The 144,179-nt window shown below is 38.1% G+C and overlaps 7 protein-coding genes and 1 long non-coding RNA gene across 9 annotated transcripts; 4 read left to right on the top strand and 4 right to left on the bottom strand.

Annotated features, from left to right (window-relative positions):
* Window positions 1-34,606: 34,606 nt before the first annotated feature.
* Window positions 34,607-45,081, bottom strand: LOC126377995 (transcription factor SPT20 homolog). Its single transcript, XM_050026015.1, has 7 exons — window positions 45,076-45,081; window positions 43,965-44,219; window positions 43,014-43,121; window positions 40,073-41,100; window positions 36,834-36,936; window positions 36,204-36,283; window positions 34,607-34,734 (listed from the first exon to the last, which is right to left on the bottom strand). The coding sequence occupies exons 1-7, from the start codon at window positions 45,079-45,081 to the stop codon at window positions 34,662-34,664; spliced, it is 1,653 nt and encodes a 550-aa protein (XP_049881972.1). The 3' UTR covers window positions 34,607-34,661.
* A 19,003-nt stretch (window positions 45,082-64,084) lies between these two features.
* On the top strand, window positions 64,085-68,158 carry LOC126378167 (uncharacterized). Its single transcript, XM_050026365.1, has 2 exons — window positions 64,085-64,159; window positions 67,201-68,158. The coding sequence occupies exon 2, from the start codon at window positions 67,209-67,211 to the stop codon at window positions 68,097-68,099; it is 891 nt and encodes a 296-aa protein (XP_049882322.1). The 5' UTR covers window positions 64,085-64,159; window positions 67,201-67,208; the 3' UTR covers window positions 68,100-68,158.
* A 4,660-nt stretch (window positions 68,159-72,818) lies between these two features.
* Window positions 72,819-75,255, top strand: LOC126378229 (uncharacterized). The gene is made up of 2 exons (XR_007568043.1): window positions 72,819-73,060; window positions 74,320-75,255. It is a non-coding gene; the product is annotated as an uncharacterized LOC126378229 (long non-coding RNA).
* Window positions 75,253-93,997, bottom strand: LOC126378190 (prostamide/prostaglandin F synthase-like). The gene is made up of 7 exons (XM_050026404.1): window positions 93,809-93,997; window positions 88,501-88,596; window positions 87,591-87,699; window positions 86,894-87,022; window positions 84,593-84,726; window positions 77,609-77,677; window positions 75,253-76,744 (listed from the first exon to the last, which is right to left on the bottom strand). Exons 1-7 carry the CDS (start codon window positions 93,902-93,904, stop codon window positions 76,727-76,729), a joined length of 651 nt encoding a protein of 216 aa, XP_049882361.1. The 5' UTR covers window positions 93,905-93,997; the 3' UTR covers window positions 75,253-76,726.
* On the bottom strand, window positions 81,277-84,582 carry LOC126378115 (uncharacterized). Its single transcript, XM_050026294.1, has 2 exons — window positions 82,785-84,582; window positions 81,277-82,560 (listed from the first exon to the last, which is right to left on the bottom strand). The coding sequence occupies exons 1-2, from the start codon at window positions 82,924-82,926 to the stop codon at window positions 81,296-81,298; spliced, it is 1,407 nt and encodes a 468-aa protein (XP_049882251.1). The 5' UTR covers window positions 82,927-84,582; the 3' UTR covers window positions 81,277-81,295.
* A 979-nt stretch (window positions 93,998-94,976) lies between the features above and the next one.
* On the top strand, window positions 94,977-112,297 carry LOC126378215 (thioredoxin-2). Of its 2 annotated transcripts, none has more exons than XM_050026437.1 (3): window positions 94,977-95,130; window positions 106,771-106,947; window positions 111,173-112,297. In XM_050026437.1, the coding sequence occupies exons 2-3, from the start codon at window positions 106,777-106,779 to the stop codon at window positions 111,320-111,322; spliced, it is 321 nt and encodes a 106-aa protein (XP_049882394.1). In that variant the 5' UTR covers window positions 94,977-95,130; window positions 106,771-106,776; the 3' UTR covers window positions 111,323-112,297. The 2 variants fall into 2 exon arrangements, with proteins under 2 accessions (XP_049882394.1, XP_049882395.1); XM_050026438.1 differs by lacking the exon at window positions 94,977-95,130 and adding an exon at window positions 102,623-102,773.
* A 390-nt stretch (window positions 112,298-112,687) lies between these two features.
* LOC126378091 (puff-specific protein Bx42) lies at window positions 112,688-126,069 on the bottom strand. Its single transcript, XM_050026254.1, has 13 exons — window positions 126,003-126,069; window positions 125,512-125,663; window positions 124,937-125,094; window positions 124,188-124,370; window positions 123,010-123,089; window positions 122,202-122,383; window positions 121,525-121,758; window positions 120,868-121,012; window positions 119,413-119,546; window positions 118,005-118,149; window positions 117,685-117,784; window positions 116,165-116,312; window positions 112,688-114,763 (listed from the first exon to the last, which is right to left on the bottom strand). Exons 1-12 carry the CDS (start codon window positions 126,017-126,019, stop codon window positions 116,169-116,171), a joined length of 1,674 nt encoding a protein of 557 aa, XP_049882211.1. The 5' UTR covers window positions 126,020-126,069; the 3' UTR covers window positions 112,688-114,763; window positions 116,165-116,168.
* Window positions 126,070-126,478: 409 nt separating this feature from the next.
* Window positions 126,479-141,720, top strand: LOC126378149 (uncharacterized). The gene is made up of 5 exons (XM_050026338.1): window positions 126,479-126,652; window positions 126,757-126,827; window positions 135,152-135,296; window positions 135,873-135,952; window positions 137,299-141,720. The coding sequence occupies exons 1-5, from the start codon at window positions 126,611-126,613 to the stop codon at window positions 137,978-137,980; spliced, it is 1,020 nt and encodes a 339-aa protein (XP_049882295.1). The 5' UTR covers window positions 126,479-126,610; the 3' UTR covers window positions 137,981-141,720.
* The last annotated feature ends 2,459 nt before the right edge of the window (window positions 141,721-144,179 follow it).

Genomic DNA, 144,179 nt, shown 5'->3' with positions numbered 1-144,179 from the left:
AGCAAGTGATTCTAATATAAGTAGATTACTTACTGAACGCAGTCAGCAATTATACAGGGTGTTAGTGACATCATGACGAAAACACGGGTAATTCAGACCATGATTTTGGAGTTATTATAAAGTGAAATTTTCCGTTGGAAAAGTATGGAACTGAATATAATAAACTTTGACGGATGATTCAGACCGTGATTCTGAGTGGATATCAAACTGTGGAATTTTCCGTCGCAAATTTTGGAACTGAAAATAATTTAAAACACACAAACAATTTCTTTAATTTTCTGAGAGGAAATTCCACTTGATATCAACTTAGAATCATCCCCTTCAGTATTCGTTACGGTGCAGCGTGTCCAGAAACGGTCTACATGGTACAGTGGTTGAGCTTTGGGCTCACGATCCGGAGGCCCCGAGTTCGAAACCCGGTGGGGACATATCACAAAAATCACTTTGTGATACCTAGTTTGGTTAGGACATTACAGGCTGATCATCTGAATGTCCGATAGTAAGATTTGACTGTATTTGACTGTACCTAAAGAAAAAGTGAACTATAATCAAAACCAACATGATTTTCCTTTCAATGGTTCTTAATTCACACTTATGCTGGTTAGAGAATATTTATGTTTCTTAAACACTATGTTTTCGCAAATTGGAACTATTAATTTTATGAACGCCTCAAGAACGTTATAGAAGGTGTTGTTATTATGCTTAGTAGTGCAGGCGATTTACATAAACGGTCTTATACTTCCTACTAGCGCCCGTTTTCCAACATAACCTCACGACTATATCAAAATTGGGGTAGGCTGAGGTACATCCATCGCAAGATGAACTAAGTACCCACACCTCACCGAGCTTTCAGTTAGACCTACGTGATAGGTGAGCCATATCGCCAGCTATAATGGTCGAGCCAACTGTGTTAGTGAAAACTGCACTTGAGGTAAATTAATAACTCATTAAGATAGATATTAGTAAGATGATCCGTGGTTTCCGAGCACGTTAAGCCGTTGGTCCCGGTTACTACTTACTGATGTACCTAAGTAAGAAGTCGTTACAAGAGCCATGCCAGGGGCTTTTGGCGGCTCAATAGTAACCCTGACACCAGGGTTGATGAGGTTGGTACTCCGCCTCACAACCCACACGATAGAAGAAGAAGGAATAACTCATTGGTGCAAGTCTGGTACCGAATTCCGAATAATTTCCCGACATGGCGAAACCATGGTAGATGAGTTAGGACCCTTATGTTAGATAGCACAGACATGCCAAGCAGGGCACATTCTCAACTTTTCTCCTCATACCATATCTTGCACAGAACATTTTGTACGATATATGCTTGCTTCGGCCTCTACAACATAATCCGCTAAGAAATCCTCTCCCATTTTTCTCAAAAATCCTTCCGCTATAAAATAAGTCTTGCTACCTTTTCATATTTTCCATTCTAAACGCTAACCTGCATTTCGGGAAGAATTTCCAACAGAATCCTGTCTCGTGTGTATTTTTATTAAATATTTGCGTAATATTTCGCGGTGGCCATCTTGTTTTTGACGTCGCGCGTCGGGTTGGGAAACTGTGCCGCCATTTTTTGTCTTGGAGGATTAAGGTTGTCTATAAAGGGGATAAAAATTGTTGTAAAATAATAAACGGGATTTTCACGGGCTTGTATCCATACATAACATAAGCTCATTCTATATCCCATTCGGGTAGACCGAGGTACATTATGGCAAGATGAACTAAGTACCTACTCCTCACTGAGCTTTCTGTTAGATCTATAACGCATAGAATGAATAACCCTGGCGAATCAAATCTCGTTGATAATAATATGCAACCCATTTGACGTATGCTGTCAACTTAATTCTGCCCGGTTATTGGCCAATGTAAAATTTTGAGAGGGTTGTTTTATCTGCCGAAAACTGACGCGTGTTCCGTACTCGATTACCCGTCCCTTTCCTTTTCGGTGGATAAGAAAATGGCGGATATAACATAATATAAAATTAGAAAAAAAGAAACGTATATTACATGGGGACGGTTGCAGAGGCGAAGATGGCAGCCATAGGTACGGCAATGCAGGACGGAAGGGGCAAGTCACAGGGACTGTAACCTGGAACCTGACGGAGGGCAGCAGTAACTGTCAGTACTATTCACAGGCGGAGGACAGGAGTCCTAGTATGGCTTTGTAATAGACTACTCTGGGCACCATCCCACTTGCGTCAGACAGAGTATTGCGGGGCGGAAAGCAAGAGGGAAACCACTGCCCTATTTTTCTCTAAAAAGTAGCATGGAAAATACTGCACCGACAAGAGCGTGGCTCTTAAATTGATGATGATGATTATATAGGGACTCAGAAGCAATAACAAATATAAAACAAAACACGGAATAACACATAACTTACTATCAAAACACGCAAGAAAAACAATTTACACAAGAGAGTACAAATAAATAGACAGTAAACATTAAGACAAATTGTAAAATAGTGTATGGACTGGTCAACAATGGTGGTGTCCTTTATAAAAGGGCCTCACTCAGCACAAGCCGCGGCGCGAGCCACGACGCTGGTATTCTGTGGACCCTGCTAAGTGAAGCACGGAGATCATATCTCACAAATTAGACGATGTGTGCTGGAATCAGCACCTACCCTATTTAAATCATTCTTCACCCCTAATACCGTACAGATAATAATCTAAATGAAACCATTAAACATAATTCCCTAATATTTCCCAGCAGGGTTCCCCAAAATGGTTTTAAACTTAAACTATCACGCAAATGCATAATCTAATGATCGACCTAAAAACACCCTAACAGTTGTTAGGCGTTAACTTTTACATTATCTTACGAACCAATCGCTGAATGTTGCCAAGACTTCGCAAAGACTAAGTAGAGAAACAGATGGGAGAATCCTTTGTTATATTTCTTGTCTCAGGTTATTCTTCTTATCGCGTGGGTTGTGAGGTGGAATACCGACCGCATCAACCCTGGTGTCAGTGTTATTACTAAGCCGCCAAAGGCCCCTGACATGGCTCATGTAACGACTACATACTTACATCAGTAAGTACTGACCGGGACCGAAGGCTTAACGTGCCATCCGAAGCACGGATCATCTTACTTTCGGACAATCAGGTGATCAGCCTGTAATCTCCTAAACAAACTAGGGAACACAAAGTGATTTTTGTGATATGCCCACCGGGATTCGAACCCGGGGCCTCAGAAACGTGAGCCCAACGCTCAACCACTGGACCACGGAGGCCGGTTAGGATAAGGCCGACCTCGTCCAGGAGTATTCAACCACTAGAAGCTGATGACATTGTTGTTGTATTTATAGCATTGATCTAGCATACAAAGGTTGGTACAGCCACATTCGTCAAACATCATTCACATTCGTCATTCGTCTTTGGTCGAGATGACGACTGGCAGAAATAAATGGAAGAGGAATACATGTTCTGCTGACCCCACCTAGAATGAGATACGGGCAGGAGGATGATGAGTAGCCATCTCAGTATTCACACCTTTCACTTACATATCCTTCTTCACAAAATGAATAGACACTTTCCTGGATCGTCCCCTACCCCTTTATCCATTCTTACTCGTAACTTTCCTCAAAATATGGCTTTCAAGCTGTAAAGTTTATTTAGGTAAAACCTACGACACACATATACATTTACAACATTAAAATATACACACATGAATATTTACTTAGTTAGAAAACATAAAGGTACTTATATGGGTGTCGCAGCTCACCAAAAAAGGCCAGGGTTCAGGGTTCATGTCTCCTCATTACATGGTCATAAATGTTGTATCAGATAGGCTGACGAAACCGAATCAAAAATTACGATACCCTAAAGACATGTCGTATCTGTAACTGCTTATTCTAGCTTTGCTTATAACATAGATATTAGCGAGTGGAAGTGTAATAGAACGCTGTACCAAGCGTATAATGAGTTCCTGCGGCTCCGCTCGCTTTAACGACGGTAAATATGCGTCAAGTTGTGCACTGGAGATAGTTCCACTCGGTTTATATGGTATATTACTTTGCATGCACAAGGCTAACTGATTTCATATGAGGTTGGAAAGTTCCCCGTTCACTGACAAAGATTAAAGAGTTTTTAAAATGTTTCGCGTCGCTTATCATATGAAGTACGTCGGAAAGTAGAACTAGGGGTGACGTCATCCCGAATGGGTTGAACCCCAACTCCCCAAGCAACCAGAACACACCTTGCATTCAGTCTTAACGGCCTTCGTAGTCCAGTGATTGAGCTTACGATACTAAGGTCTCAGGTTTAAAGCTCCGTGGTGACACAAATCACTTTGTGATCCGTAGTTTGGTTAGGAGTATTAGGACATTGCAGGCTGAACACCAGATTGTCCAAAAGTAAGGTAAGTAGTCTGTGTTTCAAATCAAATCAAGAATCATTTATTTCAGACATGATGGTCCATATTACATTAATTAGTTACACACTTAATAAAAAATAAAATTAAATTAAAATCAGAATTAAAACCAACATTAAAACCAAAATCAAAATTAAAATACAATAAAATTAAAATAACATAATTACTAATTTAATTTTGAAAAATAATTATATTTACAAATTAATAAAAATAGAGATGAAAAGGAAGATTTTTTTCTGAAACTACCTCATACAACCAGTTTTTTGTAACAGATTACTTTTGTAAATCACTTTTTTTGAAATAAATATTTTTCTATTTTATTTTTTTTTCTATTAATAGTAGTTTCAGAAGACACGTGAAGACGTTCGTCCCGGGCTACTAGCCCAAACGCCTCCACCAACCCGCACTGTCCAGTTGTCGTAAACTTATGCGAAGTCATACGTTTGATTCCTGCGCCACGTCGCCATCTGACTCGAAGAGAATTCCTTTGAGAAATACAATTACAATACAAGTCGTCGCGTCGTGATTTGTAGAGCTCGATCGATCGAACCGACGAGCGCTCGTTCTCGATGCTAATGAAATTCTACGGTAGGTACCAATAAACGTTACATTCTTAGACGTTTCTCACTCATAAATTAAAGTTTCAGCGTCTATCGTGGTGCAACTCGGTCTGTGATCTGGGTAGTTCTTCAAACACCGGATTTGATCGCTATGTACGCATATTTTATGTGTGTATGCACGTTTGTTCTAACGCAACTTCTAAACCACCTGTCAGAATTTAACAAATGATATGTCACTAGAAGCGTCTTGATTGTCCGGTGGTTATAGGCTATGTGACGTCACGCTTAATTCAATGTGGCGCCCTCTAAAGGACATAAAGTGAGGACGAGAAAAAAAAATATTTCTGCTAGGTATTTTGTTGGATATCAAATGAAAGGGAAACGACGCCCTGAGCCGAGGTTCGCGCCCAACTGGGCACCCTTCAGGCCTGTTGTCTTAAACGTTGTACCGGGTGAGAGCCTTCAGCGCTCCCCATTTGTCCGGCCAAGTAGTTAATTCCATCTGCGGCAAATCTACAATAAGTCACGTCAAAAAAATGAAAGGGCTTAATTTACACACTTCAAATTATGTACATATTACTTGCTTTTACTTGCGGGTATCCTTGTATTTACTCTTAAATTACGTCAAATAGATAACATACCTGTTTACGATAGATAGGATAGGTTTTATCTCCAAATGTTGCATAATACTTACACGTATTATAGAAAGCACGTTAACTTAATAAATAAGATCCCATAATAATATAAGTAAGTAACTAAAAAAACAGTCTAAAAAGTAAAACCCAACTACAGAAAAATCACGCTCTAAAAAGTATGAAACAAGAAAATAGTTAAGTACCTATATTTGCCTGAACTTTTTCCGAATAGTGTGATGTTTAGAAGATAGTCGTGGTCGTATGCTGAAGCAAGCTCTTAGGACAGAGAGCTTTTGACCAACGTGATAGGTGATGAGCCTATCGTCGTCATGGTCGAGCCAACTGTATTAGTGAAAAAATAATAATTCATTGGTGCAAGTCTGGTACGGGGTTCGAACTGGTGCTCTTCGTTTGAGAAGCAAGGAACAAGGAGCAGGGATGTGGAATTGTGGAACTAAGTTACTCATAAAATATGACAATATTAAAATTTTAATTCAAACTAAGCAAAGGCATACTTAAACGTCATAAACGTCATTCAACCTATAAGTACATTAATTATAGCACGTACACATAAAATCTTTTTACGTACACTATGTAGGTACATGGTACGTACATTAATCTATATCGTCTTCAACAGAATTGGAGGTGGTGGCCCCGCGACAGAGCATCACACTGTTTTAAGTTTACGCGGTTATTATCATAATTAAAGCACATAATAACGGGTTCTTACCGCATATCCCAATTTAAACGCGGTAAGAACCCGTTATTATGTGCTTTAATTGTCATTCAACCTACTTTAGGAGATATTTAAAAAAAATAACAACTGCATGAAAAGCAAAAATATTCAAATTTAAAAATATATATTCAAACCATTAATAAAATACCATTTAAATATACAAATTGGAATTTAACACGGATATTCAAATTAGTTTTATATAATCGCATAACGTTTCATTTAAAATATAAAAAAATACCTACTTACCCAATTGTTCGAAAATTCACTACCAAAGCCGCTTAGTGTTATGAGAAAAGTTCAGGACGGTACATCGTGCATTCTGGAATATTACGGGACCAGGAATATTACGGGACACACCGGTACTGTACCGGTAATTGGGACATATACCGGCATTGCGGGACTGTGTTGTTGCGTTATAAGCGGCCTTACTGCTAAGTAGTAATCTCGTCCGGGTTGTAAAAGTAGATGCACTTTCGGAAAATCTTTTCAATTTTGTTTCGTATTATGTAGATAGGAAATAGTGTTGCCTGTTTATAGCAGCGGTTTGTAGATACAGTTTTAAAACTCAAGAGAAACATACATTTTTAAATTCACACCCATAATCCTGATAGAGGTGGGCAGAGACACGAATAATCATAAGACAACTTGCAGCCATTTTTGATGCAAAAGATAAAAAAAAACAATAATAATTAAAAAGTTTACTCCACTAACCCGTAGTGGAGCAGCGTGGCGAAGTATGCTACATACCCCTTCCGGTTAATTGAGAGGAGGCCTGTGCCCAGAAGTGGGACATATATAGGCTATTTATGTTATGTAATAAAAAAGTTTATTTAGGTAAAACCTATGACTACTACTTATACATTTACAACATTAAAATATATACACATTTATATTTAGTGGATTTGTTTAAGATGATGTGTTATGTTTAAATTTTTACCTAAATTGAAATTAATTAAAAGACATCGAGGTTTTATTGAAAAAAATACAATACTTAAATGTGATTTTTCAAAAGTACGTGGTTGTCACAGTAAGGCAACTCGCTTCCAGTCGAACATACGAAAAAAACATTCAGTAACAAAAATATTAATGTTTTGTTGCGACCATGTGTTCGTACAAAATGTGGTATTATAAAAATACAGAAGTAAATAAGTATGTATTATAGTATAGGTATAGTAAGGGCACTGCAACTGGTAGAGAGGACAACATAGTTACTTAATTGTTAATCAGTGATAAAATTTATATTTATCCGATTCCGAATCGGATAAATATAAATTGATCCTGAAATGCAATCGCGAACATATCAGAACATATGAATTATAACGTTTTGTTATTTTTTGGTACAGAAACTAATTCAAACCAAATATTGTTTTGGCGATTATTATTGCGTATGGCAGACAAAAATAAAATATCCTGCGTGGATCATATATCCAGCTTAAGCTCCCTTAACCAAGCGACGATGACGAGCGCATAAAAAGTCAATTCAGTGTGGAACATGTTCGACGGCACAAATTCGGACCTTATTCAGGATCCCTCGCGGAGGGTTCCTGGCTTTGACTCCAAGTGAAAAATCTGGACCCGACTGAACCGGTGTAGGACCAACCATGGAAAGTCAAACCATCACCTACATCTTATTATTTATTCGTAGCCTACATAAATGGAGCTAAAGGGAGTCGTCATAATGTGGTCACCCGGATCAAACCATATCTCACATAGTGAACGAGTACCCTCTGAACAGACTCCCAGGTGGGCTGCATTGTGTGACGGATGCGGCAGAGACTTGGTTTTGGTTGTTAATATTATTTTATAAATAACTGTCAATGAATTTATTTTTTATATTTATAAAATTATATTATCGCCAAACAATATTTGGTTTGAATTAGTTTCTGTACCAATAAATAACAAAACCTTATAATTCATTATTCCTGCTACGTCCGCGATTGCACTTAACCTAATTACTCAGAATCGGTCGGCCATTTTGTTTTATTACCCTCTCCGCTATTGAATCCTTTATTTATACTTCTATTGTAAGAGCATGAGAGGACGGAAGTTGTTACATATATCACGGTAATCCCTTTCGGGCTTAAACTGACCGTTTATCCATTTGTCCGGCCAAGTAGTTAATGTCATTTACGGCAAATGCACAATTAATCAAGTAACAAAAAAAAATTCTTCTCGAGCTGTAAACCATTGCTTTCAACTTTATAGTCTTGAATTCATATTTGTATCATAGGTAATTAAGCCGTTGGTCCCGGTTACAACTTACTGATGTAAGTATGTAGTCGTTACATGAGCCATGTCAGGGGCTTTTGGCGGCTCAATAATAACCCTGACGCGTAAAAATAAGTGCGCAATATCAGCAAATTACGATATTTAACACTACATTTTTATTATAACAATATTTTAACAGCCTCTGTGGTCCAGTGGTTAGAGCGTTGGGCTCACGTTCTGGAGGTCCGGGTTCGATTTACGATGAGGACATTATATAAATCACCTTGTGAGGTGACCTTTGTTTAGTAAGGACATTGCAGGCTTGAATCACCTGATTGTCCGAAAAAGTAAGATGATTCCGTGCTTCAGAGGGCACGTCAAGTCGTTGGTCCCGGCCATTAGCCGTAAAAAAACACCTCCACCAACCCGCAGTGGAGCAGCGTGGTGGAGTATGCTCCATACCCCCTCCGGTTGATTGATGGAAGGCTTGTGCCCATCATTAGGACTTATAGACTGTTTTATGTTAACAATATTGCTTTTTATATATGACATGCTTCAATATGTCCTTTTTAGAATTTACGTATGGTTTAACGCACTATTGAATAAGTATGGCCGTTCTTTTTTTTACTAGCAATCATAATAATACGCAATAGCTTTTACACCTCGCGACCTTCCGAATTTCCCATTACGTCGCGAAGCAAATGGTAGTAACTCGTAAAATGGAATAAAATATAGTTGTGTCGTGAGTTATATACGGGCGCGTCAGCTGTTGATCGCGGGGCGCCGATCGTAAAGAAAATGTACGGTAAATATGCCAGGAGCAATCTTCGGTTAGGCGGCAAAATGGTGTAACCCAAATATTTTGTACAATATTTCTTGCAAGTTTTTTATTTACATTGTCGTCGTCACTAAGTATAGAAAAACGACAACTTGTAGGCATTTTAGTGTTGGAAGTACTGTAACTACAAGTATGGTACAATACGATACCTAAGCAGATAGTTTCATTATGTTGAAGAACACACAAAGCGAAACAATCCCGTATTCAGATTTAGCGACATGCTCGGAATTAAAAACAGAAAATAAACTTAATGGCTTTAATTACAATTCAATTATAATTTATTATTATTGGACTACTAAACCAAATGCCTCCACTTAACCACACTGGTGCAGCGTGGTGGAGTATGCTCTATGCAGCATACTTTTTTCAGAAAATCAGGTGATTCAAGCCTGCAATGTGCTTACCAAACACAGGACAGCTCATAAAGAGATTACGACAATGTCCCCATCGAGAATCGAACCCCGACCTCTAGATCGTGAGCCCATTCTAACCACTAGACCACAGAGGATTTATTTTATTTATTTATTCACTAAGATCACAAACATTATAATTACATGTAAAATCCCAAGTCGATAATGCTTGAAACATGTCATGCCATTCATATAAAGCAATGTCAAATCCTTGTCAATTATTGAAAACAACTAATTTTACGAATTAAATCAAATTAAGTAGATATAGAATAAAATTAGATACGTTTTTCTTATATTACAACTATCAAAGATATATAAATATAAATGGAATAATGTGGTTTCTTTATGGAGTATACTCCACCAGGCTGCCAGAGGAGAAGAAGAGGAGGAGAGGATATGCTCCGGTTGATTGTGGAGGCCTGAACCATAGAATAAGGAATAATACTACGTATAGAACGGCAACTCTCCGCTCCCCACCAGCGTTTGAGCTAGGTTTACCTCACCCCCCTCGAACATAGTTTAGACTTGAATCGTATGGTGTCAGACGTCACACACACAGATGCGCGCGTACGATCATGTCAATGTGTAGTGTCTGTGTAAATTGAGGTTGTTATGAAGTGTCCGGGGTGCGCCTGCGCCTAGCAGTGGGACGTATATAGGCTGTTTATGTTATGTCTTCTTCTTCTTCTTTGTCCGCCCCTGTTCCCAGTTTAGCTGGGGTCGGGTCTCCTTACACGTCTGCGCCAGAGAGCTCTGTTCTGGCTTGTCTCTGTACTCAGATTTTCCAATAGAATCTCTTTCTGCATATTTGACCACCAGGTAGAAGGCGGTCGGCCTCTTCCACGCGGTCGATCAGGTATGTTTAAGGCCTTCTTGACGGAGTGGTCGTCTTCGCGTCTCAGGATATGGCCGTACCATCGCAACCGGCTTTCTTTCACCTTTTCCACAATCGATGCAACCCCAAACGAATCCCTGACATTTACAGGCTGTTTATGTTATGTGTTATGTTATAATTCTATGTCTAATTAAGTGGTAGATAGAAGTGGTAAACATCTATCTGACAAACGTTATATAAAATTGTATTTTAATTTAATTTACTTAATCTAATTGTGTTAAATATTAATGATGTTGACTTATTTTAATTTATTTAAAATATTTGACATTTATTTTTGCTTTTTTTAATATTACTATTTCATAAATTTTAATCAAAGGCTCTCTCTGACAGTAAATTTGTACTTTAATTTATTTGTTTTAATTAATTATTAAGCTGACTTGTTTTAATTGACTGCAACTTAAACATTTGCACGCCTGCTTGCCGGCTGAATACACGGTTAAAATTTTCTTGTAATACCTATTTATGTAGGAAAGTGGGAATACTATGGAAGGATAATGAATGGGAATTTGATTGTTTATGGTATGAATGGAGGATGGTTAATGAATGGGACGTAAGGCAGTTTTAAAAAGTAAGAAAGGGAGTCGATGGTGCGATGTCGGTCGGGTTAGAGGATTTTGTTAAAATATAAGGAGAGAAAGAGAGAGGAGACAGATATTTAAAATATCCCGTGTTATTTCTATATCCCACTTTTTGTACTGTATTCTTTGCAAATAAATATTTGCCAGTGAAATGCCAAATTCCATTTCTCAAAAAAAAAATGGTAAGTAGATGCTACCAAACTGTACAGAGGATAGCACCCTTTATGACCAAAGATGTAGAATATGTATGTCAGTTAAAAGTGCGACACGAGCGAAAAACAACCTCCATATTTCCGAGGAACAGAAAAAGTAATAACTGGCTAGATATTGGATCTGTCACTTCAATAAATGATTAGAGACATGTGACACAACGTACAAATAAAGATCTATGTTGGTAGTATTCGAGGAAAATAACTTTTTATTAAATATTAGTGTACCCAGCACGGCGTACGTAACGAAGCGTTAGTACCGGAGGTCCCGGGTTCAAATCCCGGTAGGGACACATCACGAAAATCACTTTGTGATCCCTAGTTTGTTTATAGGACATTACAAGCTCATCACCTAATTGTCGGAAAGAAAAATAATCCGTGCTTCAGAAGGCACGTTAAGCCCTGGTTACTACTTACTGGTGTAAGTTAGTAGTCGTTAGATGAGCCATGTCAGGGGCGTTTGGCTGCTCAGTAAAGCCTGACACCAAAGTTTATGGGTTTGGTAATCCACTTTTCACCCAGGAAAGCGTCAGTGGGTGAGCGCTCGCCATCGGTCAGGCCAAGTAGTGAATGCCATCAGAGGCAAATCTACAACAAGTCACGTCAAAAAAGGCGCATCCTTGAGTGGCATACACTGCTCCACTGCGGGTTGGTGGAGGTGGTTTTTTACGGCTAATAGCTGGGAGCAAACGCTTAACTTGCCTGCGGAAAATCATCTTACTTTTTCAGAACATCAGGTGATTCAAGGTTGCACTCCCAGGTAGCACAAAATTGCTGCATAAGCGCTGAACAAGTGCTGGTTAAGAATATCAATGCTGTATGACGGTATTTAAATTGGCTGTATTAAAGCTGAAAAAGCGCTTTTTCAGCCAAAAAGGGCCCCAAATTAACCAGCCTTTGGTATTATAATGGCTGAAAATAGGCTGTGGTTTACGTTAATAAAAGCTTAATTAAAGCTGCAATAAACACTTTCGAAACGTTTCATTCTGTTTAAGATTACCATATCCAGCGCTTGCGCAGCTTTTGACGTACCCGGTATCCAATTGAAACGTTTTTTTCAGCTTTCCATATAAAAATATTTAATATTTTTAAATTTTTAACGACAGAATAATAAGTTTCTATTCAACAGCGACAGGGCATCCATTTTTAATTAAAATATTACTGCTTCGAGTTACGGTAACTTGAACCAGTGATTATTATGATAAGTTCAGATTGCGAGTGCAACTTTATCGTGTAGTATATACTAATTTATAACTAATAATTGATGCGCCCTTAGAATTATTTAATTATATTGAAAGAAATGTGTAGATAAGTTTCGAGTGAAAAAGCTTTTGGTAAAATTTTACTTTAAATCATATATAAATACCCTTTTATGAACGTACTTTAAGTTGAAACATAGTTATTATGTGAAATAAATGTGTAGTTTTGAAGATTTTAGGATTTAAAATTTGATACAAACTGTATTTTTGAGGTTAGTTATGGCGTCCATAAGGTTTCAGCTTAAGTCGTTGAAAAAATATCTTGTGATTCTATTTGCTGAAAAGAATACCAATAATCAGCCACAGGCTGCTTATGTTCTGCATAAGATACTTTCAATTACACTTTTAGTTTTTACAAGGTTTTGGGGTACGCAGTTCTAATGACTAATGAGGTATATCGTATTTCAGCAACTACATTATGCAGCATATTAGGGCTCCTTTGGCAAATAATAAAAACCGTTAAACCGGTATTATCTATCTATATCTATATATAAAATCCTTTGTCCTGAATGGCGGATCACAGCCCAAACCTGAGTCATCAAGAGCAACAAGTTCCATAAGGGTTTGCCGGAATGTGATAATTTTTATAAAAGTACGCATAAATGACACTACGTTTCTACAAGAATTATAAGCCACTTGTAAAATTACACAAAACAGCTTTGCAATCCAAGCTGTTAAAATATACGACTCGATACACTTTTACAGCTTCAGGAGTAATTAAATTATACTTTAACGTATTTTAAGCAGCTGCAGGCTGTTTAAAGTATTTATTTTACAGCTTTAACCAGAAGTCTGTTTATTGGTTTCAAAATAGACCACAAGTAGTGTAAAAGCTTGATAAAAGATGCCTTCACCAGCTTTAAGCGTTAGAACACCACTGGGCCGTACCATTAACCAGCTGCCGTTATAAAAGAATATTTTTCAGCCATTCAACAGCAAAAAACGTTATATAACACTAACTATGAACTCGTATGCAGTCCACAGCTTAATTACGTATTTTAGATGTACCTTTTACCAACCATTGATTAACTAACTTATTTCACAGTTTCATAACAGCCTATGGAAGCTAAAAAAACCATTAAACATCTTATATAACACTTTTACACTTAAATAAGAGGCAGGTTCGACATTTAATCAGCCAGTGTGCTACCTGGGCTGTCCTTACTAAACAAAGGACAGTCTCATAAAGAGATTTCGACAATGTCCCCAACGGGAATCGAACCCGGACCTGTAGATCGTGAGCCAATTCTTACCACTACACTACAGAGGTTGTATACATATACACTTATAATGTATTTAAATATCAGGCAAATATCAATACACTTATAATGTATTTTTGTATGATTGTTATCACTACATAGTATAAAACGAAGTCGCTTTTTCTGTCCCTATATCCCTATGTACGCTTAAATCTTTAAAACTACGCAACGGACTTTGATGCGGTTTTTTTAAATAGATAGAGTGAGTCAAGAGGAAGGTTTATATGTTTAATAACATCCATTAAACAGGGAGAAATACTGTTATTTTTGAGGTTTTTAATGTGATGTCGTAAATAATTTCATTTTTTCTTCAGCATTGCACCCGACCGAAGCCGGGGCGGGTCGCAGAATATATTATAAAAAGGTGGGTTACATCATTTGACATCACACCGGTATAAAAGCATGTCGCGGGATCTGACGGGGCGCGTTATATTTACGACGTTCTTTTTGATGCTTTTCCTAAAAATTTATTGTCAATATTTGTGCTGTATCATTGAGAGTGTTACTGGAATATGATCTTAATTACCTTATCAAATCAAAATCAAATCAAATATACTTTATTGCACACAACATCATCATCAATTTAAGAGCCACGCTCTTGTCGGTGCAGCATTTTCCATACTACTATTTTAGGGAAAAATAGGGCAGTGGTTTCCCTCTTGCCTTGCCCCGCAGTACTCTGTCTGACGCAAGTGGGATGGCGCCCAGAGTAGTCTATTACAAAGCCATACTAGGACTCCTGTCCTCCGCCTCTGAATAGTACTGGCAGTTACTGCTGCCCTCCGTCAGGTTCCAGGTTACAGTCCCTGTGACATGCCCCTTCCGTCCTGCATTGGTACCGATGGCTCCCATCTTCGCCTCTGCAACCGTTGAGGTCTTCACCCTGTCCCTGAGCAAGGGTTCTACGTTATACCCCCTAGGTCTGGGTCCCTATTCGAACACACAACATACAAAACAAATTTACACAAATGAATGCCTTGTTGCTAAACAGCAATTTCTTCCAGGCATCCAGTGGAAAGGAAACATTTATTACAATTTGGTGCGGGACAGTGCAACATCTTGTAAAAAAATATAAAATACTACATTACTATATACTTAAGTAAAAAAAAGTGTACATTTTGTTAAAGAAAAGCGGACACTTCTAATACAAGCATTGTATCCAATCCCGAAATTGTAAAAATTGTGTGTTAAAGAAAAAAAAAATTTATTAATAAAATAAAAAATAAAATAAAATATACTTTATTTCGGACAAATTTACATCCATATGTACTAACCTAAAATACAAGAAAAAAATACTTAAAAGCTATAAAACACCATAATGGCACACGCTTAAATGCTGATGGGTCCAGTTCTTTATAAAGCTGCTGTCCCACCTATCAGCTATTAAACATTTGTCTGTCTTTAGAACCACAACCCGCAGTGGAGCACCGTGGTGGAGTATGCTGCCCTCCGGTTGATTGTAGGAAGGCCTGTGCTCAGCAGTGGTTATATAGGCTGTATCATTTTTTATGTATAACCAGACGTCGAACCCAGGACCTTGACGCCAGAATCCGCCTTCGTCAGCATCGCAACTGACAGATCACTACTATTTGCTCAGCTTTGACTAATGCGGGCTTGTCGCGTCGATTAATGAGCATTCAAGCTATTGGGCTGGGTTTAGTGCTTACTACATAACATTTATTAGTTTTGTGTGTGGGTTGTGATGTGGATTACCAACCCCTTCAACCCTGGTGTCAGGGTTACTATTGAACCGCCATAGGCCCCTGACATGGCTCATGTAACGACTACGTACTTACATCAGGAAGCAGTAACCGGGAACAACGGCTTAACGTGCCTTCCGAAGCACGGATCATCTTACTTTCGGATAATCAGGTGATCAGCCTGTAATGTCCTATAACCAAACTAGGGACGACCTAATGTACCACCAATTTTAGCTACCTTGAAAACTGCGAAAAGTCCGATATAAAATTTCACCCCCTCTTTGCACGGGTTAGAGGCAGATTTTCAAAACAAAAATGATGCACGATTTTTTTGTCAGTCACAAATAGTCTCTGTACCAATTTTTAGCTTTCTATCTATAAAATTGCGGAATGTTCCATACATACTTCCACCCTCCATTTTAGGGATAGTGGGGGGTTAGAAAGAGACAAAAAGTTGCCTACGTCAATCTCCATCTCTTCAACCCGATTTGCCGTGAAAGACGAACAAACAAACAGACGCAAACAGACTTTCCTATTTATAATATTAGTATGGATAGTCATCACAAAGTGATTTTTGCGATATGTACCAGGATTCGAACCCGGGACCACCAGGTCGCGAGCCCGACGATCAACCACTACTTACATCAATTTTATTTTCTTATCTAATCATAAAGTATCGCCGATGCGGTTTGTTTGAGGTTTTGGACGCCTGCCAAGCCCTGTCAAAGTGTTCTACTGTTCGATAGAAATATTCCTAGTTGAAATTAAAATATACGTTTTATATTCTATTCAACCGCAGTTTTCGTAAACAAAACCTATTCTCACGACTAATACAGGATGTTAGTGACATCGTAACGAAAATTTTGAGTATCAAGTGGAATTCAAGACGGCTCAATAGTAGCCCTGGCATCAGGGTTGATGAGGTTGGTAATCCACCTCACAACCCACACGATAGAAGAAGAAGATCGACAGGCTATGGATAGGTGATAGGTAACATAACGCCAAAGGCCCCATCATCCATTATAATGGCCTCATCGCCCATTATGATGGGCCATCATGTAGTGGACACATTCAGGATTTATTCCAACGTGACTTATTGTAAATTTCCTTCAGCAGGAATGCACCACTTGGCTGGAAGAGGGAAGCAGTGTACGTCAACCAAGCATTAGCAATATATAACTCTAGCCGAAATACGGGCGTCGTCACCAACCATAATCGATCGTATGTCCTTTATCTTACGTGTCATTATTAATTGATTTACCTGTAGATAGGTTTTTTTCAATATAACGTTCGCTACGTCTATTGGTCGAAGTCGTCGATATAATACACGCGGCGCGGTTGCTGTGCCGCGGGGGCACATATACGTACTTAGAAGAAAAACGATACTTTTTTAGGGGTGTCAAATTCTTGTATCCGACATAAATATACCAAACATAAACAGCCTATATACGACCCACTGCTGGCACAAACCTCCCCTGCGGGGGTGGGCGCCTCTTACTTCACTAGGCCGGTGTGAGATGGTGGCTGAGTTCTAATAGGGACCCAGACCTACGGGGTATAACGTAAAACCCTTGCCCAGGGATACGGGTGAAGACCTCAACGGTTGCAGAGGCGAAGATGGGAGCCATCGGTACGGAAAGGGCAAACCACAGCTAGGGACTGTAACCTGGAACCTGACGGAGGGCAGCAGTAACTGTCAGTACTATTCAGAGGCGGAGGACAGGAGTCCTAGTATGGCTTTGTAATAGACTACTCTGGGCGCCATCCCACTTGCGTCAGACAGAGTACTGCGGGGCGGAAGGCAAGAGGGAAGCATGCAAAATGCTGTACCGACAAGAGCGTGGCTCTTAAATAGATGATGATGACGTCCTTCTAGGTCTTCCTCTGCCAGCCCTACCATCAACCTTTGCTTTATATACCGTTTTCGTAACCCTACTAAACTTCAATAAGCCAAGTAAAACTAGATTTGTAAAATATTGTGAAAGCAATTATTAAAGAGAAAAAACAGTAGTATGTATTTAGGTCATAACGTAACATCACGCATCCCTGAATAAGGAATACGCAGCTAGTATTTAGAATAAAAAAAAGATCTTTTAAACTTGTGATATCCTTAACACTTCTCGCTCCTTACCTAATAAGTTCAACCTAGCAGCTCTGCCCACCCCTATATGGATTAAGATCGTGAGCATGATAGCGGGAATTATTACAGCAGATATGAATGACGTGAAATAAAAACCTGGTCAAGCGCATGTCGAACCATAGAGGGAGGGTTCCGTAGCATTGCGTATAAAAAGGCACTGCGAATTCCTAAACATTCCTATACGAAATATCATGAGCTTTTCTATATATTTTAAAATTAAATTTCTCGGAAAATTCATGAAAAAAAAATTTTCAATTCCATACTTTTGCGACAGAAAATTCCACTTGATATCGACTCAGAATCGTGGGCTTAATCATCCCTCGTTTCGTTACAATATCACTAACATCCTGTATACATTCTAAAAAGGATATTCGTATCCTGACTAAGGACCCTTAAAAGCGCATTGCATTCAGTACAGAGAGGATGCGAAAGATAATAAATCTTAGCAAAATGCATGTCAAATAGAGCATATCTCAGCGGGAAACTGACAGCCGGCTCGTATAGAAGCTGGAGCCCGGAGGTGACGAGGATAATGTGTGGATGTGGTATAAATTCATAGATTAATGAAATCAATGAAAAACGACCTCCGTGGGCCAGTGGTTGAGCGTTGGGCTCACGATCCTGAGGTCCCATGCTCGATTTCCGTTGGGGACATATCACAAAAATTACTTTGTGGTCCCTAGTTTGGTTAGGACATTACTGGCTGATGACCTGATTATCCGAAATAAGGTGATCCGTGCTTCGGAAGACACGTTAAACCTGTTGGCCTCGGTTACTATTTACTGATGTAAGTACGTAGTCGTTACATGAGCCAGGTCAGGGGCCTTGGCGGATCAATAGTAATCCTGACACCAGGGTTGATGAGGTTGGTGATCCACCTCACGACCCACACGATGGAAGAAGAATGAAATCAATCATTGAAGTATAGCCCATTATGGATGTGAAACTCGGACACTGATACAGAAAGACAGAAGAGACTCGAGACCTTTGAAATGTGATGTTGGAAGAGTATGGAAAGAAGAAGTTGGACAGAAAGGGTACTAATGAGGAAATACTCGTAAAAGTAAGGGAAAGTAGGCAAATATTGAGAGATATTGAGGACAGAAAAGGCAAGATAATTGGTCACTTAATACACATGTCACAACGAATTTATTAAAAGTATCAGAGAAAGGAAGGTACAAGGAAAGAGAGGAAGGGAAAGACCAAGAAGAGCATACATAGAACAGATTAAAAAGAAGGTGAACGTCGTGTCTTATAAGGAAGTGAAAGAATTGGCATGCATGACAGTTGTCTGTCATGCACGCTCTTGTGAGCGTGGCTCTCAATTGACAACATTTCATTTTTACTAAGGTGCCTTAAATCGAAAACCATTTCGAGATATTTCTATGATTTACACAAAACACATTTTTTCAGATTTTTTAATTCAGTAATAATAGAAATATATTGAAAAATCCACTAGGTCAGAAGAGGAAGGCATAATAAGTTCAGACCTTTACATAAAAATTATAAAAAAAGTAAATGTCATACATAACATGACACTTTGTTTGCGACTTGTTTTAAATATGCATGCAAAGGTACATTACATTATACTGCCTTCATTCTATCAATGGCAGAATCCAATTTTCAAAAAATATTTTTTGTAACTTCTAGTGGAAAAATCTTGAAAAGAAAAAATACGTGTCTTCTATTTAAATAAGTACTTTCGAAATAGCACAAAAAAACCACGGCTTAAAAATTTGAAATGTTGTCAATTGTGTCTGGCGTGCTTACCTGTAGCTCTGCCAATATTAACCCTGACACTAGGGTTGCTGAGGTTGGTCACCCTACTCACAACCCACAGTATAGAAGAATGTATGTATGTAATATACATGTAATGTACATACTGTGTATGCACCGTGTAATACCACATCCACCGCCAAAATATTCCTCCTCCCAGCGAACACAACTCAAAACGCTTGCCAAGAACGATGACAGGGCAGCCCAAATCCAATCTCTGTTCGCTTTTAAAATATTAAGATTCCTCAGGGCAATTTATTAAGGGAGGAATCCCTGAGGATTTCTCATTTGTGCATTTTTGACCCCCGCGGCACGAGGGATGAAAAATAAAACACATTTATGTTTAGACAGCTTCCGTGTTAGGTTAAAAGCTTTTCTTGAAAGAATAAATAGGTACCTACTATCAATTTGTTTATGCAGTAAGTAGTCTACAGAAAAGACAATACCGTTCAGATATTATAATTAAAACACATAATACCGGGTTCTTACCGTGATATAATCACGTCCCGTGATCATGGCACCTGAAACAGTGTTGAAATATCGGGAGTCCCATATCCCTGATAATAACGCGGTAAGAACCCGGTGTTATCTGTTTTAATTATGATAATGGTGCTAATTCCTGTAAATACCATCTAATTTTATTTTAAGTTATATCTGTCATTTTCTTATCCGCCGAAAAGGAAAGGGACGGGTAATCGACAAGCATAAAATTTATGGAACACACGTCAATTTTAAGCACAAATCTAAACCAACCGTCTAAAAATTTTACATCAGTCAATAATCCGACACGTTCATTTACTCATTCTTCCTAAAATTAAGAGCTGTGAATCATCCGTCCCTTTCCTTTTCGACGGATATGAAAATGACAGATATAACTTAAAATAAAATTAGACGGTGTCTCCAGGAATCGGGGCCAATAACCGCCTAAACTTCAATGTTGTAATTATTTTACTTGATGAATAGCCTCCGTGGTCTAGTGGTAAGAGCGTTAGGTTCACGATCTGGAGGTCCGGGTTCGATTCCCGATGGTGACATTGTATAATCACTTTGTGAGACTGTCCTTTGTTTGGTAAGGACTTTTCAGGCTTGAATCACCTGATTGTCCGAAAAAGTAAGTTGATTCCGTGCTTCGGAGGGCACGTTAAGCCGTTGGTCAGCACTTACATTTATATTTCGTTAAAATTGTTCATAAAAAATGTGATTATAAAAATAATATAAATAAAAGTATAATATATGAATAGTAAAGTATAATGTATTAATAGTATAATATATGATATTATTTATAATAATAATATATTTTATATATATAATATAATTGCTTCTATGCTGTTCTGGGAGCATATAAAAAACATAGAACACGTTCAGCTGCTTCTCTTCCCGGGCATGTCGTAAAAACCGACAGAGGGATTGTGTCCTCTAACATGATGGACTAATGTTATGGGCGATAGGCTGATCCCTTATCACCATAAGGTTCATCATATCCATCTTTGGACTTCGTATCAACAGTGGCTGCAAGTTGTCTTTGATTACTTGTGGCTCTGCCCACCCCATTAGGGATTACGGGCGTGAGTTTATGTATGTGTATGTATGTAATATAATGTGTGTGTGTGTGTGTGTGTGTGTGTATATATATACATTTATATATATTTTAGTTTATACAGTTTAGTATTAATATAGTTTGTTTGTTTTCATTTACGGTGCATTCACCATTATTCGGTGTACACATATAATTGGCAAGCATATATACCAAGTATTTCTATTTATAATGCATTCTGTAAAAGTTCCATATGTATAGCGTATGTGTACCTAAATAAATAAATAACCTTTTAGAGAAATATTTGCATTTCTCTAAACACAAACATATTGTACCCAGGTGAATTCGGGTTTAGTTATCCTCCTCCTCCTATCGTGTGGGTTGTGGAGTACCAATCTTAGCAACCCTGGTGTCAGGGTTACTATTGAGCCGCCAAAGGCCCCTGACATGGCTCATGTAACGACTACTTACTTAGAGTTGTCTTACGGTTGAGTTATTAGTAAATATTAATTATAATTATATTTTCTTCTTCTTGAAGAAGAAGAATCATATTTAAATACACTCTACATATATTATATTATACTTCATCATCAGCCGTACGACGCCCACTGTTGGGCATAGGCCTCCCCCAAGGATCCACACAATCCTAAAGATATAGCCACTATTCATTCTTATTAGGAGCACCCAAAAGGATTTAAAATTAATTTCACAGATTTGTATAAGCATCTTGAGATGAAAAGTCTTCAAACATTAATTTGAATAAATTTGACGGATTTATTAAAGACTTTAATTAGTTTTCCAATATTTCTAAAGATTATTTTACCTTTTCAAGCGGCGTTTTGGAAAGGCTTGTATTACGGAACAGCTTTCGTGGTTAGAGCGTTGGGTTCATAATGGAGGTCCGGGTTCGATTCCCGATGGGGACATTGCTGAAATCACTTTGTGAGACGGTCCTTTGTTTAGTTAAGTCGCTGATTCACCTGATTGTTGGAAAAAAACAAGTGATTCCGTGCTTCGGAAAGCACCTCAACTCGTCGGTCCCGGCTCTAGTCAGCTCGTCGGTGCCAAAACACCTCTAGCAACTCGCACTGGAGCAGCCTGGTGGAGTATGCTCCATACTCCCTCCGGTAGATTGAGGGGAGGCCTGTGCCCAGCAGTGGGACGTATATAGGGCTGTTCTTGTTATGTATGTTGTTACGAACCGAAGAGCTTAGCCATAAATCAGAAGTACATTTTCACAAAGAAATAATTCATCTTAGGGCTGACTTTTCAATAAACGGAATAAAAAAAAAATATTTATCAAGGGAATACCAAAATTTTGTACGAATACTTAGATGCTATGTTTAAAAAAATCGAGCTCCTGCTTTTATGAAGTCGGTTAAAATCTAAAAATCACCAAAGAGTTTTTATTTTCTATTCTGCTTTGACATAGAATATAAAAAAATCTATTTCGTGACTTTCCTTCCTGGCTGTTAATGGTTTACTTTTTCTATGACTCTTCAAAAGAACAAAATAAAATGCGAGACGTCAAAATAATTATCAAGTTGAAAAATTTTCTTTGTTATCACATATTTTGATTTATTTATTTTTGAAATAATAAAATTTAGCGTTTAAATGTAAAATGAGTTGATGCCACTACTTACGTGAGTAACTTACATTGTTTTATAAATAATTGGGATTTAAACTTTGACGGTTGTTCAATTTCACATAGTGCATGTCTGACAGGATTTTCTTTCATTTTAACGATTAGTGAAATTAAAAAAGTACTCAAACAGCGAGGAGAGGAGTGTTAATTATAGACGGCGATACGGCTCGCCATGCATCACGTTGGTCTAACAGAAAGCTCGGTGAGGTGTGGGTACTTAGTTCATCTTCCATTGGACCTACCTACCCCAATTGTGTTATAGTCGTGAACTTATGTATCTATGAAATTAAATAAGAACATTTCCTTTATGTATTACTTTATGCAATTGTTGTATTTAATAATGAAATAAGAGACGAAAATCCTGCCAGAGAAAGACTTCAAAAAGTCATCACTTATTGTTGGGGTTAACGTGTGCTGTAGTGGAAAAGTGGTCTGACAACGAGGACTGTTAGGCTACATTCACACGGCATTATATTTCCCGTATGTCTTATACGAGATTTTTTTCGAAATCTGCAGTGGCTATATAAAAACTGCGCAGCCGCGTGGTGGAGTATATTATTCCATGCCCAGGTTGATTTAAAGGAGGCCTCTGCCCAGCAGTGGGAATTATATAGACTATATTTATGTTATTGTTCAAACGGAGTCTAAGCCCGAAAATCTTATGTTAGAGACATAATTACTTCGAACACGTCCGGAGTATTACGGGAAAAGCACGGATTGAATAGTCACCGTGTGAACGTAGCCTTGGAAGAGGGAGAAAGAAGTTTAAGATGGAAGATAAGAAAGAATTAGACAGATAGCTGCTTAATTAATAGTTACTTACCATCTTTTCTGTCTAACAGATGACATTAGACAGAATAAGAACTGCTAAATATTCGTAAAAGCACTTATTACGAACCATCTTTCTTGAGCTATTAGGTTCTTATTTTACTCCAAGTTTAAACGTCCGATCTGAGGGTACAAAAATAAATAAGCCAATAATTTAAAAAAATGCACTTCCTATTTTCCAGAATGACCAACTTGACATTATTTTACTGACTACTCATTAGATAATGAATACAAAAATATATAATCAAAGGCTGCTTTATTTAATTATGTTTAATTTACCAGAATAGACTATTTTACTCATTCCGTTTCTTTTTTAAATATATTTTATATAAGAAACCTAAGTGTCTTTTAATTTGAAGAGAAGCACTAAACGCGGAGCGCATGACAGCAAATGGGAAATATGAATAGAATACAAACATTTTGGTTCCAGACGGGCTGGCATGCGAAGAAATCGAAGAAAGGTTCGACACAGCCGTCGTCATGGTGAAACAGAGAGATGACGACGACGCTAGAGTACTGTACAAGAGGTCTTGCACCACATACTCGAGAACCTGTTCCACCATCTCCAATCAATACAAATCCAACTCCAAACAGACGAAAAAGAAACAATCTAAGGGGTTCTACGTTGAAGGAGGGAAAATCAAAAGAGACATCAGAATAGAAACCGACTTCTGCATACGGCGTCGAAGGCTTATAAAACAACTGCTCAAAATGTCTAGTGCTGATGCCAAATCTTACCTCACGAGCAAAACAAATAAATCTGCGAAGTCCAAGTACTCAAGCATCAGTCTCACACGTCCCGTCGAAGAGTTTCGTGACGATAGCGCTAGTGGTGACAATGAGAAAACTTCAGACGTATTAAACATTTCTAACAAAGAAGATAAAATGTACAACCAATTAAACTTGCTCGTCAAAACTTGCGTTGAACAGTTTTTAGAGAATAAAGAACTTAAAAATATGATACAGACCGTTTTTGAGACGATAATGGAGAAAGAGCAAACTCAGTCTAATATGAGATCTTCGTCGTACACTACGTATGTCTTAGAAATAAACGAGAAAAATAATTCTAATTACTGTAGCGGTGTTAAACGGGTACGTTCAACTGAGGTGCAATCGTCTTACGGCATACCTACCTGCGACACTGTACCTGTCATTTATAAAACAATCAGGCTAGTATCTACTTTGAGCCTTCCAAGAAATTTGCAAAGAAAAGAAATAGGGATGTTGAAAAAGAAAGGGCAAAAAATTAAAGTCAAAAAAGGCCACTGCAAGAAAACTCTAATGGCTTTAATCAAACCGACCGAAATTATAGACAGCGAATCTAATCTAGACATTGATTTGTTTGAAGTTTCAACCAAGTCATGGCTGAAGCGATGTACGAATTTTGACGAAAATAATCTTTTGAAGAAACTAAAAATGGGCAAACCACTCATAGAAAAAAAATCTCCGAAAAACGATGTTTCTAATAATATTAAAAGAAAACAAAGAGATATGGACATCGTGGGGAGCGTAAAAGAGACAAAGAAGTTAAGACATACGCGAAGCCTTGTCGTGAATATCTTTGAGAAAAATATAAACATAGACAAAAAGTTTAATAATGACGAAGCATTCAGTGTTTTTGATAAAAACTTTACAAGCATTGATGGATCTTTAACTGAACACCCTACATGTTGTAAAAGGAACTTCAAGACTTCACAGACACTTAATGAGACTGACGAAAGCGATACTATGGTAACAATTGATTTATTAGCTAACAGTCTTGAATGTGAAAGCACAAATGCTCTAAAAAAGCCATCTGTAAACCAGTTTACAAAAAACCTAAATAAAACTAATCATAAAAGAGATACCACTAATCTCTGCGCAACAGCCAGTAAAATACAAAAGGGAATCGTGAAAAAACCTAAGAAATCATTGCCAAAATTTGAAGACATTCGACATAAAGAATTTTCTTATTTCCGCAAAAAGTTAAGTAAACAAGCTATTGAAGAACAGAAGTTTTTGAAACATTTACAGGACGTATTTAAATACTTCGGTAACTGTGAAACAAATAAGGACATGAAACTTGATATTCATGTTAACGTATATCCAAATTATGAAGAGGCGCCGAAACAGAGTCAATCTGACACTCCTCAAGATTTTATGGCGAATCCTGTCATTTACAATGTTGCTCAGAATTTAAATAGAGGACAAAATAATGCGAGTAATAAACCTAGAATTATACCTTTACTAGATAGTTCTGTTAGCCATACAAAATATTTATGCAATGAAGAAAGTCAAATAGAAGAAACGGAAACAAAGAAGAAGGGTAAAGAACGAGCCTCTATGACCAACGAATTAGGAATAAAAGAAGAACTAAGCGAGATTAAAACAGTACTTATGAGGGTTTCTAATTTAGTTCACGAGTGTGTTATTGAGAAATTGAAAGATACTGTAGCGTTACAGAAAATGTATACGCCGCAATCTGAGACATTTAAACGGACAGGGCATAAGGATAATATGGAAAAGTGTCAATCAGTTTATCACAAGAAGGTTGCTTCTAGACCCACAATGCAAACTTATAAAGGTTCTATAGGGCAGTGTCCGTCACCGTATACTATATCTAGATGTGAAGGTTGTAACAAAGAAATTATTAATTATTCAACCAATGTTAACACAAATGCCAAGCCACATCGAAATTATAACGAAGACTTACAGCATAGCCCAGTTAATCGATTATACCAAGCCGTGTCGACGAATCCCACTTGTGACGTTGCAACACAACGGTATCCACCTCTGCGTTCAGTTCTCAAATGCCCCAATTGTCAAAATTCTTTTGCACAAAATCGTCAACCCTCCATTCCTAGTTACAAAACGTGTAACGCTTATTCACAAAGTGCTCCAAATCCAATTCTTAAATGCCCAAATTGTCGTGTTGCGTTCTCACAAGACCTTCCCAGTTTTCGTAAATGTTCAATTTGCAAGTCTGCTATTTCGCAATGCCCTTCGCAGACCAATCCTAAAGCGACTCCCAAGGCATCTGTCGCACTATGTACGTCAACAGGTGCATTTACAAAGAGCGTCACTTGTAAAACTTCAAATATTCCCCACAATCATTCACCAAAATACGGTAAACATTATCGGTCTCTTGAAAGTTCTCAAACATTCCCTGTGCCTACAAATCCGACTCTACATCGTTCGGTTCCCGTACCAAGCAAATATTCAACTTCAATCGAACTACTGCCACGTGCAAAAAACCCAGTTAATACTGCACCGATTTCCCTTACTATATCTCCAACAGCTGTTAAAAAAGTTTCAACACGTAGATCTCCTTTAGTTAAATTACCAACTCATATGGGAGCTCCATTCCCGGATAGCAGAAGTGCTCCATCAAGAGGTACTCCCAGAGATAGTAACATATCGAACTTGTCAAAATGTCAGTCTCTTGGCATTCAATTTTCAAATAGATTAAAGACTGTTAGTCGGTCTGGCGTGAAATTGACAAAGGTAGGTAAAAGTGGCAAAGAGAAGGAGAAGAAAAAGTCGAAAAGTAAAAAGAAAAAGAAGCATCGTTTAAAATCGGAAAATAAATTAAAGAATCTTGCATCATATCGGATTATTGAAAGTGAGTCAGTAATTGAAGTTACAGATATGACGCTCTCTAAAGGTAAATTTGACTCTACTGATGCTGCCAACATAGGTTTAAATTGTTCATTCCCTCAAGGTAGATCGTTGTACGAAGTTTCTTGCGAAGAAACGAAGAAAAAGCTAACATATGTCTCGACATCACAGGATGCCGGACCCAGTAAAGGTTTCTGCAACACTCTGCCACGAGATTCAGCAAAATGTCTTTATACGGTTACTACAGAATTAGTAAACATTCAACCTTGTATTCCTGAAATCAGAAATATGGAGAGTTCAGAAATAGAGCTTAATAGTGTAGAAAATAGAAATCTAAAACCTAGTTTTGGTAGCACTATTATACAAGAATCGTTCAACACAGAATTTGTAGGCAACACAAATGAAAATGCAACGAAGGAATTGAAAATCGAGTCAAGTAAATCAGTGGATAAGAAAATGAAACTATTGAAATATATGCAGTCTGACGTTGTAATTGCAATGCCAAGAAAACACCTTGACATGGCGCGCAGGAGACCAAAAAAAGCAAAACCTAAAGATTTAAAATCAAAACTACTTGAATGGAAGCGTTACCTCAATTACACCATATTGTTTATTCTTTTACTCCTCATGGTTATTTTCCTCAACTATGTGTACTTAGGAGACTCTACAAGAGAAACTACAAAAGGAAAGGGCCACGATACCGCACCTGCACCTGTACGAAACGTATCCCAATACAAAGTGTCTCTTTCTGAATTAGGGTTTTAGATTTTTTGTGTTTACTTTCTATTTTGAATAAAAGTTTATTTTTGTGAAATCATTTTTGTACAAAACCTAAGTACTTATTGGCTCATTACAAGAACAGATACGCTGCGCTCTTCTGTCACTTTCTCTTTCTTTATTTCTTCTTCTTCCATCGTGTGGGTTGTGAGATCAATAACCGACCTAATCAACATGGCTCAGGTAAACAGGTACTTAAGGTAAGAGTAGTCGGGACCGACACGAAGTCATATTATTTTCCGCCAATCAGGTGATCGGTCCCTAATATTTACTGATGATCGTGATCCAATACTTAATAGGTAGGTAAGTACTATTCCGTTTTGTAGACTAATTACCATATTCCTGTCCATTGCCAACCGCATCGGCTAAGTATCAGACACAATTTAAGGCAGGTATTACAAATTCAGATAAAGTGACGCTGCTAAGTTCTTGCATTGAGCAACTTTACTAATTATAAAACGAATACAAAAACCAATAATTATCATAATCACGACCGAAGAGCGTGGGTCACCACACAGACGATAAATCTATTAGGCTGATTATACTCACGTACGTCATATAATAAATTCATTGTTACAGAAATCAACAGTAACGCATTATCAGAATGCAAGCCAACAAAGAAAAAAAATCAGAAAAAAAGATTCGACCAAAGTCTAACACACGATTTCCGAAAAAGATGCCCACTTATGTCGTCGCATTTGCCGTTAACGATAAGTACGACGATGAGACGATTGCAAGTCATCAGTCAGTACAACAACGGACATCCAGTCTCGGTTCCCTTTCGACGAGTTCCTCGTCGAAAACCTTCACCGTATTTGATGACACTCAAGAGATTTCCTCAACCATTGATCTCTCTGAAAGCAATAAGGAAATCAAAATAAATGTAGAAGATAACGAGCTTGTGGATAAAGAGTCCCTCGAAACTACAATCTACGTGGTAGATGACAATCTTAATGAGGAAGACCTGAATAAACAGCCACAAGTGTTGTTCGATTCTACGAAAATCAACAGGCATAAAATGCCGAGGAAAAGATCGAAGAACCACAATGGCACAGTCAAAATCCGAACTATTAATTTCAAGAACAAAGGCAGCAAACTTACTAAGAAGATTCAGAAGTACTATGTGGATAAACGTACTGCGTCGGCCCAAATCCAAAAGGATCTCTGTTCTGATTGCATATCAAAAGTGGTATCGCGGTGCAGGGTCGTGAAGAATGCGTTGGCGAAAGAAAACCTACTCGAGGCTGTGAATCAAGAAATGACTGCTGAGGAGAGAGACGAATATAGAATAGAAAATGAATCAATAAAATCTTCACCGTCTACTGCAGTCGCATCAAAGAACAGTTTTTCGAGTGATAACACTTTAGTATGCAAGAATAGTTCATTAAATGACGACTTTTACAGTATTGGAGATAGTATTGGAGCAACTAGTTCTGAGATTGATACGAGAAAGCTGAATGGGACTGCGTATAATACACCAGTTGTTAACGTTAACGTCGCTCTAGCAGTAACACACATGGGTAATAATAACAAGCAAGCGTCTGATATGATGAACGAAAAGTTCATGTATGAAGAGAGCCTGACTAGTACTGGATCTCCAAATCGATTTTCCATCCCTCTCACATCGAAGCCCCCGACTACGGAAACTTCTAGAGAAATTGAATCTCATAAGATTTCCAGGGTATCCTCCTCAGAATTATTGACTGCTGTTAGTTTGGTTAAGTATAGCAACACAACTCTGACTCTTCCAGAAAGGGATTCTATATCAGACGTGTCTAGTGATAAATTTGTGATAGCTCGAACGAGCTCCGACTTTAACAGATGTTCACCGACTGATGGATCTACTTACGTGATATCGTCTTCAAATTCTGGATCAAAACTTCGTAGAGATAACATACAGGTAAGCCCGCACTTCATCAGTAATCCAAAGACAAATAGTAAGAAGATGTTGCTACAGGACAGTATAGATTCTTGGGGCACGTATAGAGTAGAGCCGCCATCGCCGGCTCCATCACATTCACCCATCGAATTCAAAAATAATTACAACAATGTTATAGTAACTGAAAATAAAACTGTAACTATACCTATTGAAAAAATTAAGGAACCCCCAATTCCTAATTCGAATATATTTGTAAAAAACTTTTTGGTAGGGAGTACAGAAGTTTTGCCACAAAAAAATATTAATTTGCCGAATGAGGCCGCTTTGAAAGAGATGATGACAAATGAAAAACAAAAAGTTACGTGTAATCAGGAGTCTAGGACTGTTCCAACATCAAATCTAACTGATGTGTGGGAAAAGCTAACTACTGTAGTAGACGTGATCGTACAAAGACTCGAGGAATCTCTGGCGGATAAAATTATAAAGGAAATTAAGTCTGTATCGAAGGCACAGTACACAAATTCTATTAATTTAGAAGCTATAAACGTAGCGACAACGAAATCGTTTGGTATAGATTATAACATTTATAAAACCATGGCAGAAAAGGAAACGCTTACGAAAGATAAACCACATGTCGACGAAGACAAGAGCTTTCAATGTAGTCTTGTTGATAATGATGTGATAGACAGTTTGATGCAGAGACTAAGTATGGAAGGACCGAAGTATTTGATACAAACATCGTCTCCTTTAGCGAAGAAGATAAAAGAGCCAGAGTTGTTGAAAGACTACTTTGAGGTACTGAAGGCTCCTGTGATAAAAGCTGGGTTGAGAGAGGAGTTTATTGGTATAGATGACGCGATGACGACTTCAACATGTACCGCTGGAGTAGCGGAGGGGAAGCTTCGTAAGTTTAGCGTTCTGAGATCAGCGATAAACGCTCCCTTCGCTTTCCTTCGAGAGAATATCTTCATCATCACAGCTATTCCGACGTTCTTTGTATTTTTGTTCCTAATGTATATTGTTATAGCGCTTTTGGTGAAGATTTGGTAAAGTGTCTCGTTAAACTTGCGGTTTTATTTTGTCCTCTTCTTAACGCTTAGCCTTAGTGGTATCAAATCTTCTTATCGTGTGGGTTGTGAGGTGGAGTACGAACCTCATCAATACCCCCTGTTCCACATATCCCTACTGGTCTATCCCTACTGATAGGGAAGAATGGAATATTTTTCACATATAGCTACTAGAGGGAATATTTTTCCACTGATCTCTATTGATAAATTGAGGGTTATTACTAAGCCGCCAATGGCCCCTGACATGGTTCATGTAACGACTACATACCTACATCAGTAAGTAGTAACCGGGACCAACGACTTAACGTGCCTTCCGAAGCACGGATCATCTTACTTTCGGACAATCAGATGATCAGCCTGTAATGTCGTAACCAAACTAGGGATCACAAAGTGATTTTTGTGATACGTCCCCACCGGGATTCGAACCCGGGGCCTCCGGTTCGTGAGCCCAATGCTCAACCACTGGACCACAGAGGCCTAGTATCAGATTAAAGCGGTCACGCGTTCGACATTTTCCATTCGCTGTGCTGCATTACGTCTTTTAAATACATCCACACGGCAGAATTAATTGGAAAAAATCGCCGCACATTTAACACAGTTCCGTTGTTTCGTTCAGTAAATCATTTTAAAAAGCACGATATTATTCCCAGAAAACGGTTATGTAAACTGTAAAGTTCCATGCTTATAATAACGGACAGGCAAAATGAAAATATTTGCAATTTTAATATTAGGATACTTACAGAGATGTAATCATTTCGGACCCACGATACCTCTGACGATACCCCTTCGTGGGTCTTTTAAAATTAACGAGATGACAAAATTATTATTAATTAGTGTCACAACATTATTAGTTGGGGTATCGTTTGACTTTAAAACACCCACGATACCACCAGGGGTATCGCCAGGGATATCGTGGGTCCGAAATGGATTGGCTAGTTATGCTACGAACTGCCTCTGCGAAATGAATGAATGCAAACAGTTAGGAAGCGGTATTTATTTAAGCTTAAATAAATAGTCATTTTACAATACACGTAATTGCGAGTAGAACTAATAGTAACACACTGTTCACGGCCCGATTGAACTTAAACATAACTGGCGAGTACTGAGTGTTTATATCGTGGCCTGATCATAGAATTGATCATTTCATGATGTGCTCGATCATTTCATGAAATGGTCATATTTCCACATTATTTCCATATTTTTGGACATTTTTATTTTATTTGTTGGCCACATCATAATGTAGTTTGGCCAGATCAATGAACACAAAACATTTAACGATATGAGCAACTAAATGCATGATTACTTCATGATATGGCCAAACGTTGGCAAACATATCGTAAAATTAGTAACATTATCCTCCGATAGTGGCGCTGGTGTCGATTATATTTAAAATTTGATTGATATTATAATTGGTGAATCAATTAATTGTACATATTTCTATATCGAATAGGAACATAATTTTGAACCTAAGAAATTAGTCGACTATTCGCATTTTTATTAATACACCACATAGCATGGACACCGCCTACATTAACGATATGGCCAAACATTGATTGATATATCATTAAACGTTGACGTTTCGACATACATCACCCGTCACTCTCTCACAATACTGCAGAGAGAGAGACAGATGATCTCTGTCGCGGCGAGAAGGAGTCGCGTGCTTACGGTGCTAATCCCGCTGGGGGTTTAAAAAGGCCACATTGTTGCAATTCACCTAAAAAGCAATATTGCTATTTGACATTTGTTGACATTGCGCACTTACCTTTATATGAAAATGTCAAACTGCAATATTGGTTTTTAGAGGAATCGCTGGGATGGGAGGAATAGGCGCGGTTTATCCTCATCCAAATGAAAAGAAAGAAGAAATTCATAAAAACCAAATAAAAACAAAAACATTGAATCAAAATACTTTCATTTACTCAAATTTCGACATTATAGATACAAGGAAGGAAACAAAATTTGTCGAAACATTTGAAAAGGGTAGCCGACGAGCGTTCGTTTAATTAAGTGAAAAACATATTCTTAATGAGATCGAGTTCCAAAGAATCCCCCATAGAGTTCCTTAATTTTACACTGTAATTTCAGAAGGATGTTTAAAATTATTAATATTTAATAACAGAATATTGCTTTGAGGAATCTATTTATTATTAATAATAATAATAAATAACATAACCTTTAAACTCTGTAAAATCCCGAAATTGAATTCTAATATTAGTAAAGGGTGTAGAAAAGTTAGAGGGTGGTAAATACGGAATCTATAAATAGTCTTTTTACCAGAAATTATACATAGCTGTCGGACATCAGAAGTAAGTTTTTTATATTTGTTCAATTTATTTTTAACCGAAACCGTGTCGGTCTAACAGAAAGCTCAGCGAAGCTTGGATACTCAGCAGTTATTTTTTTTTTTACTTATTGTAGATTTGCCGCAGATGGCATTAACTACTTGGCCGGAAAAATGAGGAGCGCTGAAGGCTCTCACTCGGTATCAATATGCGATGGATGTACCGACTTATAAAGGTTACAACAACATGCCTGAGGGTGCCCAGTGGGGCGGGACCTCGGCTCAGGGCGTCGTCTGAGAGGAGTATAATTTGAAAAAAATTCAATCGACCCCAGTGGGCCGATAGCGTTAAGCTCTGAAAGAAAAGCGTCCACCCCGGCAGGGTCGGTATGAGAATATAGTCATAAAGCTTAGGTTATTTTTATAACATGACATCTTTTTATGACATGTCTGAGATCTGTATGGGTTTAATCTAGCTGGTAAGATCGGTCATCTAACTTACAAAAAGAAGTAGCAAGTAACAGTAGTAAGTAACTTACAAAAAAAAAAAAAAAAAAAGTGCTTAAAGTAGATATAAAACCATCCAGACCTTATAAGAAACACATTAATTGAAACTTGAAGTGCTTAAACAAAAAATATTCCAATAATAAGGTCCATACTTTTTTTTATAATACATTAGGTCATACCTATATTCCCAATTAGGCTAGTCAGAGATACATCCATCGCAAGGTGAACTAAGTACCCACGCCTCACCGAGCTTTCTGTTAGATCAACGTGATAGGTGGTGAGCCGTATCGCCGTCTATAATGGTCGAGCCAAAGTGTTGATAATTGCACTTCAGATAAATTGGTGCAACTGCAGTACCAGGAATCGAACCGGCGCTCCTCATTCGAGATACGAGCCGGTGACACGTACGATCAACAGACAGTAGTTAAACAAAAACTTTACAAAAAAGGTTATTATAAAGTTAGTGATTATTTAGAAGATATGAATGCATGGGATTAACTGTCTGAGAACTGATATTAGGCAGCTAAATTACTCAATTGTATACCAATATTTTATGTTTATTTTTATTTATTTTTAAAGAACGTCTAGGGCCCTGTGCCGAGGTTTTTCTTGCAGCTTCTTTTCCCCGGCTATGTACAGGTTGTGAGAAGCTGCAGTAGTTTTAGGCGGATGAGACGTTCGTTATGTAAAATTGACGATTCAAAGTGTAACTATGTTACCTACTGAATAAAGATATTTTTGAATTTGAATTTGAATATACTTTAATTTTATTTACAACTGTCAAAATATTAAAATAAATAAACCTACAAGTACGTTAAATAATTAAGTTAATAAATATCTTATTTTTGTTTTGATGAAAGTTGCCTATTTAAAAAAATACCTAATATTTCAAGGCAAATGGTAATTCTTATAGTTGGACAAATATTTTAGATCCTTGTTTGGGTAATATCAGAGGCTGTGGACGATTTACTATTCTTGAGCTAACACTAAGTGTCCGGATTTGTCCAAAGTGAAGATCGGTCGCACTCGACCTTGGCGAGACCTGAAATAAAAAAAATAATAAAGACAATAAGTTCTGTAATAAGAACGTAAAATTCCACTTGATTTTACTCAGAATAATGAGCTGAATCGCCCCCTCAGTATTCGTTACGGTGTCACTAACACCCATACCACTTGTATGGCTATCTGTACTTACACGGGGTGTTAGTGACACCATAACAAAAACCGAGGGGGATGATTCTAACTATGATTCTGAGTTAATATCAAGTGGAATTTCCTGTCGGAAAATTCATGGAAATGTTAGTCCTTTTTATTATTTTCAGTTCCATACTTTTCCACACTTGATATCAAAGAATGATAGTCTGAATCATCCCTCAAAGGTTTCGTTACGTTGTAACTAACACCCTTTATACAAGACTCTAGAATATAAGCCACACTATCCGGGCGATACCAGACGGAACCCCATTTGTCCGGCCAAGTAGTTAATAATTCACGCAACAAAAAACATACGATTAAATAGTAGGTAAGTACGTAAATGTTGTTACATAAGTCACAAATTGTAATTGGGTTAATGGGGTTGGTAATTCACCTCAAACCCACACGATAGAAGAAGAAGAATGTAATTTGGGTGAGGGAAAAGCTACGAATTTGGTACGGGGCGGAGAGTTACCGTTCTATACGTAGTTATTCTTTATGCTTTAAACATATTGTAGGAATTGGTTAGTTTCCTAGGTCAAAGGTAAATTATGAAATTCTGATTCAGTACTAAATAAAGACAAATCTAAAGGTCACAAAAAACACATTCTTTTTTCTACTTATTAACTTACTTCATTTATGATTTTTTTATAAAGAAAAATGCAATAATAAGTGTGACATTTTGACACGGTTTTTCTATGACGTCACAGGTTGCTTTTTCATACAAATTCCATAGAAATTTCGTGTTTTGACGTTTAATTAAAAGTAACTGATTTGACTACTTAGAAACTACTCCATTACGGGAACAAGTTAAGCATGTGTCAGGAAGTGAACTGATATTCATCATCATCAATTTAAGAGCCACGCTCTTGTCGGTGTAGCATTTTCCATTCCAGTCTATCAAAGGCCAATTCCTTGACTTCCCTATAAGACACGACGTTAACCTGATATTAGGCAGCTAAATTACTCAATTGTATAACAATATTTTATGTTTTTTTTTAAAGAACGTCTAGGGCCCATTGCCGAGGTTTTTTTGTAGCTTCTCTTCCCCGGCTATACAAGCTTGTGAGAAGCTGCAGTAGTTTTAGGCGGATGAGACGTTTGTTAAGGTTCATCATATCCATCTTTGGAATTCGTATCAACAGTGGCTGCAAGTTGTCTTTGATTACTTGTGGCTCTGCCCACCCCATTAGGGATTACGGGCGTGAGTTTATGTATGTATGTATGTATGAGACGTTTGTTATGTAAAAAATTACTTAGATTCAACTATGTTACCTACTGAATAAAGATATTTTTGAATTTGAGTGAAGTTGTTACCTTAGCTTGGCAGATTTCCTAAGAGAGCCTCTGGAAACAGCGGTGGCTTCAGCTATGGCTTGCCCGTCACCCGTCACAGCCTGAAACAAGACACATAGAAGAAGAAGTAGAAGTTTTGACCATCACCAGACTGCGTGACGGCTCACCACCTATCACCATGGTCTAACAGCAGGGCTGACACGCGCAACGTGATAAAATTATCGATCGATTCAATAAATTTTATCAAAATCGATAAGTTTGTTTTCCCCTAACATGCGTGTCACGTGATTTTTCGTATTTTGACAGAACGACTTAACTTATTAGCGCCAATCAACATAATTATATCGTCAGAATCGTTAAAATTTTCGTGACAAAATTTTATCAAATTGCGTGTTAGCCCTAGGTACAGGAAGCTACACAGCCACTGTTACCATCATCTGTCAAGATGTAGTGGTCAATGATGATGATGATTATGTCTTCTCTACCAGGTGCAAGGCCCTTAGTCCATTGGGTCCATGTTGACACTATAATACTTATTACTTCTAAATTTTTATAATACAACGTTTTGTACGAACACATGGTCGCAATGGAATATTTCTATTATATTCTATTCTTAAACACAAATAGGCACTTATTGGTGTGAGTACGAACCTCGTCCGTGTTGGCTTCCGTGGTGGTCTGGTATCCAGGATTGGCTTGAACCCTGGGGACAGGCACTGGGGCTCCATACGTGGCGTAGACACGGGGCTGCGTTCTGTAAGGCAATAAACATTTACAAAACGTAACAACATTGCTTCACGCCTATATCCCCAAAAGGGTAGGCAGAGGAGGTTATACTTACACTCCTCGCCATCTTTGTTTAAGTCCCATGTAAGGTCACGAGCATTAATATGTATACACTTTGGTACCATGTCACATTAACTTTTTTGACAAATTGAACTGTAAGTCTCACTAAATGTCAAATTAGTGCGACAGAGTCCTACAGTGGGTACATTATAATTATTGCTCATGACTGTAATAGGAACCGAGCCTATTGTCATCATTAACCATTTATTTTCCCTTGGCAGGTCGGAAGGACAGACAGGAAGTCGATTCAGTAAAAACCGGACCAAATCTTCAGGTTAGATAAAAACAAGGAATTACCAATGTTAAATAGAACAGAATCGATCGACCTACTCGTATTCTCGACTGATACATCACTATGGTGGTGAACGTCACAACACTGGCTTAAGTATTTTGACAGATCTATTTCGTACCGCGCATTGAGGCTATTGTAAAATTGTATCTTATTGAAATATAATTAATCTAACAATTCTAAAAATAAACATTTAATTAATTTGTCTAATTTATTTATCTTAATTGGAGATGTCCTTAGAAAAGATTCGATTTACTCTGAACCGGCGCCGGCGTGCGTGTATGAATCGATTGATGAATGTGGAGGAAGCAATAGAAGTATGTCAGGATCGAAGCAAATGGAATTTCATAGTCTCTGCTTACTCCGGCGGGAAATAGGCGTGAGATTTTGTATGTATGGATTGAAATATAATCACTAATTGTACTTAATTAGGAGGAGCTCGGTGGCGCAGCGGTAAACGCGGTCTGCGATTGTTGAAGTTAAGCAACTTTCGCAAAGGCCGGTCATAGGATGGGTGACCACAAAAAAAAAGTTTTCATCTCGACCTCCTCCGTGCTTCGGAAGGCACGTTAAGCCGTTGGTCCCGGCTGCATTAGCAGTCGTTAATAACCACCAATCCGCACTGGGCCCGCGTGGTGGTTTAAGGCCCGTTCTCCTTATCCATCCATAGGGAAGGCCCGTGCCCCAGCAGTGGGGACGTTAATGGACTGGTGATGGTAGGTGTTCTGTTTAAAGTGGGGGGGAACACACTGGCTAGACCTTCAGTCCAGGCAGGCTCGTGAATCATTTACCATAGGCAGTAATATAATTATTATTCTTCACATGACATGAACAAAAGTGGGTAATGTCATTCATTACCATAAAGACGTGACCGAAGGCAGGCCTCAGGATATTTGAATTCAATATCATGAGTGGCCTTGAGCTGTTATTCCTTGGCCTAGCTGGCGAGTGCATATGAATAGGGTCGACTTTAAGTCAATCATATTTCTTATCACTAGTGCTAATTCCTGCAGACATCTCCTAATTTTATTTTAGGTTATACCTGTCATTTTCTTATCCGCTGAAAAAGAAAGGGACGGGTAATCGACAGGCATAAAATTTATGGAATACACGTCAATTTTAAGCAGAAATCTAAAACAACCGTCTAAAAATTTTACATCAGCCAATAACCCGACAGAGTTAAGTAGACAGCACGTCAAATGGATTGCATACCAGCGAGATGCCTATTTTATTCCCCCGGGTTACGTATTCGTTTTAAAATAAACTTGTTGATAATCCTCCGTCCCTTTCATTTTCGGCGGATAAGAAAATGACGGGTATAACTTAAAATAAAATTAGAAGGTGTCTGCAGGAATCGGGCTCACTATCGTAATAAGGTTATAAAGAAATAAATAATACAGACTTCTTCTTCTAACGTGTGGGTTGTAAGGTGATTTACCAACCTCATCAACCCTGGTCTCTGGGTTATTATTGAGCCGCCAAAGGCCCCTGGCATGGCTCATGTAACGACTACTTACATCAGTAAGTACTAACCGGGACCAACGGCTTAACGTGCCTTCCGAAGCACGGATCATCTTATTTTTTTGGACAATCAGATGATCAGCCTGTAATGTCCTAACCAAACTAGGGATCACAAAGTGATTTTTGTGATGTGTCCCCGACCAGGATTCGAACCCAGGGCCTCCGGATCATGAGCCTGTACGCCAGCACGGAGGCCGTAATAATATAGACATAACGCATGTTTGTCACAGGGACTGTAACCTACAACCTGAAAGAGGGCAGCAGTAACTACAAATACCATTCAGAGGCGGAGGACAGGAGTCTTAGTACGGCCACAGGTACGGCTTTGAAACAGTCTACACAGGGCGCCATCCCACTCGCGTCAGAGTACTGCGGGGTGGGTTAAAAAAGATAGCACGGTGAATGTTACACCAACAAGAGCGTGGATTAATGATGATGAACGTATGCTTTATAAAGCATATTCTTAAAATTGTCTATAATTAAAAAGGGGGTCGATTAAGTCTTCTTATCTTATCTAGCCTAAAGTGTCCCACTGTTGGGCAAAGGCCTCCCTCCATTTCTTCCAGGACTCTCTCTCTCCAGTGCTATTAAGTAGTTAAACGTAATATTTATTTTCTTATTGCTTTCAACAAGAAAATTACTAGGTATTGCAAAATACTTATTAACTACCTATCGCTTTTGATGAAAGATCTAAAACTTTATAATTACAATTTAAACTTAAGATACCTAACTAATTAAGAATTTGCGCCCAAAACCATTTAAAAAGTATTTCACAAGTCTGACGGAACTTTTTATTAAAATTAGTAATGAAATGTTTTGATTCCCCTACTTGACTGAAGTATTATTTTTTATTCTATGACTGAGGGTAAAAAAGCATTATAGGTATTAAATTGGTTCAGCGTCTCGTCATAGAATAAATACTAATAATAATCTACAGAAGAGACACTCCGCCCTGCGCCAATACAGCTGTATTTCTGATTGCCGATTGCTAAATGATGTCCAATAATATGATGAAGAACCAGGAGCGAATCCAGCTTTTATGTTAGGGGGGATCACCAGCTCGCAGACAACCTATCTCCGTAGAGAATTAGATAAAATTGCAGTGGCTATCCATGACCCAACCTGTCGCCCAGGGGGGGTCATGCCTCCCATAACCCCCCTGGATCCATATCTTAAGTCCGATTTCTTTTTCATTATTATTAATATTTGAATTTAAATTGTAGCTATAACTTACCTAGCACCAAAGGCAGTGGCGACAGCGGTGGCTGTAGTTCCATCATCTTCCCGTTCCTCCTTCTCCTCGGACTGGTCAATTCCATTCCCTTGCTGGTTAGCATCTAGACCACTCTGCAGAGAATCTTGGTTCTGCTGAGCTATTTGAGCAGCCAACTGTTGCTGATAGGGATCCTGAACGATCAGTTGTGGTTGGAATAATTGCTGCTGGTAAGAGTTCAAAGGTTGCTGTAACTCTGGCTGGTACTGATTCGCCGGTTGCTGGTAACCGAACTGGTACTGGTAAACCAACTGAGGTTGCTGCGGTTCGTCGGCAGGCTGATCTTGCGGGCGGGGTAATAATTGGTTTTGCTGCGGCTGTAAAAAGGTTGGTTGCGGTTGCTGAGGGAAGGTTTGGACGGGTTGTACAGCTTCGTATTGGTTTGGTTGATACTGGTTGACGGGAAGCTGTTCAGGTTGAGCTGCAGTTTGGGTTATAAAGTAGCTTGGGGTTTGAGCAGCTTGTTGGGTTGGCACTGCTTGTGGTTGAATCAACTGCGGTTGTTGAACATATTGGGGTTGGGCAATCTGGCTTGGATATTGATATTGCTGTTGACTGAAGACTGGTACAACAGGTACTTGCGCAGGATCGTAAGCAACTTGTTTCTGAGCTGGTTCCAAGAATATCGGCGCTCTCAGCTGGCCCAACTGCACAGGAGAGAACTGATTCTGCAACTGCAACTGGGCTAGCGAAGCCAGGTACAATTCGGGAGAAAATTCCTGAACATTTTGCTTAGATACTTCTACCGTTACTTTCTCTTTCTTGTCACTCTCGTCGGCGACTTCTCCTTGGTTTAAATTTAAGGCTTCTGTGGTTGTTTCTTGAGGGGTGGTTTTAAAGTCATCAGGTTTAGGAGTTGTTGTAGATGTTCGTGGGACGAATTGTCTTGGTACTGGTTGGTTGACCCGGTTGGCATTGGCACTAGCCAAAGCGGCCTCCAAATGTCTCTGCCTCTCGAATTCTCTGTAGATATCTTGCTGGGCCTGTAACTGAGTAAAATGCGTTTCAAAATCTTTAAGTTAGTAACCATAAAAATAATCATTATATTTTTCAAAGGAGAGGGAAATCAAATGTGCTGCTCGTATAAATGTCATTTGAAAGGTGGGTATTGAGGGGCTTTCCAACCGACGTTCTCCAAACACACGACAGATGGCGTTGTTCACTTTTTACGTGATAATTACCTCTATTTTTTCAATGCTGGGGTACATAATTATTCGAAAATAATGTAATGGCAGAAGCATATATAAAACTAATAGTTGCTTGATATTCGGATCACATTATGTAATTGCTTCTCTTTATTTTGATCTGAATAATAATGGGTGGAAGTTGTAATTGTACCTTGATGTAATAAAAAGGGTCACCATTTATACCCAAAAACAAAGATAAAAGACGCATATGTCTGTTATATATGAAATTAGAAGTTTAAACGAAGAAAAAGCTTAACAACGCCATCTATCGTGTTTTTGGGGAACGCCGATTGGAAAGTCCCTTATTACTGTGATGGAGTGGTGCAAACGCTTGTCAGTTTTCTAATCCTGCCTGCTTGCCTGTTGAGCCATAAGGCGCAAAAAAAAATTTAAAAAGAGTAAAAAATATTAATATTTCAACCCACAGCTCTATAACCCTTTTAAATCATGCATCCCCCTTTATATAGCACTTACTAAATTGAACACTTTTGACTTTACGACGCCATCAAAAGTTTTGGATTAGCTTCTCAAGAAATAATGAGCTTAAATAATGATCAGGGGCTAACTGAGGGTGTAACTATGAACTCTTAGGGCGATTATTTATAGATATATTCGCTCGAATTTTCCGTAGGTACCCTGACCGCTGAGGTGATTAATTCATTGTGTCTGAATGATTCATTCTCGGAATTCAGAGAGAATGAATTCATATTAGACATCTCTCTAGCATTATTTCATTTTTCACAGGGTCCGCTTACCTAACCTGAAGATTTGACAGGTCCGGTTATTTACAGAAGCGAATGCCTGTCTGACTTTCCAACCCGCGAAGGGAAAACCAGCCCAATACAGGTTAAGTCACATACCTCCGAAATGCATTTCTCGTGGGTTTCCTCACGTTTTCCTTAACCGCTGAGCACGTGATAATCATTTATGATCCAAACATGAATTCGAAAACAATTTCGATAATCATTGGTTTAGGCCTGTCTTGGATTCGAACCTGCGACCTTAGAGTGAGAGACAAGCGTTCGACCAACCGAGCTACCACGGTTCGGGCGAAGGAACTATTGTATAGAATCTATAAATGATCGCTCTAAGACATAATAAATAGTAAATCGTTGTTCTCGTTAACGATTTCATTAATTACTGAATTGTGCTAAGTATACTAACTTTATTCCTTCTTATAAGGAAAGAATGGTGTATAAAATATCCCAACAAAAACATTTTCATGTAAAATGTAGCCAAGACGAGATGATATCGATCACAATTGTCCAAAAGTAAGATGATCCATGCTTCGGAAGGCACGTTAAGCCGTTGGTCCCGGTTACTACTTACTGATGTAAGTACGTAGTCGTTACATGAGCCATGTCAGGGGCCTATGGCGGCTCAATAATAACCCTGCCACCAGGGTTGATGGGGTTGGTAATCCACCTCACAACCCACACGATAGAAGAAGAAGATCGATCACAATGTCAAAAAGTCATCAGATCTCATGTAGCGACAAGTTTCTAACTCTACACGTCCTAATTACTTATACAAACTATAAGTTCACAAACTCTACACTTTAGGCAAAATATGTGGCTTGGCCATTTCGCTACCATCACATGAACTTAAGGTGAAAAAATTATTTCCCTATCGCCACCTTCTAAAGTCTTTAATAATACAAAGAATTTCGTTATTAATATTAAGTACAATTGGTTCATCAAATATATAGGTCTAACCTGAGATTGTCTCAAATTTTGCTCCAAATTCCTTAAGTCAGAGTTGAAATTGGGTCCAGCATATTGATTCCCATTTACAGGAGACAGCTGGAATATCGGCAGTTGTTCCTTCAATAATACAAAAAAAAATCGTTTATTTTCAAAGTACTTAGATCCTATGTAAATTGAAAGTCAAAATTATATTTTATTTCTGTCTTATTCATAGATATCAGAACCTTTACTCAAAGGTTGCTTGGAAGAGATTGCTACTTAACAACAAGGCCGCCTATTGTACTTTTCCTATTTGTTTTGTATTACCTGTGTGTGGAATAAAGTATTTGTGATATTAAGAAAGAAGTGATTTTGCGATCAAATAAAACGACAAAGTCAATATTATGATCTAGGCAAGTAGGCACTTTGCGATATACAAGCGGGACCTCGAAAATCGTTCTCAACAACACGGTTTTTAGTTGATGTGTTACTATACTTAGCACTGTATTGATTGGATTGTTTCGTTAGTGTTATTATAATACTGTTTTATTTCTTATATATTCAACAAGTTAAAAATGTTTTATTAAACATAAAACAACATACAGTTATCTACAAATAGAAAAACTTCTCCGAAGCATCACATCGAGGCAAAGTGTCCAAAAGACTGGCAGCATTTCCCCTTTGAACAGCTAAACTAACCTTTTGACAAAAGTAGCTGCCAGCCCTCGGGTCGTGCGTTGCCTCGACGGGACGCCTCGAAGGGTCCTTAATGAAACCTTTTGTCTCCGGGCCAAATGGCTACATTATCAATTCATAACATACATACATAAATAGCCTATATACGTCCCACTGCTGGGCACAGGCCTCCCCTCAAACAACCGGAGGGGGTATGGAGCATACTCCACCACGCTGCTCCACTGCGATTGGTGGAGGTATTTTTACGGCTAATAGCCGGGACCAATTCAACAACAATATAATTACCTGTTGTGTTGGTAACCCTTGCACTGACACGTCGACTTCTGGGGTTCCGTACTCCTTATTTGGCGTGCCATATTCCTTGTTTGGCGTTCTAGGATCACTGGGAGGGATATACTCTTGTTTCTGTGGGTTCCTGTTCCGGGGGTCTAGAGGGGTCCTCTCTGGGAGTTCCAAGGTTGGGCCGTTAGGTCTCCAGCCGCTTGGGGCGTATTGACTGACTGCCCCGGTCACTAATAGAGCTGCTACTGCCAATATGCCCTGGGGAGTAAATTGTGTGTCTTAATATACATAGACAACTCACGCCTGTGGTTCACTTCTGTGAACACCAACCACGAACAGCGCCATGACTCTCCCCGCGGCTTATGCTGAGTGAGGTCATTTTATGAAGGACGCTGCTGACGACTATTTCTACCGCTTCTACGGCCTTTTTTCAGCTTTTTTTTTTTACTTTTTATACAGTGACATCACTACAGTAACATGATTAGTGACATCGTAACGAAAACTTTGAGGGATGATTGAGCTCATGATTCTGAGTTGATATCAAGCAGAATTTTCGTCGAAAAAGTCATGAATTTTCCGAGAGAAAATTCCACTTGATATAGACTCAGAATCGTGGTCTGAATCACCCCCTCAGTATTCGTTACGATGTCACTAACATGCGGTATATTTTTTATGATTTATATCTTTTCGCTTTAGAAATAAGAGTCATTTATTCAAGCTAATTATCATGGATAGGTAAACATTTTGAAGATCAATTTAACATTTTTTTAATCTATTTCATTTGTTCTTCTATCAGTTATTGTCCTTATGTTGTCACTGTGGCTTCCTTGCATAATAAGAGAGTCCATAGCGCTCCCCATTTGTCCGGCCTGAAGTAGTAAATGCCATATTCGACAAATCTACAATAAACCTTTAAAAAAAATGAGAAATTGCACTTTGACCGCGACTTCGACTGTCATGTTAATATTATTTCCCTGTTAACCATTACACTTATCTAACACTTAATTTTGATTCCGACACAAAAAAAAATCCTATACTATACTTATTAACTTGTTTCACTATAAAACTATTTATTATCAATATGTCGCACTGAACAATAGGAACGTGTAATCACCTTCATTTTCGTTGACTTTCGCTTGCTGTGTGCGCAGACGCATCGGTTTTTATAGACACTACTTTCCGCACTTTACATGCTCGTCGCGCGCAATACCGACCTTAAGAACGCCTTGTACCTCGTGCCGAAACTTGGTAACTTCGATTTATCCTCTTCGGAAATACACATTGAATCATCCCTACATGATATTACAAACAGACACGAAGCCCGTAACCTGGTTAGCGGTCTTCTATCGTGTGGGTTGTGAGGTGAAAACCGACCTCATCAACCCTGGTGTCAGGGTTATTATTGAGCCGCCAAAGGCCCCTGGCATGGCACATTAACGACTACATACTTACATCAGTAAATAGTAACCGGGACCAACGGCTTAAAGCACGTATCATCTTACTTTCCGACAATCAGGTGATCAGCCTGTAATGTCCTAACCAAACTAGGGATCACAAAGTGATTTTTGTGATATGTCCCCAACGGGATTCGAACCCGGGACATTCGGATCGTGAGCTACTTACTAAAACTAACGTTACTACTTACTGATGTAAGTAATCGTTACATGAGCCATGTCAGGGGCCTTTGGCGGCTCAATAATAACCCTGACACCTGGGTTGATGAGGCTAGTATCCCACCTCACAACCCAACGATAAGAAGTCTGGTATTACAGAGATTATCATATTTTATATTAAACTAGGACCCCGCCCTGGCGTGGTCGATGATTTCCCTCATTCAGCGTTTATATAGCTATCGGCCCAATAGGGTCGATTAATTTCTAATGAGAACCGTCTTTGTACCGGGTAGGGCAGTCATGTAAATATTTTTTTTTTACTTTTACTTACCCATAAAGATTGGAAGGCGCGGAGAAATTTTGCACGTGACCTAAACATGGCGGTTGACATAACAGAGTAAACAATAAAAACAAATCAAAGGGTCGAAGGAGACACTGCTACGTGCTCGCAATACAAACTTCACACCAACATTTTGCCTGCGGAATCCTAAAACATTGGTCCCATGTGCTTTCTATTTCTATATTTTATAACTGATGTAACATAAGTATAAAAGAAACAAGCCACGAATGAAAACATCGTGAGGAAACCCACATATTATAAGCTCAGTACTATATTCCAATTGAGGTAGCCAGAGGTACATCCATCGCAAGATGAATGTAAATAACACTTAATTATATTCATCATCAGCCCATTAACGTCCCCACTGCTGGGGCACGGGCCTTCCCTATGGATGGATAGGGAGATCGGGCCTTAAACCACCACGCGGGCCCAGTGCGGATTGGTGGTTATTAACGACTGCTAATTCAGCCGGGACCAACGACTTAACGTGCCTTCCGAAGCACGGAGGAGCTCGAGATGAAAACTTTTTTTTTGTGGTTACCTACCCATCCTACCGACCGACCTTTGCGAAAGTTGATTAACTTCAACAATCGCAGACCGAGCGCGTTTACCGCTGCGCCACCGCACTCCTCACTTAATTATACTTTATTCGTTCTGTTTTTTTCATTATTTTTTCTTTTTTTTCTTATTTTTTTTTTTTTTTTTATTTACATAGATTATACAATTTAAACATGAAATGATGCTAATAACAAGTTTCCGCCAATTAAAAATGTCTGATCACGTTAAAGGTAACTTCCCGAGAATGTTCCCAAAGTGGGAAAGTTCCCGTTGTAAAAACTCTATCACAACATTAAGGACACGGTCTGCTTTTCTTTTTCAAATTGTTCTTTCTTGTACTCTGGTCTTTTGTGCCTAAAAGTTATGTAACAAAGCTCTTGATAGACAAGTTTTGCGCTTTTTTACTTCTGGAAACATTCCTAAAGTCGGAACTTTTCCGCGAACGGCACATTATTGGACGTAATCCCAGGAAGCATTAAACTAAATCACTTTTTTTGTCGACCTCCGTGGTCCAGTGGTTGAGCGTTGGGCTCACGATCCGGAGGTCCAGGGTCCGATTCCCGGTGGGGACATATCACAAAAATTACTTTGTTGTCCTTAGTTTGGTTAGGACATTACAGTCTGATCACCTGATTGTCCGAAAGTAAGATGATCCGTGCTTCGGAAGGCACGTTAAGCCGTTGGTCCCGGTTACTTGCTGATGTAAGTAAGTAGTCGCTACATGAGCCATGTCAGGGGCCTTTGGCGGCTCAATAGTAACCCTGACACCAGGTTTGATGAGGTTCGTAGGTACTCCACCTCACAACCCACACGATAGAAGGAGAAGACTATTTTTTTGCCGCTTCGCTACTTAGGTACTTACATGATTGGTTACACTTGCATTTCATTTCCTTAAATCCACATAAACTTTATCGCCGATGCCCGCGTTGCTCTTAGTAACAACATACCCGGAATGATTAGCATCGTACGAGTAAAACAATCTAAACTTACCAGACATGAAAATGCCTGGACATAAATGAAAAGTTCTTTTTATTTAAAGACCTCTAGAATAGCAGATGAGGCTTCAGGGCAAACTAGTTTGGACACATGAAATTGCCTCCGTTCAAATCTGAATAGTTCGCCGTTTCCAATCTTTGCGAAATGGAAAAATCCGTTCGGAAACCGTTTTATAAAACCTACGTTCGAGGTGACCTAAAAATTTTACGTTTTCGCATCCTTAGTCTGTTTCAGCAGGTTTTAGAACACACCTCGGTACGTATAGCGATTTAATGGTGCTGATTTCTGGCTTGCCCTTTGCATGACAACTCCCTTTGTATGACAACTCCCTTTGCATGACAACTCCCTTTGCATGACAACTCCCTTTGCATGACAACTCCCTTTGCATGACAACTCCCTTTGCATGACAACTCCCTTCCCTCCCCCCCTCCTCCCCTCCCCCCCCCTTCTTTTCCAGAATCTTTTATTAAAAAACGTCCCTCTTCCTACATCTATTTCGGTCCTACTTGCTTCTAATGATCCTCAAATATATAAGTTGTTAGCCTCATTTATTCATGTAAATAATATCAAATTGTAGTTAAATCAATAGGAGGGGGTATGGAGCATACTCCACCACGCTGCTTCAATGCGGGTTGGTGGAGACCCCCTCCTGTTGATTGAGGGGAGGCCTGTGCCCAGCAGTGGGATGTATATAGGCAGTTTATGTGTAGTTAAATATATGTTTATTTCATAGCTATTGATATGTGTAAGTAAGTACATTGATATTCCTTATTCTTGCCTTATGATCCTTTATTTCAAAATATCGTACCTATTTTTTTATGAAAATGGGTTTGCTCTTAACTTCGTTCGTTGTTCTTCGTTGTTGTACCTATCCAAATTCCTTTCAATCAATCAATCAATAATACTTTATTGCACAACAACATATACAAAGGACATTAAACAACCACCACCATAAACCATCCCATTATTCCTTTCTCCATAAACGTTTCCTAAGTTTTTATCCTCTACATTATTGGCAAATATGCAAGTCGCATGACGCCCCAGACAAAGAAAAAAAAATGGTGCTGATTCCAGTACACATCATCTAATTTTATTTTAAGTTATACCTGTCATTATCTTGTCCGTCGAAAAGGAAAGGGACGGGTAATCGATAAGCATACGATTTATAGAACACGTCGAAATTTAAAATTCGCTCTCAAAATTTACCGCTTTACCGACAGAAGAAAGTTGTTTATCCGCTTGATGACTATTTGATTTGCTCGGGTTATTCATACATTTTAAAATTAACAACTGTCAATCATCCATCCCTTTCCTTTTCGGCGGATAGCATATGCCTCCCCTCAATCAACCAGAGGACGTATCGAGCATACTCCATTACGCTGCTCCAGTATAGGTTGGTGTGTAATCGACAAGCCACCATAAGAATTTAGTAGCCTCAATTCACAAAGGCCTTTGCAACCAGGTCAAAATGACAAAAATAAAATAATAGATAAACATGCTACATTCGCAATATTTCTTACCAAGCCCAGTTTTCCGACAATGACAAGAAAGATCTCTAACTCAGTATGTAATTCACTTAAAAGATCTACTTAATATACTGATTTTGACATACTTTTAGTCCTCATATTTTAGGGCAAGGCCACACGACGCCTTGTGGTTCCGTTGCGATGTTGATGCGTATCATCTATTGCTTGCTGCATACAGCCGTAGCCGCCAATCAGCTCTGACAACAACGACTTCAGGACTCCGATGCCCAGCCGGTATGCTCGACGTTTTCCCTCTTTCAATGCTTATCGCTATCGACTCACTAGGGTCAATTGATTCGTTAAAATATAATCCCCTCAGTCGACGCCCTGATTAGCGGCAAAACGGGATCAATTGCTTAATGTTGAAATTGCATATCGTGACTAGTGATGTGCCGGGTCGTTAAAAATGTATATCCGCGGATACGGATCTGAATACGGATGTTTAGTGTAAAGATCCGCGGATACGGATACGGATCCGGATCTTTATTTTCTTAGAAAAAAAGATTAAAGTTTTAATTATTTCATTGTTATAAAAGTGATATTTTATCTTGCTTTCATTATAAAGATATATCTATCTAAATTTTTGCAATATAAAGGTCAAATATTTGATTTTAAGAAATAAAAACAATCTGAGTGAAATTTTATAGTTTTTTATTTAATAATTAGTCTACTTAATCACCTGAAAAAGATCCGTAAAAGATCCGCGTGAAAAGTAACGGACACGGATACGGATACGGATTTTTCTTTTATCTCGGAAATCCGCTGATACGGATATGGGTACGGATATTCGGAACATCACTAATCGTAACATATAGTACCCAACCTGCCTCATTAAGTAATTGGTTCCGCCATTTTGACTCTAATACGCCTCTATTCGCCATTTTAACACTATACGACCCTCAGCCCTGAGCTGAGGTTCGCGCCTAGCTAGGCACCATAAGGCCTGTTGTCTTAAATTTTGAATAGTTGGCAAATCTAACGAGGCGGAAAGTTGTCGTTCTATTTAGTGCTTGTGTTTAAGCAACTTTGTAAAAGTATTTGTGGTTGAATAAACTTGTTTTTATTTATTTATTCTACGCCATGCCACACGATGTTATGCGAAAAGTATCGGCGTCCGAAGATGTAATATACGATCCCGACGACCCGATTACTCTAGCCATAGAGGCGGCCAATCAGCTCGCAACACCAAACAGGACCCCGCCCGCCGGCGTGGTTGACGATTTCCCTCAATCAGCGCTTATCGCTATCGACCCACTAGGGTCAATTAATTCTTTCAAATATTTTTCCTCTCAAACGACGCCCTGAGCCGGGGTTCGCGCCCAACTGGGCACACTCAGGCCTGTTGTCTTAAAAGTTGTACCGGGTGAAAGCCTTCAGCGCTCCCCATTTGTCCGGCCAAGAATGCCATCTGCGATAAATCTACAATAAGTCACGTCCAAAAACAAAAAAATGTTAAGCGAGGTCGGACCGTGGCACTTACATTGCGACGACGCAACGCACCAGCCAATCCGTTGTGGCATCTCTCTTGCTATGGACTCTGATTATTAGAACGCAGGCGTCGCGCCAACTCATAACGAATTCCCTTGGACACTATCCAGCGAACCATTTGAATATTTTGCTACCAATCCGACAACTCATACCTCTTGCTTGGGCTTTCAATTTTAGATTTGCTCTGCTTTTAGTCGGTACAATTTATATTTACTATGTTCATAACATAACATAAACTGCCGCCGTGGTAGTCCAGTTGGTAGAACGCTTGCCTCTCACTAGGCACCCGATACATGCCGGAGTCCCACAAGGCTCCGTCCTCTCCCCTTTACTATTTTCATTGTATGCTAGTGACATTCCCAAATCCCCTAATACCGAATTAGCTTTATTTGCGGATGATACAGCCATCTATTCTTCGTGCCGTGGTCGAGTTATGATGACCGGAATCCTCCAACGCGCGGCCAATGCCTTGGGCAAGTGGTTTCGCAAATGGAGAATCGAGGTAAACCCGGAGAAAAGTGCAGCGGTGTACTTTTCAAAGGGCTATTATAACACGCCACGGTCACGCCGTCAACTTAAAATCATTAAGATGTTTGGCAAGCCGATCCCTTGGGAGGAGCAAGTCAAATATCTCGGCGTAGTCTTAGATAGACGTCTTACTTTCAAGGCCCATATCAAACGTGTGCGCGATCGCGCCGCGTTTGTAATGGGCCGTCTTCACTGTCTTCTTAACAAGCGAAGTAAATTGTCCCTTAGGAATAAGGTGAAAATCTACACGACTTGCATCCGTCCGATCATGACCTATGCAGGGGTAGTTTTCGCTCATGCGAGTCCCTCTCAAATCCACCGTCTACAGGTAATACAAAATCGTTTCATGCGGAAAGCCACGGGAGCTCCGTGGTTCCTTCGCAATGAAAATCTGCACATTGACCTAGGTCTGCCAACCATTGCCCAATGGCTCAAATTAGCTTCCAAACGTTTTTTCGATTCTGCTCCGCACCACCCAAATCCCCTGGTAGTTGCGGCTTCCGAATACATCCCGCTTAGGGACGGTACTGAAAAGTATCGGCGTCCGAAGGACGTAATATACGATCCCGACGACCCGATTACTCTAGCCATAGAGGCAGCCAATCAGCTCGCGACACCAAACACTTCAGGACCCCGATACCGACCCCGCCGGCGTGGTCGACGATTTCCCTCATTCAGCGCTTATCGCTATCAACCCACTAGGGTCGATTAATTCTTTCAAATATTTTTCCTCTCAGACGACGCCCTGAGCCGAGGTTCGCGCCCAACTGGGCACCCTCAGGCCTGTTGTCTTAAACGTTGTACCGGGTGAGAGCCTTCAGCGCTCCCCATTTGTCCGGCCAAGTAGTTAATGCCATCTGCGGCAAATCTACAATAAGTCACGTCAAAAAAAAAAAAAAAAAAAAAAAATCTCACTAGGCAACTTGGTCGCAAGTTCGAATCAAATGATTGTCAAATTTGGTTTCGAATCCATATTTGGACCATAAATGATTATCACGTGCTCAGTGGTGAAGAAAAACATTGTGAGGAAACCCACATTTCCGAGAAATGCATTTTCGGAGATATGTGACCTAACCTGTATTGGGCTGGTTTTCCGTTCGCGGGTTGGAAGGTCAGATAGGCAGTCGCTACTGTGAAAAACCGGACCTGTCAAATCTTCAGGTTAGATAAGCGGGCCCTGTGAGAAACGGGATAATGCTAGGGAGATGATAACATAACATAAACTCACGACGTAATCCCAATTGGGGTAGTCAGAAGTACATCCATCAGAAGATGAACTAAATATCCACGCGTCGAAGATTCTGTTAGACCAACGTGATAGGTCGGAGCCATATCGCCTTCTATAATGCGTTGTAACGTTGGTCAAATAGAAAGCTCGGTGAGGTGTGGGTATTTAGTTCTCTGGATACCCCCATTGGGATATAATCGTGGAGATATATTTAAGAAAATATATTGTTGTTACAGCCTCCATGGTCTAGTGGTTAGAGCGTTAGGCTCACGATTTGGAGGTCCGGGTTCGATTCCCGATGGGGACATTGTCAAAATCACTTTGTGAGACTGTCCTTTATTTGGTAAAGACTTTTCAGGCTTGAATCACCTGATTGTCCGAAAAAGTAAGATGATTCCGTGCTTCGTATCCGGTCAATCAGCTTGGTAAAATAAACATTTCCGTTCCGCCGTTTAACTCCGACAGCGCCGGCAGAAGTTGCCTCCTTCAGCCTAGTGCTAATCACTATTGGTCTACAAGATTGGTGCACTCCGACACGACGAATCCACTCTGGCAAAGCCATCGGTCTAACACACCCCGGACATCCCATACAAACATGTATGTATGTATGTATTATTTTGTTAAAATATGTGAAAACAATAAATATGTCGAATAAATATTTTTTCTTTCTTTCTTTCTTTAAGCCAAGTGTTATTTAGCTCCCAAAGTACATAAAAGATGAAACTAAAACTAATTTACTTATAAAAAAATTAAAAACAATGCTAATTCTTCTTCTTGTCGTGGGTTGTGAGGTGGAATACCAGCCTCATCAACCCTGCTTTCAGGGTTATGATTGAACTCACTTACATCTGTAAATAGTAACCGGGACCAACGGCTTAACGTGCCTTCCGACGTTACCTTAACGGATCATCTTACTTTCGGACAATCAGGTGATCAGCCTGTAATGTCCTAAGTCCTAACCAAACTACGTAGGGATCACAAAGTGATTTTTGTAATATGTACCCACCGGGATTCGAACCCGAGGCCTCCTCCCCATTCGTCCGGCCAAGTAGTTAATGCCATCTGCGGCAAATCTACAATAAGTCACGTCAAAAAAAAATACTATGGCAAAAGAATAAGAAATGCCTAATGGCTACGAATCGACTTTGAAATAATGTTTTAATTATATTTAAATGAAGTCATACGATCGAGACCTTACCGCGGTGTCGAGGCCTGCTTTTAGAATTCGCATCTCGCCCGAGGACGACGGTGCGCGTGATTCGATTATACATATAGATGACTAAAGGAAAGATAAAACATGTCACGCTATACATGAAGAAAGGTCCTCTCTATTATGACGGACAACTGTTATGGGCGATAGGCTGATCCCTACATAAGGTTGATCATATCCATCTTAGGACTTCGTATCAACAGTGACTGCTAGTTGTCTTCTGCTCTCTGCTCACCCCATTAGGGGTAACGGGCGTGAGTTTATGTATGTATGTATGCTGAAACACGATTAACACAAAAAAGTACAGCTATTTACTGAAGATTAAAAAATAATAATAAAAATAAAAAATAAAATAAATGTAAAATGTTTAAATATATGTGATGTGGTTGTACTTTATAAATAAATAAATAAATAAGATTAAAACTAGTAGCGTAGCAACCCTGTTGAGAGTTCCTTAATTTTGACAGTACGCGGGTTTGAAGGTCCGACAGGCAGTCATTTTGGTAAAAAGCCGGACCTGTCAAATTTTCAGGTTAGGTAAGCGGACCATGTAACAATAACGCTATGATGATGGAAGGAACAGCTGCATTTTTTTTGACGTGCTTTATTGTGGATTCGCCGCAAATGGCATTAACTACTTGGCCGGTGAGGAGCTCGGTGGCGCAGCGGTTAACACGCTCGGTCTGCGATTGTTGAAGTAAAGCAACTTTCGCAAAGGCCGGTCATAGGATGGGTGACCACGAAAAAAAAAGTTTTCATCGCGAGCTCCTCCGTGCTTCGGAAGGCACGTTAAGCCGTTGGTCCCGGCTGCATTAGCAGTCGTTAATAACCATCAATCCGCACTGGGCCCGCGTGATGGTTTAAGGCCGGAAGGCCCGTGCCCCAGCAGTGGGGACGTTAATGGGCTGATGATGATGATGATGATGACTTGGCCGGACAAATGTGGACCGCTGAGGGCTCTCACCCGGAAAGAACACCTCTTGTCCGAGTGAGAAGAGTAAAATTAAGAATAGTCATTTAAAAGCAAATATATTTTTATTTCCACAGTTATATCAGATATCGTTCAATAGAAGTCAATTTAGATAGCTTGTATATCGTTTTCATTTCCCTGCAAACAAAAATAACAACCATTAGGTATTTATCACATTAACATGGTCCGAGCCAAGACAAAAAGAAAAACTAATTCGTTCATCGGATACGTGAGAATCGCCTAAACTAGTAAATACATAGCATAAACGTAAATAACCTTTAAACGTACCACCCACTGCTGGGCACAGGCCTTCCTTCAATCAACCAGAGGGGGTTTGGAGCATACTCCACATTCTTCTTCCTCTATCGTGTGGGTTGTGAGGTGGATTACCAACGTCATCAACCCTGGTGTCAGGGTTACTATTGAGCCCCTGACATGGCTCATGTAACGACTACGTACTTACATCAGTAAGTAGTAACCGGGACCAATGGCTAAACGTGCCTTCCGGATCGTCTTACTTTCGGACAATCAGGTGATCAGCCCGTAATGTCCTAACCAAACTAGGGATCACAAAGTGATTTTTGTGATATGTCCCCACCGGGATTCGAACCCGAGACTTCCAGACTCCACGCTGATCCATTGCAGGTTGGTGGAAGGGTTTAGGTTTGTTGAAAATAAACGAACTTTATTTCTTAAATCTTACCCTAAACCACTGAATTCCAAAGTTTGAATTCATGTTTGGATCGTAGATAATTGATATCACGTGGTTTCCAGGGTTTGTGCTCGGTTAATGGCAACATGCCTTTATTACGTGGGACTTAAACATACACTGGCCTGCAAAACTAAGTAAGACCTACTACACTTTTAAAATATCATTTGTGTCTGAACAATAGAAGTTAGAGATTAAAAATAAACATTTGTAGTGTAATACCATAGAACGCAGACTACACTGTTAACCGTCTCGAACAAGGAGCTTTGTTTGTTTGTATACTCTTTATTGCTTTAGAATACAAAGAAAATTTACATATAATTTATCGTTAGATAAAGCATAGGCGAGCTTATCCCTAATTGGGATTTCTTCCAGCTAACCTTGGACAGCCTGAAAGAAACTCAGTGGGCCGGTGTTATCACGCAATAAATGTATACTTATTACTAATATTACTAAATACGTATGTAGACTACTTATTGATAATTACATAAATAAGTATATTACAAGATAAGTATATACATATATAAAACAGATATAATATAATATATAGTATAGTTTAGCTCAAAGTCAATGTTCCAGAAAATACATCTTCAATAGAGCTTTAAAGGCAGTAATTGAGGGAGCCTGCCGCACAGTGTCAGGCAGCAAATTCCAGCTTCGTATAATTGAGATAGAACTTCACTTACAGGTAAGTTCGTTTAATCTCTTAATAATACTACGTATAGAACGGCAACTCTCCGCTCCCCACCAGCGACTGAGATAGGTTTACCTCACCCTCTCTCGGTCTTACTTTAGTCTTCAATCGTATGAGCGTCAGACGTCTCACACACACACACACACACACACACACATATGCGTGTGTACGATAACGTCAATGTGTAGTGTATCCGAGGTGTGGTAGTACTTAGTTTTGCAAGCCTGTGTAGCTGGCGAGTGGGTGTACTATACGTCTTTATGTAACGTAGTCCCACTGTAGCCAGTGTAGCTGGCGAGGAGTTGGTGTACTATACATCTCTATGTAAACATCTCTATGTATACATCTCTATGTATAGTACTCCCACTGTAGCCAGTGTAGTTGGCGAGGATTTGGTGTACTATACATCTATATGTATAGTACTCCCACTGTAGCCAGTATAGTTGGCGAGGAGTTGGTGTACTATACATCTCTATGTATAGTACTCCCACTGTAGCCACCCTACGGGGATACAGGCGTGATGCTTTGTTATGTTATCTTACCGTAATAGCCGTGATTTCCCCATCAGCATTAACTTGGACCTCGGGGAGGTTCATGCTGAACACATCTTCTCGTTCATCCAGCTCAATAGCAGCGTTGTCATGGAGTAGCATCCTGTCATGCGCCTTATTCACATTATCGTCCTCATATTTCTTACCTTAGAATTCAAATTTTATTTTATTTACTTATTACAAACAACTTACAAGCTACACAAAGATTAAGAGCTGGCTCAATTACAAGTACTCACAGCATGCACAATCAAGTGTTAGAAAATTTATAGAATAAATTTAAGAAACAGCCAGTGCAATGTTATGATCATGGCATAGTAATGTCATGATCATGACATCTGGCCATCATATCATGTCATACAACCTACAGAGCCTGCAGGCTTTGCACCGTAAGCGCGCGACTCTTTCTCGCCTCGACATACGTCACCGGTCACTTTCACACAGTACTGCACAGAAAGAGACAGACGATCTCTGTCGCGGCGAGAAAGAGTCGCGTGCTTACGGTGCTAGGCCCGCTGGAAATGGTAGCATCAATACTTCTCCCGCTTACTCCTTCAAGAGCTTTTTCCGGCCGTTTGAGACTGAAGCAATGTATAAGGAATAATACTATGTATAGAACGGCTTAAGTAGTACGGTAGCAGTATTAGGTAGGTATACCTAAGTAATGACGGTTAAATTACGTATTGTAATTTTCAGCCCTCAGACGTCACACACACAGTTGCGCCTGTTGATATTGTCAATTTGTAGTGTCTGTGTAAAACGAGGTTGATTGTATGAAGTGTCTGGGGTGTGACTGAAGTAAGATGCAGCAGGGGTGAGGCCGGCGGCCGGTACAAATTGGTGCGGCGGCGGAGACTTACCGTTCCATACGTATAGTATTATTCTTTATTTCTTTAATCTATGACTTACCTTCCATTGCAGATAGTTTTAAAGCTATGTCTCCTTTCTTCTCAATATTGCTTATAGTCGAGTGATCATAATGACATGTGCTAAGGTCAGTAGGTCCATGATAGTTATTAGGTCCGTGATAATTCGGACCTAAGTGACGAGAGTCTAGTTCCCGAACTATCTCGTCTAAACGCGAACCGGACTCGGGTTTTCTCAGACAATACTGTGAAAAAAATATAAAATATATATTATGTTTTTGTTTTCTGTGCCTAGCAGTGGGACGTAGGTAAGTATTGTTAGATAGAAAAGAATCGATTGACCTAATATCGACTAATACATCACTATGCTAATGAGTGTCACAACACAGACAGATCCAACAGACAGATTCTTACTTTGACAGATCTAAGTCTAAGCGCGCGTTAGGCTTTTGTAAAATGTTACCTTTATTGGAATATAGGTAATCACTAATTATACTGCTGAGCTGGTCGATCTGTTTAATAGCATTAGTATACAGGGTATAAGTGACATCGTAACGAAAACTTTGAGGCATGATACCATGACTCTGAATTGATATCAAGTAGAATTTTAAGTCGCAAAATTGTGATGTTTGTAAGTGGTTTAATAGATTACATTTAACATAATATAAGTAACGAAAACTTTGAAGGATGATTCAGACCATGATTGTGAGTTGATATCAAGTGGATTTTTCCATCTCCAAAGTATGGAATGGAACATAATTTAAAAAGACTAAAATTTTCATGAATTTTCCGACAGGAAGTTACACTAGATATTAACTCGGAATCATCCCTCTAAGTTTTGGTTACGATGTCACTAACACCCTGTATAGTCCTGCCAGTAGCCATATAGGGGTTGGCGAACGTTACAGTCCTAACTTAGATATCATCATCATCATCACCAGCCCATTAACGTCCCCACTGCTGGGGCACGGGCCTTCAGGATAGGGAGATCGGGCCTTTAACCATCACGCGGGCCCAGTGCGGATTGATGGTTATTAACGACTGCTAATGCAGCCGGGACCAACGACTTAACGTGCCTTCCGAAGCACCGAGGAGCTCGAGATGAAAACTTTTTTTTATGGTCACCCATTTTATGACCGGCCGTTGCGAAAGTTGCTTAACTTCAACAATCGCAGAGCGAGCGCGTTTACCGCTCCTCCGTGCTTCGGAAGGCACGTTAAGCCGTTGGTCCCGGCTGCATTCATCATCATCATTATCAGCCCATTAACGGCCCCACTGCTGGGGACGTTGATGCTGATGATGATGATGACCTAGACTTTAGGCAGATAAGAGGGATTTGGCTACTTTACAGTTTTCGAATAAGTATTATAAAAATTACAACTGCTTATTGATAAACTACCATATCCAACATATTTCATATTTTATTGTTACTTACATATTTATCAACTCCTTTGCAACAAGGGTTGCTGTAATGTACGATCCTTGAAACAGCCGATATCATGATCAAAACGGGGAGCTGAAACATCAATCTCGTATACAGGGTGTAAATGACATCGTAACGAATACTGAGGGGGATGATTCAGACTATGATTGTGAGTTAATATCAAGTGGAATTTCCCGTCGCATTCATGTTTTTTTACATTTTACTTTTGCGATGGAAAAATCCACTTGATATCAACTCAGAATCATGGCCTGAATCATCCCTCAAAGTTTTCGTTACATGTCACTAACTGTATAAAATAGATTACATTATAGCCACAAGCTCGTAGTGGAGCAGCGTGGTGGAGTATGCTCCATACCCCTTCAGACTGATTGAGGGGAGGCCTGTGAGACGAGTATAGGCACTTTATGGTTTACATTGTAGAGTATAGGATCCATAAGCTATAGAAAATAGAAAAATATTTATTTCAAAAAAAAGAGATTTACAAAAGTAATCTGTTACAAAAAACTGGTTTTATGAGGTAGTTTCAGAAAATCTACATATAGACAGATAAAACAGCGGACCCTGCACTAAGCATAAGCCTGTATCGCAGGGGCCCGAAAAAAAACGATTTAACATTGTTTGGTTTTGTTCGGACTTATCCAGAAGCAACAGATGAAACATTTTAAAGGTAAGTACTTACAAAAGAAACTGGTATGTGCAAAAATATAATATGTATATAATATATAGTATTTAAAAGTTAGGAGGAGTGTCTATGTGTGTGTGTGTGTGAGTGTGAGTGTGTATTTCTGTGTGATCCCGTAATTATGAATTTGGCATCAATTCCTCCGTTTTGTCATAGTTCTGACTCAGCAACCATGTCTCAACTTCTTTTTTGGCCTCTTCTTCTATCGTGTGGGTTGTGAGGTGGAGTACCAACCTCATCAACCCTGATGTCAGGGTTACTATTGAGCCGTCAAAGAGTTACATCAGTAAGTAGTAACCGGGACAACGGTTTAACGTGTCTGTGTTTGTGTACGTAATAGTGATGTATTGTACGAATTTAGTGTTATTCAATCACTTTCGTTTCTTATTTTAGACAAGTACAACCCTACAATAAAAAAAATAAAATCAAAAGAGATTTATTGTAATTGTACAGTACAAAAAATATATCAAAGGTACATTATAAAAAATAAGGAATACAATACACAGATCCACACAAACACAAGACACACACGAGTATACAGATGTGTTGATGAGGTCGGTCATCGAACTCCCGCACTCACCGAAAGAGGATGAAGTTAGATATGTGTCGGTAATTTTCTTTACCCATAAGTATAAACTCACTAAGTTTACATTAAGTATTTTTAAATTGAATTATTACCTACACTGGCCCCGATTCTTGAAGACACCACCTAATTTTATTTTAAGTTATACTTACCTGTCATTTTTTTATCCACCGAAAAGGAAAGGGACGGACGATTGACAACTGTTAATTTCAGTTATGTGTTACTCCGTGTTTTATATTATATATTTGTTTTATATTTCTTACTGTGGTGTCCCTTTATAATAAACGTTTCTTTCTTTCTTCTTTCTAATTTTAAAATGAATGAGTGAATGAATGAATGACCCGGGCAAATAAAATGGGCATCTCGCTGATATGCAACCTGTTTGACGCGTGCTGTCAACTTAATTCTGTCGGGTTATTGGCCAATTTAAAATTTAGAGAGGGCTTTTTTTAATTTCTGCTTAAAATTGATGTGTTTTCCATAAATTTTATGCCTGTTGATTAACCGTCCCTTTCCTTTTCGGCGGATAAGAAATTGACAGGACTTAAAATAAAATTAGATAGTGTTTACAGGAATTAGCACGAATGGCGCTGAATCCAGTACACACCATCTAATTTTAAGTTACATCTGTCCTTTTCTTATCACACACGTCAATTTTAAGCACAAATCTAAAACAACCGTCTAAAAATTTTACATTGGCCAATAACCCGACAGAATTATGTTGACAGCACACGTCAAACGGTTTGCATACCAGCGAGATACCTTTTTGATTCGCCCGAGTTATTCATTAATTTACTCATTCTTCCTAAAATTAAGAGCTGTCTATCATCCGTCCCTTTTTTTCGACGGATAAGAAAATGACAGGTGTAACTTAAAATAAAATTAGATTTTTTTTTCGACGGATAAGAAAATGACAGGTATAACTTAACGTAAAATTAGGAGGTGACAGCAGGAATCGGGCCATTATGTAAATATTGCACATTGGGATTAACTTACCATAATACAAGATTATTTGTATATTTTATAATACAAAACACAACGCGTTTGCTCTAACAATTATCTAGCCGCGGACTGAAAAACAATCAAAACATTATTGTTTTATTTCAATATGTTTCTAAACAATGTTTGTTTTAGTATACAACGCACACTAATAGGTATGAGAACGTACGCACTACTCATGTGTCCGGCCAAGTAAATAATGCCGCCGAAATCTTTAATAAACCAAGCCAAAATGAACCATGTTGTCCATAGATTTAGGCCCACAATCCTTAACGAATCCACAAACCATGATAAGTAGACACAGCAAGTTTCTCTGTCATCCTCTGTCAACATTAAAAAAAGTAAAAAATATTTATTTACCAAATAACATTTCATAATAAGATAGCATCACGCCGCGTCCCTGAAGGGGTAGGCAGAGATGTATAATACACACCCAATCCTCGCCAGCTTTGTTTAGTCTTAAAGCTAGTTTAAGTAGCAACCAAGACCAACGGTTAAACGTGCCTTCCGAAGCACGGAACATCTTACTTTCGGACAATTGGGTGAATCGGGTGGGTTCGGGCCTGTAAAACAACACAAGTATATTATACTGTTTAATATTAATATTAATATTACGACTGATCGTTAGTGGTGGTGGTAAACATACAGGATGTTAGTGACATCGTAACGAATACTGAGGGGCATCCCCCGGAAATCTACAATAAGTCACGTCAAATAAAAAAAAAACTGCCTAATGTAAAAATCTAGTAGTGGAACGAATACATAATTCAAATTCAAATTCAAAAATATGTTTATTCAGTAGGTAACATAGTTACACTTTGAATCGTCAATTTTTACATAACGAAAGTCTCATCCGCCTAAAACTACTGCAGCTTCTCACAACCTGTATAGCCGGGGAAAAGAAGCTGCAAGAAAAACCTCGGCACAGGGCCCTAGACGTTCTTTAAAAAAAAAAAAAAACATAAAATATTGGTATACAATTGAGTAATTTAGCTGCCTAATATCAGTTCTCAGACAGTTAATCCCATGCATTCACATCTTCTAAATAATCACTAACTTTATAATAACCTTTTTTGTAAAGTTTTTGTTTAACTACTGTCTTAAAACAGTTGAAAGGCAAATTCTGAATAATCCTGAAAAATACTAAGGAAAATCTAATAGCGGATCTTCTGTCGTGGGTTGTGGTTGTGATTTACCTCATGAACCCTTGATGCCACGGTCATAGAGTAGAACTAGGACGGCAACTCTCTACGCTTCCCACCAGCGTCTCCTACCTTACCAGCGTACCTTAACCCCCCTCCAGTCCCCCCCCCACCCTCGGCACACACATACAGTTGCGCGTATACGATAACTTTTTTTTGACGTGACTTATTGTAGATTTGCCGCAGATGGCATTAACTACTTGGCCGGACAAATGGGGAGCGCTGAAGGCTCTCACCCGGTACAACGTTTAAGACAACAGGCCTGAGGGTGCCCAGTTGGGCGCGAACCTCGGCTCAGGGCGTCGTCTGAGAGGAAAAATATTTGAAAGAATTAATCGACCCTAGTGGGTCGATAGCGATAAGCGCTGAATGAGGGAAATCGTCGACCACGCCGGCGGGGTCGGTATCGGGGTCCTGAAGTGTTTGGTGTCGCGAGCTGATTGGCTGCCTCTATGGCTAGAGTAATCGGGTCATCGGGATTGTATATTGTATACGATAACGTCAATGTGTAGTATCTGTGTAAAACGAGGGTTTTTGTGTATGAAGTGTCCGGGGTGTTCAAGGACTAAGGGTGGTATTAATAAACGAATCTCAGCTAAGACTGCCCTCAAGATCATGCTCAAGTCGATGTTTTTATATCAAAACTTCTTATCGTGTGGGTTGTGAGATGGAATACCAGCCTAATCAACCCTGGTGTCAGGGTTATGATTGAGTCGCCAAAGGCCCCTGACATGGCTCATTTAACAATTACTAACTTGTATCAGTAAATAGTTACTGGGACCAACAGCTTAACGTGCCTTCCGAAGCACGGATCATCTTACTTTTCGGACAATCAGGTGACCAGCCTGTAATGTCTTAACCAAACTAGGGATCACAAAGTGATTTTTGTGATATGTCCCCACCGGGATTCGAACCCGGGGCCTCCGGATCGTGAGTCCAACGCTTAACCACTGGACCACAGAGGCCGATATTAGTTTATTAATACCACCCTAAGGGCTATTACTGAGCCGCAAAAGTCCAAAACACAACAATACTATTGAACTACTTTATCAGTTTTTGATTTTATCCGTTTTCTCTGCCTACCCCCTTAATCCTTGTGTGTTGGCAGCATATTTGGGACCATACATACTGTGAGTACAGTTGCCTAAAAACAATGCCTAGCATTCTGGTGGTAAGATAACAGACAGACACTTGATTATAAAACATAAACCATCAAAGGTCAAATTATGATCTTCACCGTATCTTGAGGGTTCCGGACTAACAATTACATTATGATAAAGAAGACATTTACAGTAAATAAACATAAAAAACAAAACAATTTGTCAAATAACTAATATTATAATATTTGTATTAATATAATTATTTCTTGTTTTTTATCGTTTTAGTATAACATAACATAGCATCACGCCTGTGTACCCAAAGGGGTAGGCAGAGTTATATTTGTATTACTCGATAACCGCTGAAAGTGTGAATTAATAGAAGTACACGAGAGAACTTTTTATTCTTTTAACGGGCGTGATTCCTGCATACAGCTCCTAATTTTTCCCACCGAAAAGGAAAAGGACGGATGATTGTGATCTGTTAATTTTAAAATGAATTAATAACCCGGGCGAATCACATAGGCATGTCGCTAATATGCGATTGTTTGAATTTCTGCATTAAATTGACGTGTCTTTTATAAATTTTATGCCTGTCGATTACTCGTCCCTTTCCTTTTCGGCGAATAAGAAAATGACAGGTACTTATAGCTTAAAATAAAATTAAGTTTGTGTACCGGAATCAGTATCAATATCCTCAATAGTGACATCTTCATATTATATTTATTTATTTATTATTGCTTATTTATTTTTGTCGCTATTTTGTTGCGCTGTATTGTGTAATGTTTTATTGTGCAGGGTTTTACGCCATGTTCTGCGGAACCTTAAAAATTAATAAACTTGTTAGATAGCGAGTTAACTACGAGTAAGTTGTGGCATTGTGAAGTGCAGGCGCTTAAAATACAGTTGGATTGCGGGTAAGTCTCGGCTCTTTTATTATTCTACCTGTTAGGGAATCAGCATGATCTCACTGAGCTGATTGACAACATACTACGCGGAAAAATAAGTGAATAATTATTGTGAAATTATAACATAGATAATACTTAATTATATATGTGAATAATTGAGATTTCGGAAAGGATTCCACAATAACGTAATAAATATTTACTTACAGAAAATTAAATACTTACACAAAATAATTAAATACAAATATATTTTGTTGCACCAAAAAAAAGAAAATATTTACAAAACAAAATAAATATTAAAATTATTGTTATTAAACTAAATTACGTAGTCATATTAATTACTTACATTAATTATATAATATTTTGTAAATGTGTGTGCAAAAAAGTGTTTTATTATTATTATTATTTTCATGTATATTATTATTTGTATTAAAAAAGCCGTGGTTACCTATTTGGCAGAAAGCTTGCCTCTCACTTTGAGGTCGCGGGTTCAAATCCAGCAAAGGTCTAAACCAAATGATTGTCGAATTTGTTTTCGAATTCATGTTTGGATCATGATTATCACGTGCTAAGCGGTGAAAGAAAACATCGTGATGAAGCCCACATTCCCGAGAAATGCATTTTCGGAGGTATGTGACCTAACCTGTATTGGGTTGGGTTTTCCGTTCGCGGGTTGGAAGGTCTGATAGGCAGTCGCTTCTGTAAAAACCGAACCTGTCAACATACACATACATACATAAACTCACGCCCGTAATCCCTAATGGGGTGGGCAGAGCCACAAGTAATCAAAGACAACTTGCAGCCACTGTTGATACGAAGTCCAAAGACCCTGTCAAATCTTCGGGTTAGGTAATCGGACCCTGTGAAAAACGGGATAACGCTAAGGAGATGATTATAATATTGTTTATACCATGTCTCACTTCTGGACAAATACTCCCATATAAGTTTGATTTGATTTGATCGGGATATATACGGTACATACTTCACCAAAATGCTCCACTGCAGATTATGAATGTATATTCTCATTTTTTTTTCTCTATCTAAATTAACCCAAACCTTGGTCAGTGCCATTCTTGTTCTATCATGTAGGTTGTGAAGTTAATTACCAACCTCATAAACCCTGGTGTCAGGGTCAAGGGCCCATGTACGACATGGCTCTTGTACGATTACTCACTTACATCAGAAAGTAGTATCCGAGACCAACGGCAAAACGTGCTTTCCGAAGCACGGATCATCTTGCTTTCGGGAATCAGGTGATCAGCCTGTAATGTCCTAATCAAACTAGGGATCACTGAGTGATTTTTGTGATATGTTACCACCGGGATTCGAACCCGGGTCCTCCGGATCGTGACCCGATTAATGAATGTGGAGTGAAGGAAGCAAGAGAAGTGTATCAGTATCGAAGCAAATGGAATTCCGTTATGGTCCAACGTGTCAGAACAGAACACAATACGACGGGACTTGTCCAGGTCTTGCCAAGCCGGGACGAGCGTGTTAACCATTACACCACCGGGTCCTCCTCTTGTACATGCCAGATGTTCTATCTATTATCATCATTGAACCAACGCCGTCACATTCAGACTTTTTCAATTCAATTTTATCTTTGTGAGTTCAGCTAGGCATGAGTGAGTGTTATAAAAACCCCCGACCAAAAAAAGCACTCAATTATTATGACAAAAGGTTAAAAATGCTAAACCCTATAAAAAGCAAAAAATAACTTATCCCACATATGCTTGCAAGCAAACTGAGCGTGTAACATTCCTATCACACCTAACAAACGACCGATGACCTTGAAGACCTGAACCGATTTACACCAAACATAGCTAAGAACACTCTCGACTGATATACCTTTCAAACAAAAAAAACCGCATTAAAATCGGCTCATCCGTTTGGGAGCTACGATGCCACAGACAGACACATACACATTTACACATACACACACAGAGAGACACGTCAAACTTATAACACCCCGTCGTTTTTGCGTCGGGGGTTAAAAAACAAAAATCCACAATCCCTCTGTCGGTTTTTACGACATTCCCGGAAAGATAAGCAGCTGAACTTTGTTCGCTCTCAGTTCAGTAGAAATCCAACTCTACTTACCCTGTTTTGTCATGCCAACCTTTCACCTATATTATCGGAATTTATCCCTGGTATAAAATAGATATCTTCATAATTATTTTTGTTTACTCAATTATTGAAGATAACGTAGGAAGTGTATCACTTTTCAGAAATGAATACTGTTTTTGTAGATACTATTTAGAATTTGAGATACCTGGTACTTATGAAACATTATATTTATAATTAAAACACATAATAACGGGTTCTTACCGCGTTTAAATCAGGGATATGAGGCTCCCTTATATTTATAATATACTTAGTGACATCGTAACGATTACTGAGGGGGATGATTCAGACCATGATTCTGAGTTGATATTAAGTGGAATTTTTCGTCGCAAAAGTATGGAACTGATAATAATTTAAAAAAAAAAACAATTTTTGTAATAATCTTCCGACAGAAAATTCCACTTAATATCTATATATAAGCACATAATATTTTATATACCTGTATATATGTATAAGTACAGGGTGTTAGTGACACCGTAACGAATATGAGAGGGATGATTCAGACCATGATTGTGAATTAATATCAAGTGGAATTTTGCGACGGAAAATTCCACTGCCACACACCAATTCGACTTTCAGTATAAAATTATAACTCTTCGTTTCTTGTTCATTTGTCCGGCCAAGTAGCGCATGCCATTTGCGCCAATCTACAATAAGTCACATAAAAAAATACTCGTTCCCTGATTAGGAGTAGTCCCAATATCCATAAAAATAAGCTCACGATTACATCCCAATGGGGTAGGCAGAAGTACATCCATCGCAAGATGTAATGTGTGCTTTACGTTCAACCAATGTGTTAGGTGCATTATTCTTACAGACAAACGAAACAACAATTTTTGAGTGTTATGAAAAATAATCATTTCACTTACTTACGAAACGCAAAAATAACTCCGATACTTGTATACTTATGAGATTTTATGTCTTTCCAGCCACCACCATGCTGCTCGCTCTGTCTTGCCTGCTAGGGGCATTCATCACGGCCGTCTCAGCAGGCAGCTGCGACTCCTGCGTCGGGGGCATCTGCCACCGGAAGATGATCGTCTTGGAAGGCTTCGAACAGATCGGCCAGATTGCCATCGATAGAACCTCCAACATATTCTACTTCCACGTTAAAGACAATAGAAGAAAATATTACACTTGCGCCTATGACCTTGACAATGTGGTCTTAAACAGAATATGGGACGTCAATTTCTCGTTCGCAAGAGCAGTTGACCCAGCGACACGGGACCTTTACCTTTCCCAAGAAGCTAGTGTTTACAAAGTCAACCCTAAAGATAATTTCACCGACGGCGTAACAGAATTCAACAGAACAGTTTGGCACATGCAGTTCAAAGACAAACTGTATTACGCCGAATTCGGCACAGCAAATGGCATTAAAATCTACGAAAATGGAATACATACGGACATACCATCTCTTACGAATTACAAAATCGATGATTTCATTATCGATAAGAATAACGACATATATTTCTCTTATGCCTTTGCAGTTTACAGACTGAGAAACGGCCAAAGCGAAGCCAAACTGTTTGCGGATGAAATCTATTCGTTGACTACTGATAAATATGGTGAAGCTCATTTCATACAACCGTATAATAGAGCTATTTACAAACTAGACTATAGTACAGATATGATGGTGAACATTGGCATAATAAGCGTAGGAACCCCGTACAAAGTCGTGTTCACAAGTGATAACTATATAATTTACAGTGATATTGAATTTAACGGTATGTATTTCTTAGTACCAGAGACAGGAAAATGCGTAATAGACGAACAACGAACCGGTAATATTATTACGAAGAGAATTTCATTAGACATTGATAAGAATTAAACTATAAATAAGTTGAATAGAAATAAGTAAATAAATAATAAATACCTGATAAATCATAATATCGTTTTGCATTTGTTTACAACATAGGACCATATGGATAAGGCCTCTAGTGGCTAAAGCGATAGTCTTCTTATCTGGAGGTCCTGGATTCGATTCCCAAAATCACCTTGATCCAGATAATTACGACATCGCAGCCAGGGGGGTTAAAAAGGCCACATTAAAGCAATTCATCTAAAAAAGCAATATTGCTATTTGACATTTGTTAGCAATGCACATTTACTTTTAAGTATGTATGCGCAAATGTCAAATTGCAATATTGCTTTTTTAGATGAATTGCTTCGATGTGGCCATTTTAGCCCCCCTGATCACCCGACTGACCAAAATTATGTCTATCAGTGCCTCGGAGGGCACGTTAAGTAGTCGGTCCCAGTTACTTAATATTTACGTTATTAAATATGCATTTGTTCGTATAAATCAGATATTTCATACTAGGAGGAGCTCGGTGGCGCAGCGGTTAACGCGCTCGGTCTGCGATTTTTGAAGTAAAGCATCTTTCGCAAAGGCCGGTAATTGGATGGGTGACCACAAAAAAAAAAGTTTTCATCTCGAGCTCTTCCGTGCTTCGGAAGGCACGTTAAGGTGTGCGTTACCCCAACAAGAAAGTATCTCCTAGAGTTATATGAGTAGAACGTATAGTTGGTGCCTTATCTGCTGTAAATGTGCCCCCACGTAAAAAATGTGTGCCCCCTGTCGTTTCGAAAAAAAATCGAAAAAACGATTCTTGCTGGGGTAACGTTTTTCTAGCAGGAAAATTCTAAACGAATGATCGGAGAGAGAAAAACTGTGCATGGCCAGATAGCTTATATGTGTGCCAAAATGTGCCCCCAAAAATAAAATCTGTGCCCCTTCAGATTTTCGAGATATTGCATTTCCTGCTGGAGTAACGTTTTGATGAATAGTATATCTCTAAAACCATTGCATGTGCCCCTGTAGAATAAACATACGCGAGTAGCTCTTAATGTGTGCCCCTTTGTGCCCCAATTAGATTTTAGAAAATATTTATAGTTTTCAAGTTATCGCGGTTTTATGAAAACCCGAAAAAACATCGCAGCGCCTAAATGAGACAAGGCATAACTTCGCTGAAAACTGTATTCGGTCTTTCTTGACGCTAATAATAACCATACAAAGTTTCAAAAATGTTCATGCATGCGTTTTTGAATAATCTTGCTAAAAGTAAAAACGATGGTGTCATAACTTTGACGGCAAAATACAAGGAACTGGCACAATCCCAGATGTGTAGGTGTAAACCAAAATCTTGTGCCTTTAGTCAAAAATATATGGTGAAAATATTGAGCTTCAAATGTTACGCATTAAGTAAATATAAACAAAAAACCAAAATATGTAAACAACGGCTGGTTATCCGACCAAATCTGAATGACTACTAAAAAGCGACGGATTCATACTTAACGAGGACCTTCTTTATTGGACGTATTATACCTAAGCTGTTGTCCTTACAGTCGCGTTCAAAAGTTTTGAGGGCTAATTAAAAAATATATTAAATGCACCTTGTGACTATATAAATGAAACAGCTTGTTGATGTGGAAATTATTATTTACATTAGTATAAAAATACAGGTATGTCACAAAACAGTTTGGTCACGATTTTGAGCATGTTAGTCACATGTACATTTTATTTGAAAATGGCTCTTATAAATGTACTTAATCATGTGTAAGGTCATAGAAACAGCTATTAAAATATAATCCAATAACAACTTTATTTTATTAGTTATTACTTTTCTACTTCAGTGTACTCAGGCACAACACGTGTGAACCGGTTAGTGAGTAAAGTAAAGAAGGTCATCGATATGTATGAATCCGTCGCTTTTTAGTAGTCATTCAGATTTGGTCGGATAACCAGCCGTTGTTTACATATTTTGGTTTTTTGTTTATATTTACTTAATGCGTAACATTTGAAGCTCAATATTTTCACCATATATTTTTGACTAAAGGCACAAGATTTTGGTTTACACCTACACATCTGGGATTGTGCCAGTTCCTTGTATTTTGCCGTCAAAGTTATGACACCATCGTTTTTACTTTTAGCAAGATTATTCAAAAACGCATGCATGAACATTTTTGAAACTTTGTATGGTTATTATTAGCGTCAAGAAAGACCGAATACAGTTTTCAGCGAAGTTATGCCTTGTCTCATTTAGGCGCTGCGATGTTTTTTCGGGTTTTCATAAAACCGCGATAACTTGAAAACTATAAATATTTTCTAAAATCTAATTGGGGCACAAAGGGGCACACATTAAGAGCTACTCGCGTATGTTTATTCTACAGGGGCACATGCAATGGTTTTAGAGATATACTATTCATCAAAACGTTACTCCAGCAGGAAATGCAATATCTCGAAAATCTGAAGGGGCACAGATTTTATTTTTGGGGGCACATTTTGGCACACATATAAGCTATCTGGCCATGCACAGTTTTTCTCTCTCCGATCATTCGTTTAGAATTTTCCTGCTAGAAAAACGTTACCCCAGCAAGAATCGTTTTTTCGATTTTTTTTCGAAACGACAGGGGGCACACATTTTTTATGTGGGGGCACATTTACAGCAGATAAGGCACCAACTATACGTTCTACTCATATAACTCTAGGAGATACTTTCTTGTTGGGGTAACGCACACCACGTTAAGCCGTTGGTCCCGGCTGCACTAGCAGTCGTTAATAACCATCAATCCGTACTGGGCCCGCGTGATGATTTAAGGCCCGATCTCCCTATCCATCCATGGGGAAGGCCCGTGCCCCAGTAGTGGGGACGTTAATGGGCTGATGATGATGATGATTTCATACTAGTATCAAAAGTCAATAAATAAATGAGCCATATCAGGGATCTTTAGCAGCTCTACAATAACCCTCAGTGTTGTTGAGGTCTTCTCCTTCTTATCGTGTGGGCTATGAGGTGGATTACAACCTCATCAACCCTAGTGTCAGGGTTATTATTGAGCCACCAAAACCCCTGACATGACTCGTGTAACGACTACATACATCAGTAAGTAGTAACCGGGACCAACGGCCTAACGTGCCTTCCGAAGCACGGTTCATCTTACTTTCGGACAATCAGGTGATCAGCCTGTAATGTCCTAACCAAAAAAAAAATATACGGTCGAATTGAGAACCTCCTCCTTTTTTGAAGTCGGTAATTAGGGACCACAAAGTAATTTTTGTGATAAGTCCCCACCGGGAATAGAACCCAGGACCTCCGAATCGTGAACCCAACGCTCAACCACTGGTCCACGAAGGTCGTTTGTGTGTGACGTCTGACGCCATACGATTGAAGTCTAAACTATGTTCGAGGGGAGGTGAGGTAAATCTAGCTCGCCGCTGGTGGGGAGCGGAAATTTTCCGTTCTACACGTAGTATTATTCCTTATTCTATCTTCTTCTATCGTGTGGGTTGTGAGGTGGAGTACCAACCTCATCAACCCTGGTGTCAGGGTTACTATTGAGCCGCCGAAGCCCCTGACATGGCACACGTAACGACTACATACATCAGTAAGTAGTAACGGGATCATCTTACTTTCGGACAATCTGGTGATCAGCCAGTAATGTCCTAACCAAACTAGGGACCACAAAGTAATTCCTTATTCTATGACGACAGTGGAACACGAAACATTGTGCCCCAGGATGATTCACAGGATGTTATTCAAAAATCAAAAAAAAATCAAAAATCATTTATTTCAGACATGATGGTCCATATTACATTAATTAATTACACACTTAAAAAAATAAAATTAAATTAAATTAAAATCAAAATTAAAACCAAAATTAAAATTCTTACAATAAAATTAAAATTACAAAATTACTAGTAGTTTTTATTTGTCAGTAAATGCATCATACAACAATGGCGCATGTACTGATAGTCAAACCTACTCGCAAACACGCTCAGGACGCTGCTGAGGCTGGCCCGCACCCTGCGCACCACCTATTGACACCTTACTGGATACTGCGGGGATGATTCAGTTCATGATTCCGAGTTAATATCAAATGGAATCTCAATTGACTATGCTATCAAATAGCCTATTGGGGTAAGACGACGGATATCTTGATAGGTAATACCCAATAAACAACAACATTACATCTGTATCAACTTATGGATTTTACGTGGAATAAGTCATAAATCTCGAAAATACACTTCTGTGAAGCTTGTGGTCAACAAAGGTTAGATAAATAAATGATTACTTCGAATAGCCAAGTGTGAGTTGATAGATTGGGTTCCGGACACGTCAAATTTTCTTACTAAAACTAAAGCGCGTCTGACGGCCTCCGTAGTCTACTGGTTGAGTGTTCGGCTCACGATTCGGTGGTCCCGGGTTCGAATCCCTGTGGGGACATATTTTTTTTTCTTTATTTAAGGAGTTTTATCTTACAAAAAGATAATGTCAATCCGTAGTGACTTCTTCGATTCTACAACTTACACAAACTAAAAACAACTTAAACTAACTCCACTTGTGTTCCACTGTCGTCATAGAATAAGGAATTACTTTGTGGTCCCTAGTTTGATTAGGACATTGCAGGCTGATCACCTGATTGTCCGAAAGTAAGATGATCCATGATTCGGAGGGCACGTTAAGCAGTTGGTCCCGGCTACTATTTAATTAGTATGTAGTTGTTATATAAATAGTAATTTCTAACTGATTTGACAAGTTGAAAAGTAGCCTATTGCTACGATCCTTTCCAAGTTGTCCACTCCAAGTTTGGATCCAATTACGGAATCCTAAATCGCAATACCTATATTATACCTACGCTATATGCCTACGAAGAGGAGTATTAATTTATTTACTTTCACAACACACTGAAGACACGGGTTACTCTATTTTAAAAAAATGCTAATCTGTTGTAAGAGTTGCTAAAAACATAGTCAACTTGTTTTCTAATAAGTTTTAATTTGGCATCCATGTAAGTATTTGGTTATTATTATTATTCCTTATTATATTATGGTTTCACTTTGAGGTCGCAGGTTCCAATCCAGCACAGAACTAAACCAATAATTGTCGAATTGTTTTCGAATTCATATTTGGATCATAAATTATCACGTGCTCAGCGGTGAAGGAATGAATTTTCGGAGGTATGTGACCTAACCTGTATTGGGATGGGTTTCCCTTTGCGGGTTGGAAGATGAAATAGGCAGTCGCTTCTGTAAAAACCCGGACCTGTCAAATCTTCAGGTTAGGTAAGCAGACCCTGTGAAAAACGGCATAGTGCTAGGGAGATGATGATTATAATATGGTCCTCCACCCATCCTCCACCAACCCGCATGGGAGCAGCGTGGTGGAGTATGCTCCATACCCCCTCCGGTTGATTGAGGGGAGGCCTATGCCCAGCAGTGGGACGTATATAGGCTGTTTATGTTATGTTTGTGAATTAACAGCATCTGCCCAGTAGTGTTAGATTTGATTTTTTATTATAAGAGGAATCATGTAACTCTCGGCATGTCATGAGAGCAAGCTACAGAGGCTGCAAAAGATCGGGAGGAGTGGAAATCTGTTATTCGAACCCTACTCCATAACAGAGGATGAAAGGATTAGAAAAATAGGAATCATGACATACACCTATTTAACAATCACTCCCTAGCACAAGCCTCTATCAATTAGAAGGAATATACATACGTAACATACTGGAACTCGGTAATCAAACCTGAGGACCTTTAGTTTTGGCAGTGGTGGATCTAATTTAATTTTGAGTTATACCTGTCATTTTCAAGAAAGAAACAAAGGGACAGGTAATCGACAGGCATAAAATGTATAAACACACATCAATTTTAGACAGAAATCTAAAACAACCGTCTTTAAATTTTACATCGGCCAATAACCCGACAGAATTAAGTTGACAGCACACGTCAAACGTCTTGCATACCAGCGAGATACCTATTTATTTCGCTTGGGTTATTCATTCATTTTAAAATTAGCGACCGTCAATCATCCGTCCCTTTCCTTTTCGGCGTAACTTAACTTTCTTAACTTTCGGTGTCTACAAGAATTAGCACCATGGTGTCATTACACCATCTTATTGCTACCTCATCAACCCTACTTATCTCCAACAGTGGGATTTTGGCAAACATCCATAAATATTACAACAGAAATCTCGTGCAAATATCAAAGATGTCCGCCTGTTTCCCAAGAATACTTTTAATTCTAGTTTTTAATCTAATGTTACAGGTAAAAATGAAGATCTTCATCATAATATTGGCAACACTGACACTTACACTGGCAACACTGGTAGATGATGAATGCGAAGCGTGTCTTTATGGAACCTGTCACTATAGAGAAAAAATACAAGATGCTCCTGACTATCTTTCCCTTGTAAATGTTCACGCTGTGGACTACACTAAGAGAAGAATTTACTGCGAATTTTTATCAGACAACTTCAGAACATTCATAGGTTACTGGGAGAACAAATCTCTACAAAACTTCCGTTTCACTGATAAACTTTACAGTGTAACTGTAGATCAAAATACGCATGACGTTTATGTATCCAGCTTGGATGATAAATTTAAATTCAATCCTAACATTAAATCACGGACAACAGATCTTATAAACAAACTCAAAGGGATTAAATGCTTACAGTTTCATAAAGATACATTGTATTTTTCATATTCAGATACACTCTATAAGCTTGTTAATACTACTTTCGAGTCAGTTTTTCACAATTATCCATTAGCTGATTTTGTTGTTGATAAAAATGACGATGTCTACTTTAGAAATCGAATAACAGAAACTATTTACAAATTTAATAGTAATACACTAGAGAACAACTATTTCTGTAATGAAAATTTTAAGTTATCTGTGGATAAAAATGGCGACGTATATTTGAATACAGATAAAATATTGTACAAAATTGTTAACCAACAGCCTGTAGACATAGGGCACTTTAGTTTTAGTAAAGATTTTAGACCAGTTTTCGATTGGGATAATAACATAGTATTCGTAGATTTAGATAAATTATACGTTCTTAAACCCAGCAATTCCTCTTGTACTATTAAAAAAGGCGAGATAACGCAAGTTTGCAGTAAAAAATGTGAAGGAGAAGGCAAGTTATGCATGATTGTATGTTAAGTTATAAAGTAAGTTACCAAATAAATGAAAACAAAATAATTTAAAAATCTTTTATTCGAAAATAAAACACACGACAGTTACATTTTTAAAATGTGAACACTCAGTGAAACAAAAACAGGCAAAATGTATTATTTGGAACTCGTGACCAGAAATATTACAACAATAAATTAATTTATGAATATTATGCAGGTTGTAGTGCTGTAAAAACATGATAAAATACAATAATAATGTAAAATTGCACTATAACCTTAGAGCCTCAAATAAATAGCCATAAAAACGTATTAATTTACACTATTGTCATCTAAAAAAAATATTGTCTTTGGTTCAAATTGTTTTTTAATATTTTTTTATTATTCTTCCAGTTTTTGAATGTTTTTATTTTTTAAACTTTTGGAAATCTTGCTTTTTTTATTAATTATTTCTTTGACATATTTTGCATTTTTTTCGCGTTATCTTTTTAGTATTTTAATATTTGACTTAAATATATTTTTTTTATTTTATTAAGATCGAAAAATTACAAGTGCAATAACGCGGAACGGCGAAGCGAATAATGATGAACGGGCTTATTGCCTTATATTAATTTTACATTTTTTATTAACTGCCTATAAGTAGTTAAAAGTATACTTTTACAAAAGTAACTCAAAGTGCCTATAGGCCTAATGTTATATAAATTATATATAAAATAAAATTATTATAATACAAAATACAATAAAATTACAAAACGTCTAAAATTAGAGGAAGCAATGATATAATTATAAAAATAATTCTCTTACTTATTTCTTCAAAAGCCAAATATAACATTTAGAAGACAAATATCTGTTTTTAAATTTTGATTGCATTTTAATTTACATATCCAATTCATTGCTGGTTTTGACATTAGGGCATTCTTAGGCACTTTTTCAGTCTGTTAATTAATTTATTTTTTTCAATTAAAATTTATATAAATTTTCCCATTTTTTTCGTGGCGATATGTATGATTAAGAAACCTGTACTTCACAACCCATGTGGTTTTCACCATCTACCATTCAATAAAAAAATGTTCCAATATAATCTATCATTGGTAACCATAGTTTTAACTTGACAGGACTAAAACTAGTTCTATCTCTTTCTTGCACTTATTGTGCGTGAAGGACGGCACTAACCAAAGAGCTGTCAAACTTAAACGTCAAGTATATATCCGCCCGAATAGGCACGAAGGTCAAACACCTATTATAATTCTTTAATTTTTTAAAATATTTTTTTAAAATAAAATAACGATAAATAAAACTACAAGTAACTTCTCTACACCATTTTTAAAAGACCTCCCATCCCACTAACGCCATCTATCGGTCATAGACGCGTACTATAAACAGCATTCATGACGTCACAGGACAGTAAACAAATTCCCTATCAAAACCAGCAATAGAACGGCTATACCCAACTTCTCCTGCATCGCCTCTCTGCCCAAATGGTGTGGATAGGTGCTAGGGTGCAATTTTGAAGGGACCTCCGCCACGGCTGCGGACTTAGCTTAGGGCTTGACTTCTGTCTGAAAAATTGGTAAGTGTTTGACACCGGTATTAGTTCAACGCTAACTACAAACCTCACATCGAAAAATCAATTTTATAAATCAATAAATGGGAAAACCGTCTGATTTAATTAACACTGGGACTAAAGACTCCTTTTACATGTTTTTTTTTTTTATAACATAACGACGACTCATGACTACACGACTTTATCCCAACGCGATAGTCAAAAGGTACATCAATCGCAAGGTGAACTACCCACTACCCACGCCTCACTGAGCTTTCTGTTAGATTTTCTACATCAATAAAAGGAAAAACTGTCGGATTGAAACGCTTAGACTAGAAAGCTTGCTTTTAAGCTTATTTCCTTTTTTATTTCATTTTTTTTTCTTTTTTATCATACATACATAAACTGACTCCCGTAATTCCCAATGGGGTGGGCGAAGCCACAAGTAAAGGCAACTTGCATCCACTGTTGTGTGGATATGGAGTCCTAGGAAGTCTGACGATGTCGACCGGTATCGCCCGATTTCTCCAGGGACACATGTCGCTCGACAAATGTCGCTTAGTGCAGAGGCTCCGAGATGACGGACAACATGGAACATTCAAGTTTTATTTCGTTCAGACAGTTTTATTTTTCGAATGTTCTATACAGGTGTGGGTTGTTTCTTAGACAGCATTTGTTTATATATTTTCTCTCTTTTGTTTTTTTTTTCTTTTTTATTTATTATTAAATTAATAGTTTATTGTACACAGAACAGGATATGAAAAACAATTAGACTAACACAAGACAGACAAACGGTTCAGCGGTTGTTCCTTTTTTAGTGAAATAAATTATCGTATCTTATCTTTTTATCTTTATAGGTAGAAATATAACCAATACATACGGAACACTGGGTATCGTCCCGCTTCTGGTTGGCCATCTCCGGAGTATACTCAGCCTCCAAGCCAAAAGCCTGAAACATCATTATAAAAACAATAAAACAAAGATCTGTAACGATATTGCCCGAGAAATTATATGACAAAACACGTTGATAATTTTCGCTTATTTGTACCATAGACACAACCCGGTCATTCCTTACAAAAATTTCATTATTATCATGTCATGCCCACTTTAGAACCCAGTCGCTCTATCATATTTGACATTTAATGAGATTTACGGTTTAATTTGTCTACAAAGTTAATGTGACATGGTTTCAAAATGTATATGTCACCGTAAAATTGTAAATAACGTTAGATTATAATCTATCGATTTGAATCTCGCGAGATTGTGAACTGTCGAATAATTATGAATCGTATCATATTGCTTACAATTTAACGTATTATTTTTCGGTAGATTATAATTTATCGAAGTGAAACCGTCAAATTGTGATACGAAACGCACCTCGCGTGCTATACCATAGAGTTACAAAACTATTAGAGTGAGCATAATGTTAATTTGGGATTCTCTTAAAATGCATAAATGTTTTTGTCATAATTTTAATTATCATAATCCTTTTTGCATAACGTTTTTTAGCATAATAGTTTTACTTTCCCATAATAACATCTAGGAATACTGGTTTGTTAGGTATAACTTATTTTTGGGATTAATAAATAGATATCCATAATTCTTTTTTAGAATAATAGTGTTTTGTCATAATTTTTACAAGGCATAACAGTAGGTTAGGGTGCGGCGGGGGTGGCCCTTGGGCCACCCCTATGCCGCCAGCATGTTTATCTTACACACGAAAAGTATACTGAATGATACGTTTCAGATTTTTTAATTGTGATACATTTTTTCTTACCATGTGATGTCAGAATTATTGATTACTTACTAAATAATTAATAAATACGTACTTGATTTCACAATCTTGAAGAGCATTTATTTTATTTGACTGACACCTGTGTTTCATTCCTAACTCTATGGACACAGAACGGTCTACTGTAAGGCCGACCAATCAGGGACAGCCGTCGGACGGTTGACAATTTGACAATTGTAAGATTGTGATTTAACAGTTTTACTTCGATAGATTATAATCTGACGAATAATCATACGTTAAATTGTAAGCAGTATATTACGGTTCTCAATTTTTCGACAGTTCACAATCTCGCGAGATAGATTATAATCTAACGTTATTTACAATTTTACGGTGACATATACATACATATTAGTACTCGTGACCGTACCTAACACGTAACGCGTAAATGAGAGCAAGATAGGAAGTGTGGGCGAAACAGACAGTCCGCCGTCCTCCTTACTCCTTAGCGCCCTACGACATTAGACTATAAGACCTAGAGGGTGAGCTCGGCGCCCGAATAGGCTACTTGGCCTAGTCAAATGAAATACTTTTTTCGAAACGTCAAAACGTAAGTTTTCTTTGGCGTTTGTATGGAAATACTGTCCTGTGACGTCATCAAAAAAACCTGTCAAACGTCGTACTCATTGTTACTTAATTCATAAATAACATACATACATACATAAACTCACGCCCGTAATCCCAAATGGGGTGGGCAGAGCCACAAGTAATCAAAGACAACTTGCAGCCACTGTTGATACGAAGTCCTAAGATGGATATGATGAACCTTATGGTGATAAGGGATCAGCCTATCGCCCATAACATTAGTCCATCATGTTAGAGGACGCAATCCCTCTGTCTGTTTTTACGACATGCCCGGGAAGACAAGCAGCTGAACGTGTTCTACGTTTTTTATTTGCTCCCAGAACAGCATAGAAGCATAATTCATAAATAAAATTCGAAAATAAGTCGGAAAGTAAAATGAGATTGATTTTGATCATTTTAGACTGGCTTCTATTTCTAGATTACCAGTTTATAATTCATCTTTGACCCAAGCAAATACCCTATTGATGCGGGGCGAAGAGTTACATTTCTATCTTATTATTCCTTACTCTATACCCATAGCACACCACGGACACTTCATACAAACAAACTCGTTTTACACAGACACCACACATTGACGTTATCGTACACGCGCATCTTTGTGTGTGACGTCTGACGCTATACGATTCAAGTCTAAACTGTCCGAGGTAAACCTAGCTCATACGCTGGTGATGGACGGAGAGTTGCCGTTCTATACGTAGTATTATTTCTTATTCTATGACCATAGGTACATTTTGTATGACAAACCAAATTTTCTACATACTTTCGTAACAAAATTGATAGGAATTATTGTGCAAATTAGGTGAATACAAAATTACCATGTACAAAATTAAAATCTCTATATCTACTATAAAAATAAAAACAAATTATTCAAAATGGCAATAAAAGTTACATAACGTTACATATATGTACTATGTACTAACATAGAATTAAGTTCCATAGTTACTAACACTTTTAATATTTAATTTGATTGTTAAAACTAACCTAGAAAGTAAGTATATTGTTGCTAACAAATTAGGCCGGGTTTCCACTGACGCGGAGATGGGCGGAGAAGAGCGGAGATGTGCGGATTTGAGCAATGACAGAGTTCGAGAGAGCGAAAAACGAAGACGCTCTGTCACTCTCTCCCTCACGGTGATTGGTCGATTCCTACACATCTCCGCACAGCTCCGCGTCAATGGAAACGCAGCCTTATGGGTGCATACTCGTATTGTCCGAAATAAATGATTTTGAATTTGAATTACACAAATTATTATTTTTTCTAAACAACATTTACTAATTTACAAACGCGACAACTTAATATAGAATGTCGGACGGGATTGTTGGTAGGGAGCGGTTAACATTAAAATGGATAAAGGAACGCAGAAACCGGGACCCTGCCAAGATTTTAACGAATTATGAGGGACTCCAGAACTTTCTATGCTACATTACTCAAAAAATATAGATGGCGCTGTAAAGATTTGCCTTCGTTTAACCTTCTAATTTCATGGATAACAGGCATAATGCATCTTTTAACTTTGTTTATGGGTATAAATTATGAACCTTGTTATTACACCCAGGTACGGTCACGACCATTAATATGTATACACTTTGGTACCATGTCACATTAACTTTTTTGACAAATTGAACTAAATGTCAAATATTGTGTTAGTGCGACAGAGTCCTAAAGTGGGTACATTATATTGCTCATGACTGTACAACACATCTTCAACCGATTATTATTCTGTTCATATTAAAGAGAAGCAATATAGGTAGCAACATAATTCTATACCATATCTGATCCAAATATCAAGCAACCTTTAGGCAAATGAGACTAGAGTCTGTGCGGAAAGAGAACCGTCATAGGATTTAGAGGCGCAGCTGTGCTTAATTACCGTTTTTGTCATGTTGACAACACTGTTTCGTCATTACAGTGCGACTGTAACATCTTGATATTTTGTGGCTGTTAGAATATTGATTCATTTTTGTGATGAATATAATTTTAAGTTAATAATATTTTTATTTATTTTAATAATCATAAATGTAAAGTAAATTTTTAGGTATTTAATTAAGGAGAATAAAGTATATAATAAAAATTTGAAAAAGCGACAAAATAATATCAAAGATATTTCTGAATGGATGCAATGTGCAGTTTAAAGTAAATTTGTTAAAGTAGGTATAAAATAAAACTAAAAATGTATTTATATAATTTTATATTTATTCACTGGCTCCATGATCAGAATCATAATCAAAGTCTGATTCTAAATATTGAATGCCGGACACGGTTGAACTTTGTTTGGAACTACCAGACAGATCCAAAGAATTATCTTCTTCTGAACTTGATGTGCTCGAATCTGTTACATTTATAATAAATTCTTGCATATCCTCCATTAAACGGTCTTGTTCCCAATATTTTTGTTCTACATGTATCACATGATCACACTCTTTTCGCCAATGTTCTGCGGTAATAGTTCTGAAGCATTCATTTATAATTGGTAATAGTTCTTTTGCTGATATGTTCACATTCTTTGATGCTACTTGTCTTTTTGCTAAGCTCCATATCATCTCAATAGCATTCAAGTCGCAGTGATATGGCGGTAACCTGACAACAGTATGACCATGCTCCTCAAGTAGTTGATCAATTTCAAATACTGGTTCTCCTTTGTTCCTTTTTACTAAACTTACAAGTTCAGCTTTCAGCGCGTCAACTGGATATTCTATTCCATTATCTTCCAACCATTTCTTCAAAGTTTCTTTCCTGTCATTGCTATTTGGAGGTTTATTTATGCGTGTACTATGATAGGATGCGTTATCTAGCACAATGACAGACGGTTGAGACAGGTTTGGCAAGAGTTTTTCTTTTGTCCACTTGGTAAAATTATCTCGATTCATGTCATGGTGGTAATCCGCTGAAATACTTTTAGTTTTATATGCAAGTAAACAATTTTCAATGAATCCTTCTCTGCTACCAGCATGAACTATAATATATCGTTCACCAAGAGAAATTGCTTTAGATACTCCAGGTTCATTGGGGCCTTGCCAACACTTACTAACTTCATGTGCAGTATGAATATACGTTTCATCAATATATACAACCGGTTTTCCAGTTGCCCTCAAGTGTTTCATTATTCGCAAATATTTAGCGCGCCAGACCACGATATCATGTCTCTCTATGAGAACTTTTCGTTTTGACTCACATTTTTTATATCTATAACCCAGTTCTTTTAAAACCCCACGGAGACTAGTGATTCCACCGCAAAAGTTTATGTCTTCCTTTAACACACGATGTAGCTTCCTCAAAGTCGGTACCTCCTTCCTTACAGCATAAAATTCACGTATTTTGTTACGGATGACGCACTTATCAAAATCATCAAGAATGACTTTGTTTGGTCTTCCTTTGCGTTTTTTCCCTGGTGTGCACCACACGCCGTTATTTGTGGAACCTTCTTTTTTTATTTTAGATATTGTATCTCTACTTAAGCCTGAAAACAAAATTTTAAGTTAGTCTAAACGCATTATAAATGAAAAGTATCAACACTCTTTGTACCTGCTACCCAAAAACATTGATTGCAACAAAACAATCAATTATTCATATATATTGTCACATATTTAAATGAATTACTTCTAATTTGTATACATTTCGAGATGTCAGGGATCGGAGGTTACGAGGAAGTCTAGAAAACGTTCAAATAAAACGGATACTTACAGGACATAGCTGCCACACGTTCCGTGACTTTGTTTAGGTCAATAATGGTGTGTTTCGCGGATTTCTCTCTCTGGCAAAACTGAATAATATTAAATATTAATTCCCTTGTAGAACTGCGTAAGGTTTTACCTCTTTTCGACATGATTTTAATCAAAAATCACAAGAAAACAACACGACAAAAAACTGTATCAATGCGAAATCACGTTTGACATTTGACAGATGGCTGGATTGGGTTGCCATGTAAAAATCATAATGTTAGTTCCATTTTACGCCACGCCGGTTCTCTTTCCGCACAGACTCTACAAGAAAGAATTTGAAAAAGAGAAGCAGCCAGTGTCCTTACTATTAAAGTTTTTACAACGGAAACATTTCCACTTTAGGAATATTCCCGAGAAAGGCACATCATTGGTCACATCTAGTTGTAGAGCCGACAACTAGGATAAAAGAGTTTTAAAGTGGACAATGCGCTTAAACAAAAACAAGATGGGCGGATGTGGTCAAAAAGGACCTGTGTATGTGCAATGTCTCCGAGAACGACACGTCCGATAGAGCGAAGTGGAAGAGAAGTACGAAGAAGGCAGACCCCACCATCAGATGGGATTAATAAATGCCAAGGAGAGAGAGAATGCGCTTAAGCAAACGTATGATACTCCAAACTAGAAGGAGTAACGATATATGAAAACCAATCACGGTTGGTGCAGAGTAAGAGAGCCAAGCATTAAGGCTTTGGATGAGAAGAGATTACGAAAAAATACGATGATTACGAAAAAGAGATAGATATATAAGTATTATAGATAGACAGAATGAGACGAAAGAATTTATAATGCTCTGTACAAAATTGATAGGAGAAAGACATGGCCTTAGAAATAGAATAATGGGCACTAACCTTTACCATGCCTTCTTTGGAGAAAATTTAAAAAATGTCTGGTGGAAAAGAAAGGAAAGGTTAATAAATGTTTTTTTAAAAGGAATAAAATAATAAAGATTTAAAACAAATGTAAATAAAATAAAAATGAAACAGAGGAGACAGAACACTTTACAGTCCCACATTTGGGTAAATTCTAGAAGGTTTCAGCAGCTCCAAGAATTAATTTCGGAACTTAATATAGTTTGTTTGTTTTCACTTACGGTGAATGCTGTGTACGCATGTAATTGGCATGCATATATACCAAGTCTTTCTTTCTATTTATAATGTTGTCTGTAAAAGTTTAATGTGTATTGCTGTATGTGTACCTAAATAAATAAATAAATAATAACTTTGTAGAGAGAAGTACCTACGTAGACAAGAACACGACACTGACCTACAGAATATTCGTCGAAGTATTTTGAAAAAGGAAAATAATGAAAGGAACTTAAATTGGAGTTGGAATAGATCTACTCTGAACCAGCGTGCGTATATAAAACGATTGATGAATGTGAAAGAAGCAAGATAAGTGTGTCAGGATCGAAGCAAATTGAATTCCATAGGTAATCTCTGCTTAAATTAGAGTTACAGCAGGACTTAACCTACTTTACACATTAAAAGCCAGTACTCTTTAGATAAAGACAAAAACACTATAAGATAAAAGACGAAACAAAACGTGAGTCAGCAGGGCGCAGAGAAGTTTTTTTTTGCTTTTTGACGTGAATTATTGCAGGTTCGCCTCAGGTGGCATTAAATTGGCCGGACAAATGGGGTAGGGAAAAGTGGTGAGGAGTAAGTGATAGGAAAGAGAAGTAGATACAGTAAGCAAGGAAAGGATAAGGAGAAAGGAGAGATGTAAGGGAGTAGGAGAGAGAACTAAGCAGTAAGAGCACAGGTCACTGACCTTGAGGATCTCCTCATTGGGCAGATGGTCCGCGGGTCCGGTCTGTCTGAACTCGCGCAGCAGCTTGCCGCCGGGGCCTACCAACAATGCGCCGCCCACCTGACCCCAGTCGCCCTTCGTGTCGCCGCTCAAACCTACGCAGAGACCCTTCATTTGCACAACATTTATAAGATTCATGAAGTATAAATGAATAAACCATTTTAGCTGTGTTTTCACTAACACAGTTGGCTCGACCATTATAGACGGCGATACCACTTCGAACGGAAAGCTCGGTGAGGTGTGGGTACTTAGGTCATCTTGCGATGGATGTACATCTACCCCATCGGGATCGTGAGCTCATGTAAGACCCTAGAGTTGTGCAAACCAAGAGTCTCCCAATGATAACAAAATTAGAACCTCAATAACATCCACATTGGGTATGTGATCCGCGGGGCCGATCTGTACGAAGTGTTGCACTAAGTAACCGCCTTTGAGGACAAACAGTGCCCCGCCATTTTGTAGACCGTCGCCGATCAGGTCGCTTTGTATGCCTGGAGTGGTTTTTTTTTTTTTACTTTATGGACAAAGCTGATACAATGGTGCTAATTCCTGTAAATACCATCTATTTTTATTTTAAGTTATATCTGTCATTTTCTAATCCGGCGAAAAGGAAAGGGACGGGTAATCGTCAAGCATAAAATTTATGGAACAATCGTCAATTTTAAGCACAAATCTAAAACAACCGTCTAAAAATTTTACACTGGCCAATAACCCGACAGAATTATGTTGACAGCACACGTCAAACGGTTTGCATACCAGCGAGATACCTTTTCGATTCGCCCGGGTTATCCATTCATTTACTCATTCTTCCTAAATTTAAGAGCTGTCAATCATCCGTCCCTTTCCTTTTCGGCGGATAAGAAAATGACAGGTATAACTTAAAGTAAAATTAGGTGGTGTCTGCAGGAATCGGGGCCGATGTATTACCAAACACCGGACACTACGTACAAAAATCTCATTCTTACCGCATGGCTCCTGTTCACCGCATGGGCGGATCCAGGGGGGATGTGACCGCCCCCTGGGCGACAGGTTGGGTCATGGGTGGTCACTACAATCTCTACGGAGATAGGTTGTCTTCGTCTAGCAGGGCTAACAAGCGCAACGTGATAAAATTATCGATCGATTCAATAAATTTTGTCGAAATCGATTGTTTTCTAACCCAACATGCGTGTTTGTTCGCATTTTGACAGAACGACATGACTTATTTGATAAGATAAGATTCTTTATTTGCCTTAAATGCAGTGTGACAGATGTTACAAAACAATATAGTTTACCGTGCATTTAAATTACATAAATCATGCAAAATTTATAAAATTTAAAATATAAAAGTGTCAATACAAAGGTCCTATCATGAAATTAATTGTTGTACAGATTTAAATAAATGTCATTAATTGGGTTCACATATCAGCGCCAATCGACAAAACGACATAATTCTATCTTCATTTGCGCATTTTAGCCACCTGACATAACTGGATCCGCTCCTGGTCCACAGGATGGGAGCGTATATTACATACGCTATTTATGTTATGTAAGTGGACATGTAGTCGCAGGGACTGTAACCTGGGGCCTGTTTAATAAAACTTACAATTGTAAATTACAACGACAATTTGGTGTTCATTACGTAGCTAATTTGAAGCTGCAAAATAATTGTGATCACACACTCCGCAATGTACATCAAATTGTCATTGTAATTTACAATTGTAAGTTTTATTAAACAGGCCCCTGGAACCTGACAGAGGGCAGCAGTAACTGTCAGTACTATTTAGAGGCGGAGGACAGGAGTTCTAGGATGGCTTTGTAATAGACCACTCTGGGCGCCATCCCACTTGCGTCAGACAGAGTACTGCGGGGCGGAAGGCAAGAGGGAAACCACTGCCCTATTTTTCCCTAAAAATAGAAAATACTGAATGATGAAGTGGACATGTGGCTGAGTGAGTGATAGGTGAGTTGAGATGATTGTGTGAGAAGTAGACGTGTGACATAAGTAGTACAGAAGGTATAGAAGGGATGCATAGACAAATGATAGATTGAGTGAATGAGTGAGAGAGTGATAGCACTGAGAAGGGAAGGAGATGGAGAGATATAGACGATGGCGGATGGTAGACGATGGTGGTGTGTACTGTATTCGGAGATAAATAAAAGAAGTATTTGAACCGTACTTGAACTAATTGAGCATCATCATCTCCCTAGCATTATCCCGTTTAACACGAGGTCCGCTTACCACATGATTGTATGATTGATTGAAAATAATAAATCACTCACCCATGGCGCGTCCTTTAAATATGGCGTCTCTCGATTGCTTCCAGAAGAGTGACGCTAGAATACTGACGACATTGAATCGCTTGAAGTTCAGCGCCTGATACGTTGACAGCTCTTCCGCGTAATACAGATCTGGAAATTTTGAGTTAAATCATAAGCGCGTGTGTGGTCCAATATTTGAGCTCACCCAAAAACTCCAAAAAAAGTCTTGAATTTAGTGATGGAAAATTCCACTTGATATTAACTCAGAATCGTGGTCTGAATCATCCCCCTCAATATTCGTTACGATGTCACTAACACCCTGTATAGTGCAGCATTTATTAAGGAGTGAGATGTTTGAACGCCTCTGGAGTCATTAGGTATTCTTCAAAGCTGACACAGCTCATCAGAGGCTCACACTCCCCTAATATGTGTGGAAGAGATTCAGGCGGCGCTTTGTGACAGAATCTACACAACTCGATCCTTTAAACAAAGAATAATACTACGTATAGAAAGAATGACCAACTCTCCGCTCCCCACCAGCGGCCGAGCTGCGTTTACCTCCCTGCGAGCTGCGAGTTCTCACCAAGGTGCGCGTTCTGTTTGTTTTTTTTTTTGTTTGATAGCGTATTCCTCACGACGTTACTACTATTCCTTTAGATGCATAATGTCCATTTTGCACACTGGACATTATGGACCTAAAGGCTACTATTACACATACCTCCATCAAAGAACTTGCCCTCGACGAACTCCTTGGAGCCCGCCTCTTCCACCCCCACTCCGACCATCTTGATGCCATTCTTGTGTAGCACCGGTGCTATTTCTCCCAGCTGAAAATGAGCGCACAGAAGTACTTAGTTTCCGAGATTCCGAGTTAATATCAAGTGGAATTTGCCGCACATAAGACCTTCCTTCTTGCCACATGACTCCAGGTCTATGGGAGGTACCCCTTAGGTTTCTGTTCCCCGACGAAATGTATGAAAACAAGGCTAAAATTGGGCATCGATTTAAAAGTTCGAGTTTTATACAGATTCAAGAGACCGCAAACATAAGTATACATACATAAATAGCCTATATGCGTATATAGGCTATTGCTGCTGGGCACAGGCCTCCCCTCAATCGCTTTCATCTCATAATGACAACTTCGCAAAATGCCAACCACTCGTAAAATGCCAACTTCTCAATATGCCAACTATCAATATATCGATTTTTTGATGATGAAAGTAAGTGGCTGGAGGCTGGAACTTTGAAGATGAAATTATGTAAAAAAAATACTTTCAAAAATTGCGTTGATTAAAAAAAACAAAATACACATAATATTTTTTTTTATTAAAGTGAAATATAGTAATTATCAATATTTCAATTATTATTTTTTCTTTTAGATTATTATAATAAAAAAAATTTTTTTTTAACAAACAAAACCCACTTCAAACGCAAAACTAAAAAGCAATAAATAAATTTACTTCGCACCGGGAATCGAAACGAGGACCTCCGGATCGTGAGGCCAACGCTCAACCACTGGACCACGGTCGTTTCGAAATAAAAACACGAATCATGAATTGACATCAACTCATCCCCCAAAGTATTCGTTACGGTGTCGCTAGCACCCTGCATTACTCGAAATAATTTACCTCTTTAGCCCACAGCCGACACAGCATGCATCCCCAGCGACGGAAGAATATGATGGCCACATTCTGGTCCTGCCAGAAAGTCTTCAACTCTACGCTCTGAAATACAACAAAGAGATAGGTACACGTACCCACTTTAGAACCCTGTCGCACTACTATTATATTTGATGATACCTCACAACCCTGGTGTCAGGGTTATAATTGAGCCGCCAAAAGCCCCTGCCATGGCTCATGTAAGGACTACTTACTTACATCAGTAAGTAGTAACCGGGACTAACGGCTTAACGTGCCTTCCGAAGTACGGATCATCTTACTTTCGAACAATCGGGTCAGCCTGTAAGCGCCGAGGGCTCTTACCCAGTACAAAATTTAAGACAACAGGCCTGAAGGTGCCCAGTTGGGCGCGAACCTCGGGTTAGGTCGTCATCTGAGAGGAAGAATATTTGAAAGAATTAATCGACCCTAGTGGGTCGATAGCGATAAGCGCTGAATGATGGGAAATCGTCGACCACGCTGGCGGGGTCGGTGTCGGGTCGGGTCGTTGCGAGATGATTGGCCGCCTCTATGGCTAGAGCAATCGGGTCGTCCTTCGGGGTGTTACGTCCTTCGGTGATGAATGTAGGTAGAGGAATCAAGAGAAGTATGTCAGGATCGAAGCAAATGGAATTCCATAGTTTCTGCTTACCCCGGTGGGAAATAGGCGTGAGTTTATGCATGTATGTTGTACATCTGCTGTGTATACATAATTAATAATGTCCGACATGATAGTGCATACATATTCTCGCGAGTAAGGTCAACCTTAAGTATAGGCTAGGCAATTCTGTCAACAACATAGGTTATACCTTCGACGTTATTCCTTTTTAAACTCGTAAACAATACTGCTGAGATAACATTTTCGCATAGATAATATTATTGCTAAGATAATATTATTGCATAGATAATATTGTTGCGTAGATAACACATCTTTACAACATCCGCGAAGTCGCCAGTATGTCGGTATTCTACAGACTGCACTCGGGGAGTGTGCCCGTGATCTACACGAGCTCATTCTACCATCCCCCTTTTATCTTAGGACTTCCACACGTACGGCCGAGTTCCATCCCTATTTGGTAGATATCCCAACTATTCGCACAAAGCGCTTCGCATCGTCCTTCATTATGCGCACTGCTAAGGAGTGGAATTCTCTGCCGTCTTCTGTATTTCCGAATGCATATAACCCGGGTGTTTTCAAGGCCAGAGAGAACAGGCACCTTCTGGGCGAACTCGCTTTACTTAGGCTTCGTCAATGCTTTCGGGCAAGTCTAAGGCCAAGAGCAAACCCATCAAAGGTAAAAAAAAGATAATATTATTGCATCGCATAACAAACTAATGATGAACAACGCTTCCCGAGTTCTTTGCTAGACCAACATGACTGCACTATTTTGTTTCGATCGATTCATACGCAGTACATAATTATAACTTTGCGTTATGACAGGTAATATTTCTTTAAAACGTGGAATACCTATGTAGGTACTTATTTGACACCAACGGTGTATTTTTTGTAAAATTAATTCTAGTAGATTGGAATACATATCAATAATGGTTTTATTACGTTCACGTGTAGAAGTGGGTAACCACCACAGTTGGCCTTGCAACCTTGTAGGCCGCGAAATGCAGGACAGCGAATAGTCCACTAGTCACCACTTTGGTAGTTTTTTTTATAGGGTTTGGGTTTGGATGTAGTAATATCGATCGTTACACATGCCAGAGAGCTGATAAGTAGCACATAGCTATGTCCAGCGGTCTTGCAGCCATCCAATAATGGCATATCTCTGGATGTTATCTACCCATCGTCTCATAGATCTGGCTCTTCCCGCGTGTTCTCTCTAGGTCTCCATTCTAGTGTTGTCTATCGATCGATAGACTAATCTAATCTAGCCTACAAGATCATTAGAGCCTACAAGAAGATAAGAGAGCGACCGCACGCGGCAAAATCGAATTTGTGGTCGTAGCGCTGCGAATTGCCTCAGTTATCTTTTGGAAGTGGATTCGGACCACGAGATAAAATAAAATTTAAGTAAATACTATCTTCACTATCCGAACCCACTGTGGTCTGTATCGAGCCTCTACAAAGTTCTTCGTCAGTTCACACCGCGTTGTGAAACGATCGATTCAAAAAGAGGTCTTAATCGATTCTCAGCGGGCACATGACATAACTATTTTGATGGAAATTGAATTATAAATAACTCCTTATCTTACTTGTTTCTACTCACATACATAATAGGATAACAAAACAGATTGTTTTCGGCGACATAGTATCGCCGCCGGCACCGGTTCAAGGAATAATACAAGTAATAAGGAATTCGATAATATATTTTTTTTCTAATTTATATTGTTTTTTTCTATTTTAGGCTTGAAATTAAAATGAGACCTTCCTAGTTATGTTCCCCAAAAAAACTGTAGATAGCGTTGAACAGTTTTGTGTTCGTTTAACTATCTAATTTCATGAATAACAAACATTATGCACCTTTTATCTTTGTTTTTGGGTGTAAATGATGACCCTTGTCACACTCAGGCAGAACACATCTTCCACCCATTATTACCTATTCTGATCAAAATAAAGAGAAGAAATATAGGTAGCAACATAATTGTATAAGTATCTTTTATTATTTTATTATTTATTAAAAATAAGCACAGTACTTAATACATTTTTTTACAATTGACGGTGCAACAAAAACCAACTTTGGTTTATCCGTACACCGACATTCACCATCGTCGCTTCCAATTTGCAACATAATATCATGCTCGAACAAATAGTACAATAAATTGGAACATGTAGGTAGGAATTTATACACTTGCAAGCGAAGTACACAAAAACTAGTTCGCTGCATCAGCTTCACCCCGCGCGTCACACGTAACTACCGGACAGCGCGACACACAGGAGGTTTTTGCGGCTTCTCTAATATTTTTCCTGATTTAAGAAATGGTGCTTTAGTTTGTATTTAATGTTAAGTTCAGTGATTTCATTTTTAAGGTTAGTAGGTAAGTCATTAATTAATTTTGGTACTTGATATTTTAGTAGTTGTTTTCCATATAAGTTGTTAAATTTTGGTATTTTTAAGGTTAGTTTTGAAGCACTACGTGTATTTATTATGGGTTTAATAATATGTTGCAGATTTAGGTCAAAAAAGTTTTCAGAGAGGAGTGTATATTTAATTTGGTCGTGTATAGGCATGATTTTGCAGTGCTGAAATAGGTGTAAGTAATTGTTCTCATGCTTCGTTTTAATTTTAGGAGGCACAATGGCTTTCAATAGTCTTAATTGCAATCTGTATATTGCATCAAGATGTGTCTTACACGTTCTACCATAGCTACTCAACCCATAATATATTATTGTTTCTCCTAAGGCAATTTGTCGCTTACAAGATTAATGTGCTCAGTCCACTTAAGGCGGTCATCAATTACTAAACCAAGGTATTTTTGTTTTTTGACTACCTCCACTGGCGTGCAAGAGCAGTTTGGTATATCTGCATGCAGACATGCATGATTATGAGCAATCAAGCGCAAGCTTTGTTGTTTCCTGTTCTGGCTGGAGCTTATATACATTAGTTTTGTTTTGTCGGCATTGAGCGAGAGACCAGCGTCATGAGACCATTTAGTGAGCAGTGTAAAGTCCATTTGTAGATTTTTAAGGGCTAAATCTAGATCCTTGTCAGCTGATATAAGACATGTATCATCAGCGAACTGGTAGACCTGATCTGATCCAAATATATATGCTTCTGCCATTACATTATATTTTTGCATAATTATGTACCACGAGAAATGAAATAATAGGTAAGTATCAATCAGTAAAATATGAACTGCGCCATCTATATGGTTTTTGAGGAACATAGCGTGGAAAGTCGCTCTTTAAAAGGGGAGGATTGGCATATACGTATGTAACCTGTTGTGAATTTGAATCGAGTCATGTCAATTGTGTATTAAACCAGTTCCCACTGTGAATAGTGGTTTTACTTGCTCTAAACATATCAGTTACACAATAGGTACCTATTATGTCTTAGAGGGAATGACCAAGCAATAAAAATCCATTATTTGGCAAGCTGATAACATACATAAACTCACGCCTATTTCCCACCGGGGTAAGCAGGGACTATAGAATTCCATTTGCTTCGATCCTGACACACTTCTCTTGCCTCCTCCACACTCATCAATCGCTTCATACACGCACGCCGGTTTAGAGTAGATCGTATTGAACCTTTTCTAAGGACATCTCCAATTTGATCATCGTAAGTCCTAGCAAGCTGATAACCATTGATAAAATTAAGGTGTGTTTAACCAATCAATAAATAAGTAAGAAATTATGCAAAGTGCATTAGGGTATAATTAATCTACTTAATGGATCTACATACATAACATAAGATTAAATAGCCTATATGCGTCATACTGCTAAGCACAGGCCTCCCACTGCTAGGTATGGAGCATACTCCACCACACTGCTCCACTGCAGGTTGGTGGAATGGTACTATAGCTAAGCGAAATAAAAGGAAATAGTTACAAAAGAAACTTAACTAGGTAGGTACATGGCAAATGGCAGACTTATCGCTTCAAACAATTTGTTCGAAGCAATCCTAAATTGAAGAAAGTATGTAAAAGTTTAAACAATCTCAGAGAACATTTTTAGCTAGCTAAAGAACTCTAAGTCCTGAAGAGAATGAAGGGAGTGGTCACACAAAAATCTACTTTCAGTAAAAAAAAATCTGGGAGTTATAATCTATTAGTAACTTTAGGCTTTAGAAATATTTTGATGGATTTTGTATGGATCATCAAATTTTGTGTTTTTGTGCAAATAAAATTGATAAAAAAATTCTAACACCTAACTCATAATGCTCCCTAAAGTATGGTCACGAGTATAAATAATATAAATATGATAATAAAAATATATATTTATGAACATGTAAACTTTTTTGTCAAAATAAACCATAACTCTCATTAAACATCAAATATGATATTGCAACAGGGTTCTAAAGTGGGTTCATGATATTGCTCATGGCTGTACACTCTAAACAAACATCTTTCTTGTTTTGATGCAATAAAGCATTATTTATGTTTGTATAGGATGAATGAATTTATTAATGAAAGTTTTAAAACAGCTAAAAACGATACAAACTAAAATACCTAATATCTAGTACCTAGTAAAAATTATCAACGCTCATAAAAAAGATGCATTCTTTAGTTAATTACTTATAAGAGAATAGAAAGTTGAATAGGTATGACCGGCAAAAAACAAATAATCGCGATAACAGTCAAAATATGTGAAACTTCAATAACTTACCTGTCCATTCAGCACACTTTTCACTTTGTGAGTTCCAATTACTGATAAATCTGTAGTCATTTTGATTATGTTTTTGTAAAATTGAATTTTAAACATAAATATAGTAGAGAAATAAGAGAGGCGACCGCAGCGTAATATGACTGTTTCAGAATTTAAAGGTGAAACTTTTCCGAACGAAAAACGATTCGAATGTCAACAAAAAATGGAAATTCTAGGGTGGGGAAACGAAAAATTGTAACGTTATTTGTAACGTTACGGGTTAACTTGGCTTTGTATTTAACAGTATTTCGTTTTGCGAAAATCCGGAAGCAGGATTGTAAATCGCATCCATTAGTGCAATTTAGAAACCAAAACAATAAAGTAGGTTAGGCAGTAGGTAGATATTTTATGGAATGCAGCAAGCGAGGAGTGGGTGTATATTATTATGCTATACACCGCTGCCTCCCCTTCAAGGGTATTTGCGTGATGCTATGTTATGTTGCTGTTACGTTATTTTAATCCACTTTTTATGGGTCCTGATTTCGATCAAAGTCAAAAGTTATTTATTCCTAATTTGGGTGCTTATTTTTGATTATTGATGCATTGTTTGTGGTGTCTTAGTTTATACCATAAATAATTATGTTGTTTTACTTTGTTTCATTACGTTAGTATATTTATAAATATTTATTACTAATATAGATGTAATAATAGTATATGTAAATAAATAAATGTTATTATTATTAAAAGCAACAAATAAGTTTTCCATCATTATAAACTTATCCAAATCGTTTTGTTACACTGAAATGGTAACGAGTATAACAATTTACTAATCGCAGCTAAAATTAATAGGTAGGACCTTGGAAGCACTGTTCAGGTCACTATTTTATAGTGCACACTTTACATATTGACAATTATTGCCATGTAATACGAACAATCTAAGATAATAAAATAAACTTGAATAATAAAGCTACTTTACCAATTATCCGATTATTCGTTTTATTCATATTTATAATTTTAAAATTTTATTTTACATGAACATAATAAAAGAGGATTACGAAATGCTACTAAAAAACACCTTTTCAGAATTTTTGTTTCCACTGAACTCGTATCTGACATATAAGCGTTTCTGTGCGCTCATTGGCGTAATAAATTGAACCTCATGCCACTAACCAATCACTACTTGCGCGGCTTAAATTTGATGGTATAGAACGAACTTACCGATTTACGATTGGCGTAAATTTTGTTTCGTTCCGTCATTTAGTTTTCTGTCGACATTTTGCTGTTTGTGACAGACTCCGCGTGTTCTGCCGGTCGGAATATTTATTGGAAAATCTTCTAAACACGTGAGTATTTTCAGCCATTTGTTATTTACAATGCTTGTTAATAGTTCAATTACATTTTTGTATAAATAGGCATAGATTTTCCGACTTCACGGGGACCCGCGTTCTTATATGAACTTGTTGGAGTGACCTTGCCGACGCGATAATTTGTGATTTGATTGATTTTTTTACATGATATGCTTATGTCTCCGTTTTAAAAACGGAGTAAAGTTTGTTATAACTCCTCTGAGACTATAAAATTCAACATTGCAATGTATTTGAATGCCATTTCCTTGTCGAAGACTTGAGCGCGCGTACTTACTACTTGTAGGTCTACCTACATACAGCAGTAATTACTTCTAATCATCGTCATAGTCAACTTAGGTATGCTGACGTCATCCTGCAGATCGGCCTTTTTTTTTTTTTTTTTTCCTTCCTGGTCCGATGAGTTTAACTTTTATACTCTAGACCTTACATTTTTTTTATAATTTGTAAGTAGGTAGGTACTTCATGTAATGCTGACCTACTTAGCCGATCTCTTAAAAAAATAAGCACAAAGAGGCATGGAGTAGGTATCAATTAACATTCCTGTGTCAAAGAGGTACCTTATATCATTTAGTCTGTTCACAACTGACTTCTACTAAACATAAATTACAATATAAGTAGATACTTATCCTATTGTGTTTGAAACTTGTTTAACACTTTGATGTACCTAAAGATGCATGGTACAATTGATAGAAATATAGTTGTTTTCTATAGCAACAAAATGCAGTACAGATGAGATACCTAGTACAAGTCTTATAATCAAAACATGCCGACCGTGTTAGTGAAAACTGCACTTATGATAAATTAGTAACAAAAAAACTGAAATGAATATTGATATAATGCAAACAAGGCTTATTTTTCATGCTTTTTATACACACACATTACTGAGTAATCTGTTCTATAATGGCATGTAGTCAACCATATAAATAGATATACACTTGTGTAAACATACATACATAAAAATAAAATTCATTTAAAATATGTACTTAATTAGAAAATTACAAAATGTGCTTAGACTTTGCGTCCATTTTTTGTTTAACGTGTTACCTGATTATCTTACCGGTTTCAACTGAAAACCAGCGTCATAGTCTAGGCTATGGCATTATGCTGAGGTGGAACCGTTCATAACTGTATTATTTTATGTTAAAACAATAAGTATGTCGAATAAATATTTTTTCTTTCTTTTTCTTTCTCTATATTAGGTAGTTGCATTGCTAATATTTCTAGTGTCTTGTTAATATCACTACATAGTATAAAACAAAGCCGCTTTTTCTGTCCCTATATCCCTAAGTATGCTTAAATCTTTAAAACTACGCAACGGATTTTGATGCGTTTTTTTTTTAATAGATAGAGTGATTCAAGAGGAAGGTTTATATGTATAATAACATCTATTATAATAGTGGAGAAATATTGTTATTTTTGAGGTTTTTAATGTGATGTCATAAATGATTTCATTTTTACCTCAGCATTGCACCCGAGCGAAGCCGGGTCGGGTTGCTAGTAATTTATAATTGGAACTCTTTGTGTCAATGAATCATTACAATTTCTTAAAACAAACACATTACCCTCTGGCAGTCTAGTAATAAACTAGCCACTTAAATGAAGTATTTTGTCTTTGTTTTTGTGTATAAATGAGATCCTTGTTATTACACCCAGGCACAACATGTCTTCCACCCATTACTATTTTAATCAAAATAAAGAAAAGCAATATAGGTAGCAACATAAATCTATATTATCTTAATATCAAGCAACAACTGCCAAACATCTAACAACAACACACCCCACACATGTGTACCTAACAGCTGTTAGGTATTATTATTTTTAATGATTTTTCTTTTGTTTATTTCTGTGTATTGATATCTGCGTGATAGTAATGTACCTGTCTGTCTGTGTCTGTGGTGTCCGGGAGTAATAAATGTTTCTTTCTTTCAACAATTATTTTTACTTTCTCGGATCATCTTACTTTATGTCCTAACCAAACTAGGGATCACATAGTATTTTTTTGTGACATTTCCCCACTGGGATACAAACCCGGGACCTCCGGATCGTGAACCCAATTCAACCACTAGACCAGACGTTAGGAACTAAGTAAAAGCATGCTATCATTAACCTAATACCCAAATCCCATGACAACAAAAAAGAAAACTAAATGTTCCCATAAGTATTACTTTTTATTTAATGATTGTTTTGTCTGACCTTTCACTTCAATGGTTATGATAAATTGTTAGGGAATAGTGAATATTTTAATTAATTAGTCTAGTTTTCTTTGTTTGTGCTTTTAGAATATAACTCACGTCTGTACTCCCGCCCTTCGGGAGTTGGCAGGTCAGACAGGCAGTCGCTCCTGTAAAAAACCGGACCTGTCGAATCTTCAGGAAAAACGAGATAATGCTAGTGAGATGATGATTAACTTTAAAAAAAGGAAAAAAAGACCGTTAAAATAGACCATGACTTTGACTAGTAACGGAAAATTTAAATGATTTAGGTATATGTTTCAAAATGACATGCATTTTTTCCTACCGCAAATATCTACTAGGGAATGCAATGGGATCAACCCCGAAGCATCATATGACGAGATTCCATTCGAGATTGACTGTAATATTGAAGAATAAGTTCTTGTTTTTCAAAAAATATTTTGTTTTAATTAACCTCACTATCACAAAAAAAGCAGTTTTCATCGTTTTCAGCCATCCTGACTTTACATTTTTTATGAACTAGACAAGATTCCGAAAATGTTGGGACCTCGTGGGATTGATATTTCCAATCCCGCGGGATCTCGAATTTGCGATCTCGAGTCGGTATTACATTCTCTAATACCTACCACAATACTACTTAGTTCTGTTTACCCTCCTATGATGTCATAACTATTTCATAATGTTATGTCACTAGTATGTCGTCATTAATACTGATATATGTTCTATAATTAAAACTTATCTGTTTCTTCTGCGAATATCTAAAGTGGGTATTTCAATAACTAAGAAGCTGTAACATGCTATCGTTTGCTTAGAAGAATATCAATTTCTTGCCAAGAGTAGCAACTACGCATTGTGAGAATTAAAACTACAGAAAAACCGGCAAAGTGCGAGTCGGACTTGCATACAAAAGATTCCGTACCATTGACTATGTAAATAACAGTCATCATCCAGATCAGACCATGATTCTGGGTTGATATAAAGTGAAATTTCCTGTCGAAAATTCTTGAAAATTTTAGTGATTTTTTTTTAAATAAATTCAGTTCCATATTTGTGCGATATGCGTCTTGACAGCCTCCGTGGTCTAGTGGTTAGAGCGTTAGGCTCACGATCTGGAGGTCCGGGTTCGACTCCCGATGGGGACATTGTCGAAATCACTTTGTGAGACTGTCCTTTGTTTGGTAAGGACTTTTCAGGCTTGAATCACCTGATTGTCCGAAAAAGTAAGATGATTCCGTGCTTCGGAGGGCACGTTAAGCCGTTGGTCCCGGCTATTAGCCGTAAAAACACCTCCACCAACCCGCATTGGAGCAGCGTGGTGGAGTATGCTCCTTACCCCCTCCGGTTGATTGAGGGGAGGCCTGTGCCCAGCAGTGGGACGTAAATAGGCTGTTTATGTATTTATGCGACGGAAAATTCCATTTGATATCAACTCAGAATCATGACCTGAATCCTCCCTCAAAGTTTTCGTTACGATGTCACTATGTATACAGAATATAGTATCAATACTACTAAGTATACTCATCACACTTCCTCAAAAGAACTAGTTGTGAAATATAAAAAATATAAACCGGTATCCAGCACGATTGTTACCATGAGTCACATTACATTCATGGTCATAATTATGTATTGATTTCAACATGCATGCACGGCAGATAGCTATGATGTAGAATAGTTTACAATTACCTACCACTGCATTGTGCTTATAACATCGCCTTTAAGTCCGTGATAAATGCATGACAGCCCTGCAGGGCTAACATGCGCCACGTGAATATGAATACCAACCTCATCAACCCTGGTGTCAGGGTTACTATTGAGCCGCCAAAGGCCCCTGACATGGCTCATGTAACGATTACTCACTGTTAAGTAATCAATTATCAGTTAGCACTTTAAATCTCCCGCTCTTCCTATATCCATTCATTCGTCCCAACGACCCATTTTCGCTCTCTTCAAAAGCGGTCGTCAAGTGTGCGTACGGACATCATAACATATTGTGTTAAAAAATCATAAAAACTACCTAAGTGACCATCTCCAGCTTCTAAACTTCACCGTGAACAAGTAATAAGGGGCGCCCCTCAGGAACAGCATTCCAGCCAAGACAAGTTCAGAGCCTCATCACACGTGAGTCCGTTTCCCTTTTCCATCTTTTAAAGTGCTCACAACCCGACAAGGCAACCCTTTTGGATTTACAGTCGTGAGCTATCGAAATCATTAACACTCACTTACATCAGTAAATAGTAACCGGGACCAACGGCTTGACGTGCCTTCCGAAGCACAGATCATCTTGCGGACAATCAGGTGATCAGCCTGTAATGTCCTAACCAAACTAGGGATCACAAAGTGATTTTTGTGATATGTTCCCACCGGGATTCGAACCCAGGGCCTCCGGATCGTGAGTCCAACGCTCTACCACTGGACCACATAGGACGTCGTAAAATTTTGTCACGGTCATTTTATCCAAATAAGTCATGTCGTTCTGTCAAAATACGAACAAAATCACGTGGCATGCATTTCGAAAAAAAATATTGAATCGATCGATAATTCAATTCAATTCAATTCTCAATTATTATTTTTTTATTTTTATTTATTTATTTATTGGTAATTTTATCATGTTACGCACGTTAATATGGCTGGCTCTCCAAATACTTTGGTTTTCCCCAATGAAAGCAACAGTAATTTCTATAGGCACGGGGAAGTAAACATTCAATGACTGTTGCTTATTTATAACAACTTAACACCAATATATATATTGAAGACTATAGAGAACCGGAGAGGAAATATGATTGGCCACCTGATACGACACGATTCATTTATAACAAACATTATAGAAGGAAAAATTGAAGGGAAGAGAGGAAGGGGTAGACCTAGGATAACATTTATAAAACAAATAAAAGAGAAGGTGCAGGTCGTGTCGTATCGGGAGGTGAAGGTTTTGGCGGGAAGAAGAGAGGAATGGCGGTTACTCCACCGACAAGAGCGCAGCTCTTAAATAGAGAGAGAGAGAACACCAATATAAGGTTGGTGGTAGGGCTGCCAGAAGAAGACTTTGGACGTACATTGTCCAAATTGGAGATGTCCTTAGAAAAGGTTCAGTACGATCTACTCTGAACCGGGCGTGCGTATATGAAACGATTAATGAATATGGAGTAAGTAAAGAGAAGTGTGTCAGGATCGAAGCAAATGGAATTCCGTAGTTTCTGCTTACCCCGGTGGGATTAGGCGTGAGTTTATATATTATGTATGTATGTATGTAACACCAATATAAGCGCACGGGGAGCGCCGGTTCGATTCCCGGACCGGACTTGCAATCAGATATTAATATATCTTAAGTACAGTTTTCACTAACACAGGTTGGCTCGACCATCATAGATGGCAATACGGTTCACCACTTATCAAGTTGGTCTAACAGAAAGCTCGGTTAGGCGTGGGTACTTAGGGTGGTATTAATAAACTAATCTCAGCTTCGTGACTGCCCTCAAGATCACGTCAAAGTAACAGTTCTTATATAAAAACAGGGACTTGAGCATGATCTTGAGGGCAGTCTCAGCTGAGATAAGTTTATTAATACCACCCTTAGTTCGTCTTGCGATGGATGTACCTCTAACTACCCTAATTGGGACCAAGACATTTACCGATTCTGACAATATAATTATGTCGTTTTGTCGATTGGTGCTAATATGTGGACCCATATTTTAATAAGTCATGTCGTTCTGTCAAAATACGAACAAAATGACGTGGCACGCATGTTAGGGAAAAAAGCAAACTAATCGATTTCGACAAGATTTATTGAATCGATCGATAATTTTATCACGGTGCGCATGTTAGCCCTGCTGGCTCTGCTAATACTTTGGATTTCCCTATGAAACTATTGAAAACAGATGACTAATTGATGACAAATAATCGTAAGATGAGGAGCTCGGTGGCGCAGCGGTAAACGCGCTCGGTCTGCGATTGTTGAAGTTAAGCGACTTTCGCAACGGCCGGTCATAGGATGGGTGACCACAAAAAAAAAATTTCATCTCGAGCTCCTCCGTGCTTCGGAAGGCACGTTAAGCCGTTAGTCCCGGCTGCATTAGCAGTCGTTAATAACCACCAATCTGCACTGGGCCCGCGTGGTGGTTTAAGGCCCGATCTCCCTATCCATCCATAGGGAAGGCCCGTGCCCCAGCAGTGGGGACGTTAATGGGCTGGTGATGATGAATCGTAAGATGATCGACTATTTGAGACCATGAACCAAATATAGATTAATTAGTAATAGAATGTTGCTATGCTATAATGTAAGTGTAATGGTCTCTTGGGTCGGTCCCTCATATCTGAGGATCGTCAGCATCAGGGTTGCGAGGACCCTTCATGCTGATTCTTGGGAAAATAGAAGCAGTGGTTTCCCGTTGCCTTCTGCCCCGGACATTTTTGAATTTATTTAAACTCCAAGGCCGCTGTTGCCTCTACGGTGGGTTGCCCGACCGGTGGTACGGTTATACCGGCATTGCTCGGTCGCCAGAGCTTCGTCCGTTATCTAGCAGGGAGCACCGCGGCGCCCAATGGACACCGCCGCCAGCGACTCATAACGAAGCACCGACGCGCGCAGGTGAGGTTGGCAGTTGGGCCGGATATAGGTGTTCTTTCCGTTCTCCCCTTACTCCCCGACATGACATACAAGTGTACATAAATTGTAACTATATCTATTAATGTACCCTTTTCAAAGTCAAATAAAGAGTATTTCTATTTCCTAGATCTTTATCTAATCTAGCCTAGAAGATCCCACTGCTGCACAAAGCTGCCTCCCTTTCCTCTTGCCAGTTTTTGCGATCCTGTGCGTACTCCAGCCAGTCCCTCCGGCAAGCGTCCAAGTCGTCACGCCGTCACTTTCGAGGTCTACCACGACGCCTGAACCTAATCCCATACAAGTCTGGCGGCTTTCTTTATCCTTACCATAAAGTAAATAAGGTCCATTTTTGTCACTTACCTTCATTACCCGACTGCGACAAAGCAAAAATATGGTTGATCATATTCATCTTCAGACTTTAGGTATCAAAATTAGCTGCAAGTTGCGTTCTGATCTGATCATTTGTAGCTCTGCCGACCCCATTAGGAATTGCAGGCGTGAGTTTTAAGTGTATGAGTCGATAATCTAGACTTGTCATAAAAAAATAGTCCTAATTCAACTGGCGACTTGCCAGAGGTCACTTTGCTTCTACGAATCCGCGCAGGCGCAAAAACACGATGACGTCATTATTATGTATGACTGTACCACTAAAATGATACAAAACTCAAATGCTACTTCGTTTATAAGTCAGTCGTTTTCTACACACCGAAGCGAACGGACGTGAATAAAGTGAAAATTAAAAAGTAAATTCACTTAGTGACAGTGAGATCTGTGATATTATCTAGTTGTTGTTTTGAAGACTGATAGTGCTATTTATTTAATTGGTGAGTTTTTATAATACTAATAATTAACATGCAGAGGACAATCACACCAAAGTTGACAACAATAAAATATAAAATAAAATATCTAAAAACATACGAGTATCTCATGATCTTTTTGTATCAGTTTTTGTATGGTTTTTTGTGTGTGAACTTGTACAAAAGATAGGCTTGGTAGGTATCTATTTGAGACGTTTTACAAAAAAAAAAATCTACGTAAGTTATAACTTATATATAATTATTATAGGATCCTCAAACTCAAAAACATCTATTCAGTTGGTAACATAGTTACACTGAATCGTCAATTTTTATATACATATATTTTTTGTCGAACGTCTCATCCGCCTAAAACTACAGCTTCTCAAACTGTACAGCAGAGGAAAAATAGTTGCAAGAAAAAGCCCGGCACAGGGCCCTAGACGATCTTAAAAAAGTTCTAATACAATTTCAGTAATTTGGCTGCCATAATATTGGTTTCCAAACGGTTGTTTCCAAGTATTCCTGACTTCAAACACTATTGTGTAAATAGAATTCCGCTTAGATGGTGTTTTACCGTGAGTGTTTAAGATATACAACATTGTTTTTAAGTAGTAATTAAATCAATAAATACCGTATACAAAGACGCGGTCCAGTGGTTGAGCGTTGGGCTCACGTTCCGGAGGTCCCAGTTCGAATCCCGTAAAAGGACATACCACAAAAAACACTTTGTGATCCCTTGTTTGGTTAGGATATTACAGGCTGTTCACCTGATTGTCCGAAATAAGAAAGGCACGTTAAGCCGTTGGTCCCGGTTACTACTTACCGATGTAAGTAAGTAGTCGTTACATGAGTGATGTCAGGCGCCTTTGGCAGCTCAATAATAACCCTGACACCAGGGTTGATGAGGTTGTGTGCGTCAAGCTAGCGGCCTCAAAAAAAAAATGGGCACGAAAAAATAATTTGACCATACCAAAAAATAGTACTCTTATTGAAAAAAATAGTACCTGTTGTAAAAAAATTAGTACCATCACGGTTCTGGATTTATAGCCATGTTTTATTGCACTTGCTAGCTTGACGGTGGGCGAAATTTGGCGAGAGTTAACGACAAGGTCTTTCGCTTTGATTTAAACGCCAAAAAATAGTACCGAAATAGTACTCACCCCCTGCAAAATACCGAAAGTAGTACTTCAACGGTTCCAAAGTTATAAAGGCAGTTCTTTGATCCCGCTAGCTTGACGTTTTGAAAATACCTATTATCTGGGGAACGCTTGCATACTTCAGTATGTAACTAATGTCAATAAACTCGTATGAAATAGTACTCCCTACCATCATAATTTTGATCCGATTCTCTTTGTAGAAATGTTATAAAATTATCATAACCTATGCCATACATTTCTTGTTGATACAGTCACGTAGACAATTACATAAGCTCACAATTTATTCGTAAGTATTGCCATTTTGGAGGTCTACCCTACCATTTCTTTGCACTTCAGAGTGCTGCTATTACAAAAAATTCCTATTGCATACACCCATATGCACTAATTTTAATAGAAAATGGCTGCATGGGTCTAGTTCTTATCGAAAACAATCTGTGATTTTAATACATCATAATACATTTTTAATCTGCTGTTTTATTTTATAATTTATACCTTCATGTTGAATTTGTTACGGATCGAAGTGTTTGTTAATAAACAATTTGCAGTATTTGTAGAATAACTCAAAGAATTTCAACAATGATATTACTTTCATCTGACAACACTTCACCAATTTTTGCCCAAAAATGGGGAAAAAATAATAAAATCTGACAACATTCTTCTTGAGCATGTGTAATAATTTTGTTCGCGACTGTACCTGTCTTGATAAATGTATGACATAGGTTATAATGACTTTTTGACATATTTCTACAAAGAGAATCAGGTCCAAATTATGATGGTAGGGAGTACTATTTCATACGAGTTTATTGACATTAGTTACAAACTGAAGTATGCAAGCATTCCCCAGATAATAGGTATTTTCAAAACGTCAAGCTAGCGGGATCAAAGAACTGCCTTTATAACTTTGGAACCGTTGAAGTACTACTTTCGGTATTTTGCAGGGGGTGAGTACTATTTCGGTACTATTTTTTGGCGTTTAAATCAAAGCGAAAGACCTTGTCGTTAACTCTCGCCAAATTTCGCTCACCGTCAAGCTAGCAAGTGCAATAAAACATGGCTATAAATCCAGAACCGTGATGGTACTAATTTTTTTACAACAGGTACTATTTTTTTCAATAAGAGTACTATTTTTTGGTATGGTCAAATTATTTTTTCGTGCCCATTTTTTTTTTGAGGCCGCTAGCTTGACGCACACATGAGGTTGGTAATCCACCTCACAACCCACACGATAGAAGAAGCACCGTATAGGTCTAGTGGCTAAAATGCACGTCTTCAACTGTATAGCTGATTTGAGTACCCTTTTGGACTTTCCACTGGATTTCAATTATTTTCGGGTTAAATGAGGAATTCCAGGCTTCGTTCCCCAAAAACAATGTAGATGGCGTTGTACAGATTTAACGTGGTAATTATTTATGTTAATCTTATTCTATTCTTATTCTTAATTACCTATTTTCTCATTGCTCGGGTACATAATTATTCATAAAATATTTTCCTGGTAGAGGCATTATATAAAAATAACTGTTGCTTTATATTTGGATCAGATATCCTTTTATACGTGACCTAACCTGTTGTTGGCCTAGGTTTCCCTTCGTGTTGGAAGGTCAGACAGCAGTCGATAACTTCGGGGTTAAGTAAACTGACCTCGGAATAATTAGTAGAAATGTGAAACATACCCTTCTGTTTCACATTTCACTTGTTGGTAAGTTTATAATACTCTGTCCAGACTTATCAGGCACTTATTCAGCAGATAGGCTATGAGGCAGTTTTAGGTTAGTAGCGAAACAGCTTCTGAATAACAATATTTTAACTTAGCTCTTCTTCTTCATGCCAGTTTGTTATATATTCAAACTTGAATTCTGTAAATACTTACCACCTTACCAATAAACAAGTTTACCCACGTCGGGGGCCCGAGCCTCCGGCCTGGAGCCTCGTATAATTGATACGGCAGAAACGGCGGTAGCTACATAACTGACCAAGACCTCACCGAGCTTCCTGTTAGACCAACGTAGACCAAAGTATTTGACAGACAAGCAAAATGACACACACGGAGACATAGCTTTGTACAGTCATGAGTAATATCATGTACCCACTTTAGAACCCTGTCGCACTATCATATTTGACATTTAATGAGATTTACGGATTAATTTGTCAAAAAAGTCAATGTGACATGGTATCAAAGTGTATACATATTAGTATCGGTGACCGTACTCTCGGGTTTTTCAGTGTAAGTACTTTCGTCTTGCATTTATCGATAAATCTATTTATCGTGTTTACAGCGAATAAATAAACACCATTTGCCTTACGAAACGGTTAAGATAAGGAACGTAATGGAGCGAAATCGCAAAGTGTGCTTAAATCGAGAAAGGTGCGCCGTCTCTGGTTTTATTCGCAGACATGATGCTTGCGCGTAAGACTTTAAAAACTATACGCGTGGAGCATACTCCACCACGCTGCCCCAGTGCGGGTTTCAGGGCTTCCTCCGGTTGATTGAGAATATGCCTATGCCCAGAATTAGGACGTGGGCATACGCTATTTTATGTATGTTATGTATTAACGAATATTTAATCTCATTTCTAACATGTTTTTGTAACTTCTTTATTTTTTACGTTTTTTAACGATTGGGTAGGTAGGTTAGGTTTGAAGAGAGAGAGAGAGGTGTGTCGTAATACAACCAGTCCTCGATAGCTATGTTTAAATCTGCTTAAATGTAATAGCCGGCCTATTTCCTTTGACCGGGCAGAAAGCCTGAAAACCACGTGATATCACTTGGCTATGATCCAAACATAAATCTTAAATGATACATGATGATGATTTTTAATGATCCTACTTTGAATACGACTTTTACTCATTGCTTTTTTTAATTGTTCCAGTGAAAAATGTCGATCCACATCAAGGACTCTGATGACCTGAAGAACAGGCTGGCTGAGGCCGGGGAGAAGCTGGTGGTGATTGACTTCATGGCCACCTGGTGCGGGCCCTGCAAGATGATCGGGCCCAAACTAGACGAGATGGCCACGGAGATGGCCGACTCTATCGTCGTACTTAAGGTAAACAATAGATGGCGTTGTTCGTTTTGTCGAATATTTAATATGTCCTAAAACGCGGTATCAAAGTTTTCCGAGCTATTAGAACATTATACCACTTCTGTCTGCGTATCGATTATTATATCAAATTGAAAATGTAACAATAGTTTTACATTAGATTTCGAGCTGCGCTCTTGTCGGTGGAGTAATCGCCATTCCTCTCTTCTTCCCGCCAAAATCTTCATCTCCCGATACGACACGACCTTGCATCTCCTCTTTTATTTGTTTCATAAATGTTCTCCTAGGTCTACCCCTTCCTCTCTTCCCTTCAATTTTTCCTTCTATAATGTTTGTTATAAATGAATCATGGAACATTAGATTTAGTAGGTGATAAATTAAACTCACATCTATAAGTATACCAGCGAGGTGAGAGAAATACAGCCTTAGCACCCGCAGCACAGCAACGGGATTATATCGAGGGCTTTCGATCAATAGACGCTGCAAATGCTACGCCGATAAACGTCGTAAGGATATTTGCCGAAGCCCTCTATATACTTAGTATTATCGCGCGGCGCGGTTGCTGTGCCGCGGGGCTGGTGCGGGTCCTGCATTGAATTATCTCCCTGTCGGCTAGAAGTATGATTTTTTCATACATTAAACGTAAATGGAGTGGCATTTGCTTATCAACATGTTTATCAGCAATCGAAAACTAGTTACAGTCGAACATACAGGGTGTTAGTTACATCGTAACGAAATTTTGATGGGTGATTCAGACTATGATCCTGAGTTGATATCAAGCGGAATTTTCCGTCGCAAAAGTCATCATCATCATCAGTTTAAAACTCACGCTCTTGTCGGTGTAGCATTTTCCTCCATGCTACTTTTTTAGGGAAAAATACGGCAGTGGTTTCCCTCTTGCCTTCCGCCCCGCAGTACTCTGTCTGACGCAAGTGGGATGGCGCCCAGAGTAGTCTATTACAAAGCCATACTAGGACTCCTGTCCTCCGCCTCCGAATAGTACCGACAGTTACTGCTGCCCTCTGTCGCAAAAGTATGGAACTGAAAATAATAATTAAAAAAACCACTAAACTTGTGAATTTTCAGACAGGAAATTCCACTTGTTATCAACACAGAATCATGGTCTCAATCATCCCACTCAGTAAAAATAAAACACAAAAAATCATGAATTTTGCGACGGAAAATTCCACTTGATATTAACTCGGAATTATGGTCTGAATCATCCCCCTCAGTATTCGGTACGAAGTCACTAACGCCCGTATATAAAATGTTCTGTTGTAACATAAGCCGTCTTATCACCAGACCTGATAAGGCGCATCAAACTATTAAATAGATAGACACGGTTAGGTATTGCAAAGTCGTGCAAAATTATATTGTCTATAGGTTTTACCTATACTTGCAATTGGGTACTTTCCTAGGTCAAAGTTAAATTATGAAATTCTGATTACTAAATAAAGACAGATCTAAAGGTGACAAAAATTTATCTTTTTTACATACATACATACATAAACTCACGCCCGTAATCCCTAATGGGGTGGGCAGAGCCACAAGTAATCAAAGACAATTTGCAGCCACTGTTGATACGATGTCGTAAGCTGGATATGATGAACCTTATGGTGACAAGGGATCAGCCTATCGCCCATAACATTAGTCCATCATGTTAGAGGACACAATCCCTCTGTCGGTTTTTACGACATGCCCGGGAAGACAAGCAGCTGAACGTTTTCTATGTTTTTTATTTGCTCCCAGAACAGCATAGAAGCAAAAGAAGAAGAAGAATCATAGAAGTTATCTTTTTTAATAAAGAAAAATGTAATAAGTGCGACATTTCGTCACGTCACAGGTTACTTTCTTTCGTGTTTTGACGTTTAGTAAAAAGTAACTAATTTGACTAGTTGGAAACTACCCTATTGCTCTATAGGTTGAACCATATCTAGCAGCGGGAATTAGAGCCCCCATCGCCCCCAGCCGTCCGGCTAATTAGTTAATGCTATTTGCGTCGCAAATCTACAATAAGTCGCGTCAAAAGAAGCAAAGGAATCTAAAATTCCCTAGGCTTCTATCCCTTTCTGTCACTCAGAACCGTAAATTGGTAGAGCAAGATAATGCGACTGCACGCGACCAGCTCCTGCTCTTTATTTCGCTCTAGCAAATCACGGTTCTGAGTCAAAGAAAAGGATAGATGCACAGGAAAGTGGGGTTCGGTGCCATATTATACATTACACATGACATATAACTCACAATGGCCCCGATTCCTGCAGACACCTTCTAATTTTATTTTAAGTTATACCGGTCATTTTCTTATCCGCCGAAAAGAAAAGGGACGGATGATTGACAGCTCTTAATTTTAAGAAGAATGAGTAAATGAATGAATAGCGCGGGCGAACCTAAAACGTATCTCGCTGGTATGCAATCCGTTTGACGTGCTGTCTACTTAACCCTGTCGGGTTATTGGCCGATGTAAAATTTTTAGACGGTTGTTTTAAATTACTGCTTAAAATTGACGTGTGTTGTATAAATTTTATGCCTGTCAATTACCCGTCCCTTTCTTTTTCAACGGATATAAAAATGACAGGTATAACTTAAAATAAAATTAGATGGCGTCTGAAGGAATTAGCACCAATGTCTAACTAAACAGCGTAGCGTATATCAACCACACTCAATTACAGTTACCGTTATCGGTTAGATACGGTTATCAGAACTACGATAAATTGACTCGCAGCCACGCTCTATTAGATAAAAGTAATTTAACCTTTCATCCGTGGTCATCATCATCATGTCCATTGCAGTCCAATGCTGGACATAGGGCTCTCCCAAGGTGCGCCACAAAGCCCTATCCTCAGCCTTACGTAACGACCTCCGTGGTCCGGTGGTTGAGCGTTGGGCTCAGGATCCGGAGGTCCCGGGTTCGAATCCCGGTGGGGACATACCACGAAAATTACTTTGTGATTCCTAGTTTAGTTAGGACATTACAGGCTGATCACCTGATTGTCCGAAAGTAAGATGATCCGTGCTTCGGAAGGCACGTTAAGCAATTGGTCCCGATTACTACTTAGTGATGTAAGTATGTAGTCGTTACATGAGCCATGTCAGGGGCCTTTGGCGGCTCAATAATAACCCTGACACCAGGGTTGATGAGATTGGTAATCAACCTCACAACCCACACGATAGAAGCCTTACCAGCCAGCCCAATACAGGTTAGGTTACATACCACCGAAAATGCATTTCTCGGGAATGTGAGTTTCCTCACGATGTTTTCCTTCACCGATGAGCACGTGATAATCATTTATGATCCAAACATGAATTTGAAAACAAATTCGACAAACATTGATTTAGATCTGTATGGATTCGAACCTGCAACCTCAAAATAAGAGCCAAGTGTGTTCTACCAACTGGGCTGGTGGCTCTTCATACATAGACACAATATTAGCATTTTATAATCGGTTACCACCAATTGGTTGCGACTGATAAACCACGCTGCATTTATGTTTTAAAAACATTGCGATAAAGCCGGCTTTGCCCTGTACTGTTTATGTTTCTTCCTTGCAAATGTCTGTTTATATAATAAAGTGTACCAATTAATTCGTTAGGTTGGTCATGGAAATTTTTCGCCATTTCTGTTTGCATTTATCTTAAATGCAGTTTTCACTAACACAGTTGATCGAGGCCATTATAGATAGCGATATGGCTCACTCATCACGTTGATATAACAGAAACCTCGGTGAGGTGTGGGTACTTAGTTCATCTTGCGATGGACGTACTCTGACTACTGCAATTGGGATATAGTCGTGAGATTGTGTTCTATTTGTATTCATTCTTCTAACGCCAGGTCAAGGTTGCTTAATCTAATCAACCATGACGATTATCCTCATTTTTTCTGTTTATTTAAAATGTTTTCTTTACTTTTTTTTTTTCTTATAAAAACAATGTTACAAACACTGGCATACAGACATCGGTAAACTCGCAAAAGTCATTTTATTATCGGCTAAATTCTTCTATCGTGTGGGTTGTGAGGTGGATTACCAACCTTAGTGTCATGGTTTAACCTCTTATATGCCGAGATACCAGACACAATAGATTTTACATTGTGTCTGGTCGAGATCCGCGTTCCGGCATTTAAGGGGATAATAGGCGCAATTGGATATAGGCGTGATCTTATGTAGTATGTGTGAAAATTGTGTATTTATGGATGAAGTAAAAGATTTACTCACAAATTGCTTTTCCCTTCCAGGTGGACGTGGACGAATGCGAGGACATCGCCACAGAGTACAACATCAACTCCATGCCCACATTCGTGTTCGTCAAGAGCTCGAAGAAACTCGAAGAGTTCTCCGGCGCCAACGTCGAGAAGCTCAGGACCACCATCATCAAGCACAAGTAAACTAAAGTAGCGGGGACGTACGCTATCCACACCCTGGCAGATCACGCCACGACATGCCACCTGATAGATGACGACTTTTGACGAGATATTACGACTTCTAACATGAAGTTACGACCTGTGACACAAGTAATGTGAAATAGAGTTTGTGAGTTTGTTTTTTGGACGTGATGACATATATTGCCTGTTCACTGTAAGAAGCGGTACTTGACAACTTAGGACGATATGCGACGACCAGTTTTCTGTCAAATTGTCGTTAAAAAGACTTATGTCAGGTTGATCATTGGCTGGAAACAAGATCACAACGCATGACGTGGCGTGTTTTTAATACATAAGGGTGGGTTCTAGTTGAAATGTGGTTAAAATTATACTTGTATGAATATGAAGTGACTGTCAAAATGATTTGTAAAAGTTACTCCCCCCACTAACTGTTCCGTCCCAAAAGGCCCTAGCCTTCCCAAGGGTTAACATTGATTTCTTATGTCGTATTTATATGACAACCTATTTAGAAAACATCGAATTATTATAGAACAGATATTTCTGTCTTTATACAGAATGCATTTACGTTTTTACCATCATAAGGAATGTATCTATTCCTTTATTGTACTAGAGTATCGATCTAGAAGCCCCAAAAATTATGAATTGTCACAAATAAATGAAATAATGTAAATATAATACGATTTGACATCACAAAAGGATTACCTGCCAGGGTACGTTAAATATAATGAACAGTTGTTAACACGGTAATATTTTTTGCGCATAATAAGTTTATTTGTCATGTGAAGTCGAGTATTATTTAGATAATATGGTTTTAAAGCCGCAAAGTGTCTTAATAATGTTATACAGCGCTTGTAGTAGATATTCTGCACAATTGAATTGGAAGCGTACGCCCGTAGCAGTCGTTGTGTTAATTTCTATGTATTTCCATTTATATATGTTACAAAGTATTGTTATTTCAATAAATATCGTGATATAATAGTTGTATTTTTATTTATATAAATGTTAGCCTGTATCCCTCTAAGATAAAGGCAGAAGTGTATACATACATCCACTCCTCGCACTATGATTATGATCCATACGTAGTCCAAAGTTCTGTCATATAGGAAAGTAATTATAAAAAATAAAGTATCAATCCTTTTTCAAAAATGAGTACTGTTTTAAAATACATTCATCAATTAATTAAAATAACTTAAAATTATTCAAAATGTCCTCTCTTATTTTTGCAAATTTCAAACACGTCCGTATTTTCCCGCGCGTTTTCTTTCTGATCCCATTCTTATTTTAAAATAATGTCAACATTCAAAAATGGAATGCAATAAAATTATTGTGGCCTGGAAAATCCCTCAGCTATAAAATAAAACAAAAAAATGGAATAAATCTTTTTAATTAAATCCTAATAATAAGCCTAATTACAAAACCATTTCGTAATATTAGTATAAGACTATACATGATGAAATGCAGGCAAATATCAAATTGAGGATACAAGTTTTAACCTAAAAAGTTATGAGGCAAACTGAAATCGTACTTAGCATATTTACAAGGTAAAAACACTTCTGATGCTCTGAGTTCCACCGGAGAACTTAAAGTAAGTTCATTCTCAAACTGATCACGATAACCATTCAAAGAATTGAGCATTTGCCGGCTATAAGAATGTCATCCTAGCATTATCCCGTTTTTCACAGGGTCCGCTTACCTAACCTGAAGATTTGACAGGTCCGGTTTTTGTCGTCTATACGAATGTATCTGTCATTATTACATAAACCTACTTTATACAACCACTCACTAACCGAATCAAATTATTACTTCTGCACATTGTAAGGCACACTTTGGGCAGTATTTTAACCATAATCCATTTACCATTTCGTATTTATTTACTTCATCATATCTATGATAGGCAGACTCACGCCCATCATCGCTATCGAGGCGGGCAGAGCCACAAAACAACTTGCAACAGGTGAATATGTATCTTAACACAAATTCCAAGTGAATATCTTCTCATCAAGTGTCTTCTGATTTGGGATTCTGCCTACCCGGAAAGGGAATACATAATGAAGACCGGGGACACTAATGATGTAGTAAAATTTACAGCATAAGGTACTTTAATAGTGTCATAAATTATAAGAATGCTGTATTTTTTGTAACTAGAGTAAGTATTTGTGTTTGTACCTTACAATAACAGCCTTACCAATAAAAAAAATAAATAGCGGTGAACATATATTCGTAAATAGTATTCGCTATGTTCACCAAAAACAAAGCGGTGAACATAATATGTATATTCCTAAGTATATTATTAGCTATGTTCACCAAAAACAACATAGATGGTATTGTACAGCTTTAGCTTGATAACTACCTATTTTCTCATTTCTCGGGTACATAATGATTCCAAAATACAATGAATGGCAGAAGCATATATAACATTGATATTTGTATCTCATTATGTATAGAATTATGTTGCTATAGGTTCCGGCAAACTTCTTGAGCATCGACCTTGACTGCGCACAACCGAATTTTAGATCTCTTTGGTGGTGCGGTACGGGGCGCGGGGGCGGGTGAGTCCCGCATCGACCGGCTATTGGTATATCAGTCGATACTTCCCCCGCGCACTCTGTCTTCGTCCCTTTGACTCCCGAATACACTTGCGTGCAGTAAAACTGTCACGTTTTATTTATTTATTTATACACAATTTACATAGTCATTACAGGCAATCCCAATTCAACTATGTAATGCACGTTTGTTATTGCTCTTTTGTTCGTTTTTTTTTTGTTATTACTCATTTGTTTAAGTTTAAGAATTAGTTACTAGCACGAGGTCTATGTCTACAGACCCAAAACCTAGCACTAGCTCTGGTATTGCTGGTTTCAACCTCATGGAAGGAATATCATACTTACGTGACGATTAGTTTTTTATTAAATATAATAATATAAGTCTTAATAAACTATAATAATATAAGTTTAGTTTTTTTTATAATAATTGTTTTTTTTTTTTAATGAAATTAAGAAAATAATCAAAAGTTAATTTTTTTGCATGGAAGTGTACGCGCGCGAACTTTACCCCACTACGACACTCGATGCTCAAGAAGTTTGCCGGGAGTTATACCTGTATTGCTTCTCTTTATTTTGATCAGAATAAGATGTAATTGTGCCTGGGAGTAATAATAAAAAGACAAAAGATGTATGTATGTTACCATTTTTACCTATAAAATTAGGAGGTTAAACGGAGGAAAATCTGTACAGCACCATCTATATTTTTTGAGGAACGTAGCCTCATTAAGACATAATTCGATACAACTTTGCTTGATACTCAAATACTTATATACATACACATGTTCGTTGCTTATTTACTTTTTATTGGTAAGGCTATATCTAGCTGAATTCAAAACTTACTTTACACAATTCCTCTACAACTTGTTATAACTAATAACGTAGTATACACAGCCAATGTAACCTGTAACAAAGTAATTGGGAACTTTTAATGCTTCATAACTTCATAAAAGCCTCCGTGGTCTAGTGGTTAGAGCATTAGCTCACGATCTGGAGGTCCGAGTTAGATTCCCGATGGGGACATGTCGAAATCAGTTTGTGAGACTGTCCTTTGTTTGGCAAGGACTTTTCAGGCTTGAATCGCCTGATTGTCCGAAAAAGTAAGATGATTCCGAGGACACGTTAAGCCGTTGGTCCCGGCTATTAACCGTGAAAACACCTCCACCAACCCGCATTGGAGCAGCGTGGTGGAGTATGCTCCATACCCCCTCCGGTTGATTGAGGGGAGGCCGTGGGACGTGTACAGGCTGTTTATGTATGTATGTATAAATAATGCTTCATAGGTTACTACTTGCCGACGTAAGTATGTAGTCATTACATCAGCCATGTCAGGGGCCTTTAGCAGCTCAGTAATAACCCTGACACCAGGTATTCCACCCTCACAATCCACACGATAAGAAGAAGAATGGCATAGACTAATTTCGGAAAGACAAAAGCCGTGGTAGCGTAGGTAGAACGCTTGACTCACACCATAGAATAAGGAATAAAACTGTTTATACAACAGAAACTGGGTCGTGTGCTAGATTCAAGATAAATTATGAAACTGTTTAGTAAATAAAGACAGATCTAAAACTAATGAAAAGCATTTTCTTTTTTCCATTTAACTTTTATGGATTTTAATCAATGAAAACTTCATAATAAGTCCGCCATTTTATCACGTTTTTCTATATATACGTATTTACAATAAGTTATGTAGAGTTATAGTCTATGACCTTATGACTAACTTATATTCGTTCCCTCAAATCAAGATACTGGCCCCGATTCCTGCAGACACCTCCTAATTTTACTTTAAGTTATACCTGTCATTTTCTTATCCGCCGAAAAGGAAAGGGAAGGATGATTGACAGCTCTTAATTTTAGGAAGAATGTGTAAATGATTAACTCGGGCGAATCAAAAAGGTATCTCGCTGGTATGCAAACCGTTTGACGTGTGCTGTCAACTTAATTCTTTCGGGTGGCCAATAGGCCAATGTAAAATTTTTAAACGGTTGTTTTAGATTTGTGCTTAAAATTGACGTGCGTTCCATAAATTTTATGCTTGTCGATTACCCGTCCCTTTCCTTTTCGGCGGATAAGAAAATGACAGATATAACTTAAAATAAAATTAGATGGTATTTACAGGAATTAGCACCGTTATGGTTGTTAAAATAAAGAGCAATATCGTTTGTAAAAACGACTAAATTCGATCTTTACACGCAGTCGCTTAGTGACAAGATGCGCCGTAGACCCTTAGTTACAGAGATCGGTAATCTATTTGTTTATACGAGCCAATGGCGATTACAGTATGTGGTGGTCGTAGTCGTACCTCACTAGTCGCGTCGCTTCTTGCCGTGCTGGTCGTGTCGGTCGTGGTGGTCCCGCTTGCGGCCCGACTTGTCGGCTCGCTTGGCCTCGATCAAGAACCGGTCCAGACCGAACGGGTCCAGATCCGCATCAGCCTGCTGGCTGCGAGACTGTGGACACCACACAAGTGGAAAAAATGTCATATAAATCAAATCAAATATTGTACTTTGTTACACACAAACAAAGCATACAAACATTTAGCAACAGTACAAATGGGCGGCCTTATTGCTCTGAAACAATTTCTTCCAGACAACTGCTATCAGAAATCAACTTGGATGTGGGACGGTATAATAACCACAGTTAATATTTAAATCAAAATATAAAATTTATTTTGAGGTTGGGATCAAATGGTTCAAAATCCATTAATAAAAAAGGAAGTTTTAAAAGAAACAGGACAGTGACAGCGGCATTGTCCAATGAAGAATAACCCATAAACAGCCTATATACGTCCCACTGCTGGGCACAGGCCTCCCCTCAATCAACCGGAGGGGGTATGGAGCATACTCCACCACGCTGCTCCAATGCGGGTTGGTGGAGGTGTTTTTACGGCTAATAGCCGGGACCAACGGCTTAACGTGCCCTCCGAAGCACGGAATCATCTTACTTTTTCGGACAATCAGGTGATTCAAGCCTGAAAAGTCCTTACCAAACAAAGGACAGTCTCACAAAGTGATTTCGACAATGTCCCCATCGGGAATCGAACCCGGACCTCCAGATCGTGAGCCTAACGCTCTAACCACTAGACCACGGAGGCTGTTCAAGAATAACCCATGCGAATAAAATAGGCATCTCGCTGGTATGCAGTCCGTTTGACGTGCTGTCTACTTAATTCTGTCGGGTTATCGGCCGATGTAAAATTTTTGGACGGTTGTTTTAGATTTCTGTTTAAAATTGACGTGTATTCGCAATGTTTTCCATAAATTGTACAGTCATGAGCAATATAATGTACCCACTTTAAGACTCTGTCGCACTAACATATTTGACATTTAGTGAGACTTACAGTTCAATTTGTCAAAAAAGTTAATGTGACATGGTACCAAAGTGTATACATATTAATGCTCGTGACCGTATGCTTGTCGATTACCCGTCTCTTTTTTTGAACGGTTAAGAAAATGACAGGTATAACTTAAAATTAGATGGCGTCTGCAGGAATTAGCACCACTGGTATAAGTGTAGTTTAAGTTTAGTATGTGGTGTAAGTGTATTACTGGCCTTTTTTGGTGAGCTGCGGCACCACACACCTTTATGTTTTCCAACTAAATATTAATGTGTGTATATTTTAATATATGTGTATATGTGTGTCGTAGGTTTTGCCTAAATGAAACTTTTTTTATGTATTTTTTATATTATATCTCTTATATTGGTTTGCATCTGATGTATATATTGGTTATGCGCAAATAAATTGATGGAATTGAAATGGTCGAAGCCCGCGATACTTGTCGCTTCTACGAACGTGCCGAGGTAAGATATATGTATACTAACGGGTTCCTCGCGACTGGGTCCGGCGTCCTTCTCGAACTGCACGGGCCCGGCGCGTGTGTTGTTACTGCTGGTGCCTGCGAACTCCTTGTCCGCCACAAACCTGGATAAAAAAAAAAAACATAAATAGCGCCGATTCCTTCAGACACTTTATTTTAAGTTGTTCCTATCGTTTTCTTATCATTTGACATTTGCGCATATAAAAGTAAGTGCGCAATGCAAACAAATGTCAATTAGCAATATTGCTGTTTCAGATGAATTGCTTTGATGTGGCCAGGGTGTGGATGTCACTATCACCCTGTATAGTGTGGTTAGTTGGTCACCTGCGAGTGTTAGCGATGGCCTCAATGTCGGCGCCGTAGTTGTCCTTGTCGGCGTGCCTGGAGGGCCGGTAGATGTGTGCGCCCACGCCGTCCTGGTTGCGCCACGGCTTGTCGTACACGTTGTACGCTTCGTCGTCCCCGTAACCTGCGCAAATATGGCATACTTTAGTATGTATCTAACCTCCTAAATCGACACATTTCCAAATCCGATGAGATTCCCAGACATAATAGTTAAAACACTAGGGTTTTGATTTTAAAATAACAACCGGTCTTACGACTTTAAAAGTGTGTGTATTCTTCTTCTATCATGTGGATTGTGAGGTGGATTACCAACCCCATCAACACTAGTGTCAGGGTTATTACTGAAGCGCCATAGGCCCCTGACATGACTTATGTAACGACTACGTACTTACATCAGTAAGTAATAACCGGGACCAACGGCTTAACGTGCCTTCCGAAGCACGGATCATTTTACTTTTGGATAATCATGTGATCAGCCTGTAATTTCCTAAACAAACTAGGGATCACAAAGTGATTTTTGTGATTTGTCCCCACCGGGATTCGAACCCGGGACCTCCGGTTCGTGAGTACAGCGCTCAACCACTGGACCACGGAGGCCGTTGGATAGTGTGTACTTTACGTAACATTTGTTTTCTAAGCTATAGCCACTTTATCACGAAACAAAGGCTAAAAGTAAAAATGGTGCTGATTCCTGTAAACACCATTTAATTTTATTTTAAGTTACACCTGTCATTTTCTTATCCGCCGAAAAGGAAAGAGATAGATATGAAAAAGAACGAATAACCCGGGCGAATTGAATAGGCATCTCGTTGATACAATTGTGTATGCACAATAACTAACATATATTATGAGTGATGTTTCTCGAAATAAATATAACTAATAACTGTTTTGTTATTTTTTTCGTTCTTAAAAAAAAAAAATTAAGAACGTCTAGGGTGAAATTTTGTGGCTTTTTGGCGGGAAACGGGAACGGGACAGTTGCTTTCTTCATTGAATAATCTAAATAATTAATACGAAGTGGTGTTTTGTGGTTAATGATCGCATTAAGTTAGTCGGAAGACATTCGCGAGTGTAATTATATCGGAGTATACAATAAACAAAGTGTATCTGCCTATTTTCGCTTCGTGTCAGGAAGCAGCTTCATAACTCGAAAGTTTATGCGGACTTTTGAGTTAATTCGTTTGGGGTTCGGAGTAGGAGTCTACTCCGAGGGTGGGGGCTTAGGTTTCATCATCATCACCTTTCATCATTTCATTAATCATCAACAAAAAAAATACGTAAGACATGGCTGTATGGGCATAGTTCCCTTTGCCTTACCCTTCGGGGAAAACCAAAACAAAAAAAAGTGAAATTTTGTTATACAAGATAATCGTAATGGTAAAGTTACCGCTATCCATTCCCTTGCTGTTATTGAAGAGTCTCTGGTCGAACATGGCCTCGCCGCCCTGGTTGGCTTTAGCCGGCATCCCGAGCGCGATCTGCTCCGATATGTCTCGCTCTCTGTCCGTCACTAGCTTAGACCTGCAAGTTATACAATACGGGAATGATGGGATTTCCGTTTTTAAATTTCGAGAGGAACCTAGCTACTTGACAGATGGCGCTGAACTTGGTTACTTACTGCATGGAACGGAACGTTATATTATCTGTTTTTCTTTTTGAAATCATAGAACGAAACGTACATGTCACATTGATAATGTTTTGAAATAAACATAATAATGAAGAAATAAAACAGAATCTTATTAGAATATCTCGAGAGAACGAAAATAAGAAGAGAAGTCTGTCTCGTTTATTTATTTCCTGAATTAAATAAAAGTTTTTTTTCTATCATTGGCATCTTGGCAATGGCCCAGTAACGTAGTTGATAAGCGCCATCTAACGAGTTCTTGAGAACTATTTTTTTTTAATACTAAAAAAGAAAACCTTTTTGCGAACACATATTGTTGGCGTTACACAGCTAGAATAATTTCTTTACTACCAAAGAATAGAAGAATAGTTTCTTTTTCTATGACGTCACAGTGTGCTTTTACATACAAATTCCATAGTAATTTCGTGTTTTGACGTTTAGTAAATCACTGTCTCCTTAACAAGCGAAGTAAATTGTCCCTTAGGAATAAGGTCAAAATCTACACGACTTGCATCCGTCCGATCATGACCTATGCAGGGGTAGTTTTCGCTCATGCGAGTCCCTCTCAAATCCACCGTCTACAGGTAATACAAAATCGTTTCATGCGGAAAGCCACGGGAGCTCCGTGGTTCCTTCGCAATGAAAATCTGCACATTGACCTAGGTCTGCCAACCATTGCCCAATGGCTCAAATTAGCTTCCAAACGTTTTTTCGATTCTGCTCCGCACCACCCAAATCCCCTGGTAGTTGCGGCTTCCGAATACATCCCGCTTAGGGACGGTACTGAAAAGTATCGGCGTCCGAAGGACGTAATATACGATCCCGACGACCCGATTACTCTAGCCATAGAGGCAGCCAATCAGCTCGCGACACCAAACACTTCAGGACCCCGATACCGACCCCGCCGGCGTGGTCGACGATTTCCCTCATTCAGCGCTTATCGCTATCGACCCACTAGGGTCGATTAATTCTTTCAAATATTTTTCCTCTCAGACGACGCCCTGAGCCGAGGTTCGCGCCCAACTGGGCACCCTCAGGCCTGTTGTCTTAAACGTTGTACCGGGTGAGAGCCTTTAGCGCTCCCCATTTGTCCGGCCAAGTAGTTAATGCCATCTGCGGCAAATCTACAATAAGTCACGTCAAAAAAAAAAAAAAAAAAAAAGACGTTTAGTAAAAAGTAACTGATTTGCCTTGTTGGAAACTAGCCTATTGAATTACCTTTTGTCGGGCGCAGCTCTAGACAAGTTACGTTCTCTCTGCCTCTCCTTGTGTCTCTCTGCTCTCAACTTATCTCTCTCCGCGGCTGTCAGGCCACTCTCGTCAATCTCATTCTGTTCCAATTCGTCTTCTGGCGCGCGAATTCCTGTGAACAGACGGTGCTGTTTAGACGCGTGTGAGTATTTGTTTGGAGTGTAAAAAAAAGAATAATAAAATAATTAAATTTAGTTTGAGTTTGGTTGGGTTAGGTTGTAATAACCGTTAGTTTTTGCGCTCTAGCTTTTATCCTTTGGGCACTACATACTTATTTTCTGGGCACTTAACTTTGAAACACTTGTTTGGGCACTAACCTATTAAGTTTTGGGCACTAGAGCGTTAGCTACTTCATTTTACTGTACATGTGCACTGCACTGGGAGTAAATACAAATCTCATAGTGATTTATGTGACTGTCCACCTACATATTACATTAATCACTGAATTATCAATCAATCAATCAATAATACTTTATTATTGCACAACGACATATACAAAGGACATAAACATACGAATAAAAACATAAGTACAATAGGCGACCTTATTGCTAAACAGCAAAAAAATAATAATTGATGAATTATGTTCTACATTGCACCTTAAAAACATGGAATAATTCAACTCACCAGCCCGATGATCTCGAGCCCGCTGCGCTAACATCCTCAAGTGCTCTTCTTTCTTCTCCTTCTCTCTCTGCGCTAGTCTGCGCTCCAGCTGCGCTCTGGCCTCCACCGCTTCTCTGGCTTTCCTGTCAGCTATGTACAGAGCTTCAGCGAGCTTTGAGAAGTTCTCATTTATGTGAACTTGTTGGAGACCACGTCCATCTGCTGCTAGACGCTTGTCGAGCGGGATTGTGTAGCCTGGAAGAATGGAAACATTTATACCCAGAAATCAGTAAAAAATGATCAATATCTCCTTTTTTAAAAAAAAACCTTAGCGATTGTAAATTGTTTACAGTATGTCAGTTTGCCTACTTTTGATTGGTGGCAGTTCGCTAAAAACTATTACATGAATAAATAACATAACATACACAGCCTATATATGTCCCACTGCTGGGCACAGGCCAGTGCCTTCCGAAGCATGGAATCATCTTACTTTTTCGGACAGGCAAGTGATTCAAGCCTGCAATGTCCTTGCCAAACAAAGGACGGTCTCACAAAGTGATTTTGTCAATGTCCCCATCGGGAATCGAACTCTGACCTCCAGATCGTGAGCCCAACGCTCTAACCACACGGAAGCTGTTGTCGCTGTTGTTGTGGACATGAATATTGATTAAAAAGATATATAAATAACGTTGGCTCACCCTTGGCGTTCTTCCAGTGGCTGACGCAGGGCGGCACCTTCCAGTCGCGCTGCTGCTTGACGGACACGCGGCGCGGCGGCGAGTGCAGCACGGGCGCCGGCGGGGACGGCGCCGCCCGAGGAATCTTCTTGTTGATCTGGAAGCGCGGCGGCTCCATCGGGTCCACCTGCGCCTCCACCATGCTGGGAGAGGAAACTTTATATTAAATAACTCACATTTAACATAAGCTAGTCGCTAGTAGTCAGAGGTACATCTATCGCAAGGTGAACTGAGTACCCACACCTCACAGAGCTTTCTGTTAGACCAACGTGATAGGTGGTGAGCTGTATCGCCGTCTATAACGGTCGAGCCAACTGTGTGGAGGACATTCAATATTATTTTGTTATTTTTATTTTTTGTAATTTTATTTTATAATAATAACAATTGTTTTCAAATTCATGTCTGGATCATAAATGTTTATCACTTCACTTGCTCAGTGGTGAAGGAAAACATCGTGAGGAAACCCACATTCCCAAGAAATGTGTTCCAGAGGTGTGTGACTTAACCTGTATAGGGCTGGTTTAACCTTTGCGGGTTGGAAGATCAGGTAGGCAGTCGCTTCTGTAAAAACCCTGACCTGTCGAATATTCAGGTTAGCGGACCCCATGAAAACGGGATTACTCGTCCCTTTCCTTTTCGGCGCATAAGAAAATGACAGGTATAACTTCTGGAATCAGCACCAGTCTTCTGGGGACTTCTACCTATCCTGATCGATATAATTAGACAAATTATTGTCCTCAACCATTACTAGTACAAGTAACAAACTCACCGGATAACTCTCTGCTTAGCTCCAGAGTTGAACGCGCCGCTCTGTTGCGCGGGAGTGTATCTGATGTACTGCGCGGGCGCCTGCGAACACACGGTACTATCAACGCGGGTAAATTATGTGCTCTGCTGGTTAGCAGATGGATTTGCAATGTAAATAACCTCCTTCTTTTTTGAAGTCGGTTAGGAAAAATAAGTGGCATCTGGGGCCTGTTTAATAAAACTGTAAGTTTGTTAGTGAGTTCATTACGTAGCTAATATGAAACTGCAAAATATTCGTGATCACACAGTCCGCAAAGTACATTAAATTGTCATTGTAATTTACAATTGTAAGTTTTATTAAACAGGCCTCTGGAGTCAGTGGTATGCTATGCTGGTTGGTGAACCTATGAACATAACATAACAGATAAGCTCACGACTATATCCCAATAGGGGTAGTCAAGAGGTACATCCATCGCAAGATGAACTAAGCAGACACCTCACCGAGCTTTCTTTTAGACCAACGCGATAGGTGGTGAGCCCTAACGTCTGTAATGGTCGAGCCAGTATGTTGCTAAACTGTGTTTGTGAAAACTGCACTTAGCTAAATTAGCCTAAAAAACCTTGTTTTATATGTAGCCCTTGGCACTCGCAATGTCATGTCAACGTACCGTCCTGAATTATGCCGCACTATACCAAAACCTTCCACAGAATCCACACCAAAAAGTGTACGCGGGAAATTTCCTTGGTGTACATTATTTATTCTCATTAACTAGGGAATTTAATAACAAACCAGGCACTAAAGTAAATATACATAATAATTAAATCATAGTGGATGAATTTTCTCCTGTAAATACCCCCATTAAGAGTATATCTCGGTAACTGAATAAATAGTCTTCCTTTTAATCCTATTATATCCCCTGCTGGGAGGTAAGGCTCGTACAACAGATTTCCACTCTTCGCGATCTCTTGCATCTTCTATAGCTTGCTCGCATGACATGCCCAGAGTATTTAGTTTTCGGAACTGAATAAATACGTAAACATATTTATAACATAGCACCACGACTGTACAGTATCTAATCACCCGCCACCCATCTCACCAGCTATGTTTAAGTCCTATGTAATAGGAGGTCAGCCTACTGCCATAAATCGGGCACAAATCCTGGAAACCAATTTCAATCTATGAAGTAAAAGTCAACTCACAGCTTTCGGTGCAGCTTTGACGGGCATAGCAGCAGATATTTTGGCGTTGGTAAGCTTCTCCAGTGCTAGCTTGGTCTTCTCCGTGATGTCTTGAATGTCATCGTCCGAGGGCTTGTGGAGTGACGGGTCGTCTTCCGCTAGCACTTCTGATGGCAGTAGATCTGTCAGCTTGGAGTAGATTATCTGTAGAAGAGAAGTGACTTGTCAATTCAATGTGTAGGAATTAGTTCTACTTACATAAAGATATAAATAATTTGTTGTGACAGTGTTTATTTTAAATGTAGGATCATCAAAAGACAACACTATAAAAAATAAAATTTAACTATAATCTCGCCAAATTGGGAGGCTACCAAATTGTAGACTTCCATTTTTAAAATTAGATGAAACCATGTTTTGCTCACTTATCTTTTGTGTACTTTACCTTTGCAGTGACACTTTAACTTTTGGGCACTATCTCATTAACTTTTCGGCACTATTCTAAAACTATATTTTGGGCATTATCCCATTATCTATTTTATTTTTCTGCATTTGTATAGTTATACTTCATCATAAAAAAGAAAAATTTAATAATAAAAACAAGTCTAGAAAATCCCCTATTCAACAATAAATATAAAAAAAAATGCTATTCTCCTTTGGATACTTATGAGTCATCAGGAGAAATACCACAGGAAATAATCTCATTGTCTACTAATCTTAAAAATCTATTAAAGGGTAATAAGCTGGTCCACAATACATATATCCTGTTCTACCTTATCAGCTCCATGTCCCTGCCGAGCGATGGCAGAGTACTTGACCCGTCCCGCCTCGTCCAGCTGGACCGCCAGGGCGTTGGAGGTGCTCTCCTTGCCACGAGCACCCATACCCAGTGGGTACTGGGCCACGTGAATCTCGGGGAAAGCACCACCATCTGAAATCAATGGAAATATAAACCAATTTATAATTATTTACTATAACTATTTACTTACTATATAAACTATTTAATTACTATGTAACAAATTTAATAATGAGACAAATTTCTCAAGAATACATGTTTATTATCAATATCAATCCAGCCAATTTTACAGGCTTATCATAAGTCAACAATTAAACAATAATGAGAGAAGCAATAAATAAATTGTAACTAAATCCATAGTATTATAAACAGTATACAGATAATAACTAAATGGTTATTTGTATCTCACTGAAGTTAATGACTACATATAATTTGCACCAAAAACTAAAAATATAGCTGGCGTGTGGGTGTATATACTATTACATCTCTGCCTACCCCTTCGGGGATGCAGGCGTGATGCTATGTTATGTTAAGAAACAAGAAGATACTGACCCCCAAAATCTTCCTCTGCCCGAGGCACCCATCCTTTCCTTTGTCCATAGGGAGGGACGCTAGTCTGCGAGACAACAAGAGCGCTCCCAACACGCTGTGCCTTCCGCTCATCATCCCGGTCCCACACTTGCTGTGTGGGAGCTGGTAACAGGCTGGGAATATCACAAACACATTGAAGTTTCAACACAATACAAGGTTATTTTTCACACTTTCTTTAGTTGTTTTATAACAAAAATGTATAAATATGGCAAATGTTAAAAGAATCTAAATGAGTAATGCCTGATTTCGTAATAAAATCAAAGGGATTTACTCGTAAATGAGTAAAATGTGGTGGTTAGTAAACAATACTTCACAAGGGCCCCCAAGGTATAATTAACAACAATTAAGTTTACACGTAAAAAGTACAATTTATAAAATTAATTATAATAAGCACTGACAAATCCAAGTACTCCAATTTTTTTAATATTTACGAGAAATAAAACACAACGAACCTCGTCAATGACGCCATTTTATTTTATTTTTTTAATTTAGTTTCGTTTCGTTTAGGACTTTGTAACGCAACTTGTTATTTCTAATAAGGCAAAGGTAGACTTAATACTCGGTCAATTTAGTAGTGGGATGTGACCGTGAGTGTATGTTAAACTAAGTTAGTGCGTTTGTACTGGCTGAGCCAAAGACCCAGCTGAGCTGATGCACACACTAACTTCTTCTTCTTCAGGAAAGATAGATATATAAGTTCTTCTTTACAAAAAAAAAAAAAAACATTTATGAACTAATTATAAAGTTGATTTGATGGTTTTTAAACGGATTCTACAGACTCGATACCTTATTTTGTTGATTTTATATAAATTATAGCTTTTTTAACGTTGAAATATTATTTTATTTATAAAAATACATAAAAACATATTTTAAAATTATCTTAGGAGGAATAATTGCCATTCAAAAAATGGTAGAGAAACTGTCAGATTCGTATATAAATGAAGAGGCTGCGAACGTCCCCCTTTTATAACCTCAAAAATGCGCGAGAAGTATCACAGTTTTATGGCGAAGTGAGCTTAATTTTGCCTTTAATTGGTGTTAAAGTGAACGGATTACCATTATGCCGTCGAAAAAGAGAAAATACAATGCACGGTTTCCGGCTGTAAGTAGATTTTTTCTCGTAGACGTCTTGAAAGATATAAAAAATGGTGTTGTTTTTATGTTTAATTTTCATAGATTGGTGATTATGACATTGTTTGTTTGTAGGGGCGAATCAAGAAGATAATGCAAACTGACGAGGAAGTGGGGAAAGTCGCCCAGGCCGTACCAGTCATAATCTATATCCTTTTTAATGAGATGTCTTAATAACAGTGATGTGTAATCAAATCATACAATATGATGAGCTAATTCAGATGTTATTATACCAGATGGGATTACTGTATTTGAGTCGTCTGTGGCTGTATGGTGAGAAAGCACTTGTATTAAAAAAATATGTAAGGAACAAAATAAGCTGTGAGAAATATTGGATATTATTTGGTTGCTGATAAATATTTAAGAATGCCATATATTTGCATTGAGATTCTGATCTTTTAAGTGTATGAGAATTGTGAGTATGTTGTACAAAAGACTGGTAATGACAAACAGATGGGGTATAGGTCATGGCTTTTCTTAGAAACCTACATTAGGTATGTTGTTTTCTATTCAAACTCTATTGCATAATATTTAATACACATACAAAAAATGTTACTGTTGGTGCACTAACCTATATAAGTATACAGACTTGTTAGGGCAATATCCAGGGCTAGAAAGAAGAGGGAAGTCTCTTCTCCCTTTCTGTATATCATATTAATAAAAATAGCCTTTGTTCACCGGCACTACCATCTTACATATTTTAATTTTCTTACCTACAAATAAATAACATCACATTTATTTCCCGTTGGGTAGGCAGATACTATGGAAATCCACCTACTACAAACTTGTCACACTACCTTCGCTTCCTCCACTCTCATTATAGAATAATAATAAAGAGTAAAAATTAGTTCTCCACCAACCCGCAGTGGAGCAGCGTGGTGGAGTATGCTCCATACCCTCTCCGATTTATTGAGAGGAGGCCTGTGCCCAGCAGTGGGACGTATATAGGCTATTTATGTTAAAAATTAGTCATTTTCTTAATATATGTCGGGCTGTCCTAAGAGATAGGCGTCCTGCTTATTGTGCCAGTCCTGTCTGTTGTGTGTTGATTTTCTCCATCCTTGTGGTAGGATGTAATTAGTCCACTTTCTTATATTAGACTTATGCTCCGTTCTTGTCTATCAAAGGCCAATTCTTTGAAAACATAACGTAAACAGCTTATATACATCACACCAATGGGCACAGGCTTCCCTTCAATCAACTGGAGGAGGTTTGGAGCATACTCCACCACACTGCTCAACTGCAGGTTGGTAGAGTTGCTTTTATGGCTAATAGTCAGTACAAATTTGAATGTGCCCTCCGAAGTACAGGGGGGTTAAAATGGCCACATCTAAGAAAGCAATATTGCTTTATGACATTTGTTTGCATTGCGCACTTACTTTTATATATGCAAATGTCCAATTGCAATATTGCTTTCTTAGATGAATTGCTTCGATGTGGCCATTTTAAACCCCCTGATCCTCTCCATACTTTGGCTTCTTTATAAGACATTTGCCTTCTTTTTAATTTGTCCATGTAAGTTCTCCTTGGTCTTCCCCTTCCTCTTTTAATTGAATGCAGAATTCTACACAGACTAGAGTGTGGATCTTAAATTAATGATGATGATATATTGTATTAGAGTAGTTTAGGTGTCTGTCTGCCCTGTTAATCCTATTGGCATGGTGCCAATAATACAATTGCTTTAGATTTTCTTTTTATTTGAACTATTTACAGTTACAGCAAGGTATATTTTAACATTTAGCTGGCGAGTAGTGTGTGACCGTACACAACTGTATACCAATTCAATACAAATGTACACCAATACATCTCTGCATACCCCACAGGGATACAGGCATTATGCTATGTCATGTATTGTAACAATAGGCAAGAGGACAACTTAGTCAAATGAGACACTTTTTACGAAATGTCAAAACAATACATTTCAACGGAATTTATATAGAAATACACACACACAAAGTGTATGACTTAACCAATAAACATGGTGAAATGTCATACACTTAGTTACGAGGCACGCTCCTGTCGGTGTAGCATTCTCCATGTTACTAATTCAAAAAAAATCCCATGGTTCACGAGAATGGATGAAAGCTAGACAGTTGAAATTTTCACAAATTAAGTATTTCTATAGGGTAGGCCCGCTACAAGATGGACCGACGATCTGGTGAAGGTCGCGGAAAGCCGCTGGATGCGGGCAGCGCAGGACCGATCGTCGTGGAGATCCTTGGGGGAGGCATATGCCCAGCAGTGGGCGTCGTACGGCTGATGATGAATGAATGAAAAGTATTTCTATTACCGCTATAACAACAAATACTAAAAAGAAAATAAATATTAAATAGTAGCTCCCATACAACAATTAATTTCTTTTGGCCTATTTTGCTCGAAATCAATACCTACTGTTGTTTAACTAATCAATGGTACGGAATCCTTCGTGCGCGAGTCCGAATCGCACTTGGCCGGTTTTTTCTCCCAGTCCGTCGTAGAAGTACAGTGGAACATAGTTTATAAATATCTTAAAACTGAGTCATACAACCATTGTAGTTACTTAATAATAATTTCTAAGAAAAGCATAACCTTTAGCAGATAAGTCCCTTGGCTTGTGTTACAAATACTCATAATATGTACAGCTTTTATGACCTAATTAAATAAGGAAGGATATTTTTTTTATTTATTTTTGGTCACACATAATTTTAATGAGGGATTTTCCAATCGGCGTTCCCCAAAAACCGGATAGATGGCGTTGTTAAGATTTTTCTTCGTTTAAACAGACATATGCATCTTTTATCTTTGTTTTTGGGTATAAATGATGACCCTTTTTATTACACCAAGGTACAATTACAACTTCCACCCATTATTATTCTGATAAAATAAGAGAAGCAATATAGGTAGCAACAGAACTCTATACATATCTGATCCAAATATCAAGCAACAATTAGTTTTATATATGCTTCTGCCATTACATTACATTTTTTTAATAACCAGTAATGAGAATGTACCCCAGTAATGAGAAAATAGTTAATTATCACGCTAAAAGTGAACAACGCCATCTATCGTGTTTTTGGGGAACGTCGCCTTCGTTTAACCTTCTAATTGGATAATTATGTACCCGACTAATGAGAAAGTACAGCGCCTTTTTTTCGGAGAACGTAGCCTGGCAAGTTTCTCATTGAGGTAGTCAGAGGTACATACATCGCAAGATGAACTAAGTATCCACACCTCACCGCGCTCTCGTTAGACCAACAATAAATTGTACAGATTAAATTAATACAATATTATATTACAATTCATCGTAAAAATGCAATGTTTTTCATCGATAACATCCGGTGACGAACCCCTTATCTCCGCGAGATGAACAATCCACGCCACTGCGAAAGATAAGCCACAGATTTTGGCCTCGTTTATTTAATACGCATATATTTATACAATACATGTAAGCTCACGACTATACAGATCCTATATTTATTTATTTATTTATTTAATAGACATTTGCAACATTACAGTAGAAACCATTGCGTTACAAACAAGATTCTTATGGGCCTAAAACTAATTTACAATATTACAATGTTAAATTGAACAACAATAAAGGAAGGATACACAAAATAATAACAAAACAATTCAATTAATAATAACGAATACATCACAATAAAATAAAAATTATTTAACTTATGCTACTGACAGGCATCAAATTCTCAAATGCTTTTGCACATTCACTCAACAAACATCCAATCGCATCGTTTTATATACATATATATCTCTGACTACCAATTGGGGTAGTAATATGAAAGTTCGCCACCAAACTTGAAATTTTTATATTCACCCACTAACGTTTTAAGTGGCATAATATTTTTATATATAAGTACCTACTAAAACCAAAAAGAGAAAATTAGGTTCATCATGTCCATCTCGGACTCAAAATTCAAATATATCTCTATTCAGTAGGTAACATAGTTACACTTTGAATCGTCGTTTTTTACATAACGAAGGTCCCATCTGCCTGGCACTACTGCAGCTTCTCACAACCGGGAAAAAGAAGCTGCAAGAAAAACCTCGGAACAGGGCCATAGATTTTTTTTTAAAAACTTCGTATCAGCAGTGGCTTCAAGTTGTCTTTGATTACTTATGGCTCTACCCATCCCTTTAGGGATTACGGGCGTGAGTTCAAGTATGTTGGTATATGCGCACATCTCAAGTTGCAAATATTGCTTTTTAGATCTGTAAGCGTTATCCCGTTTTGACAGGGTCCGCTAACCTAACCTGAAGATTTGACAGGTCCGGTTTTATACAGAAGCTACTGCCTGTCTGACCTTCCAACCCGCGAAGTGAAAACCAGGCCAATACAGGTTAGGTCACATACCTCTGAAATGCATTTCTCGGGTATGTGGGTTTCCTCACTATGTTTCCCTTCACCGCTGAGCACGTGATAATTAAATTCGTGCTGGATTTCAACAGAATGTATAACCACATTTACTACAATATTTTTTTATTTCATTTCATTAATAGTTCGCATCTTTCTCGCTCCATTGTCAGACACGTCACAGTGTCGTATTATCTGTCGGGTAACGTGAATCATCTGGATACTTCGCTTCGTTCTATTTATAGCGACATTCAATCTATCTAAAGGGGTCTACGACGGAGTAGCGTTGTTAGAACAGCTATTTGCACAAATTATCGTCAAATTCAAATATATCTTTATTCAGTAGGTAACATAGTTACACTTTGAACCGTTATTTTTTACATAACTAACGTCTCATCCGCCTAAAACTACTGCAGCTTCTCACAACATGTATAGCCGGGGAAAAGGAGCTGCAAGAAAAACCTCGGCACAGGGCCCAAGACGTTCTTTAAAAACATCGAAATATTGTTTTCCATTTTTAAAATACTCTATACCTATTTTATTTTTAAATAAATTGCTTCCATACTTACATGGGCTAAAAGGCTATTGGCGTATGCGTTCTAGTTTGTCCGACCAAGCAGTTTATTTATTTATTGGTAATGCTGTTTATAGGTAGTTAATTCCATTTGCGGCAAATCTACAATAAGTATCATTTTTTTATTATAGTAGTTTCATACAAACTTTGCCACCCCTTTTTACCCCCTTAGGGGGGTCAAATTTCGTAAAATCCAGTCTTAATTAGTACCTACGTTCTAAAAGCAACCCCTAGCACTTGTAGTTTCTGAGATATCGTGATGAGTGAGTCAATCAGTGAGTGAGCTTTCGCATTTATATTTTAAATTTTTATTCTTATTCAATAGTTCGTATCAACAGTGGCTGCAAGTTGTCTTAGTTGGATTACTTGTGGCTCTGCCCACCCCATTAGGGATTACGGGCGTGAGTTTATGTATGTATGTTATTCGATAGTACATTTAAATCTTATGATCTGTGATTTAAATCCATTGTATATCGCCATTTATTAATACATAAAATAATAATTACTGTTCATCTGTGACGAATGTCAATTTTACGCTGAACGTTTTTAATTATAATATAGAAAAAAAAACTCAGTTTTAGAGATTCCATTGAATATTTTATTAAGCAAGAAAACGTGTCTACCGAATTTTACTTAATGTAATGTATATTAGTTATTATCACCTATTTAGCTTAAACTAAAATAATGTTTAAAGACATTAAAGAAACAAAGGAGATCATCGGCTCTCCATACTTTCGCCGGCCCAAATTTGAAAGTGCCGGCCAGAGAAAAAAAATGTGTCGAACCTTTCGAGTAGATTGCTCTGAACATTTTTTACTATGACACCAAACGTGTATAACCATTAGTTTGGCTTTAATTGGATTTTAAAAATCACGATTTTTCATACATTTTGTAAAAAAAAAAATATTATGTCCGTTGGGAAAAAAAGGGATACAGGCGTATTACAAAGGACCGTTAGAACATTTATTAGTATGGCGCCAAACTTCTGTGACCATTATTTTGACTTTTATTGGACTTTCCGTTTTGGTTAATATGTTAAAATGCCGGCAATCGAAAAAAATACGTCGAATCTGTCTAATAGTTGCTTCTTAATATTTTTAAATATGACACCAAACATCTATAACCATTATTTTGACTTTTATTGGAATTTACGTTTTAGTTCAAATGTGAAAAGTGCCGACCAGCAAAAATACCATGCAGAGAGTATCGAGTAGGTGCCTATTAACATTTTCTCTATAGCACCAAACGTGTACAATCATTAGTTTGGCTTTTAGTTTATTTTAAAAATCTTATTTATTTTGTTTAAAAATAAAGTGCTTTGGGCAAAAAATGCGGTACGGCGGATGACAAAGGACCTTTAGAACATTTAATAATCTGGCGCGAAACATTTTAGACCATTATTATGACTTTTATTCGTCTCTCTTTCCGTTTTGGTTCAAATGGGAAAATGTCAGCCAGCGAAACAAAATAAGTCAAATCTTTTGGTAAATTACTTGAAACGTATTTTTTTACTATATTACCAAATGTAGACTTTGGCGTTTATTGGACTTTTTAAAAAATCTTTTTTTATATACATTTTAACAATGACAACAAGCAGAGCTTTCTCAATGACTAGTTATTAGTCAGATAAATACTTTGTGTTATTGTTTTGTATGTTATTAGGTGAACTTCTATATTAATACTATCTGATTTTAGATACGACGTTGGCTGTAGTTTTTGCATTCGACTCAACGTTACGGCCTAAGTTTAGGTTGAATTATGGTATTGATTCATCTTGATCGTACATGGTTACCACCCTCCAAAGATAAGCTTGCCATCTAGTGACGAAACTCGTATTTTGGCATGACGTCTGAAGAAGCTGTTAGGGAAGACAGGAGTCGGGCAGTTATACTTTGCATGTATGCCGATCACAATGTCCTGGTGCTACTCGGCCGATATAGCACAGTACCTCACATTTCTTAAAAAAAAATAAGCTTCTAAAGCGTGTATCACCATCAGGTGAGATAGTGGTCAAATGAAAACCTATTTTTGATTTATAAAATGTGTCCAATGACGACCACGATATTACGCCTTCACCTGCATTATCGCCAGATAAAACTTTTTTCGCCAAAGTGTAGGTATCTATGAAAACTCCAGATTTTGGAGAAATCTAATTGAGTTCAAAATAGTGGTCATAGACGTTTAATGTCATAGTAATAAACATTCTGACGATCCTTTAAATAACGCGCCTGTCATATTTTATTTTATAACAAAATAAATCAAAAATCGAGGTTTTAAAAATCCAAAAACAGCCAAACTAATGGTCATACACGTTTACTGTCATAGTGAACAATGTTTACAGGTATCTTCTCGATAGTTTGACATGTGTTTTTGCTGACCGGCACTTTTCACATAGAAACTAAAACGTAAAGTCCAATAAAAGCCAAAATAATGGTTATAGACGTTTGGTGCCATAATAATAAATGGTCAAATGGATAAGTTTTAACCGGATATACCAATATTGTTTCTTGTCCGGCACTTCACATTTTCACCAAAATGTATGAAAAATACAAGTTTTTTTTTAATTCGAATAAAACCGAAAATATTGACACTACAGCTTTGGTGCCATAGTAATAAATGCTCAGACGGATAAGTTCTAAGGATATATACCATTTTTGTTAATTGGCCGGCACTTTACATTTTCACCAACAATGTATGAAAAATACAGTTCTTTTAATTCGAATAAAACCGAAGATATTGACCCTACAGCTTTGGTGCCATAGTAATAAATACTCAGACGGATAAGATCTAACGGAATATAGCAAAATTATTTTTTGGCCGGCACTTTGACTTCTGGGCCGAAATCCGATGATCTCCTTTATTTATTTAAAGATTAAATTAAAAAAATGAAAATTTTATTTTTTCACAATACGCTTTTTGAGTACGCTATCGTCAGAGAACACCAAACTTTTGAAAATCAATTTTCTGTTTCTTAAGTGCAGTTTTCACTAACAGAGCTCGATATTCGGCGACACCTTGGTCTAACAGAAAGTTCGATGAGGCGTGAGTACTTCATCTTGCGATGGATGTACCTCTGATTACCCCAATGAGAGACGTTCCAGGCTACGTTTTAAAAAAAAACTGTCGTCGTTTAACCTTCTAATTTCATCTTTCACCTTTTATCTTTGTGTTTGGGTTTAAATGACAACCCTTGTTATTACCTCCAGGCACACACAACACATCTTTACACGTCACAGATATTACAAAATTTAACAACACACAACCATACACAATCATAAGACAGAACCACACACACACACATACTTAATTTGATCCAAATATCAAGCAACTGGATGTCGTGGAGATCCTTGGGGGAGGCCTATGCCCAGCAGTGGGCGTCGTACGGCTGATGATGATGATCAAGCAACAGTTATTTTGATATATGATTCTGCCATTACATTGTATTTTTGAATAATTATGTATGTACCCGAGTAATAGAATAAGAAATACTATTATTGTGATAACTATTATGCTTAACACAAATACTCCTTAACTCTATCTACTCCAACACCTCGCACCCTGGAGTTGTTTGTCGAGTCTCTGCTTAGCAAGGCGATGCAGGTGACAATGGCGAGGAACGCCAAGACGCTCAGCCCGTCACATGTTAAGCAGTGCATCTTGGCCGAGTCCAAGTTCGACTTCCTGCGGGATCTGGTGAGTTGTTTCATGTCACAATTCGACTGTCAATATTCCCTGGGCCTCAGCCAAGTTAACAGAAATGTATGGGATTGACATGTCACCTTATGTCAATCTCATACATTTTGTCACTGTCACTGTTCATTGTCATAAACGTTGGCATCTTCGCTAACAGTAATAGAAATGTATGGGATTGACATGTCACCTTATGTCAATCTCATACATTTTTGTCACTGTCACCGTTAGCGATCGGGTGAGAGCCTTCAGCGCTCCCCATTTGTCCGGCCAAGTAGTTAATGCCATCTGCGGCAAATCTACAATAAGTCACGTCAAAAAAAAAAAAAAAAAAAACCGTTAGCGAAGTTGTCAACGCTTACGACAATCGACATGATTCGCCTCATGATTCTGAGTTAATATCGAGTTAAATTTTCCGTCGCCCAATTCATGATTTTTGTTGTTTTTTTTTAAATATTTTCAATTCGATACTTTTGCGATGTAAAATTCCACTTGATATCAACTCAGAATCATAGTCTGAATCTTTGCTGAAAGTTTTCGTTACGATGTCACTGACACCCTGTATGTTTGTATTTTCAGGTGAAGAACATCCCTGACGTATCTGCTGCTGAGGAGAAGGAGATGCAGATGAGTGCTGAAAGTTCACCAAATTCCTCGAGGTAACACTATCCATTGTTTTTCTTTTTTAGGGTAATTAAAACACATAATAACGGGTTCTTACCGCGTTTGAAATAGGGATATGAGACTCCCGATATTTCGACACTGTTGCACTGTTGAAGTTTTTTAGGGTATCCCGCGCTCTAATACGTCGAGTTCTTTCACCTGGCAGAAATTGCTGGTTAGCAATAAAACCGCCTATTGTTCTCATTTTATCAGTTTGTATCTGGGCATTAGTTGTCCAATAAATGATTATTGATTTGATTTACAATATCATTATACATGCATAAATAAACTCACGCCTATTTCCCACCGGAGTAAGTAGGATGAAATGCTGATTTACTGGTGATTAAGTAGAATTAAAAAAAAACAAGTTTTTAGATTGAATTTTCTCTTTATAAATTCGTTTGGACGCTTCGTAAAAAGAATCTCATTTGTAAAAAAAAATGCCTGTTCCATCATACAGTCCATTTCTCCTTTTAAGTACCCACTTACTTATTAAACCTATTTAGATATCCAAATCCGAAACGAAACTAACAATAATAAAATGTAGTTGCCAATTAATCTTAGATTGAGGTCGTTCTGCTGGGTAATTGGTAAATCGATAACGTATTAAATAGAAACCACGATTTTTACAATAAAAACCTTTTCCTTTGGACGCATGTTTGTTATCGATTCACTATTTAGGTATACAGGGTATTAGTGACATGGTAACGAATACTGAGAGGTTTGAGAAGAATGATTTCGCTTATCATTCTATGTTGATATCAAATGGATTTGTTTTGCTTCTTTTTTCAAAAAATCATGTTCTTTTTTGTTTTTTTTTTTATTATTATTATCAATTCTATAATTTTGCGATGGAAAAATTCCACTTGATATTACCTCAGCATAATGAACTGAAGCATCCCTCAGTATTAGTTACGATGTCACTTACACTCCATATAAGTACGTACAGGTAGCCATACAAGTACGTATGGCTGTTAGTGATTGTGACACCGTAACGAATATTAAGGGTGATGATTCAGACCATGATTCTGAAATGATATGAAATGGAATTTCAATGACAAATTATTGGGTCTTAATCTCCATCGAAGTGCGGTATGAGCGACCGCCATTTTTGTTTTACTTATGTGCCGCGAATTATACACTTGTTATATTTGCTACAAATTATCAACAAAAAATACAAATATAAGTACTTTATTTATTACACTCGAAATCAATTAAGAAAAACAAAGAAAAAAATAAACCAATAAAAAAGTTTTTGTATTGTGTAAATTACCAGTTAGTTACACTTACATAGTGATAACAACTTATATAACTGTTATCTCACCAACTGTTCCAATTTCAGATTCTCAGACACATCAGTGCCCCCGCGCAGGGTAGTGCGCGAAGACTCCAATAGCTCAAGCAGTTGCGACCTTAAAGTCCTCCCAGTAAGGGACCCTAAAGACAGTTTGAAACGCGCGCACTCCGCCGACGAACCAAGACAAACAGTTACCTCCACCATCGTATCTACTGACGCTGCCATAGACTTAACTACCAAGAAGGAAGAGAAAACAGTCCGCGCAAACTTTTACCAAGAAACCCTCACAGACCAAGTACAACATAGAAGTGTCATCACCATCAACCCTACGTACAACAACCCTCCGCAACCGTCGACCTCTAGTTACGCCAACATGACGCCAGTGGAACCCATCCACAGGATAGAAGCACCAAAGCCTGAAATTAAACCACTCTACTTTGTAGACTTAAAACAGAATAATAACGTGGCTATGACACCGCCGCGAACGCCGGTAACGCCAATATTAAACATAGACTTTACAAAAAATTTAACCAACCCCGAAATCAAAGTTCTAGATACGGCTGTAGCGAATATAGTAGGAGTAAAAGAGAGGCCTAAAGAGAAACTACAGAGGCAAAATTCCAAGTCGTATAAGGCTGAAAGTAAGAAGGAGGTGAAACCGCCTCCGATTGACATAGACCATATAAATTCGGGCAATTTGCAAATTGACGAGGACTATGATACCTGAATGTTCGTTCGTTGGTTCTTTTTTGTGTTTTTTATAAGTGACAGTACGGAAAATAAGGTGGAATTGTGTGAGCAAACGTAAGTGTGTAGTCGTCTCGTCTATTGTAAAAGTGCACTCATACTGGAGCTTGTTTTTGAAGAGCGAAGCGACGTTTACAAAGTTTTGTGCTACAATTATAACAAAAAAATATTGATTCTTAACATGATAGGTAAAGCCGCGTTTCCGCTTGTCAAAATTTGGTGCGCAACATGTTGCACAACATGTTGTTCAAAATGTTGAAAGTTAGCGCGGAACTTTTGTTTAACAACGTTGTCTGTCTACGCATTTACTATACGACCATCGTCGACAACATGTCGCCAGAGGAACTGATGTTGTTGCGCGTCACGTCTCCACTCGACAACAATTGATGCTCGACTATCGATGATCGCTAAACAAACAACAAGCCGCGCGACATGTTGCGCTTCAGCTGGCAACGTTGCGCTTCAGCTGGCAACGTTGCGCTTCAGCTGGCAACGTTGCGCTTCAGCTGGCAACGTTGCGCGTTGTTGTGCAACGTTGCCGTATGTGTTGAGCGTCATGTGATGTGTGTCAATTGTTGACTAGTGATTTAATGTGAATTACAAACAGAAAAAAATGTTGCGAAGGTGTCTCAACAAAAAGTAACTCTAGTAGATGCATTTCAAGGTAGAATAGACTTTTAGCTCAATGTTCTAGAGCTTCTTTTGATTTGCTTTGCGATTTCATTTTATTTTTTCAACAAAATATTTCTTGTTGGTTGCTATCCGAATGAAACTGTCAACAATTTGTTTTACATTTAAGAGATTAATAGGTGGTAGGTATTGAATGATATATAGATTTGGATGGTCATCCCCTAAGGGTGTGAAAGAATTTTCAGAACAAAACAACTAAAAAATAGGTAAAATTGACCTTAATTTCACTATAATCTTATCCTTATAAAAAAACAGGGGGTGTAAAATGGCCACATCGAACCAATTCATCTAAAAAAGCAGTATTGTAATTTGACATTTGCGCATATAAAATTAAGTGCGCTATGCAAACAAATGTCAAATAGCAATATTGCTTTTTTAGATGAATTGCTTCAATGTGGTCTTTTTAACCCCCAGATCATAACAGTGAAAACCGCATTCGAATCCATTCAGTGGTTCTCGAAACTGTACAAAGGTCAATCTTCCTTTTATACCTATTACTAAGTTATGTATTAATTTTGTTTCCTTCGGACAGCAATCCTATACCTTATTGAATATAGCTCGATTGAAATGACAACAGGGGGGTTAAAGAGGCAACATCAAAGCAATTAATCTACAAAAGCAATATTGCTATTTGACATTTCTTGACATTGTGCACTTTTATGTGCGCAAATGTCAAATTACAATTATGCTTTTTAAATAGATCGCTTGTAAGGGACCCTAGGACAGAAATATAGTCATAGAATAAAGAATAATACTAGATACAGAAGGGAAACTCCGCTGAGTACTGATATGAGCTTGATTATCTCTCGGAGTGTTCCGCACTTAGTCTTCTTAAAACGTAACGAGTAAGGCGCACGCGCAGATTGTCCCGCTCGCACGCAAGGAGGAAACCGGCACACGTTGCATCTGTGAGTGTGTGACTAAAATCGTGATTTTTATATGAAGTGTCCGCGTGATATAGCACACAGTCTAGTGCGAAAGAGACAAGAGACATGCCCGTCCTGCTCTCATTCTAATGGAGTTATATTCAATGAAGCATACGTGTCTAGTTACGTTGTTCACCATTTATGTAGATAGATTTGAATGTATGAATTTGCAACGATTGTTTTTTTTAAGTACGTACGCATGTGTGGTTTTTGTTTCACCTTCGTCTGAGATTGACAATTTGTTTTTATTTTATTTTTCCATAAAAAATGGCTTGGGCAGTGCAAAATTGAGCTTTTTGATTTAAGTTTTGCATTGTTTAAGTTATTACAGGTAAAGGCGTCGAATTTAAGTGCTGATTTACACATATATAGCCAATTTTTAACCGACTTCAAAAAGAAGGAGGTTATCAATTTCACCCGTATGTACGATTAAATTATGGCACAGAAAACCATCGCAGAATTCAATCATCACGATATTAATTCAACCATCACAGAATTCACAGACACCGTTTTTCACAAGATCCGCTTACTCGACCTGGGGGGTTAAAATGGCCACATCGAAGCAATTCGTCTAAGAAAGCAATGTTGCAATTTGACATTTACGCATATAAAAGTAAGTGCGCAATGCAAACAAATGTCAAATAGCAATATTGCTTTCTTTGCCATTGGATGTGGCCATTTTAACCCCCCTGAACATTTGGCAGGTCCGGTTTTTTACAGAGGCAGTCGCCTACCTGACCCTCCAACCAAGGGAAAACTAGCCCAACAAAAGTTAGGTCACATGCCTGCGAAACGCATTTCTAGGGTATATGGGGTTCTTCACGATGTTTTCCTAAATATGGTAACTCTAACGTCAGTGTATAAGGGTGACGCACATCGTTGTCAAACTACAAAAAAATATAATAATTTCACCAACAGCGGAAGAGACAACGTCGAATTTCTCTTTTACTCTTGGTGTCTTTCCGTAATGTTGTCTCGCTTTGAGTGAAAGAGAACAAACAATTCCCTTCCGCCATGTTGTGGTCACGTAACACATTATACGCGTAGACTATGCCAATCACTGTTATCCAGCGCTTCTTATTCGTGCCTATACCTACATTGTATTTCTTAGTGTTATGTATTAAACGTGTCTAAAGGTGGTCGCACACTTGTCATTGCGGCATCGAACACATGTATGACGTCAACGTCAAAAACTACATGAAACATGACGTCTATTGACGTCGGCGTCAGAATATTTAGACAAGTTATAACATCAGCTTCAAACTGTTAAAGGAGTGACGATCAACCATAATAAAGGGAAAAGTAGTAAAAAAAACTAAGGTAAAAAAAAACTTTTAGCGGGCAGTTTTCGTACCTAATATATCGGCGAAAACTTAGTGGCTTTCCTACAATCATAGGTAAACTAGCACATTAGAAAATTATCTGTGTAATGTGGCTTTATATTCAATCATGCCCTTCATTACATATAATTGGGTATTTGACTGGGTCAAAGATAAGTTATAAAATGCTAAAACAGAAATATAAGCCAGTCTAAGATGATCAAAAATCAATCTCATTTTATTTTTTGACTTATGTTCGAATTTTATTTATGAATTAAGTAACAATGATTACGATGTTTGACCGCTTTTATTCATGACGTCATAGGACACTGTATTTATATACAAACTCCAAAGAAAACTATCGTTTTGACGTTTGACGTAAAAAGTATCTCATTTGACTAGATTGTCATGTAGCCTATAAGTATGACATTTGGATGTTAGGCATCTTCTGTTGACGTTGGATCGTAAAACGCGTTGACGTCGCAATGTACAAGTGTGCGATCACCGTTACCTTGCATAAAAATGCCCTGTTTGAATGTGATTTTGTATGATTATCTTAAGTCTTTTTGTTATCATTACGAAGTTATGATTATATTAACTTAAAAAGTTTAATCTGATATTCAAATTAAAAAGATTAGCTAGTATATTACCCTGGTGATAATTTTTGTTTATCCCATTACACCATTGCATTGTAGAACTGTAAATGAAGTACTGAGCACTAAATTGAAACGAGTGTATGTACACGATATATGTAAAATATAAATTACAAATATTACAAGATCGAACACGTCTTTTTCTTGTGTAAATACTTAATGAGGAATATATACGTAAGTATAGATATACGGCGCTAATAAGTTGGCGACGAGTATAAATTTTAAAAATCGAAATTAATAAGTTTAGAATGAGGGTAGTTGATAATGACATTTCTTTTTAAACAGAAATGTAATTTAAATTCAATAAAGTAGATGTAAAAAAAATCATAACGACGATAGATAAGCAGCCGGTGAATGAGTAGTTAAGCTTTTTCGGCTAATTTATTTTGCAATTTGCTTTCAGATATGCTAGTTGGTTTTAGTATAATTTTGTTATCTGTCTATTTGTAATGGGGTCTGACCGGAGACGGCTCAAATAACCGTGACGGAAGAAGTAGATGCAGGTGCAAATGGTGCAATACAGTAAATAAGAAAAAGAAGCACAAACCTGGAAACCTACATAAGCAGTGATCGGATTTTCGTGTAGTTTACGATGTTGCCATCCCCAAAAAAAAAAGCCCGCCACTGATTCCCAGGATAAACAGTACATATCTATAAATTTGTAAATATGTAGGTATATTCATTAATGACCGAATTAAGGTAAATAAGCGCCCAAATATCCGATCACTGCACTTTACATAATGATATATCTACATATTCAGTTGCATACATATACAGGGTGTTAGTAACGTAAGGAAAACTACTATGATTCATGAAAATTTCAGAGTATTTTGAATTATTTCCAGTTCCATACTTTTGGGACGGAAAATCCACTTGATATCAACTCAGAATCATAGTTTGAATCATCCCTCAAAGTCTAAGTAACGATGTCACTAACACCCAGTATATAGGTATAAAGAAATAATACATAGAGTAAAGGAGAAAATAATTTAATTTAGACATAGAGGAAGAGTGCTTGCACCAAAACAAGCAAGGTGTTTTTAAGTAAGTATCTATTTCGGTCCCTAAAAACCAATTATTAGTCAATTAGGTGCCTACGTACTTTGTAAATGAGATTTAATTAAGGTAGTGTGGCTGTTCATTTATTAGGGAAATACAATTTACTCATAATTTTCCTGAGCCTGCTGCCATTAATCACACAATAGCAATATCAAGATGGACGACTGAAACTACGGCGGATGAGACGTTCGTTATGTAAAAATTGACGATTCAAAGTATAACTATGTTACCTACTGAATAAAGATATTTTTGAATTTGAATTTGGACCATCATTAAGTACATAATAAAAAGAGCAATATTTTTAGATTAAATTACCGCTTTGCACATTGATATTACACATTTTAATAGTATGTACTTACATAAAACAACCTGCACAATAAATTCTAAACTACCTTCATTTAAACATAATATGTAACAATAAGTTTACAATTGGGTAGTTTTCTAGGTCAAAGATAAATAATGAAATTCTGATTACTAAATAAAGACAAATCTAAAGGTGACAAAATCGTTTTCTTTTTTCTATTTAACTTAAAGAATTTTAATAAAGATAAATGTAAAAATAAGTGCGACATTTTATCACGATTTTCTATGACGTCAGAGGTTGCATTTTCCTACAAATTCCATCGTAATTTCGTGTTTTGACATTTAGTAAGTAATACTAATTTGACTAGTTGAAAACTACCCTATCATAAAATGGTAACATTTAAAACACGCATTGCGATTGGCGGGATAATGATCCAGTTTCGCAATTCGCTAATTGATTAGAAAATCATTATTTTCAAATTATTTTAGTCAATGAGAATGAAATACTTACATAAAATTATGCTCTAACTAGCCTTTATTGAACATTAATTCTGCAAATAATTAATCTTGTATTTACTTCAAGGTCATTGCTATGGTTCGAAAAGAAGAGATCGCCTTATTATGTACAAGAGACGTCGACTTCGGAACCTGAAACCTTGTCTTGTGATATAAAATAATTTGTTTCCATAAAACTGATGATGATGACTAACTTTCTATCCTGTTAGGTATTTAAATCCCTCATCCATTTCCGATGAGAAACGTCCAGACTAAATACGAAAGCAATAACAAAGTCTATGTATAACTACGTATGTTACGTTGTAAATAAATTAGATACATCAGTGATATTCATTTTGAAGTTTCATTTGGTATCTTTAGAACACAGATTACTACCACTGCATACCTAAGATTGGTCATGGGGCACACAGATAATAGTTACCATGGCCGGATCGTGAATTTGTGGGGCCCTGGGCTGAAACTACTTGGGGGCCTATCTTAATACTCAACTAATAGCAAAAAATATTTTATCAGACATTTTTTTTCAAATTATGGTTTACTTTTTAGCGGGTTCTGGGGGCCCCTTGTAACCCCGGGGCCCTGGGCTGCAGCCCAATCAGCCCATAGATAGATCCGGTCATGATAGTTACAACGCGCCTAGGCGGTCTACAAAGGCAAAGTTGAAGCAATTCATCTAAGAAAATAATACTTAAGTATTGCTTTTTTTGAAATTT

Source organism: Pectinophora gossypiella, chromosome 25, assembly GCF_024362695.1.
Source record: "Pectinophora gossypiella chromosome 25, ilPecGoss1.1, whole genome shotgun sequence".
Classification (NCBI taxonomy): domain Eukaryota; kingdom Metazoa; phylum Arthropoda; class Insecta; order Lepidoptera; family Gelechiidae; genus Pectinophora; species Pectinophora gossypiella.
This window is presented reverse-complemented; position numbering and strand designations above follow the sequence as displayed.

Coding starts and splice junctions, on each gene's coding strand:
- LOC126377995 (XM_050026015.1), bottom strand. Junction 43,122..43,964: donor AAGGGTTACCAACACAACAG/GTAATTATATTG, acceptor GTATTATTGAAG/GAACAACTGCCGATATTCCA. Junction 36,937..40,072: donor GCCACTGCCTTTGGTGCTAG/GTAAGTTATAGC, acceptor ATTGCCTTACAG/AACGCAGCCCCGTGTCTACG.
- LOC126378167 (XM_050026365.1), top strand. CDS start 67,209: ATGCTGCTCGCTCTGTCTTGCCTGCTAGGGGCATTCATCACGGCCGTC.
- LOC126378115 (XM_050026294.1), bottom strand. CDS start 82,926: ATGTCGAAAAGAGGTAAAACCTTACGCAGTTCTACAAGGGAATTAATA. Junction 82,561..82,784: donor ACGTGTGGCAGCTATGTCCT/GTAAGTATCCGT, acceptor TTTTGTTTTCAG/GCTTAAGTAGAGATACAATA.
- LOC126378190 (XM_050026404.1), bottom strand. CDS start 93,904: ATGTTTAAAATTCAATTTTACAAAAACATAATCAAAATGACTACAGAT. Junction 88,597..93,808: donor AAAGTGTGCTGAATGGACAG/GTAAGTTATTGA, acceptor GTTGTATTTCAG/AGCGTAGAGTTGAAGACTTT. Junction 84,727..86,893: donor ATTTAAAGGACGCGCCATGG/GTGAGTGATTTA, acceptor GTCTCTGCGTAG/GTTTGAGCGGCGACACGAAG.
- LOC126378215 (XM_050026437.1), top strand. CDS start 106,777: ATGTCGATCCACATCAAGGACTCTGATGACCTGAAGAACAGGCTGGCT. Junction 106,948..111,172: donor ACTCTATCGTCGTACTTAAG/GTAAACAATAGA, acceptor TTTCCCTTCCAG/GTGGACGTGGACGAATGCGA.
- LOC126378091 (XM_050026254.1), bottom strand. Junction 121,013..121,524: donor GGCTCGAGATCATCGGGCTG/GTGAGTTGAATT, acceptor GTCTGTTCACAG/GAATTCGCGCGCCAGAAGAC. Junction 118,150..119,412: donor CAGCAAGGGAATGGATAGCG/GTAACTTTACCA, acceptor ATATTTGCGCAG/GTTACGGGGACGACGAAGCG.
- LOC126378149 (XM_050026338.1), top strand. CDS start 126,611: ATGCCGTCGAAAAAGAGAAAATACAATGCACGGTTTCCGGCT. Junction 126,828..135,151: donor CAGGCCGTACCAGTCATAAT/CTATATCCTTTT, acceptor ATCTACTCCAAC/ACCTCGCACCCTGGAGTTGT. Junction 135,297..135,872: donor TCGACTTCCTGCGGGATCTG/GTGAGTTGTTTC, acceptor TTGTATTTTCAG/GTGAAGAACATCCCTGACGT.